This window comes from Myxocyprinus asiaticus, chromosome 22 (assembly GCF_019703515.2).
Source record: "Myxocyprinus asiaticus isolate MX2 ecotype Aquarium Trade chromosome 22, UBuf_Myxa_2, whole genome shotgun sequence".
NCBI classification, from domain to species: Eukaryota; Metazoa; Chordata; class Actinopteri; order Cypriniformes; family Catostomidae; genus Myxocyprinus; species Myxocyprinus asiaticus.
In genome coordinates, this window is record NC_059365.1 from 1,462,464 (window position 1) to 1,578,417 (window position 115,954).

At 38.7% G+C, this 115,954-nt stretch overlaps 6 protein-coding genes and 1 pseudogene across 6 annotated transcripts in view; 2 read left to right on the forward strand and 5 right to left on the reverse strand.

The window, feature by feature from the left end:
* Nucleotides 1–16,340, reverse strand: part of LOC127412750 (putative methyltransferase NSUN7) — a 44,944-nt gene extending 28,604 nt beyond the window's left edge. Inside the window, 2 exon segments of the mRNA XM_051649362.1 lie at nt 14,380–14,709; nt 16,251–16,340. Coding sequence (XP_051505322.1) covers nt 14,380–14,701 — 322 coding nt within the window. The 5' untranslated portion in view covers nt 14,702–14,709; nt 16,251–16,340.
* Nucleotides 16,341–29,652: 13,312 nt separating this feature from the next.
* On the reverse strand, nt 29,653–42,943 carry LOC127412775 (ubiquitin-conjugating enzyme E2 K-like). Its single transcript, XM_051649415.1, has 7 exons — nt 42,792–42,943; nt 37,588–37,681; nt 36,867–36,925; nt 32,856–32,938; nt 32,647–32,746; nt 32,201–32,329; nt 29,653–30,423 (listed from the first exon to the last, which is right to left on the reverse strand). The coding sequence occupies exons 1-7, from the start codon at nt 42,888–42,890 to the stop codon at nt 30,349–30,351; spliced, it is 639 nt and encodes a 212-aa protein (XP_051505375.1). The 5' UTR covers nt 42,891–42,943; the 3' UTR covers nt 29,653–30,348.
* Nucleotides 42,944–50,120: 7,177 nt separating this feature from the next.
* Nucleotides 50,121–58,695, forward strand: si:ch73-341k19.1 (uncharacterized). The gene is made up of 3 exons (XM_051649414.1): nt 50,121–50,237; nt 50,586–50,754; nt 57,011–58,695. Exons 1-3 carry the CDS (start codon nt 50,205–50,207, stop codon nt 57,451–57,453), a joined length of 645 nt encoding a protein of 214 aa, XP_051505374.1. The 5' UTR covers nt 50,121–50,204; the 3' UTR covers nt 57,454–58,695.
* Nucleotides 58,641–81,674, reverse strand: klb (klotho beta). Its single transcript, XM_051650024.1, has 6 exons — nt 81,293–81,674; nt 75,568–76,262; nt 72,560–73,073; nt 68,735–68,997; nt 67,437–68,586; nt 58,641–61,314 (listed from the first exon to the last, which is right to left on the reverse strand). Exons 1-6 carry the CDS (start codon nt 81,672–81,674, stop codon nt 60,878–60,880), a joined length of 3,441 nt encoding a protein of 1,146 aa, XP_051505984.1. The 3' UTR covers nt 58,641–60,877.
* LOC127413143 (integrator complex subunit 10-like) lies at nt 76,146–103,393 on the reverse strand. The gene is made up of 8 exons (XM_051650026.1): nt 103,358–103,393; nt 101,494–101,646; nt 101,301–101,412; nt 101,115–101,194; nt 100,858–101,020; nt 98,796–98,889; nt 84,959–84,999; nt 76,146–76,262 (listed from the first exon to the last, which is right to left on the reverse strand). The coding sequence occupies exons 1-7, from the start codon at nt 103,391–103,393 to the stop codon at nt 84,978–84,980; spliced, it is 660 nt and encodes a 219-aa protein (XP_051505986.1). The 3' UTR covers nt 76,146–76,262; nt 84,959–84,977.
* LOC127412748 (toll-like receptor 1) lies at nt 85,136–91,393 on the forward strand. The gene is made up of 2 exons (XM_051649361.1): nt 85,136–85,196; nt 87,004–91,393. The coding sequence occupies exon 2, from the start codon at nt 87,023–87,025 to the stop codon at nt 89,435–89,437; it is 2,415 nt and encodes an 804-aa protein (XP_051505321.1). The 5' UTR covers nt 85,136–85,196; nt 87,004–87,022; the 3' UTR covers nt 89,438–91,393.
* On the reverse strand, nt 102,454–112,272 carry LOC127413145 (integrator complex subunit 10-like; annotated as a pseudogene).
* Between the last annotated feature and the right edge of the window lie 3,682 nt (nt 112,273–115,954).

Consider the following 115,954-nt stretch of genomic DNA (forward strand, 5'->3'; position numbering starts at 1 on the left):
GCCCTGACAACAGAACATCAGTATAAAGCTTTTGGATAAAGCGAAGACTTTTTTTTAGCTATTTTTATGTTTTATAATCTGTAATAATCTTTCATTAGTTGTATTCATTTGCATGTTACAGCTTGCATCTTCAAGGGGTTTCAGCTTAACAGAAACATGATTAATTTTTTACACTTTGAAGTTTGCACGAGTCACTCATGACAATAATGAGAACATTGATGGGTAAAATGTGAAATATTTGAAGTAAAAGTATTCGAAGGGCCCATTGGCCCAGAAAGTAGGAGTGTTAATAGATTCAAATAATTCATTTGATTAATTTTGTGATTTCAGAAGTTTCAGGAACTGTCAATTTTTTTAGCATGTTTTAAATTGTTAAAATGAGTTTTAGTACTTTTATATATACTTGGTAGTTAGCTGAGGTCCACTATTAGAAAATGAGTAAGCTCCATTCGTTCCCTTTTGTTTTGTCAATGACGTGACGCTCATTTTTTTGTCCGCGTCTAGTAAATTATTCAAAAATACATTACAAATGCAAATCACGGGGGGCCTGGGTATCTCAGCGAGTATTGACGCTGACTATCACCCCTGGAGTTCGAATCCAGGGTGTGCTGAGTGACTCCAGTCAGGTCTCCTAAGCAACCAAATTGGCCCGGTTGCTAGGGAGGGTAGTGTCACATGAGGTAACCTCCTCGTGGTCGCTATAATGTGGTTCTCGCTCTCGGTGGGGTGTGTGGTGAGTTGCGCGTGGATGCCGTGGAGAATAGTGTGAAGCCTCCACACGCACTATGTCTCCATGGTAACGCGCTCAACAAGCCACGTGATAAGATGCGCGGATTGATGGTCTCTGGCAACTGAGATTCATCCTCCGCCACCCGGATTGAGGCGAATCACTACGCCACCACGAGGACTTAGAGCGCATTGGGAATTCCAAAAAAAAAAGGCAAATCACACAAAACATGTTTTCAGTTACTGAGTCATTTTAATATTTTTTCTGGGGGTTAAAGTAAAAAATATAATGTGGGGCAACCGTCCAGCTTTTAAGTCTCATTAAAAGCTGCAGTTCTTGAAAAAAGAAATGTTGGCATGATTTGTGCAGAATAATCTTTTATTATTATTAAATATCTTAAAATCTGATTAATATTTGAAAAAAATGTGTCCACCAAATCAAAGTCATGTAGTGCAACCAACATGTAGGTAGAAATTGTGTTGTCATGTGACATAAAATCATAAAACAGAGAAGATCTATTTAGACCCACAAAACAAATCATTATTTTGTCAGATCATTAAATATACATTTTTGGACATTTTAACAAAAAAGGAACATTTTGTTCAGGTCATTTGGTGTAACATGAGAAAAATTCTTGATAGTCTTGACTTAAAAATGTATGATATTCTTAAAAATATATTTTTCACCTTGAAACATTTGTTTAAAATCTTTTTTTAAATGAATGATTAAGTTGCATACACTCATGTATTCAAGGTGCAAGGAAACTATTTTAACCCTTGTGCGTCAATTTAAAAAAGTTACTCAGAGGTCCTTAGAGGACAAAAATGTCCATGTCAAAAAACTGCCATAATAAATATTATATATTAATATTATTTTCCACTTTCAATGAGTTCATTTTTTTAGCCAACATCAGTCCTGATCATAACTACCAAATATTCATTCATTTTCAGGATTTTAACCCTTTAAATGCCAGTTTGTTTACATAATGCCACTGTTGTTTTTTTACACACACACACACACACACACACACATTTCTCAATACACACAGACAAAACACACTCTGACATCCATACCAACACACACACACAATTTTAGCTGCATCATTTATTCAATTGTCCTGCAGTGCTCTATAATACAGCAAACAGAGAATAGGGGAAAAGCTTGTGTTTGCTCCATAGGCTAAACATGAGAAAAATGGCGCCATCTGGTGGAAAATATTAAAAATGTAAATTTTGAAGACAGGGCTCTGGAATGAAAGCATAATATCATAGAATTCATGATATTATGCTTTAATGGCACTGGGATCAAATATTGCAGTTTTAATGGGTTTCAATGGGGACATTTTTGTCCTGAAGGTCCTGAGTGTAACTATTTTGTGTACACAGTGTATTATAGATGTATTATAGGAACTGGGGTTGAAATATCAAACTTCCCCCAAAAAATACACACCTTTGGCAAAATGTATGCCGTTGGCATTAACACAGCCAAAATGATCGAAAAAACAAAAATGAAAAAGACAAGAATGTCCTGAAGGTTGCACAAGGGTTAACTTGGAGTAACTTCTAGAACTTTCTAGAACTTTCCAGTAATATAAATAGTAGTATAAATACAGGGGCCTTAAGCCCACCAGTTCAGTTTAGTTCCAGCTGCCTAAGTGGATACATATCTGCATTTTTCTGATTGGCATCAAGAGGCTGCAAGCATCCGGCAGACGCATTTTGCAATGTCTGCGGCCAATTTATCAAGATAAGAGCGAAGATGTTTGAGGCCTACAAGGCATATTTCGGCATGCCTGTCGAGGATCAAGGCAAACCCTGGGCACCTCATTACACCTGCGAGCACTGCAAAAAAACTCTGGAAGGTAAGATGGACAATGTTTGCTCTGAATTTTATATTATAAAATTTGTTAATTTTTAAAATTGTAAAAGTTTTTAATTTTAAAATGTTTTACAATTTTCAATGTTATTGAATAAATATATCATATATAAAAAATGTTGCGAGAATCTCTTACACATTAGTCATGGGTGAAATAAATGTATTTTTGTAGGATGGTACAGAGGGGAAAAGAGAGCCATGAAGTTCACTATCCCAAGAATTTTGCGGGAACCCACTGACCACTCAAGCAACTGGTACTTCTGAATGGTGGACCCTTCCAAACGTCGGACTGGCAAGAATGCACCTGCTGTCACGTATCCGGACCTTCCTTCATCCATTGTTACATTATACCCAACCCAACATTATACTGTTACATATTGTTTTGTTTTCTTTCCTAAGATGGAAATAACAAATGACAAGAAGTATCCACCTTAATTCCTGGGGTTCTTACTGGGGAAGTCGGAAGTCGTCCTGTAGCATTCACTAATGCCATTTACAGCTGGTATTAGCATGTGATTCGGATGATCCGATGACAAGTGATCAGCACTATATACAGGTGTAAATGTGGTGCAAAACCTTTTGTGATCGAATCACAAAAAACACATACGGAAGTTGTCAAAAATGCATTTGAAACGCTGTAAACTGTCCGGGCTGCAGCGAAGCGCCACTCCTTATCTGTCAGTCAACCGCTGCGGTAAATCAAGAGTTTAAACTGTTCATGACTCTGGTGATACGTGGCTTTATAAGGAAATAACTGTCCGATCAGGAAAATTGTAAAAAGAGCTTACATATGCATGTACGAAATCTTTACGGATCTTCTTCAGTGTGTCTTTGTGTGCATTTACAGTAGATAAAATTTCAGCTGTACCTGGTGCACCATTTTTCCAAGCTTCTTTGTCTTTTGTGACATTTTTCCGATTTATTAATGTATGTTGTTGTGATGCTATATGTCACAAGTGCTCACATGAGGTGCGTTTGTGCGACCAACAGTGATGTGTCTCATCTGACCACATGCAATCGGATCACCCGAGATACATCTTGATACTGTGATGATATGCATTAATTACCAATACCTGTTGTTCTTCAAGAATCCAGTAGATGGCACTGTGTTACAGCAAATGTTACAAATGGTTTGAGAAACAAACATACAAGACCAACATGTAATGTGCGATCAGTCAATAAACAGATACATGTTGAGATGCGAGTCAAAAAGTGAGTCATTTTATTTTGAATCATTGAACAAAACAAATACCAGCTATAAACAAGGTCTTAGTGAGTATTGTATTATGTTTTGCTCAAGTTGTTTAGGCTTGAACATGTTACAATGTCCTTACAGAGCTCAGGGAACATGTGCGGTTCGTGGCTCTACATGCATCCTGAGGCCACTTCTTTAAATCATCCCCCCAAACCTCTATTAGCTCTGTCAGGCTGTGCTCACACATCTGGAAGTATGAATGAATGATCAACTCCACAATGAAAAAATTAATGAATGTACGATGCAACTACAACTGTGTTTACTTCTTAGTGGAAGTACCTTCCACATTTCATGCTAAAGCATCACGGGGCGTAGGAATAAGGTGGATATATAGTGTCAAATTTCAACACTTTCAAAATCTGCGATTAATCATGATTAGCTACGAAACATTATGTGATTAATCACGATTAACGATGAAATATTATGTGATTAATCGCGATTAACAATGAAACATTATGCGATTAATCGCGATTAACTACGAAACATTATGCGATTAATACGGATCACTTGTCATCGGATCAACTATGAAACATTATGTGATTAATCGCGATTAACTATGAAACATTATGCGATTAATCCCGATTAACTACGAAACATTATGCGATTAATCCCGATTAACTATGAAACATTATGCGATTAATCGCGATTAACTACGAAACATTATGCGATTAATACGGATCACTTGTCATCGGATCAACTATGAACCATTATGTGATTAATTGCGATTAACTATGAAACATTATGCGATTAATCCCGATTAACTATGAAACATTATGCGATTAATCATGATTAACTATGAAACATTATGCGATTAATCCCGATTAACTATGAAACATTATGCGATTAATCGCGATTAACTATGAAACATTATGCGATTAATCCCGATTAACTACGAAACATTATGCGATTAATCCCGATTAACTATGAAACATTATGCGATTAATCGCGATTAACTACGAAACATTATGCGATTAATACGGATCACTTGTCATCGGATCAACTATGAAACATTATGTGATTAATTGCGATTAACTATGAAACATTATGCGATTAATCCCGATTAACTATGAAACATTATGCGATTAATCATGATTAACTATGAAACATTATGCGATTAATCCCGATTAACTATGAAACATTATGCGATTAATCGCGATTAACTATGAAACATTATGCGATTAATCCCGATTAACTACGAAACATTATGCGATTAATCGCGATTAACTATGAAACATTATGCGAGTAATCGCGATTAACTATGAAACATTATGCGATTAATCGCGATTAATTTGATCAACTGACAGCACTCATTTTTATTCTTTCTCTTTCTCATGGTAATGTGGATAAAATCCCATAAACGGACATGACAGTTGTGAAAGCAGCACATACCTATAGGCTACATGATGAGGGAAACCATCCAAAACACTTTGAAACCTGCAGACTTTGACTTCTGAGATATCTAAAATAATACATATCGATATTGGAAATTAGATATATTGGAATTATTTACAGTATTGTTAGAACAGTAAAAATGCTTTTGTACCACTTTATATATATTTCTGGAGTAAAGTAAGTGGCAAAATATCGGTATTGGCCTGTAGTTTTCTGTTAAGATTGGTATCGGTATCAGCCAAAAATGTATATATTGGTGCATCCCTACCATTACAGGTATTCTGTTACTCTCCAACCCTGGTTGCAGGTACGTTGCCAATTAGTAAGTCATGATATTACAAAAAAATACTAAGAAATTACATTACTGGTCTGTCGTCTGTTCGCAGAGATACATTTAAGAGGTGAAACCTGTGATATGGCTAATACAAGTTAATTATTTTTATATTAAAATGTTCTGCCTCAGACAATGCAAGTAAACTTTGATAAGGTTGAAATACTACAATAAAACCGTAAACTGAAAACACAAAAAAGGAATTTAATAATTAGGCTTAACGCAAATCATTTCAAAGAGTGGTTGAATTTGCATTACTTCACAAGATTGCAAAACCCTGGAGGGACTGATTAGGTATTAAAGCATTAATAAATTACAATTATGTACTTTATAAGCTCTGAAATTAATCTCTTTCTCTCACACACACTGAGGCTGTTGAATAAGTGTGAGTCTAGGGAAATGTGCCTCTTACACACCCAGCTGGACTGATGTATGGCTCGGGTTCCACATCGCACTCTTTCAGTCATTAACTTGCTGATCTGAGACTCATTAAACAATTAATTGTGTTTGAAAAAACACATACTGAACAGAGGAGAGAAATGACATCCAGTGGAGCGCAACCAATTACGAAGCAATCACATGCACCTGGGTGTGGCCACAGGACAGCTTTTAGCCAATAAGAAGAGACCTTAAGATGACGCTATCAAATTATGACAACCCGAGACAAATGGCACTGAAACTCCAGCCAGTGTTCATAACATACATCACATTTATAGCAGCTCTTCAGCCAAACTCAGTGTAGAAAAAAACATCTGACCGTATAAATCTTGAACTTCACTGATGGTTTGGAACTTACACAGAATGAAAATTATGCTGATTGCTTTGCTGAGAAAAACTGCTGCTCTTTTAATGGGCATATCTTTTGTTGTTTCACCTTATTTTGCTTGGTAATTCTATACAGAAGGTTGACTGTTTAATCTTCGTCCTTATGATGTCATAAATCAAGAGTGGTGTCATAAAGCAGGAACGATGATGTAATCCCTGTGGGTGGAGTCATATGTCACAGAGAGTCCAGTGATGGATGAGAGCAGAGAAACCAGCCAATGAAAGGAAAAAGAAAATAACTTGACAGAAGAACATAATGTACGGAGATCCATTCCTCTTCTTGCTCTCAGAACACACACGAAAACAAACTCTTTAAGTCACACACTCATCTATCTTTTAGAGGAGAAAGAGTCCAGCGTGAGAAAGCTCGTTTCGGCCCAGCGTTTTAATCAGGTCATTTGGATGAGTTACATGCTCTTTATCACCTGCAGACTGATATTTACTGTTGTATCTCTGGCAGGGGGGTCGTTCTCCTACTCAAGGACAAAATCACAATGAACCCTGTGGATTTTCTGTTCAGCTAAAAGTCTTTATCTCCTCCAGTGAACTGCAGCAAAACCTGAGACAATTCAGCTGCAATGTCTGCTGGACGTGTCCTGGTGCGCTGAAAACTGATCAACACAGATGAATCGACATGAGGAATTATGGGAGAATAATCAGCAGTCGCCCCTCCATGCCAATAAGAGCAAAGTGAACGCTATCATGCCTCTGGGAGGAAAATGGACAGACTGCAAGGTCAAATCTGTGCCCTCTAGACCCACAACCGGCTTAATTTGCATGAAAAGGGTCTTACATCCAATAAGGGAACGATATGAATAGAACTGATACTATTACTGAACCAAACCAGATCTACAGAACTGAACATGATCTACAGAACCAAAACAGATTTAAATAACCAAACCAGATCTACTGAACAAAACCAGATTTACAGAAACAAGCTTGATTTACAGAACTAAACCAGATTTACAGAACCAAACCAGATCTACTAAACAAAACCAGATCTACAGAACCAAACCAGATTTACAGAACCAAACCAGATCTACTGAAAAAAACCAGACTTACAGAATCAAGCCAGATCTACAGTAACAAACCAGATTTACAGAACCAAACCTGATTTAAAGAACCAAACCAGATTTACAGAACCAACCCAGATCTACAAAACCAAACCAGATTTACAGAACCAAACCAGATTTAAATAACCAAACCAGATTTACAGAACCAAACCAGATCTACAAAACCAAACCAGATTTACAGAACCAAACCAGATTTAAATAACCAAACCAGATTTACAGAACCAAACCAGATTTAAATAACCAAACCAGATTTACAGAACCAAACCAGATCTACTAAACAAAACCAGATCTACAGAACCAAACCAGATTTACAGAACTGAACATGATCTACAGAACCAAACCAGATTTACAGAACCAACCCAGATCTACAGAACCAAACCAGATTTACAGAACCAACCCAGATCTAAAGAACCAAACCAGATCTACAGAACCAAACCTGATTTACAGAATCAAACCATATCTACAGAACCAAACCTGATTTAAAGAACCAAACCAGATTTACAGAACCAACCCAGATCTACAGAACCAAACCTGATTTAAAGAACCAAACCAGATCTACAGAACCAAACCTGATTTACAGAATCAAACCATATCTACAGAACCAAACCTGATTTAAAGAACCAAACCACATTTACAGAACCAACCCAGATCTACAGAACCAAACCTGATTTAAAGAACCAAACCAGATCTACAGAACCAAACCTGATTTAAAGAACCAAACCAGATTTACAGAACCAACCCAGACCTACAGAACCAAACCTGATTTAAAGAACCAAACCAGATTTACAGAACCAAACCAGATCTACAGAACCAAACCTGATTTACAGAATCAAACCATATCTACAGAACCAAACCTGATTTACAGAACCAAACCTGACTTACAGAACCAAACCAGATCTACAGAACCAAACCAGATTTACAGAACCAAACCTGACTTACAGAATCAAACCATATCTACAGAACCAAACCAGATTTACAGAACCAAACCTGACTTACAGAACCAAACCACATCTACAGATTCAACCCAGATCTACAGAACCAAACCTGATTTAAAGAACCAAACCAGATTTACAGAACCAAACCATATCTACAGAACCAACCCAGATCTACAGAACCAAACCAGATTTACAAAACCAAACCAGATCTACTGAACTGAACCAGACTTACAGAATCAAGCCAGATCTATAGTAACCAAACCAGATTTACAGAACCAAACCTGACTTACAGAACCAAACCACATCTACAGATTCAACCCAGATCTACAAAACCAAACCAGATTTACAGAACCAAACCAGATTTACAGAACCAAACCATATCTACAGAACCAACCCAGATCTACAGAACCAAACCAGATTTACAAAACCAAACCTGACTTACAGAACCAAACCACATCTACAGATTCAGCCCAGATCTACAGAACCAAACCTGATTTAAAGAACCAACCCAGATCTACAAAACCAAACCAGATTTACAGAACCAAACCAGATTTACAGAACCAAACCATATCTACAGAACCAACCCAGATCTACAAAACCAAACCAGATTTACAGAACCAAACCAGATTTACAGAACCAAACCATATCTACAGAACCAACCCAGATCTACAGAACCAAACCTGATTTAAAGAACCAACCCAGATCTACAGAACCAAACCATATCTACAGAACCAACCCAGATTTACAGAACCAAACCATATCTACAGAACCAACCCAGATTTACAGAACCAAACCAGATTTACAGAACCAAACCATATCTACAGAACCAACCCAGATCTACAGAACCAAACCTGATCTACTGAACTGAACCAGACTTACAGAATCAAGCCAGATCTACAGTAACAAACCCAAATTAACAGAACCAAATCAGATCTATAGAAACAAATTAGATCAACAAGTTTTTCCCTCATAGCAAAAATCACAGTGAATCTGAAACTGATTTTCTGTTCTGGGTTGATTTCAAATGCAGAAATAAATTGGATATGTTTCTGACTTAAATTCCATTAAATTTGACTTAAATGTAAACAGTTCAGAATACATGACATTTCAACACATATGGGCCACATTTATTATGTGAACAACTCCCAAAAAATGGATTTGAGATCTTTTGTCTTTGTTGTGTGAATATAGCCAATGTGTGTTTGTGTATGTGAAGAACAATTGACCTAAAGGGTATAAATTAGCATGAAAAGCATATGTGAAGTGAAAGAACAAGTGTGTATGTGAGTCACGTTTGTGTGTGTGTATTGATTTTGGAGCGTGGTTCTGCCCAGCGCAGAGATAAGACAGATTAAAGCAGGTTTTCCCAGGTGATTCCTTTCATCTGAAACATGTTCACCAAACCAAAACAGCCACATTTTTATCACACGCTTGATTCTCATTTACCTCAAACACGACTGATCTCACAGCTTCCTCTAACTGTGATGTTCTCAAAACTCACTGATATAAAAATCAGGAGGAGAGGTGTAATTCTTCACATCAAAAATGACATCATTTCTCATGGGAATATCCATTCTTGATCTCAAAAATGGAATTTCAACTAGTAAAAGCCATATGTTTTGATATCTGTAACTGCATTTTCACTAGTAGAATTTCACAATGATCTTTCATTCACTCAAATGTCCATTCCTAATATCCACAATTGAATTACAGCTAGTAAAGATGCACATTTTTTATATCTAGACTTTTGTTTTCACTATATTGCAGTTAATTTTAGATATCTGTGAATGTGATTGTTACTAGTAAAAAAGACTTTAAAGACATCTTTACTTACTCTCCAAATCAATATCTGAAATCCCTTTCCAGATAACTGATTAACACTGCCACTAGTGAAGAGCAAATTACAGATATTGAGCATTTTTACTAGTTTACTAGTTGACATTTGCACTAGTTACAATGTTATAATTTATGGAAGCCCCGAACCACCCTGTGAAAAAAATGTTTAAAATGATTTATTTTTTTTTTTAAGTGTCTTTGTGCCTTCCTGTGCCTATGTCCTATAAAAAAAAATAAATAAATAAAATCTGTCAAAAAAAAAAAAAAAATTATCTCTTAAAAAAATTTTTCCCCTCTAAATGTTTTTCTCTCTCTCTAAATTATTATTTTTTTGTCTCTCAAATGTTTTTTTCTCTCTAATATTTTTTCTCTCAATTTTTTTAAATTTCTCTCAAAAATTTGGGGGTTTTTTTTATATATTTTTTTTTTCTCTCCAAATTTTTTATCTCCTCAAGCGGCAACACATGAGAAAAAAAGGCCCTGTCCCAAATGGCACCCTCCGCCCTTGCGTCTTCCTCTGTTGAACTAAGCGAGTGCAGACCGATGGGACGCTAGTCAGCAAGTCCATGAGGGGGCATGAGTGGTAAAAGTGTGCATTTGGGACAGACTTCAAAACTTCAATCAGATGACACATTTTTTTACATTATGTTTTTATATACATGCATTTTTCCAAATTATTATTTATTATTATTGATAGATAGGGTAAAAGAACGCACTTTAAACTCACTATTGAATATGTGTTTTTATTAAATCATTTCAAGCAACACATTGGCAATAAAGCATTAGATCATTTAATCAAGAACCCCTGAAAAGTGACTACCAACCCTGGAGTCGCGAGTTCGAATCCAGGGCGTGCTGAGTGACTCCAGCCAGGTCTCCTAAGCAACCAAATTGGCCTGGTTGCTAGGGAGGGTAGAGTCACATGGGGTAACCTCCTCGTGGTTGTGATTAGTGGTTCTCGCTCTCAATGGTGTGTGTGGTAAGTTGTGTGTGGATCGTGGAGAGTAGCATGAGCCTCCACATGCTGTGAGTCTCCGCGGTGTCATGCACAACAAGTCACGTGATAAGATGCACGGATTGACGGTCTCAGAAGCGGAGGCAACTGAGATTCGTCCTCCTCCACCGGGATTGAGGTGAGTAACTGCGCCACCACGAGGACATTGGGAGAAAAGGGGATAAAAAAAAGAACCCCTGGAAAGCTACAGCAACAAAACCCCATTGTTTTAAATCTTTAGAGAACAAATAAACATGATTCAGACACATGGATGGTTACAGGCAGGTGCTTAGAACACAGTCAAATGTATAGAAAGAACATACCGCCATATATAGCAAAAATCATTATAAAATACACACAGCCACACTTCTGCAGGTATAAATATCACTGTTAGACCGAATGTGTAACACTTTTAACACTATTAAATATAAGCAATATTACAAGCAGCGTGCCACTCATGCAAACTATATATTTATATCATTAAATCACAGCTTTTGCGGTAAATTAATCTCACTAGGACATAACGATGTTATGTTACTTATTTTTATAAATAACATAACATTAACTTCCAAGAAAAACTATTCAATAAAATGAATAGGAGTAATTCCATATATCTGAAAAATGTTTAATAAAACAAAGTTTTGAACCAGTTCTACACATCAGACTTAAAAGTGATACTATATACACATGATAAGCAAGTGATCTGCCATTGACAATCAGTAAAAACGGTTATTAAAACCATTTTTTATCCACGATGGATCATCGCCATGATTTTTTCCTCCAGCTCAGAAACTCCAGTCTGCTGTGATTGGTCAAGAGGCTCAGAAGCGGTGACCGCTATGGAGCTCGCACTGACGCTGGCTCAGCCGAAGTGCGCATTGAGGGTGCAAAGGGGGCCCATCGGAGTGCTAAAATGTCAAATGGGACACCCTATGGTCTCGAGGGCCTCACGGGAATGCAAAAATGAAGGCCACAAGATTGCAAGTCCACATCAAGTGTGCCATACAAGACAGTGACATTTTTTTTGGCTTGCTAGCTAACAATTAGCATGCAGTACCAACCTCGGCCACCAGGTGCCACTATCAGTAAGCATGAAATCTTATCCTTACAAGGTGACAGATGACAGCTGTGGTACTTGAGCTGTTGATTTATACTTGTATAATACTCTAACAAGTATATTTTGCAAATCTTAATCAAGGAAGGAAACATATATAATGTTTACATGCTTACTAATAGTGGCACCTGGTGGCCGAGGTTGGTACCGCATGCTAATTGTTAGCTAGCAAGCAAAAAAAAAAAAAAAATGCGAGAATGTTTTTTTTTTTTTTTTTTTTTTTGGGGGAGAGAGAGAGAGAGAGAGAGAGAGAGAGAGAGAGAGAAAATTATGGAGAGAGAGAAAAAAATTAAGAGAGAAAAAAATTTTTTTTGTTTTTTTTTTTTTTTTGTAGGACATAAAGACAGACACCTAAAAAAAAAAAAATCATTGAAATCTGTAATTGTGTTCTGAAAAGGAGTGAATGACAGATCATTGTGAAATTCTACTAGAGAAAATGCAGTTACTGAAAATTACAGTAAATATGCTTTTTACTAGCTGAAATTCAATTTTTGATAAAGAACAGGTATTTCTGCAAGTACTTCATTTTTTTAAATATCAAGCATTAATGTTTTTACTAGTGCAAATGTAATTACTGATATCAAACATTTGCACTTTTACTAGAAATTATTCCATTGGTGATATTAAGAATTAGCCTTTTAACTAGTGAAAAGTACATTTGTACAATTTTATTAATTGTGATTAAATGTAGAAAGGGCTTGTGATTCTGTTAACTTTGATCAAGTGATCAAACTTGATTTTCACCTGGTGGACGATAACAATATTACAACTGTGGACTTTTCAAAGCAGAATCGCTCTTTTTAATTAACATTCAGCTCCTACAAACAGCTGCATGTCATTATCATCTCTGTAATTATGGTGTGTGTTTGTAAACACACATAGACATTAGCAAGACATCTGTGATCATGTCTTCACTCATAATCTGTGGTTCTGCCTAATGAATGCTAATGAAGATCCCAGAGAGGTCTAAATGGCCCTACAAAGCCAAAACGACACCAACACAGAAAAATGTGTATTATAAAACAATATCACTCTTTTTTTCTCTGAATCTGAGCATAGTTGAGTCGAACCCGTCAATTTTGGTGCTGTAATGTCTAAAATTCCCCCACAGTACAAATAGTTACAGTATTACAAAATGTAATAAAAAGCCTTATTTTTTTTTAACGGAGCACTCGGAAATCAAACAGAAACAGAGAGGAGCTACAGGTAGCCACAGTCACACCGTGTCCTAACCTGACGGCAAACGACACGTGATAAAAGGGATATTTTCTATGTTAATCAGAGTTTTTGTCCTAATCAGCACTGATGAGCAACGGTACATTCTATCAGTCACTTGTTTTCTATTTTCGACATCGTGTGGTTAACCCCATCCACTGTGAACTGGCACCGGTCCAAAAACTTTCAAAAAAATAAGGCTGGGCATAGAAATGCATCAATTCTTTGACTACAACTTTTTAGACATGTTAAATAAGTTCTGTTCTCTGTTTTGTGTGCAGCTGTGTTGTGTTCTGTTGTCGCTATCACTGTGGAGGACCTGTTTTTAGATAAACAAAACGAGTTTTCGCTTGAACGCCCCAATGTCACGAGGGGGCTGCGTGAACTGTTGCTTTCATGTCCTATCCTGAACGCACACAGTAGATCAACGGTCAGTGAACATTTTCTCTAAATAATACATTCGATTTCAGTTTGTTTCTCATCAAATCTTATCGTATGCTTTCATAACAATCATGAGTCTCATGGAATAATTTATTAGACTTCTGAATTATACTTTTGTGTTCTTTTGAAGCTTGAAGAGGTGGTCACCATAAACTGCCATTGTATGACATCACTGAGCACAACATTTATTCACAATTTCTACCTTTGTGTTCAGAACAAGAAAGAAAGTCATATAGAGTTATAACAACACAGGGGTGAGTAAACAATGACTGCATTTTCATGATTCATATAGGCCCAGGACCTAATTAATATTCATGAGCTACGCCTTCGCCGTCATGTGATTTAACATGACCAGGTCACACTTACATTTGAGCGTGTTGAAGGCAAGTTGGTACGCTAATCGCTGAGATGCTTCATCCCTGGCGGCAGGCATGCTGACCTCTGACCTTTTCCCATAGCTGATGACCCTGTGAGCGGCGGGCTTCTCCAGGTGTTTGTATTGGAAGATTGTGGCAGCGTGCAGGTAAACCTGGTCCGGGATGACGTCAGGAGTTACTTCTGGTTCAGAGGGGTCGGCCTGATGGACTGCAGGTTCTGGAGGGGCCGGATCCAGGAGAGAGAGATGTTCGATACCAGAGATCTGAGAGCCAAGCTTAGATGAACGCAGAGCAGAACCTTTCCGGACCATTCTGATCTCTGACACACACGCAGAGATTAAATAAGTAATCAAATACTCTATAAACAAAGAACACAGTGAAGCTTAAAGGGATAGTTCACCCAAAAATTAAAATTATCTCAGCATTTACTCACCCTCATGCCATGACTTTCTTTCTTCACCAGAACACATTTGAAGAAAAATAGTAAAATATCTCAGCTCAGTAGGTCCTTAAAATGTAAGTGGATGGTGATACGACCTTTAACCGAGAGAAAAACGTGAGATTACATCCGTAACATGCCTTCGCAAATATGTCACACGAGAGACCACGTGAACTCCGCCCTCTCGTGAATGCGCGTACTACTGCTGACTGGAAGCAGTGATTAATAGTTAAAAATACTTAAGTACTGATCTTTTCACAGCAAAATGTATTGTTTCGCTTTAGAAGACGTTTGATGACGTTTATGGTGACTGTCTATTCTTTTTTGGAGATTTAAAGGTCTGGTCACCATCCACTTGCATTTTAAGGACCTTCTGAGCTGAGATATTTTACTATTTTTCTTCAAATGTGTTCTGATGAAGAAAGAAAGTCATACACCCCTGGGATATCATGAGGGTGAGTAAATGATGAGAGAATTTTCATTATTGGTTGAACCATACCTTTAAAATCTGACTGTGAGCAGAAGCTTATCTTGCCTGATTGTTGTTGCATTAGATAACAGAATATAAAAAAGTGTCATTTACTTGGAAGAGATATGGCACACGCACACTTTTAAAACAAAACATTTAACAAAAAGAAGTTTGTTAGGTTTAAAATGATAAAACCAAAGTCTTTTTGTCAAGTCAGTCCACTGTCGGAGGTTATTTCCAGTCATGACAATACAGCTCCTATCTACTTGAATGGAAAAAGACAGAAATCTCCGAAAAGGTTGGTGTAGATTATGATCAAAGAACATATTTCATATCAGCAATAAAATCTGACAACACTGGTATCATAAATGGTGCTTCTTTCCCTCAGATTACGCTAAAACACGCAATTTTCCCGACTTGTATAGCTAATGCGCATGCGCGCTGTTGAGTTGATTGACAGGCGATGTCTGTATCTGAAAGGTGATTGGCTCTTTCACCTGTAAGGCGGGACTTCTATAATACATCTGTTGACAGTTCCAATTTGTCCCATTTATTTTAATACAAGTGGCCCGTCTCTGCTAAACAATCTCTGATAAAAATCAGTGAGCAAAATAAATCGTTTGTTCAGAGAAAGCTCCAGAAGCATTTTATATGTAATAAAATGATCATCTGAATTTATAAGAGACTAAATAGGCTACTTATGGGGGTCACTGTATACAGAGCATTATGAATAGATTTTTAAATGCTTTCATTATTATTATTATTATTATTATTATTATTTAAATACAAACCCACAGGCTTATTTCATTCATGTGCGATATCTCTGACCACAATGACTTTAAACCAGTCCCCGCAAAACAATCATCATTACATCTTTAATAGCTGTGCTAAACAAACGTTCAAAGTAAAACTGTTTCATATTTATATTTCAGAATGAAACATTCGTACTCACCTACAAATCAACGCGAGTCTCCTTCAAAATCACTGAATTTATTTCGCAAATCTCTGAATCTCACATGCTTTAAAGCCACAGCAGAATTTCTTGTGTTTATTGTTTAGAGGGACTTTATCTCACAAAACTGTAACGAACAAAACAGCTGGAAACTAGAAGCAGCGAGAAGTTTAAAGCAGATGACGCAGGCGGGGTTCCGTCTCCATGACGAAGGGATGCAGACAGTCAAAGAGAGAGACGACATGATTTATTAGTTATCTATTTACTATTTTCAGCGAATGAAACTGAAACTTTTGCAGTGCTTTTTGAGTTACTCAGAGGTCCTTAAAGGACAAAAACTGCCATAATAATATTATATATTAATATTATTTTCCACTTTCACTGACTTTTTCACAGATTTTTTTTAACCAACATCAGTCCTGATCATAACTACCAAATATTCATGTTCAGGATTTTAACAATTTAAATGCCAGTTTGTTTATATAATGCCACTGTTGTTTTACACACACACACACTGCACACACTCACACACACACACACACACTCACACACACACACTGCACTCACACACACACACACACACACACACTGCACTCACACACACACTGCACTCACACACACACTGCACACACACGCACACACACACTCACACACACACTCTCTCTCTCACACACACACACACACACTCTCACACACACTGCACACACACACACACACACACACACACACACCACACACACACACACTGCACTCACACACACACTCACACTCTCACACACACACACACACACACTCACACACACACACACACACACACACACACACACACACACACTCACTTCAAAATCAAATAAAATCACTTTTGTCACACAGCCATATACACAAGTGCAATAGTGGGTGAAAGTCTTTTGGTGCAGTTCTGAGCAACATAGCAGTCGTAACATAGATGAGACATAGATGAGACATATACCAATTTACAATAAACATCAGATTTACACATCACAATTTACATAACTAATATACACATAATTACACACAAACAATATACAAATAATAATATACAATATAAAGTATACAATACACACAATATAGAATACACATTATACAATAAAAAAAGTATATATAGTATATATAAAATGTACGGTAGGTTGTATTGTACTGTATTGACATTCAGGCTGTCGGTTGATAGTCAGTTGCCAGTGTGTTGTTAAGAGAATATAATTATGACAGTCCAGTGTGAGATAATAAGATTAATAAAGTGCAGTGCTGATGTATTTGATCGTGGGAGATCAAGAGTTCAGAAGTCTGATTGCTTGGGGGAAGAAGCTATCATGGAGTCGGCTGGTGCGGGACCTGATGCTGCGATACCGCCTGCCTGATGGTAGCAGTGAGAACAGCCCATGGCTCGGGTGGCTGGAGTCTCTGATGATCCTCCGAGCTTTTTTCACACACCGCCTGGTGTATATGTCCTGGAGGGAGGGAAGCTCACCTCCGATGATGTGTCTGGCAGTTTGCACCACACTTTGCAGGGCTTTCTGTTTGTGGGCGGTGCTATTGCCGTACCAGGCGGAGATACAGCCAGTCAGGATGCTCTCTACAGTGCAGGTGTAGAACCGTGTGAGGATGTGGCGGTTCATTCCAAACTTCCTCAGCCATCTCAGGAAGAAGAGGCGCTGATGAGCCTTCTTCACAACGACTTCAGTGTGGATGGACCATGTGAGTTCCTCAGTGATGTGGACACCCAGGAACTTGAAGCTGCTGACTCTCTCCACTGGTGCTCCATTGATGGTGATGGGACTGTGTTCTCTATCTCTTCTCCTGAAGTCCACCACAAGCTCCTTTGTCTTACTGACATTGAGGAAGAGGTTGTGCTCCTGACACCAGTGTGTCAGAGTGTGCACCTCCTCTCTGTAGGCTGTTTCATCATTGTCAGTGATCAGACCTACCACCATCGTGTCATCAGCAAACTTAATGATGGCATGTGTGTTGCCACACAGTCATGTGTGTACAGGGAATACAGTAGTGGGCTGAGAACACAGCCCTGTGGGGCTCCAGTGTTGAGGATCAGTGATGAGGAGATGTTGCTGCCCATTCTAACCACCTGGCATCTGCTTGACAGGAAGTCCAGGATCCAGCTGCACAGCGAGCTGTTTAAGCCCAGAGCCCAGAGTTTCTCATCTAGCTTGGAGGGCACTATGGTGTTGAATGCTGAGCTGTAGTCTACAAACAATATTCTCACATAAGTGTTCTTTTTTTTCCAGGTGGGAGAGAGCAGTGTGTATTGTAGATGCAATGGCATCATCAGTGGAGTGGTTGTTGCGGTAAGCAAACTGCAATGGGTCTAGTGATGGAGGCAGCACAGAGCAGATGTAATCTCTGATTAGTCTCTCAAAGCATTTGCTGATGATGGGGGTCAGAGCAACAGGACGCCAGTCATTTAAGCAAGTGATTTTGGATTGCTTTGATACAGGCGCAATGGTGGACATTTTGAAGCATGTGGGGACCACAGACAAAGAGAGGGAAAGGTTGTAAATGTCCGTAAAAACACCAGCCAGTTGGTTCGCACATGCTCTGATGACGCGGCCCGGAATACTGTCTGGACCTGCGGCTTTACGGATATTCACCTGTCGGAAGGATCAGGTTACATCCGCTACAGGGACGGAGAGTGAAGTAACCTCTGTAGCTTCGGCTGTTATTTCCCTCGAAACGAGCATAAAAAGTATTTAGCTCATCCGGGAGAGAGGCAGCGGTGTTCATGGCCCCCACACACACACACACACACACACATTTCTCAATACACACAGTCAAAACACACTCTGACATCCATACCAACACACACACACAATTTTAGCTGCATCATTTATACAATTGGCCTGCAGTGCTCTATAATACAGCAAACAGAGAATAGGGGAAAAGCTTGTATTTACTCCATAGGCTAAACATGAGAAAAATGGCACCATCTGGTGGAAAATATTAAAAATGTTAATTATGAAGCCAGGGCTCTGAAATGAAAGCATAATATCACAGAATTCATGATTTTATACTTTAATGGCACTGGGATCAAATATTGCAGTTTTAATGGGTTTCAATGGGGACATTTTTGTCCTGACGGTCCTGAGTGTAACTATTTTGTGTACACAGTGTATTATAGATGTATTATAGGAACTGAGGTTGAAATATCAAAATTCCCCCCAAAATACACACCTTTGGCTAAACTTATGCCATTGGCATTAAAAGCCAAAATGATCGAAAAAAACAAAAATGAAAAAGACAAAAATGTCCGGTCGCACAAGAGTTAACCAGAGATTATTTAGCAGAGACGGGCCACTTCTATTAAAATAAATGGGACAAATTGGAACTGTCAACAGATGTATTACATAAGTCCCGTCTTACAGGTGAAAGAGCCAGTCACCTTTCAGATACAGACATCGCCTGTCAATCAACTCAACAACGCGCATGCGCATTAGCTACACAAGTAGGGAAAATTGCGAGTTTTAGCGTAATATGAGGTAAATAAGCACCATTTATGATACCAGTATTGTCAGATTTTATTGCTGATATGAAATATATTCTTTGATCATAATCTTGACCAACTATATTAGAGATTTTGGTCTTTCCCGATTCAAGCAGATGGGAGCAGCACTGTCATTACTGGAAATAACCTCCCGAGAGCGTCCCAAAGATGCCCGACAGTGGACTGACTTGCTGGAAAGACTTTGGTTTAACCTAATATCATGGTCAAAATAAATGGAAAATACATCTGAATCACATTTGTAAGATATTGCTTATGTGTATAACTTGGTTGCATGATTAAGTTTTGATGCATGATGATTTTCTGTAAAGTATTGAGTCTAGAGGTCCCTTCATATTTCGTCTTCCTTTATTGATCCAATCAGCAGCCTTCACATTTTGTAATCAGGAAGTCATGTTTAACAATAGTGCATTCAAAGTTTTTAAGCAGTATATATAGATTTAGATAAAGCCTTCACAAAAGTAAACAGAAACTCCCTCAGTCCTGCACACATGATGTTGATAAATGTTTGGTCCTTTTGATTTTTATTTATGCAAAAGATTCCACAAATCCCTGTATATAAAGAATTATTAGAAGGTCACTGTGGCTTCAGGTCGAGCCTGGGTGTTAGATTAGAAATCATATTACAAATGGTCCTACAATCATTGATACCCACAGCTTAATGTTTTGGCGCCAGAATGAAACATATGCATATTCAGATGAACCTTTTGGGATCTTCTGACCTCTTGTGTACAAGATCACAAACTGCATCTCTTGTGGAGTTGTATGGAGTTATATATGTGCCACAATTCTGCACGTGTAAAATTATATTTTGAGTGCAAAAAAAAAAAACATTCTGCAACACAATATGATAATTTGAGTGCACAAAAATTTTTCTGCATGCGCAAGATGAAATTTTGAATGCAGAAAAGGTTATTTTGCACGCACAAGATATTTTGAGCGCACAAAACATTTTCTGCATGCGCAAAATGAAATTTTGAGTGCAGAAAGGGTAATTTTGCACACACAAGATGATATTTTGAGTGCACAAAAAATTTTCTGCACACACAAGATGATATTTTGAGTGCACAAAAAATGTTCTGCACACACAAGATGATATTTTGAGTGCACAAAAAATGTTCTGCACACAAGATGATATTTTGAGTGCACAGAAAAATTTCTGTATACGCAAGATAATATTTTGAGTGCACAAAAACATTTCTGCACACACAAGATGATATTTTGAGTGCACAAAACATTTTCTATATACACAAGATGATATTTTGAGTGCACAAAAAAAGTTCTGCACGTGCAAGATGAAATTCGGAGCGCAGAAAGTTATTTTGCATGCGCTTGAACTCAAGATATATTCATTTTGGGCAAACGAAAATCAATTTTGTATTTAACATTTTTTATTTGCATGTGAATTTTGCTTTCTCCTCCTACCTACTCTGCATGCAACATACTTTTTTGCATGCTCAAAATATCATCTCGCGCACACAGAAATTTTTTTGTGTACTCAAAATATAATTTTGTGCGTGCGGAATTGTGGCACTAATATAACTCCATAAAGTTGGCGCCTCTGAAAACAAAACCGAAGAAAAAGTATGCAAAATATCTCTGCGTCGTTTCAGTGAATTCTGTTGACGTCTAATTTTTAAAATACGTTTTGTAAGAGTCGACTGCGCTGAATCAAATAACTGTAATATCCACTTAATGGTTCGGTCGTTGTCTCTTGTTGGTCAGGTATCATGGGTATTATTTATTCTCCTATTGGCTCTTCACGGTGTATCTTTGAATTAAATAAATATATATTAAGGATATTTTTTTTATAATTGTTTCCTGGAGACCGCAGGGGCGAAGTTCCATTTGTATGTCAGATACCAATTATTTGTATTAATGGATTTTAAAGATTGTACATTTAAGTATATAAATGTCTCCAATAAGACAAAAATCGTCTTAATATTTGAAAGCTGCTCAACGGATGTCCAGCGCCACCTGCAGGAAGAACTCTGCTATAACTTGACTTAATGCTGTGAGAGGGCATATTCACAGCATATAATGATGATTTATGATATATAATGTTAACTTCATGTATGTACAAGTCCTTCGGTAAAAGAAAATTCATTATATCTGTGTGAGCAGTAAGTTAGGAACTGTTTTACTCGTTTCGTCAAACACCATCTTATTTAATTTTTAAAGGGACAGTTCACCCAAAAATTAAAATTCTCTCATCATTTACTCACCCTCATGCCATCGCAGATATGTATGGCTTTCTTTCCTTTTAGAAGGATATTTCAGCTCTGTAGGTCCATACAATGCAAGTGGATGGTGACTAGAACTTTGAATGTCCAAAAAGCACATAAAGATAGTATAAAAGTAATCCAGTGGTTTAATCCATGTCTTCTGAAGTGATCCAATTGGTTTTACATGATAACAGATAAAAATGTAACTCATTTCTCATTATAAATCTGGCCTGTTCTCACCCAAAACTGATAGGATCACTTCTGAAGACATGGATTAAACCACTGGAGTCTTATGGATTACTTTTATACTACCTTTATGTGCTTTTTGGACTTTCAAAGTTCTAGTCACCATTCACTTGCATTGTATGGACCTACAGAGCTGAAATATTCTTCTAAAAATCTTCATTTGTGTTCAGCAGAGGAAAATCTGGGATGGCATGAGGGTGAGTAAATGATGAGAGAATTTTCATTTTTGGGTGAACTGTCCCTTTAAAGACTAAAAGAAAAAATGAAAAATGAAAAAATGAAAGGCAAATTAAATATTGTAACATACAAGTGTTAAAGGAACACCATATATTTAGCTATTTTACACTTTCATTATCCAAAAACAAAATTACACAAAACAAAACAGTGCATGAACTAACACAAATCTCCATTAGTGTGACATACATATATTCCAAAAACGTAATAATAGGTTTTAAGCAAATGTCCCCACAAACATCACCTTCGAACAATCCCCATGAGGAAAACAGCTAAATAAACATACTAAATAATGTTTCAATGAAAATGTTAAAAAACAGAAAGGTTGGGGGGTCTGGGTATCTCAGCGAGTATCGACGCTGACTATCACACCTGGAGTCGCGAGTTCGAATCCAGGTCAAGCTGAGTGACTCCAGCCAGGTCTACTAAGCAACCAAACTGGCCCGGTTGCTAGGGAGGGTAGAGTCACATGGAGTAACCTCCTCGTGGTCGCAATTAGTGGTTCTCGCTCTCAATGGGGCGCGTGGTAAGTTGTGTGTGGATCGTGGAGAGTAGCATGAGCCTCCACATGCTGTGAGTCTCCGCGGTGTCATGCACAACGAGTCACGTGATAAGATGCACGGATTGACGGTCTCAGAAGCGGAGGCAACTGAGACTTGTCTTCCACCACCCCGATTGAAGTGAGTAACCGCGCCACCACAAGGACCTAGTAAGTAGTGGGAATTGGGCATTCCAAATTGGGAGAAAAGGGGATACATAATTATTATTATTTTTTTGATTCACGTTAGATCATAATATCTCTTTTTCTAGTAAGATCTTTGATATTACGGCAAAAATCATATTCTTGATAATAATTTTTGTATTGTTTTCCTGTAAAAATATCTAAAAATCCTTAAAACAATATCAATTTGATTTATCTTGTTTTAGAAACAACACTGCATAAGATATTTCGTTTTTTCAGAGAATGTATTTTTAATGTGTATTTTGTCTTACTAAGTTTTTATAGTCAAAACATGTGAAAAAATCTACCAGTGCTGAAGAAGTAATCCAAAGTATTTAGATTACATTACTGACCTTGAGTAATCTAACGGAATATGTTACAAATTACATTTTACAGCATGTATTCTGTAATCTGTAACCCTCCCAACCCTGCTTATACAATCGTTCTCTAATCAGAAGTTGTTATAAAATACACTGTAAAAAATGTAAAGACACTTACTTGAGGCACCACCGGTGGAACCTTCTGGAGATCCTCTAGACACCCTTTAAAAGAACTTCAAGATATATTTCAAGTCCCTCGAAGCCATGGGGTTACTAAAGGAACAGTTGACAGTACTTAGAGGTCTTGCAGGAACTGAAAGCTTCTTGGAGAACTGAATGGTTGTCTGGAGGATCTTCAGAGGGTTCTTACGGCAGCTGAGGATCCCCAAATGGTGCCTTGAGTATCTTTTGGTTGTTACAGTACTTTAGATGTTTTGAAATGCCAAAAGTGAATTAAATAAACAGGAAACGGGACAACCTTTGCTGAAGATGTGCAAAAAAAAAAAAAAAAAAGTAACATTTCTTTTCACTCAAATTGCATTCAGTAAAAAAATCGTAATGTGTAGAAAAATCTCTGTCCCAAATACTGACCATTATGACAAGACTTTTGCAGAACAATTCTGTTTTTACAAAAACACATAGGCTGATTTTAAGGCTGATCACGGATCTGGATCATGTGATAAATGTTTCAACATTGATGCAATATAGATTGAAGAAGTTTCCTTTCTCAAGATTCAGAAGAGTCATAAGTGTTCCTAATTGAAGAATCACACTAATAACACCTCTGTTGGTCGGCGCTGCTGTGTCTAAATGCACGAGTGTTTCCGACTGTTATGATATGGATATAACGTCAGCGGCATGTACGGCATATTCACATTAGATGAGTCTGTGGAGGTGTCCTGCGACATGGTCTCCACTGAAAATTAAAATGATGATGGCAAATGGACGGTATGATAAACAAAGCTTGTCGACTTTGAAAACAAGCTCATCTTTTAATTTTGTACTTGGCTTCTTCCCTTCAAATGATGACTAATATGAAATGTTTCAGGTGATTCACAGATGAATGGATGGCAAGCTGAACTTCTACAGGCCATGGGAGCATTATTAATGGGGTTTTGGTGTTAAATCAAAAGAATACTGGCTGGGTAAGAAACAGGCCTGTGGCGAAACAATCATATATTTAATATCGCTATATTTGTCTCAAAAAGCTCAATAATGAAAAAGCAGGTCGTCTAAATAAGCACAAACTCTGAGAGCTGTTTCTCAATGTGGTCAGAGACACTTTCATGAGGCCTGAGAGCGATTAAAACGATCCAGTAGATTCACTTTTTCTCTGACCAGGGTTTGCACAAGGTTCTTGAAGTGCTTGAATGTAGTTTTTAGAAACTTTAGTACTGGAATACCTGGAAAAATCACCTTATTTTGTTGAAAAGTACTTAAAAACTAAACATTTCCTCAGTGTAATGTGTGTCCATCAAAGATGAGATCCACATACTCCGCTTTCATTCAGTAATGTTTCTGCTTTTTACAGTCAGTCATTGATCAATAATTAAAAAGAGACATTAAATTGAGAATATTCTAGAGCACCATGTCATCAAACTGTTATTTCCTGTTGGGCGCTATACCAGGACTGGAGTATCTACACCTGCTGACAGACTGGCATCAATATAAACTGAGTGTAGATTTGAAGGACTTTAGTGGGAACAAGGCTTACGCTCTCTAAAAGACTGATGGTTACAAACTGAACGTTGGCAGCTAGGCAGGAAATGGAGGAGCAGGTAGAGCAAACTACAGTTGATATTCTAGCATCATTTACTCGCCTCGTATGACTTACTTCTGCAGAACACAAACAAAATAAATGGGGTTCAGAACTTTTATGCTCCAAAAAGAACATAAAGGCGGCATAAGGGTAATTTTAACAAGATTCAAATGGGAAAGGAGGCGGGGGGAACCGGCTGAACAGTCAAAATAATATTTAATTATTTGGCACACACATGGCAGCTGCATGTGGCTCTCTCTCTCCCGAACTGCCACGTTCCGCTGCACTTATCCTTCTCCTCAGCTGATTAGCCCAATTGGGGGCCGGGTGTGCATAGTCACCTCGTCACACTCCTCCCTCCTTTGCCTCAGGCCGGGGAAACCCCAGCATGACGAACACCCCCCCTCGCTGCCCTTCTGCCCCCCCCCCCCACTTCTCTAGAGCTGGGGAGGGGGACATGGGGAGGGAAAAACAAAAACAAAAAAAGAGGAGAAGGAAAGGAATAGGCGGAGTGACAGTGAGAGAGAGAGAGAGGTTCCCAGACACGCCTTCGCCTGGTTCTCGATCACTCCTCCACCCTCTGGCGGACGACAGCCGCCCTCTCCCCGGGTGGACTGGAGCAAGTCCTCTGACCCCTGGTGGATGGAACACCCCTCTGAGTTTTGGCGGCCGGTAGGGAGCCCCTCCGCCCCTGGAAGCGGCTCCACCACTCCAGGCGGTCGGCAGCGAGCCCCTCTCCTCCGCTCGTGATCGGTGGTCATTCCTCCACGTCCAGGCAGCCGGCAGTGACTCCTCCGTCCCCTTTGGGCGGATGGCAGTGGCGAGGACTCCGTGACAGCACATCCCTCCTCCTTCCCAGGCTTCGGCACCAATATAACAAGATTCAAATGGGAAAGGAGGCGGCGTGAACCGGCTGAACAGTCAAAATAATATTTAATTTAAACAAAAAGACACACAACACAAACACACACATGGCAGCTGCCTGTGGCTCTCTCTCCCGAACTGCCACGTTCCGCTGCACTTGGCTCTCTCTCCTCAGCTGATTAGCCCAATTGGGGGCCGGGTGTGCGTAGACACGGCCTGGCCCCGCCCTCCTCGTCACAGTAATCTATTTGGTTTATTCTATGTCTAGTGAAACAATACGGTCACTTTGAGAGAATCAGACCAAAAAAGCCATAATTCGCTATAAATCTTGACATCCGAACATTGGCTTGTTCATGAGAGAAGCTCAATTACACTTTTCCAAGCTTGACGCATGCAAAGAGTGCTGAACGCAAACCAGATATTGTTGCCAGGTTTTAACACCCTGTTGGGCTATTTTTAAAATGCAGATGGCAGCTAAAATTATAGAGTTGCTAGAGTTAGTTTTTTGGGGGGAAACTTTTAAAATGTGCTGTAGTTTTTCCAAAGTTTGATACTAAACAAAAGAAAATGAAAATGCAATGTCTTACTAATGTACAATGATACCAGGATTGAGGACCTGGTATCACTGGAAGAGCAGATGGGCATCTCTAAAGACCATCATCATGAAGATGTGTAAAGGTTTAGGTCCAAGTAGAGTTACTTGATACAGTTTTTTTCCTGGCTAATATTTAGAAAACCATACAGCATTCTCTCCTCCTGAATTCATCTTTCCTGCAAGAATAACACCGTTCATATGTCTTTTATATAGGGTAGAGTCACATGGGGTAACCTCCTCGTGGTCGTGATTAGTGGTTCTTGCTCTCAATGGTGCGTGTGGTAAGTTGTGCATGGATCGTGGAGAGTAGCATGAGCCTCCACATGCTGTGAGTCTCCGTGGTGTCATGCACGAGTCACGTGATAAGATGCACGGATTGACGGTCTCAGAAGCGGAGGCAACTGAGACTTGTCCTCCACCACCCGGATTGAGGTGAGTAACCGCGCCACCACGAGGACCTAGTAAGCAGTGGGAATTGGGCACGCCAAATTGGGGAGAAAAGGGGATTAAATTAATAAAAAATAAATAAGTAAATAAAAACCCCTGTTTATTTGTAAAGAGTAGCATCTCTAGTTTTGTTTGATATGCCGCTTTAAAAAAATACGTTCATTTTTTGCACATCAGCACACTGATAAACATGATGTCCACATATGTGTACACTGGCACAGCATTTCCTCGAAAGTAGAAAAAACATGTTAGTTATTTTGAATAACTTTCAACATGCTTACGTCACTGGAGCACTCGGGTAAATTCGGCCATTCGACAACGCCTGAGCGATCTTTTATAGTTAAAAAGTGCTTAAATATCGTTCTTTTTTCGCACAGTGTGATCAGTTCGCTTTAGAAGACATTATGTCACCGCTGGAGATAGAATGGATTACTCTTATGCTGACTATCTGTGCTTTTTGGACCTACAAATATCTAATCACCATCCCCTCCCATTCTAAGGACCTGCTGAGCTTGGATTTTTTTCTACAAATCTTCAAAAGTGTTTTGCAGAAGAAAGAAAGTCATACACATCTCAGATGCCATGAGGGTGAGTAAATTATCAGAGAATTTTCATTTTTGGGTGAACTACCCCTTTAAGATGCGTTTCAGGTGATCTGATCACGTGGTCAGCCCTAAATAAAGGTCTAAACTGGGTCTAAAAGGTTTTGTGATTGGATCGCAAAAACCACATAGGAATGTGGTCAAAAACGCATGTGAACGTTTGTTTTTTTTTTTGACTTCGTTGCACTTTATTATTATGCAGTAACACACTGACAGTGATTGATGTGTGTCGTCATGAAACAGAGACCCTCCCCTCCAAATCTGAACACACGTGGTCAAAAGAGATGCATTTAAATGACAAGGTGTGAACAGTGAAGTGTCTCACCTGACCACATGTGATTGGCTCACCCGAGATGCATCATAATACCAGGTGGAAATGGGGCCATTATTATTACAGTCAAACCTGAGCACTTTCCCACCATTGATAGGGTCAACTGTCTCAAACTCAGCCTTTGATGTGTGTGTGTGTGTGTGCGTGCGCACGCATTTGGGGTAGATTGCTGCCAGATGTTTTCTGCATTGTGGCAGATTTATAGATTGTATTTGACCAATTAAAAACAAAAAAATTGCTCTGTGTTTTAGGCTTTCCCATTAATTTCCTATGGCGGGTCAATTTTGACCCGAAGAGCTCAAGTGTTCCTTTTTTTTTTTTACAACCACTAAGACTTACCGAAACAAGTCCAATCTTTTTTGTGTGTGTTCAGATAACCAGTGGAGGAAAAGTCACCAAGTCTCATACCAATCAGATAAAGGAACCCATTTTTTTTTAAATGAAACTATAATTAAACGGGACAGAAATGACGAGGAGCGCATGAGGGTTAAACTTGTGTCCTTAGTGCCCAAACGCTTAACAAGTGTTATTAGTAGAAATGGTGATGTTACACAGTGGTAAACACTTTACTGTCTCAACTTTTTTTTTGGAGCGTGTTGCAATCATCTGATTTGAAATGAGTGTATATTAAAAAAGGTAAAACATCAAATAATGTGTTGTTCTAGTGTTTTCAATATAGCACAGGGTGAGTAGAATTTAAAAATCACTCCTTTTTGATTTTATAAGCATTTTCCAGTCTTCTTCAGAATTGGGGTTGTGTATATATACAGTATACATATATCTATATTCAGCAAAGTTTTGGCATTCGTCCCTCCCCGCTTACGCAAAAACATTTGTTGCAGCACTATAGGTGTTTAAAGGTGCTGTAAGCGATTTGTTTTTATGGAAATGCATGCAAAAAACTTTCCTACTCCCTGAAAGACATTAATGAAATAAGTGTTGTGAGATATCTCACCGGTCTCTGTGACAGCTCTAGACTCTGTAAACGGCAAACAAAAATGTGTCTGCGGACAATGATGCTTTCTGCCTGTCAGTCATTTTGCACGTTCTCATAGTGTTGCACTTGCAGCGAATTATTGAGGCTTAATGCCATTTTTATGCCATGTTGTTCATAACGGTTGTCAGTTGAGGGCGCTGTTTTGCTTCTGTTGTTTTTGACAACCGTTTCTGCTCATGTCGGTCCCAATAAAGCTCAATTGGTATCTTTGGAGTGCGGGGATTTTAGAAAAAGGGGCGTGGCTAATCCAACAGTTCATCTTGACAGTTTGTGGAAATTCTAGAATGGCTAAAATCGCTTAAAGCACCTTTTAAGTAAGTACTGCAGTGGTTTTAGTTGCCATGTAGTGCTTTTAACCTGTTGTACCTTCTCATGTTATTACTTGATATATTACTTGCTTACAACTGCATAACAAATTGTGTGTGTGTGCATGTGCATATATAAGATAGCTTTTTACGGGAGTTTTTGCCCTTTCAGATCTTGTATCTAATGCAAATTCAAATACAGATCATCAAAACATCACATGATCAGCCATGAAACTGGTGTTTATTTCACTATTCCACAATGCAATAATAAATAAAGGCATTGCCACATTGCTTTAATTTATACAGACTTTAATAGCTTTATTTACAGATGAATTCTTTCGTATATTTCACAGGGTGTGGGTGTTTTCTTCCAGTCTTGATCGTTTGACAGAACATCTTGGAGTGTGTCGCATTTCACGTCTGTCTGTAGTTTTAAAAATAGAACGTAAATGTTTCCGGATAAAAGGGAGGCGGCTTAGCTAGGAGGGAGAGAGATTGCAGTGTTGATTGGGCAAGTGTGTGTGAGGGGGCGGGGCTACAGTCAGGCTAGAGTCAGATTGCTGGACCGTTCTGAAGGTGATGGTCATGAAGATGGGGAAATTATCAGAGACAAAAAAGGCACATAAAAAAAGATGGGAAAAGTAGATAGAGTAGAAATCTGACACTGAAGGAATAGTTCACACAAATGAACATTTTGTCAGCATTTACTCACCCTCACTTCATACAGGTTTGGAACAACATAATGGCAGAATTTCATTTCTAGGTGAACTATTCCTTTAAGGAATGGCAAAAGATGGAGAGAGAGAGTTCTGATGAAGGTAGACAGAGGAAGAGGAGAAGACATCGGGATGAAGAGTGGGTGTGTCAGAGTACAGGTGGGGTGGATGTCAGATATGGTGTTTTGGCCCCTCAGGTTGGACTCAGTTGCTAAGCAGCAGTTCTGTTGCCGTTTCCACATCCCAGGATTTCGACGACAACGCCACTATTACTGCATTCTGAAGGGAAAAGAAGTTCGACATCAGTGATGCTGAGGAGAGGAAATACACAGCTGCATAAACGCCATCTGTCATAATAAAAAATTTAGACCTCTTCCACTCTGGTGCATTTTTTGGCTGCCGCTTGCAATTTTTCCACACTCAAATTTAAAAGCTCATCTTACACACATACAGTGGACTAAAGAGCAAAAAATTGGTCAAATAAAAAAAATATATATTTTCAAATGATTCATAAATAATACTGCATACGTTTACAATCTTATGATGAACATAATTTCTCTTTTTAATCCTCTCTAATTTTGGTTCTGTTTGCTCCCTGCAAAAACTCTTATTTTATTCCACTAGATGGCAGCACGTACTAGGAAAAATAATTTTTCATCTATCACCTTCCATCGCAAAATACAGATCTGAAATGTAGGTGGCGCTCTAATGCAGCTGAGCACTCACACCATAGACATCCAGTCTATTTTGAATCGCATGCATGTTCCCTATTGTTTCATCGAACATCTCGGCCTCTGAGTGGACCAGAAGCTCAATCTAGGGGTCGTTGGCATGTTGATGTATATCAGCTCATTATCAATAGCTGATAACGTATATTGCCGGTGATTTATTTACATGCTTTTTCTGCTGGACTGCAATTTTTTTTAATTGGATTACTGAACCAAGCTGAAGTTATTGTTTACAAACAAACGTTTGTTTTTTCCGATCGTTCACAAAGAACCTACATATTCCTTCCCTGTAATCCATAAATATAATTTTATAATAACTGTTATTTTTTTTTATTAAAATTTTTTTTTTTCTCGCCAATTTGGAATGCCCAATTCTCAATGCGCTCTAAGTCCTTGTGGTGGTGCGGTTACTCGCCTCAATCTGGGAGGCGGAGGACGAATCTCAGTTGCCTCCGCTTCTGAGACAGTCATCCACGCATCTTATCACGTGGCTTGTTGAACGCGTTACCGCGGAGACATAGTGCGTGTGGAGGCTTCACGCTATTCTCCGCGGCATCCACGCACAACTCACCACGCGCCCCACTGAGAGCGAGAACCACATTATAGCGACCACGAGGAGGTTACCTCATGTGACTCTACCCTCCCTAGCAACCGGGCAAATTTGGTTGCTTAGGAGACCTGACTGGAGTCACTCAGCACACCCTGGATTCAAACTCGTGACTCCAGGTGTGGTAGTCAGCGTCAATACTCGCTGAGATACCCAGACCCCCAAAAACAGAAATTTTTTGATCAAATAAAATGCTGCACAACAGAGCTTCAAAGAATAAACAAAATCTCTTACATGTAATAATAATTGTAATAATAATAATAATAATAATAATAATAATAAATAATAATGATAATAAAAATAATTTATGATTAAATTATTGTTATTAGTAGAAGGATTGCTATTACTTTGAATATTACATTTTTCTATACAACATTAATATTTTTCTGTCGCAATGTCTTCAATTTCATGCATTCAGTTAAACAGAGCTTTTATTTAGGTGAAACTTTTATTTTGAAGGAGCTCTGAGTTCCTCCTGTGTGCATCACTGGTCGATCTGTTTGTGTATTTGTATGTGTGTTTGTGTGAATTATGACACGGAGCACAGCAACACCTCTCGTTCATTCTGAAGCATGCAGCGCATGCAGACTGCATATTATTTAATTAAATCACATCCTTACGCTGTTTATTGATCACACTTTGGCAATATTTCCTTAGTACGGTATACCGCACAACCCTAATGTGTGTGTGTGTGTTTGTGTGTGTGTATAGAATTACTCACTTTATCAAAGCCCATAGAGCAGAGTTTGTCTATTTTGCGTGTGTAATCTGGACTGGAGACCGGAGCTCCTGCGTAAACGTGAGACCAGAGTCGAGCCGTCTGTTTGAACATCTCTGGGTTCTGTTTATACTGAAAAACAGGAAATAGACAGAGTGAGAAGAGGAAATGAGCACATCAGCCCTTAAGTGGTTGCCCGTATGTACTGAAAAATAAGAGAGCTTGATGAAGGAATGTAATTTCAGAGGTGGAGCAAGTTATTACATTCTGATGAAAGATTGCGAAAACGATTATTTTGTCTTTGGAAAAACATGCACTGATGATTTTTTCGCAATGAGACCAGGAATGTGCATTTATAAAATATATAATAATAATTACATTTTTTATGTTGACATCAAATATTAACTGTAAATGTATAGAGGATTTTCTCACTATCATGACACACACACCTGATTGGCAACTACTGCGTCTTGTGGATCATCTGGTTCTGCAGCCGCCAGAAGAGCCTGTAGTGACAATAACACAGTTCTGAGGGTCATCGCCGCCGCCCTGAAACAAACAGACACACACACACACACACACACACACACACACACACAGCGATGAGTCTCATTAGCGTCAGAGCACAAGTTAGTGTGAAAGGAAAGTAAAGTCTCACCACTGGTCCTTCAGGATGTCCAAACAAATGGCACCGGTGACTGAGCTGATGTTGGGATGCCAGATCTTTGTGATAAACCGAACCTGAAACACAACAAGTGAAACCAACATGTGATTTTCTAACAGTGGCTAGTGATCTCAGCGTACAAAATAAACCTCACATTTATCCCTTTAAGCTCTGAAGGTGTTTTTAAAGATTTCCTGTTTCAGTGGCGTACCCGAAATTAAAGGCTTTTAACTTGACAAAAAAACAACAAAAACAAAAAAACAAGGAGGGTCAAGTGTTTGGTATCATTGTAAAGAAAACTTTTCAAAATTTTATAATGATATTGATTATGATACATTCTGAGACTCTCAGACTAAGAAACTGCTGAAAAAAATTGAGCCAAAAATTTACTTTTGATATACTTTCAAATGGCACAGAATGAGTTTCATTCTGTGCCATTTGAGTCATCATTGAGTCTGTATCATGTATTTGGCGCCATCTCCTGGTGGTCATATGTAACATTGTGCTTCATGTGGATTATCTAATGATCTATGCATCTGATTACCTTGTGTGTGGACTCGTTTGAAAGATAATCACCTCCTCTAAGTAATGGTATGTGATATTTTATGCTATGTTTATTTTTTGTGAAGTTATAAGCGAAAATGCAGCATACAAGCAACATCAACATAAATGTCAAAGACATATACTTAGCTATTACTCGCTATATTTTTGTCTGAGTAAAACACAAGGCTATTTGATCAGTTTGATGTTTTTACTGATTTCGATAATATGCACAGTGCACTTTTTTTATATATAAATTATCAAAAAGTAACACTTCTGATCTGTCAGTAAATTTCAAAGCACTTGTTCAGTTTTGGTTCATGCATTGTAAAGTAGAGCTTCTAAATTTTCAGATACCTATTTTGTGATGGTCAAGACTGTAGTTGTTAATATTTTGACAATTATATGGTGCCCGCCGGTGGGCCCATCCGAACTTAAAGCGTTAAAGGAATAATTAACCTAAAACCCGTATGACAACACACAGCTACTGGACGGTTTAAGACTTGGAATATAGTGTACAAGTCAACTACTGGACTATTTTTGGTATGTTTTGCCATTATAGAAGCTTGAGAAAGATGGACACTATGAACTGTTTATATGAAGAAAAAATAAATAAATATATACACAGTGCATCCGGAAAGTATTCACAGCGCTTCACTTTTTCCACATTTTGTTATGTTACAGCCTTATTCCAAAATTGATTAAATTCATTATTTTCCTCAAAATTCTACAAACAATACCCCATAATGACAACATGAAAGACGTTTGTTTGAAATCTTTGCAAATTTATTAAAAATAAAAAATAAATAAAAAAAATCACATGTACATAAATATTCACAGCCTTTGCTCAATACTTTGTTGAAGCAACTTTGGCACCAATGACAGCCTCAAGTCTTTTTGAGTATGATGCTACAAGCTTGACACACCTATTTTTGGGCAGTTTCTCCCATTCTTCTTTGCAGGACTTCTCAAGCTCCATCAGGTTGGATGGGGAGCGTCGGTGCACAGCCATTTTCAGATCTCTCCAGAGATGTTCAATCGGGTTCAAGTCTGGGCTCTGGCTGGGCCACTCATGGACATTCACAGAGTTGTCCCGGAGCCACTCCTTTGTTATCTTGGCTGTGTGCTTAGGGTCGTTGTCCTGTTGGAAGATGAACCTTCACCCCGATCTGAGGTCCAGAGCGCTCTGGAGCAGGTTTTCATCAAGGATGTCTCTGTACATTGCTGCATTCATCTTTCCCTCGATTCTGACTAGTCTCCCAGTTCCTGCCGCTGAAAAACATCCCCACAGCATGATGCTGCCACCACCATGTTTCACTGTAGGGATGGTATTGGCCAGGTGATGAGCGGTGCCTGGTTTCCTCCAGGCATGACGCTTGCCATTCAGGCCAAAGAGTTCAATCTTTGTTTCTCATGGTCTGAGAGTCCTTCAGGTGCCTTTTGGGAAACTCCAGGCGGGCTGTCATGTGCCTTTTACTGAGGAGTGGCTTCCGTCTGGCCACTCTACCATACAGGCCTGATTGGTGGAGTGCTGCAGAGATGGTTGTTCTTCTGGAAGGTTCTCCTCTCTCCACAGAGGAATGCTGGAGCTCTGTCAGAGTGACCATCTGGTTCTTGGTCACCTCCCTGACTAAGGCCCTTCTCCCCCCGATCGCTCAGTTTGGCCGGGCGGCCAGCTCTAGGAAGAGTCCTGGTGGTTCCAAACTTCTTCCATTTACGGATGATGGAGGCCACTGTGCTCATTGGGACCTTCAATGCTGCAGAAATATTTCTGTACCCTTCCCCAGATCTGTGCCTCGATACAATCCTGTCTCGGAGGTCTACAGACAATTCCTTGGACTTCATGGCTTGGTTTGTGCTCTGACATGCACTGTTAACTGTGGGACCTTATAGAGACAGGTGTGTGCCTTCCCAAATCATGTCCAATCAACTGAATTTACCACAGGTGGACTCCAATCAAGTTGTAGAAACATCTCAAGGATGATCAGTGGAAACAGGATGCACCTGAGCTCAATTTTGAGTGTCATGGCAAAGGCTGTGAATACTTATGTACATATGATTTTTTTCGTTTTTTATTTTTAATAAATTTGCAAAGATTTCAAACAAACTTCTTTCACATTGTCATTATGGGGTTTTGTTTGTAGAATTTTGAGGAAAATAATGAATTTAATCCATTTTGGAATAAAGCTGTAACATAACAATATGTGGAAAAAGTGAAGCGCTGTGAATACTTTCCGGATGCACTGTAGAGCCTTTTAGGCCATTTCAAAACAAATGCAAGATAAATGTGAAGATAAATATCAACTATCGTCAAAAGGCTGAAAATATTGACAAATATATTTTTACCTCACTTCTGTGTATTTGAGCTACCATCTGGAACAACAAACGACAGTAACCTCCTGTGACCCTTTGTAGTGACTCGCCTCAATCCGGGTGGCGGAGGACGAATCTCAGTTGCCTCCACGTCTGAGACCGTCAATCTGTGCATCTTATCACGTGGCTTGTTGAGTGCGTTACCACGAAGACATAGCGTGTGTGGAGGCTTCACGCTATTCTCCGCGGCATCCACGCACAACTCACCACGCGCCCCACCGAGAGCGAGAACCACATTATAGCGACCACGAGGAGGTGACCCCAACGTAACTCTACCCTCCCTAGCAACCGGGCCAATTTGGTTGCTTAGGAGACCTGACTGGAGTCACTCAGCACACCCTGGATTCAAACTAGCGTACTAGCGAACTCCAGGGGTGATAGCTAGTGAATGACTTAACCTCCAGTGTGCTGTCTGTCTGCACTGGTCTCAGAACAGTTTGAAATGCACCTTATTTTCATCCTAACTCCATATAAAGCCCCTGAAAGCAACACTTTACAACTTTTGGATGACCCCATTTATTCTCAATGTGGAAATTATCCCAATATTCACGTATGTGGACATCATGTTTATCAGCGCGCTGACTTGTGGAAAAATAAATGAATTTTTTAAGCGGCATATCAAATGAAACAAGAGATGCTACTCTTTACACCCAAACAGGTTTCAATGAAAAAAACGTAGAGATTTCTTACCACAGGCAATTTAGTTGGCGCTGTGCCCGCAGAAGCGCTTCATGGAAATCAACGTCATGTTGTTGTCACGTGACTCGGTGTGCCAGAAGTTTAAGACTTAAATGACAGACTAGAGTCTTGTTAACAGTTTTCAGTCGGTTTAAATTAATTTAAATTAGGTGTTGCATATAGCGAAGCCAAAATACAACGTCCACGCATGTGGACGCGGGGTCGCACGAGGTTAAACTAGATCAGCTAGTATTTTCTCAATGCAGACTGGCAGATCATGCTCTGGTTAGATGCTAAATGCTTTCAGTGTGATCACAGCTGTAGTTATCCAGCAGTTCTTTCATGTGATCCAACCAGGGGCTGATCTGCACGTCTGCAGCGGGACGTCCCGCACGCGCTGGTCTCACTACTCACCTTTGGTGGATTAAAAGGATACGTCTCTGGAATTTTAATTTCTAGCTGATATCTTCCACCTGCGAAACAAATAAAAACAAAGTGACAAAACAGTAGAGCCAAAATCAAAGCAATATATCGAATCTACAACACATTAGAGTAAATAAACAACAGTGTAACTACTTTCTACCCCAGTAAGCACACATGTCGCTGCAATGTCTGCTAAAGATCTGAAGAGCATCATGCCCTAATTATTCTCTACAAACATCTGATAAACATCGTAAAAAAGTGCAATGACATCTGACATGCCAATCACCAAATACAAGTCCATTATTATGAACTGCATCATAATGCAGGCATCCGGTTGACTACTAGTGACGTTTCGTTCAGGAACGAATCTGTCTTTTTGAACAAATCTTTTAAGTGGAAATGTCTTTTGAATCCATTCTCCAAAAAGATTCGTTCATTGACGATTTCAGCATTTACGCCTTTTCGCCAGTAAATAACGTCTTTTTAGATTTGAACGAGTTATTGCAATGAACCAAAAGCACAATCAATCACAACCGCAGCTAAGACTAAGTCTAATTATTCTTTATTAAAAGAGTCACTGGGATGAATCAAAATCACCACCATCACGGGTGACATATGTGTGCCATCAGGTTCACAACTCCTACACACCTAAAACATCGACCAAAACTTTCAAAAACATACCAAGTCACCAGATAACGACTGTTTCTCTCACCTTCATACGGCGTGTCTGGTGGTCCTGCAATCTCCCCCTTCAATTCTGTGAAATTCTCGTCCACTAAATCCACCTTGATCTGGTTTTTACTCGTCTGTGTGAATAAAAAGTCATGCAGGTTTAGTGAAATGTGTAAAACTTGAAACCCAGACCTCAAACCCCAATCAAAACCAAAACCAAAACCCAAAATTCAAACCCAGACACTCAATTTAGCTCAAATTTCAGGTCCAAAACACCAATATTCCAAACTCAGCCAAAGTTCAAAACACCAACAGGCTAGGGTTGACACCCGTCCGGGATTTTCCGGGATCGTCCCGGAGTTCGGCTATCTGTCCTGGAAAGATTTAAGTCAATTTCCCGACGCACACACATTTGAGCCCTAGTTTATAAGTTCACTAAGCAAAGAGGAGAATCAAATGCATTCTTATATGACTTATATGAAGTCTGATTCATTTTAATGATCTGGTTTGTTCGGATGATTGCGATTTTTCACGTCTGTGTGAATACTCGTTTAAAGTCTACTTACTATAATGCTTTAATGTCCTGGAAAGATCCCTGAGGTTCATAATGCCCAACACTCACCCAAAAAAAAAAAAAAAAGTGATATTTTTAAGATTTACGCATTTCAATTTCATAACATATTTCCATCAATTTAAATTTTGTGATCTTTAAATTAAATTATTAAAACTTAAAATTTCGAATATTTTTTTTTTAAACTTAATTTTGTTAAAGATTACTCCGTTCAACTGGATGGAAATTTTCCATCTTGAAAATATTTTTTGGAGTGGATTTATACGTACATTTATTTGATTTCCTTTGGTTTAAATGTACGAATGTTTTTCTAAACTTTATATATACATACTTAGACATTTTAAGACATTTAAATGTTCAGTGTGAACCATAAACTCAAGAAAACTGCTTAGGGCCAGAATAAGTAAATAATGTGTTAAACCTGTACAAAAAAATAAATGGAAATGGAAAACTTTTATTTTTAATTTCATAACAAAATTCCATCAAACTGAATTGAGTAATCTTTAACTATATAAAAAAATATATATATTTAAATTGTATTTAATTATATTAAAAATTACACAGTTCATTTTGATGGAATTTTGTTACGAAATTGAAATGTGTATATTAAAAATAAGCTAAAATATTTTTAGAGTTTATTGATGTTATTGTTTTATTTAATTATAGGCTATATATGCGGTAATTTCCATATCAAACAAGGAGTAAACAATCATAAATAATGTTTTATTTCTTGTATGATGGGCAGCAATATGTTTTTCGGTCACTGATCCGGTGAACAGGAATTTTACAGGGCCAAGGTGGCAACCCTAATACAGGAATAAGATGGCAATGGTGAAAGACAGTGTTGTCGTACTCGAGACCGGACCGAGTCCAAGACAACATTTTCATGGACTTGGTCTTGTCGTGGACTTGTGAGTAATTTGACTCGATCTCAACCCTGAGTCCAGTCGAGTCCCGGAAAACAAACCAATCGCTGGATAAAGTAGATATTTACCTACAGTCAAAAAAGACTTTGAGAAACTTCCACTGGTGCCGTGTCTTGTTAATAATAGGGGCTGTTCACACCAAACGCGTTATTGCGTTTGGTGCGAACGACCCCTTATTAACAAGACATGCTGTTTGCACGTCCACCCATGCTGTTTTACAGTTATATTTCTATGTAAAAATGCTAAACGGATGTCCATTGCACCGCATATCGCTGTGTTTTTGGCGTCTCGTGCCATTTTTTTTAAAGTTCTTTTGTCAAGTTAAAAAGAACATCAACTGTTAAAAATTTGTCTAAATGGGGGCCTGGGTAGGTCAGCGAGTATTGACGCTGACTACCAACCCTGGGGTTCGTGAGTTTGAATCCCAGGGTGTGCTGAGTGACTCTAACCAGGTCTCCTAAGCAACCAAATTGGCCCGGTTGCTAGGGAGGGTAGAGTCACATGGGGTAACCTGCTCGTGGTCGCTATAATGTGGTTCTCGCTCTTGGTGGGGCACGTGGTGAGTTGTGCGTGAATGCTGCAGTGGATGGCGTGAAGCCTCCACACGCGCTATGTCTCCACGGTAACGTGCTCATCAAGCCACGTGATAAGATGCGCGGATTGACGGTCTCAGACGCGGAGGCAACTGAGATTCATTCTCCGCCACCCGGATTGAGGCGAGTCACTACGCCACCACGAGGACTTAGAGCACATTGGGAATTGGGCATTCCAAATTAGGGAGAAAAAAAAAATGTGTCTCAAAACACCTTTATACTCTATTCCCTGATAGCTCACGTACATCACCCAGACGTCTAAATAATGTGTGTTTTTACATCTGGAAGACGTCTATTTTACGTTGTTTGCTCTTCTGCAATACGTCTATAAGACATATGTCAATAAGAGTGTCTCAGATGTCGATAAGACATTCAGTAAATGTCTTTGAGATGTTTATGATTTAGAATGATTCTAAATCTGATCTCTTTAAGATGTCTAGCAGATGTTAGACGCTTTCTAGATGAAAAGAGACGTACGTGTGTTATTTGGGTTCGTTGCACTGCGCTGGTCTGAACGGCCTCTAGTCTTTTAGTAATGCTTTAGCCATTAGATACAATAATACTGTACAAACTGAAGAAAATTTAAAAATATTTCTCTCATTGTCATCTCTCAATGAAACTTAATGATATCTGGAAAGAAAAAAAACGGTTTCTGTGCTTAAACCGAGATGAAATGTTTACTTGACTTAAAATGAAGTAGTGCAGTTGAGTAAATTGTTAACAAATTGAATGTAAATGTTTATATTCACTTTCTGCGTAAACATTGTCATATTTGATACATTATTGTTTGGTTTTTAGTCCCATTTTAGTTATAGTACAGTAATACTGTAAGGCATCAACCGGCAACCAGTGAAGGGAGACAAGGAGTGGTGCAACATGTGCTCTCTTTGGTTCATTAAAGACCAGACGTGCTGCTGCATTCTGGATCATTTGCAGGGGTCTAATTGCACATGCAGTGAGATGCATGCATGCATGCATGCATCACATGCATTGGCCTGCAATGAGAGCGTTACAGTAGTCCAGTCTAGTTATGACAAGTGACTGAACAAAAAGTTGTGTGGCATGCTCAGAGAGGAAGGGTCTTATCTTCCTGATATTGTAGACTGTAAATCTACATGATCTTGCAGTCTTTGAGATGTGGTCTGTGAAATTTAGTCTGTTCTCGATGGTTACCCCTAGATTTCTGACCGTTTTGGAAGGCATCACTGTAGTTGCACCCAGCTGCACAGTGATGTTGTGTTCAACAGCAGGGTTGGCTGGAAAGACAAAGAGTTCAGTCTTGGCTGGGCTGAGTTGCAGTTTAAACCCTTTAAATGCCAGTTTGTTTACATAATGCCACTGTTGTTTTTTTACACACACACACACACACACACAAATTTCTTTAATGCATGCATACAAAACACACTCTGACATCCATACCAACACACCCACACAATTTTAGCTGCATCATTTATACAATTGTCCTGCAGTGCTCTATAATACAGCAAACAGAGAATAGGGGAAAAGCTTGTATTTGCTCCATAGGCTAAACATGAGAAAATGGTGCCATCTGGTGGAAAATATTACAAATGTAAATTTTGAAGCCAGGGCTCTGGAATGAAAGCATAATATCACAGAATTCATGATTTTATGCTTTAATGGCACTGGGATCAAATATTGCAGTTTTAATGGGTTTCAATGGGGACATTTTTGTCCTGAAGGTCCTGAGTGTAACTATTTTGTGTACACAGTGTATTATAGATGTATTATAGGAACTGAGGTTGAAATATCAAAATTCCCCCAAAAAATACACACCTTTGGCAAAATTTATGCCGTTGGCATTAACACAGACAAAATGATCGAAAAAGCAAAAATGAAAAAGACAAAAATGTCCTGAAGGTCGCACAAGCGTTAACCTAGGATGTGGCATTTATTTAATTTTTATTCTCAACTGGTAATACTGTTTAACCAACATAAGCTTAGGAAAATAATAATTGAGGTTTATTTGATATATGAGCCCTGAATCAATAGTTCTTTAAACTATACATTTAATACATTAATAAAAAAAACTCTCGTCTTAGACTCAGGCTTTACTGGTCTCGGACTGGACTCAGATGAGCTGGTCTCGACTACAACACTGCTGGAATATTACCATTTTCATATACCATGGTATTTATATGGTACTCCAGGAAAATTTCATGATTATCATGGTATTACTATGATGGTACATGTCCAAAACACCATGATATTACCATGGTAAATAATCAAAACACCTTCCACAGTACTTTAAAGCTGTGCCTTAAACTTCACAAACTCACTTTGACAGCTCTAATGTTTAACACCCAGATTTCAGATTTAAATTAATTGTTGGGTCATTAAAATATAAGCTACTCTATTATTTAGGGAACATTTCTGAAATTAAAAGCAGTGATTTTGGGTTGGAGTTTATATTTGTTCAGATTAAGATCGAAGGTTTCAGCCAAACTTAATATAAAAGCAGATACACATATTTACACACATAATTTACAGAATAAAAATGTTTCAGGAGTCATAAATGATCATTTTAATGAATTTTTAGAGTTTATAGTAGATGCTACACAGCTATCAGACCAAAACCGCGACAAAAACTACAATAAAAGTGTAAAAACCGGTGAAATGTTACAAAGAAACCCAAATAGTCCCTTTCATTATGTCTACTAATATTGTTTAAATGTAAATTGATGTGTTTATAAGAGTGAATGTGTGTGTTTATCGATTAGGGGCCTTCAGTTAGCAAACGGCTAACAGGCCTTTCCATGAAGCACACCTTAAAAGCCACACAAGATGCCATAAAAACACAATAATCTTCCAGAAACGCTTAAATTAACGCATTTAATGTCCAAAGCTCTAATGTGACGATGTTCGTTAGGTTTTTTGGACTCGTTTTATCTGCGGTTCGGCCTGGACGGGACAAACATCCCATAATAGTCCGCTCAAACGTCTATCTGAAATGTGCCAAACACATTAAACTGCTTTATTTTGATGCATGACATGATTCACTGCTGATTTTGCATGGATCAGATGCATGTGTCCGCATGTTTTGATTCAGACCCGATCAACATATATGATGCATCGTACAGCATGATTGACAGCTGTCAGGTGAAATGTGCTGGTGTGTGTGAAAGGCTGAACGCACCTCTTCGCTCTTCAGAACCTCTTTAAACTCCCGTTTGATTCGCTGGACCGCGATGTTGGCCATGCTGTTCATGCACCACCACCACATCAACATCAACATCAACACCTCTCTCTCTCTCTCTCTCTCTCTCTCTCTCTCTCACTCAATTCAATGCTCTCTCTCTCTCTCTCTCTCTCTCTCTCTCTCTCTCTCTCTCTCTCTCTCTCTCACTCAATTCAATGCTCTCTCTCTCTCTCTCTCTCTCTCTCTCTCTCTCTCTCTCTCTCACTCAATTCAATGCTCTCTCTCTCTCTCTCTCTCTCAATTCAATGCTCTCTCTCTCTCTCTCTCTCTCTCTCTCAATTCAATGCTCTCTCTCTCTCTCTCTCTCTCTCTCACACACTCAATTCAATGCTCTCTCTCTCTCTCTCTCTCAGTTCAATGCTCGCTCTCTCTCTCTCTCTCACTCAATTCAATGCTCTCTCTCTCTCTCTCACTCAATTCAATGCTCGCTCTCTCTCTCTCTCTCAATTCAATGCTCGCTCTCTCTCAATTCAATGCTCTCTCTCTCTCTCAATTCAATGCTCTCTCTCTCTCAATTCAATGCTCTCTCTCTCTCTCAATTCAATGCTCTCTCGTCCTCTCTCTCAATTCAATTCTCGCTCTCGTTCTCTCTCTCTCTCTCAATTCAATGCTCTCTCTCTCTCTCAATTCTATGCTCTCTCTCTCTCAATTCAATGCTCTTTCTCTCTCTCAATTCAATGCTCTCTCTCTCTCTCAATTCTCTCTCTCTCTCTCAATTCAATGCTCTCTCTCTCTCTCAATTCTCTCTCTCTCTCTCAATTCAATGCTCTCTCTCTCTCTCTCTCTCTCTCTCTCTCTCTCAATTCAATGCTCTCTCTCTCTCTCTCTCTCTCTCTCACACTCAATTCAATGCTCTCTCTCTCTCTCTCTCTCAGTTCAATGCTCGCTCTCTCTCTCTCTCTCACTCAATTCAATGCTCTCTCTCTCTCTCTCTCAGTTCAATGCTCTCTCTCTCTCTCTCTCTCAATTCAATGCTCGCTCTCTCTCTCTCAATTCAATGCTCTCTCTCTCTCTCAATTCAATGCTCTCTCTCTCTCAATTCAATGCTCTCTCTCTCTCTCAATTCAATGCTCTCTCGTCCTCTCTCTCAATTCAATTCTCTCGCTCTCGTTCTCTCTCTCTCTCTCAATTCAATGCTCTCTCTCTCTCTCAATTCTATGCTCTCTCTCTCAGTTCAATGCTCTTTCTCTCTCTCAATTCAATGCTCTCTCTCTCTCTCAATTCTCTCTCTCTCTCTCTCTCTCAATTCAATGCTCTCTCTCTCTCTCAATTCTCTCTCTCTCTCAATTCTCTCTCTCTCAATTCAATTCTCTCTCTCTCTCTCTCAATTAAATTCTCTCTCTCTCTCTCAATTCTCTCTCTCTCTCAATTCAATTCTGTCTCTCTCTCTCTCAATTCAATTCTCTCTCTCTCTCAATTCTCTCTCTCTCTCAATTCAATTGTCTCTCTCTCAATTCAATTCTTTCTCTCTCTCTCTCTCAATTCAATTCTCTCTCTCTCTCAATTCAATTCTTTCTCTCTCTCTCTCAATTCAATTGTCTCTCTCTCAATTCAATTCTTTCTCTCTCTCTCTCTCAATTCAATTCTCTCTCTCTCTCAATTCAATTCTTTCTCTCTCTCTCTCTCAATTCAATTCTCTCTCTCTCTCAATTCAATTCTCTCTCTCTCTCAATTCAATGTTCTCTCTCTCTCTCTCTCTCTCTCTCTCTCTCTCTCTTTCTCTGTCTGTCTCTCTCAATTCAGTTCTCTCTCTCTCAATTTCAAATTCAATTCAAAGAGCTTTATTGGCATGACAAAAACATTTTGTATTGCCAAAGTAATTACATAGAAAAACAGAACAGGAACTGAACAAGGACTAGAACATGAGATCAATAATAACTATATAGAAATAACAATTCAGCATTAATGCAACATTATATAGGGTCGGTAACAGGGGTAGGGGATTGGGGTCAGGGGTCATCAACACATTCATGTATTATTATTATTATTATTATTATTATTATTTATTTATTTATTTATTTTCTGGTTTGTTCTGGTTGTCCCTCAGGTTTCTACAGGATACTATAAATCTTGCTGCTATATTTGCACATTCTTCTTTTTCATCTAGAATAAAACACATTTTTTTCTGTGAGGAAGTGCAGCTCTGTCTCAGTCACTCCCAGCATGCATTGGGAGCACAGTCTGTCCTCGCGGTGCAGCCAGGTCTGTCTGCGGCGGCCCGTCTCTATAGCCAGACTGTGCTCACGGAGTCTGTACATCGTCACTCACTTGTTTTTTAGGTTTTGATAGCTCTTTTTTGAATGTTCAGAAAGAGAGGGTATTGGCCTAATTCTGCCCTGCATCCATTATTTGGCGTTTTTCTTTGAACATAAATTATTCTTTTTAAAAATTCCACATGCAGAGTTTCAATGGGATGTTTTTCCCAATTTAAATAGTCAGATTTTACAGGTGGACCCCACACCTCACTGCCATATAATGCAATTGGTTCGATGACTGATCTGAATATTTTGAGCCAGATCCTAATTGGAATATTAATTTTAATTGATGTTAAATCGGGAAACCCTGTATTCAGTAACTCCACTTGGACCTGAACGTTTACACACCTGATCTTCATGATGATGGTCTTTAGAGACACCCAGCTGCTCTTCCAATCATACCAGGTGGCACCAATATTTATGTCCCCATCATTCCCCCACAAATACATACCAGTGGCGTTTGTGCAATAACAATTGTTGTACCATCACCCTCCAGAGTACTGCCAGGCACAGCTTTTCCCTGAATTATCCTGGTGATTGTCATAGGTGGTGAACTTCATTCCATTGTGGACTCTCAAATTCCACCTGTGGAAAAGAGGAACTTTCATTTCATAGCCAAGTGGAGACTTTTATTTTGACATCCAAATGTAAAAGTGGATCCATTCTCTGCCAGTATTTATACAGTGAGTTTCCCAACCCCTTTTTGATAATGATAAAATCCTGCAGAGGATTAAACCTTGACCCACCCTTATTCAATAAACATTTTAAGATTAAATCCTTTTAGTGTCTTCAGCGTTTAATGCTAAAACATTTTGTAATAATATTTTGATTCACGATTACTGTGTCAACCTTTATTAAAAACAATTACATATAAGCCTTGTCCTTCCTTTTTAAAACCTGTTCATTACTATAATTTAATTTAATTTAATTTATAATTTTAATTTAATTTAATTTAATTTAATTTAATTTATAATTTTAATTTAATTAAATTAAATTAAATTTAAATTTAATTTAATTTATAATTTATAATTTAATTTAATTTAATTTAATTTAATTTAATTTAATTTAAATTTTAATTTAATTTAATATTTGTTTGATTTCATATTTACAGTCTCCCCGCAAGAGGTTGAGTTGACGTAAGGTTTATTTGTGTTGCATTCAAGTCCTGCAGTAAATTCAAGTAATGAAGCTCAATAAAATGTCCTCTAAAAAAACTCAAGTATTTAAACTCTGTTACTCTTCCTTGAAATCATTAAGACAATGTAGTTTATTTCACCTGCTCCTCCATTTACAAAGCCGCCAACGATCAGTCGGTACCTGTCAGTCTCAGAGCTCACAGAGAAAGATTCGTACAGAGCGTAAGCCTGTTTCCCACTAAAGTCCTCCAAATCCACTCTCAGTTCATACTGATTATTTAATGTCAGCTGGTGAACATACTCCAGCCCTGGTGAAAAACATAAAATAAACATATTTCCAAATACTGGCTATTTAAATCCATTTTTAGGTCGTTGATATGAAACACATTTGGAGGTTGACGTACTGCAGGCTGATCTCATTATAATCTATAGTTACTCCTACGTAACATCTAAACGTACATTTTTGTAAGTTTGGATAAATTATGAAACGTACAATTTTACAAAGCGTACAACGTTTTTGCATACAGTTTTCTAAGTAAATCTTAATGGTGAAAAACTAAGTAAAATCTACTTAATTTTATGACATTATATTGATTAAAGTGGGTGAGTAAATTTAACTTAAACATTTTTGTAAATTTATTAACTTTTACTTACATGGTAAAAAAAATTTCCTGACAAACATGTTTAATATAAAGGTAGTTTTACTATAGTAGCATCGTAGTAACCATGTTTTTTTTTTGTGAAAAGCAGAATTTTGATACAGTTAAATATGGTTTTATTACAGTAATATGGTTTAAGTAACCATGTTTAATTTTAATTTTGTGGTACTATCATTTTACAACAAAATACCATGGTGATACTATGGTTACTGTAGTAAAACCACTGTTAACTTTTGTTAAGGTAGGTTTAGGTTTAGGGGATGGTGTAGTGTGTCTGTGGGACTCTGAATAAACACAATAAACACATGGCAGTGATGCCACTATACTGTATGTTAGTATTTAAATAGGGGTGTAAATCGTATCTGCCACTATTATATCTAAACTTAACCCTAACCTTCATGTATGAAAATAATTAATATTTTTACTACAGAAATCACAGTTTCACCATGGTATTTTGTAGTAAAATCATAATAACCACAAAATTAAACATGGTTACTATTAGGGCTGTCGATTTAACAGGTATTATTTTATTAAAAATAACATGTTAAAAAATGTACGCAATTAATCATGTCGCCGGACCGTAATAAGGAATATTCGTTATGTCTGAGTAATTCAAGTTTGTGTTACCACCTGTTTTCTCCAGGGGGCAGTAAGTGAAACTCCAGCTGAATAGGCAATGCACAGTTTATACAGAGAAAAAACCACACTTACTGACAGCAGACAGCACAAGATGAGAACACGTTCTAGTGTTTACACAGCTTGATGGAGCGCAACTACGAACACAGGGATCCCAAGATGTGTTTTTCAAAGTTTCTCAGCGACCTTAAAATGGTACATTTATGACGCAACGCAACCGAGGTGGTTCAAAAGCGTGATGGATTAATCAGCATAGAAATTAAAAAGTTAATTCAAGTATAATTTTAATTACATATCTGCTTCTCAGTCAAAACCCGGCAGCATTAAGGGTACGTTTACATGACAACGATGTACTAAAAACGGAAACGTTTTTCCTTTGCGTTTTTGAAAAGATTCGCGTATTGACGACAACATTGTCAAAATGATCCCCGTTCACACGGATCCGCGAAAACGACTAAAAACACTGTATTATGCATGCCAGGCCAGTAGTTGGCGATGTCACTTTGTAAAGAAACACTACGTGCCTGCGCACATAAGAATTCTTCCACAGAGCGGTGAATACGAACAATGAAGATGGCGATCGCTGGTCGTAGTAGTGATGCAGTAAATCTACACTTTGCTGGAGAAGCGTCAAAAAACTCAAAATCTCAAACAGCACAAACACAGTCCTGAAGTCCGCCATTGTAGTTTTGAATGTCTCGCGTGTTGTTTTGAAGTACTAGCGCGCATGCCTATAGACTGAACACATAATACACGTGCACATGATGTCATCGTTTTCACAAATTCGCGTTTTTGTATGTTTACACGGTGACAATAACGGCATCGTTTTCAAAAACGTGCACTTTGAAACCCGTTTTCAAAAGTTTGCGTTTTCAGGCCCCAAAATGCCGTTGTCGTGTAAACGAACAGCCAAAACGCATAAAAAGTTTTCCGTTTTTAGTTGAAAACGTTGTCGTGTAAACGGCCCCTAAATCTGCATTAATGCATCATATCTAACAATAATCCAGTGAAGACTTCGGGCAACACAAAATGGTGAAATTTCTAAAATGTATTGTGATAAACACTTTGGCCTTTGGTTTCATAAAAAAAAATGATCAGAAAGAAATTAACCGGTTATAACCTAAAACAAAGTTTTGATTTATTTTGGATTTTTTTAGCCACAACATAATTTTCTGTTATTCCATAGATTTGATGACTTTACTATTATTCTAAAATGAGAGAAAAAAATAAAAAATAGAATAAAAATGAGTAACTTTTTAACGGCAGTGTAGATGTTAGTGGAGAGACCACTTGGGATACCATGGCTGTTACAGTCGGTGAGTTGTTATCGTTAATTTATCTGGCTAGCTAGCTAATGTTTACATTCGACATAACATAACATGATGCCTCAGCTTGGCGGGGTGTGTGATGTTGGCACTAAGGTGATGTATTAAGGGTGGGTTTTAGGGCAACGCTGTGGGGCTATTGGCCAGCTGATAGCCCTGACTTGCACTGGCCCGATAGTGGAAAAGTGGCTAATAAAGCTCATTTGATATCTTTGGAGTGCTGGGTTTTGGAAAAAAAGGGGTGTGGCTAATCCAACGGCCCAGTTTGGGGAAATTCTAGAACGGCTAAAATTGCTTATAGCACTTTTAATATAATAAAATCTGTTGTGAGCAAATTGACAGTTCATCACGACTGCCACTAGGGGGAGAAATACGATCGTCGTGTGTGATTGTTGGAGACATGGCGGCTTAACTGTGATTACGAAAAGTGGAAACCAAAACAACTGGATCCAAATCATCAACAGTATCTAATCGTAAAAGACTGTCAATTGTGGTAATTTTCTCCACTTTTCAAAACTGATTTAAATATGTATTTAAACTGTGATACATTTTAAAAGTTCTCCACATGGTTGATTTTTTTTCTTTGTTTCCTCTTTGTCTTTGTTGTAGATGGTGTTTTATTTATTACATTTTTTTGTAAATAAAATGTTTTAGCCCAAACACAGCACAAAGACAGTGGAGAATGGGCGTTTCCCAATAAGTGGGCGTTTTTAAACCGGGATGGGTGTTTTTCAACCGCTTTACTTGATTTGCTGAAATCGAGTGGGTGGATCCTATGGAGTTATATATTTGCCACAATTCCGCACTCGCAAAATTATATTTTGAGTGCACAAAAATGTTCTGCGCGTGCAAGATGAAATTTTGAGCTCACAAAAAAGTTATTTTGCACGCGCAAATTATATTTTGAGTGCAAAAAAAGTTCTGCATGCGCAAGATGATATTCTGAGCACACAAAAAAATTCTGCATGCGCAATATGATATTTTGAGTGCACAAAACATTTTCTGCATACGCAAGATTAAATTGAGTACACAAAAAGTTATTTTTCATGCACTTGAACTCAGTTTTGTAAAGCAATGCATTTTATATTAATTTTGAGCAAACAAAATTAAATTTTGCGCTTGGTTAAATTTGATTTGAATGTGATTTTTGCTTTGTCCTCCTACCCACTCTGCATGCAAAATACCTTTTTGCATGCTCAAAATATATATATTTTTTGTGCGCTCAAAATATACTTTTGTGCGCGCAGAATTGTGGCACTAATGTAACGCCATACTGGGATCCCTCCACCTTGAACCACACGGAAAGCGTTGTGAGTTGCGGAAAACTGTCTGAAGCAACATGGAGAAAGATCGCTTGCAGATGAGTGTGAAGGTATTGTTTAACGTTTTGATTCATGTGTGTGACTCTGCTTGCTAGCTGCCAAGTTAATTATACAAAACTCCAAACTATGTGTGCACCGACTATCTTTTGTTGACTATAATGAGCTAACCTCATCTAGCATCGAGCTGTTTGTCTGTCGCTTATATTACTAAACTCTTCATACAGCACCTTCTAATTTCGTTAACAATAACAACAGTTAGCTATTTAGGTTGATATACTATATTTCTAGGCAGTGCATAATGTAGCTTGTTAATCGTTTATTGTTGTCTAGGTCAAATGTGACGCAATGGTAGCAGACACTGATCGAAACTGACACTTTGTAATTTCTTGTCTGTTCAGCACATAACAATTAAGCGAAGAGGACAACAACCTCAACCGCAACGATGCCATGCAGATGCTCATTTATTTACGTGCCCCTTCTGCACAACTGGCACATGCAAGCCAAGACAGTACCATCAAATAATGACCCATATAGCTGGGCATAAACTGAGAGCTGTTGAACATGGAGGTGAGTGTGTGAACAAATACTTTCTTTCGTAATACTTTTCATTAAGGTTGTATTGGTTAACATTAGTTGACTACTTTTTATTTAAATATATGCTTATACATTTTTGAAAATAAACAGTTGTATACACTCACTGAGCACTTGATTTAAATTTTTATTTTTATTTTTATTTTTTTTATATATTTACTATTATTATTATTATTTTTTTATCCCCTTTTCTCCCCAATTCGGAATGCCCAATTCCCACTACTTAGTAGGTCCTAGTGGTGGCGCGGTTACTCTCCTCAATCTGGGTGGCGGAGGACAAGTCTCAGTTGCCTCCGCTTCTGAGACCGTCAATCCGCGCATCTTATCACGTGACTCGTTGTGCATGACACCGCGGAGACTCACAGCATGTGGAGGCTCATGCTACTCTCCACGATCCACGCACAACTCACCACGCGCCCCATTGAGAGCGAGAATCACTAATCGCGACCACGAGGAGGTTACCCCATGTGACTCTACCCTCCCTAGCAACCGAGCCAATTTGGTTGCTTAGGAGACCTGGCTGGAGTCACTCAGCACGCCCTGGATTCGAACTCGTGACTCCAGGGGTGATAGTCAGCGTCAATACTCGCTGAGATACCCAGGCCCCTCTGAGCACTTTATTAAGAACACTATTGTCTTATTAAAGTGCCCGTCGTGGTCTTCTGCTGTTGTAGACCATCGTTCACCTCAAGGTTCGACGTGTCTTATAATTGTACAGAGCGGTTGTCTGAGTTACCATAACCTTTCGAACCAGTCGCTCTCATTTAGCGCTGCAATTAACGATTATTTTGATAATCGATTAATCTAACGATTATTCGAGTATTCGGCGATTAATCGTTAGCTCTTAACCGATTATTCAGCTTCTGCCCTGACCTAAAAAGTTGTATTAAACATGCTTGCTAAGAATAAAGAGGACAAAATAATCTTTTAAAAATACCTCTAAATGACATTCACTGAATTAAAGGGAAAAATAGTTTTTATCAAGTTTAATTCAGTAAAAAAAGTGTTTTTGTCATGTTTTCCATTTAAAATTGTCTAAAAATCCTTAAAACAAGAAACATTTACTTGAGAAGCAACATATAAGATATTTAGACTTACTTTAAGAGAATGTATCTTAAATATAAGTGTATTTTGTATATAAGTGTAGTTTTACACTTGTTATACTTCTGCGAGTGCAGTAAAGACTAAATATACTTTTATTCAAGATCTATTCTCTAAAAGCAAGTCTAAATATCTTATATGCTGCTTCTCATGTGAATGCAACATTTTTTAAAGGATTTTTAGATATTTTAAAATATTAGTATTTTTAATATTATATTCAACATTCTCAGATAACAGTTGTTTATTCTGCAGAATAGCTGCTAAAGTAAATATACGTTGTTTTAAAGGAGTTTTAGATGTTTATATTGGAAAACAAGCCAAAACAAAAACAAATCAAAAACATATTTTGTTGCCGTGTATAACGGGGCGAAGACTACCCTCTCTCACCTTTCTGTTCACTTCAGTCCATCTTTAACTTAAACTCTCTCTTATTAATAAAGCTGCGTATTGACAATGTTCTTCATGATAAGAAATGCACAGTGACACATATATTATGATTCAATAAGTCTCGAGTCATCACGTTATAATCTAGCTGCATTAAGCGTGTGCGCTCGAGGGATGAGCGTCCCGTGACAGAGTGTGCATCAGCCGGGTGCAGTTTCAATCTCTCCCCCTTAGATCGGGACATTCACGCAACTCATAGAAGAGGCGCTGACCGCACAGAGAAATGACCGTTTCAGAGTTTGTAGTTATTTACATGATCTACTCCTGTATTATTTGAACTTTAATAAAGCTATAACGCATTAAATATAACTGCATTAAAGATGTAACGCCGGGGTGTTTCGTTTAAAGAGCTCCGGCTCCACTTATTCCACAACGAGAGTGCTTCTGTATTTACTTATTTTGTATTTATTATAATTCCCTCATACTTTGTGATGTACATCAGCTGAAGCTGTGAAAGTTTAGAGTGCATCTGTGATCCGTGTAATTCTTTCATGTGATCTGCAGTGCTGCTCTCACGCGTCATATTTGAGTTTAACGTGATCTCATGTTACGTTAAATGAGATCAAACGACTATTCGACAACGAACATTTCAGCAGTTACAGAAATACTCAAACCAGCCCGTCTGGCATCAACAATCATGCCATGCTCCCAAATCACTGAGATCTCATTTTTCCCCATTCTGATGGTTGATGTGAACATTAACTGAAGCTCCTGACCCTTATCTGCATGATTTTATGCACTGCACTGCTGCCACATGATTGGCTGATTAGATAATCGCATGAATAAGTAGGTGTACCGAATAAAGTGCTCAGTGAGTGTACGTTAAAGGAATATTCCGGGTTCAATACAAGTTAATCTCAATCGACAGCATTTGTGGTATAATGTTGATTACCACAAAAATGAATTTTGACTATAAAAAAAAGGAAAAATCTGGGTTCCAGTGAGACACTAAAGCCCTATTCGGACGGCAGTTGTTTCTCAGGGTGACGTCTTTAAAAGTACATTTTTCACGGCTCGTGTTCGGATGACGAGTAAATCACGGGGGATGAGCGAGACTTTTTGTCGATCGCATGATTGCAGTTGCGCTTGTTATATGGAAAATTCATCAATCCACAAACTGTGTCCTCTGTATTTGCGTTTAAATATGTTTGGAATTACGCTAAAGTGAAAATAAAATTTTTAAGCATGAGGGAACCGCGCTGCAAAGCGCTGCGGACATTTACAGTGCACATTTTCACATACGGAGCAAGCCAAAATTCTTGCGAAGAGCAATTAAACGAATCAAGAAATTGTAGGGACGAGATTGTTTATCAACGCAGCATGTTTCGTCAACTGCATCACCACAGTTGCGCCGCTTGCACGCTCTTCTAATCACACGCAAGGAGATATAGAACCGCACATATCAAGGACAGTAGTTAAAATGAATGTTGAGGAGCTATGATAAAAATGGCGTGGAAATTAAACATTCTGCGACTACTCGACCCGTATAAACAAGTTTTCATGCAAGCTCTATGGATAAATGTATTTAGTAAACGTTTCTACATTAAAATGTGAGATATTACATTGCTGCCATAATAATGGACCATTTCAAAAGTTTACGTGATCTGCCGAGTTCCCACACGGCGGTGACGTCATTTTATTATTGTGAATTATTTCAAACATTTCTGTTACACAATCCTCCATCTTTCACAACTGTCCATTACCGCCAGAGCTGTTACCGTGTGCAGCGCAACTGTACGACACTTAGCAGTGGTCAAAAAGGATTTCCAAAACGACCTTTTGGATTATAAACTCAGAGATGAGGATTCGGACGGTAATTAAATTACCACACAACCTTGGTGTTTGTCAAAAAACAGTAATTTGGCCAGGAATTTTCTCATGGGAGGTGGGAGAAAAACACCGTCATTTCGTATTCGGACGGCAATAAAATCACTGACTTCCCCCTGTAAATGCTGGAATTACCTCATGTAAAATAATGGCCGTCCGAAAAGGGCTTATGGCTTTGTTCACACTCGATTTTGTAGACTGACTGTTCAAACGGCATGTTATACGTGGACAGATCGGATTTTTGTCTGTTCAGACAGCAGTCGCTTTTGCTAGCACGTCCACGTTAGTTGTCATAGTAACGATGATGACTTACGTATACAATGTGTGAGAGTTTAGCACGAGTGCAGTACAAAATATTACATTCGTCACAGACAACGGCTTATAAAATGAGAGAGGTGGCATATGCAATCTGTATTGCTGTTGAGGTTTACAACGGTCCCGTTTTAGCCGATCTATCCCATATTTTACCCCATACGGGACGCCTGTTGTCCTGTATTTTTAGCAGGTAGCGAAGCGTCCTGTATTCCATTTTGTAGTGTAAGTAGTGCGAGTAAGTATGTTTACACTGAAAATGCAGCAAAAAGATGTGTACTTTAAGTACCCGGATGATGCACTTTTTCACCCGTCAAAACGGAGTGTGGAATGTTGGACAATTTATTCATTCAGCGCATGCGGCTTGCCGTACATAGCGGAAGGGGCGGAGTTACCTGGCTGCTGGTCTGACAAAACAGTTGTAAATAATGAAGCATGTAGCAGCTAGTGAAACTTCAGTGGATACAGCACCTTACAAATGTGAGTTGAGTGTAGGGCTGGGCGATGTGTAAAAACTATTTTATTGATAATCGCCTAAAAAATATCGCGATATACGATTACATCGTCAAAACCCTTGCCGAGGGTCGTGAATTTTTTTGCTTTATTGATTTTGCTTTAAAAATTTAATTCATTTATTGAATGGAAAAAAATAAACAAAAGACATTTCTATATTCAAATTGCACTTTAAACGAAAAAAAAAGCAATAAAATAATCACGCAATTATCCGTCAATTACTAATAGTCTACATATATATTTTTTTACCCCCTTTTCTCCCAAATTGGAATGCCCGATTCCCATTACTTGGTAGGTCTTTGTGGTGGCGCGGTTACTCACCTCAATCCGGGCGATCACTTTCGTCTTTGTTTCTTTAATACAAAGATATTTATTACTGAACCTGCAGAGTTGCGTTCACAATGCGTACTAACCGCGAGGAAATAAAGCGAACTAAACTCACAGCACCTCCCGAGATGATCGGAAATAATTTGCAGCATTCTCATAGATGACATTATACTTGCAAACAGTTTTCAGACGAATTAAACATCTTTACATCTTTACATGCGCTTGTTCTACGAGACAGGCTGGCGCTGCACGCCTCTGAACAAACAGCGAATCAGAGACGAGCATTGACGGCTTTTTTGTTGTCTGTTCTTAAAAATATAATAAAGTGTGTTTCTTCAAGCGCATGTCTTTGTGACTAACAGCATTTCTTGTCATGTGTCGCTCCGAGTCGTCTTACAGGTCGCCCGCCTGTTGCGGATATATGAGCAAAATTACCCGCACATGAAATACATTTGGATGAGGAGCTCGTGGACTGGATTCAGCCTCGTCGCATTTGTCGAATTTCCGGATCCATGGTTTTGCCATTTCCTGATATTGTCGATCATCGTCTGTCAATGAGTGTTGCAACTGGCATCATATTCTTTGTAAGACATCGTCGATATCTGATAACATCGTCCTATCGCCCAGCCCACGTTGTGTGAATATGTACGTTGTTTAAGATACAAGTGTTGAACTGAGGTTGGCTAATGCGCTAAAGCTAGTGGCAACATATCACATGCGCTTCAAACGTCACTTCCATCAGCTGTTTAACGGAGAACGCTTCCGAGTAGTAAAAAACGTTGTGTTTCATTTGGGATGATACTACACTTTTATACACTACATGGCTGAGTGCATAGTATATTTTAAAAGTGCATAGTGTATAGTGTGTCGTTTGGGACACCGCTCATGTCTTCCCGACAAAACAACCCGTCGCGCTCAACGAATGACGAAAATAACATAAAAATCCGATTTGACCGTTCAGACTGAGACGCATTAAGAGAAATCTGATTTTTATCGGATTTCAAACCGATATCAGATTTTTAAAAAAACAATTTGTCCTGTTCAGACTACAAAAACCTAAACGGATTTGAGTCAGATAGGCCAAAAAAAAAAAAACGGATTTTTTTCTGCCTGTGCGAACAAAGCCTTACAATGGAAGTCAATGGGGTCAATCTGTAAACATTAAAATACTCACTGTTTCAAAAGTATAGACACAAGACATAAACAACATGTGTGTTAACATGATTTTAATGTCATAAAATCACTTACCTTTTCTGTGTAGTTATATCCAATTTTAACTACTTCGTTGCCATGACGATGTAATGTCAACAAACCCTAAAACGACTGTAAAAATGACAATTTAAACAACTTTACAGCTCATATAATACACACGTTTTAACAGAAGAATTAATGAAAGTGCTTTTATAAAATTATAAGCTTCACATTTCTGTGTTTAAACCCTCCAAAAATTGACCCCATTGACTTCCATTGGAGGTGTCTCACTGGAACACAGATTTTTTTTTTTTTTTCCGCTTTTAATTTTTTTAATTTTTACATTTAAATTTTAAAAAGAAAATTATAACATTATGCCACGAATGCTGTCGATTGAGCTCAACTTGTATTGAACCCGAAATATTCCATTAACAAATTCAACCCTATTGCAAATTTTTTAAGTGATATTGTTCAGGGACAGGTGTTCTAACATGGTATTTTTTCACCTCTGTTTTAGATTATGTGATATACAGCTGTAGCATTGGCAGTTGTGGAAAGGCCAGACATTTTCACTGCTGCCAGTGTCCCCAGACCTACATTAATAAAGCAGCCCTAAAAAGGCATCTTTGCAACATTCACCCCATAACTACTTCCACTCCAGAACCACAACCAGTAGGTTACCAACCACAAGAACCTCCTGTGCAGCAACCAGCACCTCGTCCACCAGAATTATCAGCTCCTCCAGTGGTTAAGAGAAAGCAAATCTCTGTACAGTGTCCTCACTGTAGGTTGAGTCTGAATCGTAAAAATTTAAAGATACACATTGAGCGGAAACATCATGAAGCCGTACATCCTGTAACTTCAATATATCATGTACCAGCACAGTGTGTTGATAAAAAGAATGGGATATATGTCATTGCAAAAACATTTAGTGGGCCCTGCGTATTGTCAATAAAGTGATCCTTTTGTTGGAGGTTTGCTGAGTCATCACTTCAAATGTAACATATTTGGCCTTTATATCAATGCTTGTTACAAAGTCAGTTAAATATCAATTATTTATATAACCTTATAGCTGTGAAGCTACTGCTGTGATGAGGTAAGACACACAAATACAGTTTCTGTAATACAGAATTTTAATAAATGGCGGTATATGCAAATCACATGAAATATGTTCTTATATGGTTTTCACTGATATAGTCACATGTACATCTTCATTGTTTTTGTACTACTTTAAGTAGAGTAACTTGACTTGTTTAGCTGCTATAAGGTATTGTAGCTTGTGAAGATACAGTTTTTAAGTCTCTAGAATTTGTTAAACACGACAAAATCAAGGAAAAATTTTTACTTGGATGAATATTTGTGAAGCTACTTCTAAAATGCGCCATAGAGGTTCAGTTTTAATTTTCACTTTGAACTTGAAACACAGCTAAGATAAATAAAATATTTTTTATTAGAGCTAATGTGCATTAGAAATGAGGCCTATGTTTTGATACATATTTTTTTTATATCTAGATAGGTTTACTTTGACATTCATTTGACTTGCCATGTAGAACATTTTGTTTCATATGCAAAAAAATAATTAAATAAAAAATAATTAGCATAAAAAATAAAAAAAAAAGATTATTTTTTTCACATGCATATCTCACTCAGTATATGATGGGCGCTTTCTAAATACATGGTCACATGTCAAAAATTATGTACAGTTTGCTAGATTAAAAGATGATGCATCTTACCCACTGACAAATCTCTCCACTTATTTCTTTTAACTCTCCTATGGTATTCTGTCATTTTTGACTGAAATAAATTGTCCTCATTTAATAAAAATGGTTTCCTTTATATGAGCAGTACAAGACTTGGTGACTTTAACTCCATTTGCCATCTGAACATAAAAAAAATTAAATTAAAAAAATTGGGCTTGATTCGATAAGTCTTAAGTGCTTGTCACCTTTGGTATTCTCACTCAGAATTGACAGACCAAAAAACAATTTTTTTTTTTTTTTTGATCTGTCAAATAAAATCAATATATCAGCCACAATGCAGAAGAAAACAAACAGAAATTACAGGGTGAGACTCTAAAACATCCTCAGTGCAAAACATACAGACCTCACACACAATAATGCACAAAAATGAACTGGTGAGACTTAACACAGAGCCTTTTTTTCTTTATTTTTGTACATTTGTCAAAAAAAAAAAAAAAGCAAATCAGTCATAAAGCTAAACACATACTCAGAAATGAAGGGGTGAGACAATAACACACTCACAATGCAGAACACTCACTCATACACACATGCTCACACACACACAACAAGGGTATCAATAAGTGGAGCTCTACAGCCATTTTTTGTCATTGTTGGCATTACAAGTCATCTGTTGTTTTCCAGCTGATGACATCAATCTGACACACACACACACACATTTGCAAAATAAATGTATATTTAGGAAGTTTGAAATTGCAAAATGTTTATTCTGATTCTTCTGTTTTATACTCTAATGTTTAATTTTTATTAACATTTTTATTTTTGAAATAAATTATTGGTAGAAAAATGCTTATTCTGTGTCTTCTTTGTAACACCATGGTCAGGTTTGACTGCAAGCATAATGACATTAACTACAAAAACTGACACTTCAAATCAATTTTAAAATGCTAAACTCTGACAAATAATAGTTTGATAATGTCTAAATATATATCCAAATGCATATCTTGTGATAAAATATAAAATTAGGTTTCAACAAGCCATCAGACTACACCGTATGTGTCTACAGTCATGTTATTTACGGCAGCAATCTGAAGTCACATTTTCATATTTTCTTCATGTTTCAACTTATAGAAATGTGACTTTTTTAATTGTTTTTTTTTTTTTTTAAATAAGCTTATTTGTATATGCAAATTAATGGTAAACTTTAGTAATTTACATGTAAATAAGATCAAAATAGCATAAGAAATGCATAATTTTATTGTTCTTACTTCAGGGAGGAAGAAATTGTATCATTATCATCATCATCATCATCATCATCATCATCATCAAAAATAAAAAGGGTCACACATCTGACCCTTCCGGTCAAAAATGATCGCGAATACCAAAGGGAGGTGCCCTTTTTCAATATCATAGAAGTGTTAAGGCTTTCATTTGGAGAAAAAACAACCTTTGATTAAAATGAACTGGTTTTTAATTTAAGTATCGCCTCAAAGAATGATGGCTTGCAAGTTTTACTGTACATAAGCTTTACACAAGAGCAACATCTAGAGCTTCAAAATCTATGTAGAACATAACCAGGAAAATGTATATTCTTTATATAAACTTCTATGATTTTTTGAACTTTTTCAGGTCTGAAAAAGAAGATCTTGATAATTGCAACGACACTATATGGGGTTTCAGATGATATTTTTCTAAACAGAAGTGATGCTGATGTACAAAAAAATGCTGAAATTTAATAAAACTGTTTGAAAACAGAAAATGTGCATCATGCATTCTCAAAGTTGCCCGTAGATTTTGGGATTGTTACATTAGTGAAATACCACTTGTGTTAATCGGCCTAGTGTGCATACAGGTAAAAATCAAATCCCGATAATCTCTAAATGACCAAATATTGGCCTGGCTGATATATCAGTATATCAGTATATCACTATTTACAAAAACATTGGGAGTTTTAACCATTCTTTGTGCATTGGTCACAACAGAGATAGTGTAATGTCTCCATGTGTTCACTAGAGGGCGACAGAGCGAAAAGGATAATCTCATAGTTAGAGTGTTTAACTCTTTGACATCACAAAATATAAAAATATACACTGTACGGAAGAATAACAAATATACATGACAAAAGCAATATTTGTTTTATTTTCCACTATAAACGATAGCTTGACATAAAGAGAAATGCTTTTTTCCCCCCAGTTTTATATGATGGTGGTTTTATCCTCAGTAGTTCTTACCAATATTAAAAATATTACTATTTATAACAATATCTTACAATATGACATATGCAATGTGCATTAATCGCTTGATGGGCTTGATTGTAATATGAGTCATTTAACATACACCTCAGTTTAAAAAAAGAATTCTCTGAAAATCAAATAATAATTTATCACTAACACCAACCGTTTTAAGGGTAAATTCAGATGCAGCAACGCCTCCTAACGGATGGTTCTGCAATGACTAACTAAAATCACTAACTATAAGGTAACAAATAGTACTGTTATGATAATACCAAGTGTCTCAGAGTACCATGTAAATACCATGGTACATGAATATGGTAATTTAATACCATGCTTTATATCAAAGTACCATTCCGTGCCACTTACAAAACAACACAAAACAACTCCCGTCTTTTGAAAGGAAAAGTTTTACTAGCCAACTTGTCATTCCAAGAAGAATATTCAAGCGCACATTTATTGGCACAGATGCCCAGTTCTATATGCCACCCTCTTCATGGGGAAGCGCTGCTCTGCGCCAAGTCTCTGTGGCTTTACGTACATCGGTGTTCTCCTCCTCCTCCTCCTCATCATCACAGTGATAATTATTAGCACGCTGAGCATGCAAACGCTGATCGAAACACACACACTGAAGAACAGAAGCGGTTTGTTCTCTGTGATCTGCATGCAGAGTTGGCAGCTCGTCCTGTTGTCCGTGAGCTGGCAGGGGAAAGGTCGGATGTCAGCGGTGGACGGAAAGCCGCGGTGTGTGATGATGTCACGGTAAAGGTAAACGGAAGCTTTGGGTCGGGAGTGATGAGCAACAGAAGAGAAGAGACCAAACTGAAGATCATGATGATCCTGAAGCTTCCAGATGTAAAACCCTTGTAGATTGATTGAGTCCAACTCACGAGCTGCTCAGAGAGAGAGAAATAATTATTGGTGTTTGTTAAGTCAAGCATTACTATTACTGTTGATTTGAACAAACCCCAAGATTAAGTATCAAACTATATGTTTTTGTATTTGTTTCCTCTTACAAGCTACTAACAGAAAACAACTAAAAACACTGAAGCTATCTTTATAAATATAGAACCATTTATAAAAGAGATTATATCATTTTGTGGCTATATGTTTATATTTATATTAGGGCTGTCAATTTAACACGTTAATTTAGTGCGATTAATTATATGAAAAATATCGGATTAAAAAAATTAACCCAATTAATCATGCAAAAAGTAACATCTTTAATGAGGGAACAAACTACAATCCCATGAAGCATTGCAAATTACGTAATCCATTTAAAAACAATGGAAAAATGTAAAGATACTAATTTAAAGATGTTGATTATAAGTACAGAACAATATACTTTACATTTATTGCAAAATATTCCAATATGTACACATATATTAGTTTAAGGGTGAAGGGAGACAGACTCGATTACGTCATTCACTGTGCATCATTGGAGTGGGCGGTCACTCCTGGGCTCAATTCGCGGGCATTGTTGGCCACGGTTCTCTGATTGGTGAAGCTGCTGGACCATGGGTAATGTAATTGTTCACCAGGAATTCCACTATCAAACAATGAAGTTGAAATAACGCAGACTGATGGCTTCAACGGAAGCATATACAGTAGGCCTACCATCGACGAACAACCTCGGAGCGCATGGTGGGTCTGCCTTTAAAGTTTCTAAAAAATGAATGGGATTTTTACTTCCAGAACCAGACTGTTGCACTCTATTGGAGCAATTCAAGCTTGATGTAGCACCTTGATGCAGTAGGGGGCAGTCAGCACATCTCCAGATACAGGCAACATGCAGATGAGGTAGCACAGCCTTTTACAGATGCACTTTTGCACTGAAATAATTAAATGAACCAAGCACAACAGACTGCAGAGATCTCAAGACGCGTTTTTCAAAGTTTCAAACTACCTTGCTTATGACTGAAGGTGCTGAAAACTAGTGACACGTGACGCAACAAATGCTCCGTCTGAAGCATGAGTATATAGACCAACTATTAAAAATAGAGCAGAGGGAAGTAGGCCAAAAATAGGATGATGATATTGAAACCAAACAAACAATATTTTCACTTTTAAAGCCACTTTTTGTATTGTCTAAAATGAAAAACTTGACTGTTGCCACAATATGATGTAATTAGGGCTGTCAATAGATTAAAACTTTTAATCCAATTAATTACATAGTATGCCGATTAATTAATCAAATTAAATCGCCATTAATCGCATACATAAATATTTGCTGAGAAAGCCCCTCAAATAACAATAATTCAATATATAATTATTAAATAATTATAAATTGTTATATTAAATAATTATAAATAATATATATATATATATATATAAATAATAATACAGATAATTAAAATGCATTACATTATTTTGGCACACAAGTGACGCATTAAAAAAAGACAATACAAAAGTGGCTTTAAAACTGAAAATATTGTTTGTTTTGTTTCCATATCATCATCTTATTTATCTACTTCCCTCTGCTCTATTTTTATTTATTTATTTATTTATTTTTATCCCTTTTCTCCCAATTTGGAATGCCCAATTCCCACTACTCAGTAGGTCCTCGTGGTGGTGCGGTTACTCACCTCAATCCGGGTGCTGGAGGACAAGTCTCAGTTGCCTCCGTTTCTGAGACATCAATCCGCGCATCTTATCACCTGACTCGTTGTGCATGACACCGCGGAGACTCACAGCATGTGGAGGCTCGTGCTACTCTCCCCGAACCACACACAACTTACCACACGCCCCATTGAGAGCGAGAACCACTAATCGCGACCACGAGGGGGTTACCCCATGTGACTCTACACTCCCTAGCAACCGGGCCAATTTGGCTGCTTAGGAGACCTGGCTGGAGTCACTCAGCACGCCCTGGATTCAAACTCACGACTCCAGGGGTGGTAGTCAGCATCAATACTCGCTAAGCTACCCAGGCCAAAAAAAGTCCTCGTCTAATGCTTCGAAGAGCAAAGGAAATCGGACCGATATGGAAGCCATTGCAGACTCAGTGTTGGAGATGCAGCGTGAGTACCTTGGATCACACTTTGACCAACTTCAACAGATGGGAAAAGATACAGATGGGAAATTGTGTGCTATCCAGACCCATTTAATGACCTTGTCTGAGAGAATTGGCGGAGATGGAGAAAATACGGTCGGATGTCAAGGACAATTCAAAGTTAGCCAAGATGCGATGTTACAAGAGATGCAGCTTAAGCTAGTGGACATGGAGGACAGGAGCCGAAGGTGCCATATTTGCATCACGGGCTTGACAGAAGAACTGGAATGGTCTAGTGCCGTCCAATTTCTGAAACAGTTGCTCCCTAAGTGATTCCTTTCCCTTGGCAACCTCCTGGGCGAAATAATGTGCGCTCATCGAGTGTATAATGACAACAAGAAGCGAGTGAACTCCCGCACAATGATTTTCAACGTCCTCCGTTTCATCACCTGCCACACCATTCTTCGAGCTGTTAGGAAATTTGGAATCGGGAATTTTTCCTGATTTACCCTGCCATTATAAAAATTAATGTTGGTGGTCGAGTGGTCCAGTCGTTCCAGTCTCCTGGAGACGCTGAGGAATTCATCCACTCACCTGCCGGCAGTGCTGCCCTTTTTGCCGACTGCAGACTGTGGAACGCCGGTGGGAACTGAAGGTAAGCATGCTGAATCGGACGAGTAGCGGCTCTTCAGGTCATTTTAATACTTTGGCCTGGCCAAGATTCACCACGTTGCTCATTTTCTTGATCTCTCGCTACATAATCGGATGGTATAGATTGGTTGCATGGACTATCTGGACTGAAGCAGATCTGTACGTTGCTTCATAAGAGGACATTGCGCCACTGAAGCCACCAAGTTCACATTCCCTAACTTTGTATTCATACCGTTCTGGACTAATTTATATGGTTTATTTAATTGGACTAAGTTGGTCCGTACATATATTGTTCTTTGGATTAACAAGCCTACGTATGACCCTCCCTGTCTCTTGGCGTAAGCTGGAAGAACATATTGTGCATCCGTGGAATCTGGAAGACGTCCTTCTTTCGAATTTATCTAATAAGCAATGTCTGCTGCGCTTTGGTCACATAGTTTCCCATCTTATTCAAACTTGGAGATTGGTTGAATCTGGTTGCAAGATCTCCTGTAGGTGGCATACACATTCTCCCATATTTAATAATAAAGGCCTGACAATTGGCGGTAGACTCATTCCTCCCTCGCGTTGGAGTAAGAGTGGTGTCCCCTATTTGAAAGACATTTATAATGATTCTGGTTTGTGTTCTTTTCAAGATATTAGGAACTCATTTAATTTACCAGCTTCCTCATTTTTCTTGTATTTACAGCACAGATCGGCCCTCAAAACATACGGTGTACCCTGGCAAAATCCTTTGCTCATACACCCGCTGCATAAATTGATTACTATGCATGGAAAAAACAGGTTTGGTATTCACATTATATAACTTTATTTTGGAGGCCTCTTATGGTGACCTGTCATCATTTTTTTATATATTTTTTTCCTCCCCAATTTGGAATACCCAATTCCCAATGCACTCTAAGTCCTCGTGGTGGCGTAGTGACTCCGCATCCAAGACCATCATCCCGCACATCTTATCACGTGGCTTGTTGAACGGGTTACCACGGAGACATAGCGCGTGTGGAGGCTTCAACTCACCACGCGCCCCACCGAGAGCAAGAACCACATTATAGTGACCACGAGGAGGTTACCCCATGTGACTCTACCCTCCCTAGCAACCGGACCAATTTGGTTGCTTAGGAGACCTGGCTGGAGTCACTCAGCACGCCCTGGATTCGAACTCACGAAATCCAGGGCTGGTAGTCAGCGTTTTTACTCGCTGAGCTAGAATGTATTTAACCCCTCGCAAGCTCCATATGAAATGAATAAACAATCCCACTTGTACCCTATGCGCTCTGAAGGTCCCAGGTACTTTTTTTACACATGATGTGGGAATGTCCACAGGTTCCTTGGTTTTGGACTGAGGTAGCATCCAGATGATCTGATTTCAGCAACAGTGCCTGTAACTGTCCCCGTCTTGTTATTGAATAAGCTAACGGAGTTGAACATCAACAATCTGCATAGGCGTATAGTACTAGCTGGCCTCACAGCTGCTACAAAGATGATTGCAATGCTATGGCAACACCCTCATTCACTTGCTGTTAAACGTTGGATCCTCACATTTTTGGATGTGATTTATCTAGAATTGTCTTCTGCTCAAGTTAATGATGTGACAGAAAAAACCCTCTGTAGTTGGCACACTGTTGCTGAGTCACTGAAACACTTGTTGGGGTGAGCTCTTCTCCTCGCCTAATTTAATTCAATCTAATTGATTAATTAAATTTCATTCATTACATTTAAATTGAGCTCCTGAAGACTTGAGTTTTTCCTTTTGTGTATTATGTTGTATTGTGCTTCTCAACAAACATTTGATGCATCACATGGACGCTTATGCAGCATCACGGTTGTGTCACGTCATAAGCAAACCATTTTTAGGTTGCTGTGTCAAGTTTAACAAAGTTTGAAACTTAGAAAAACACGACTTGACATCTCTAAGTTCCGATTTGCGCTCTATCAAGCTGTGTTTTGAATGCAAGAACGCGTCCTGGTGTTGTGTTGTCTGCTGAAGGGTTGTTTGTTCTCTATATAAGCTGCGCATTGCTTATACAGCTGGAGTTTTGCTTACTGCCCCCTGGAGGAAACAGGTGGTATTACAAGCTTGAATTGCTTATATGGAAGGAATATTCCTTATTACGGTCCATGGACATGATTAATTGCGCAAATTTTTTTAACATGCTATTTTTTATATAATTAACCGCACTGAATTAACATGTTAAATTGTCAGTCCTAGATGTAACGTTTTTGAATAATCTGAATTATACTTATTATTTTAATATTTCTAAATTACCTTTATTTGGGGGCCTTTCTCAGTAAATATTAGTATGTGATTTAACTGTGATTAATTAATCAGCACATCATGTAATTAATTCAATACAAAAATTTAATAGATTGAAAGGTCTGGCTTATATACGTAAGGAAAGCATAGCAATAAACAGCAGTATTTCAGTAACTAAATATTTCACAACAAAAAATTAAAAAAATTAAATGCTATGCAAGGACTCAAATGATTCAGTGAATCGTTTGTGAACCTGTTTATTGAAATGAAGCATCCAAAAGATTCGCTAAAACGCTATATCGCAAAATCATTAGGGATTTTTCCCTCAGCTTGCTCGGCAGTAAAGCTGCGTGTGCAATGCATTACATGCATTACATTTTGCGTTACAAAATAATGCTTTGTCACCCTAAACCACTACTTGTTGGGAAAAGCAACACTATTTTGGAAACAGCTGAGCTACTCTCACACTACTGGAAAATGTAAAGTTAGTAGTGTACTGCATTTAAAACATAACACTGTTCATTAAATATTTACATAGGTCAAAACCAGGTCATATTTTTTACAGTTTATCACATAATCTGTCAGACCACACACGCATGCAGTGAATATGACTCACATCTGCACAAAGACTGTAAAAGCAAACAAAGCTTTTTTGTGAATCATTCAGGATCCACATGATGGACATGTGCCCTGTGAGCACATACGAACTCAAAGTTCACTCATAAACACACACTCTAAATGTGTTAAATGCTGTTTGAAGATAGAATCAGTGCAATATGACCTTTGACCCCTGAGGTCTAACCTCAGAGGAAGCGGCTGATTACAGTGTGCTGTACTTGTAGTACAGATAAATAATACATTTATCAGTGCAGTGGCACACCGCATACACCAACGCTTTAGCATTCCACAATGTGGCGATTTAATCTTTAATGTTGGTATTAGACACATTTAGGACATGTTTCATAATCTCAATTCATTACTGCCGTTTGTTAAGGCAAGCATCACTATTACTCATTGTTGCACTCTGTATCTGCTTCATATCTGGAAATGTGCTTGTTTTTTTTTTTCATAACTCTTAACATTCTGAAAACAAACCATAATACTGTGATTCGACTCACCTTTTAGCGCCTCCTGCAGGTAGTCTCTGATATAGCTCTGCCTCAGCTGATCATCGTAGGACGCTTGGTCATCCACCCCTGATGCCGTGATAATGATGGGACTGCCGTGACCATAGCGATTCTTCACCCAGCCCAGCATTCTGCGAAGGCCCCTGGGCACCACGGCTTGACCCAAATGCGAAGACAGCCAGGTGGGGTCGGGCATCAGAAAGCAGTTGTGGTCCTGGTTCGGTGGTTTGGACGGGTTTGGGTTCCGAGGTGACGGAGGTTGCTGCGGCACCACCAAACGAGTTGTAAAGTGATTCAAAGCGATGAAATCCATTGCCCCTTTAAGCTCCGCCCTCTCATCATCTGAGAAGCCAATCGGAGAGGTGCGACTACTGCCAGAGCCCTCATTTATTCTAGAATCGCCACTGCTAAGCAAAGGATCTAAAAAACGGCCAAGTTCGTAAAACAAAAAGTGCTGCGCGGCAACCTTGTGAGATTCCAAGAACGGATTGGCTGGTTCCACCCAATCAGCGTGCAGCGCAAAGCTCACTGTCGCCCCCTGTTGCTGGCGGAATTGCTTGTCGTAAACACGCCATGCCTTTGCGTGCGCCGTCAACAGGTGCCGTGCTACAGTTCGCCTGTCTTCCGCGGTTCCACTGTACGCTTCTGTTAACCGATTCGGTTCGTTAATCGTGATCCAAACCGGTACCAAGGCACCAAATTCGCGGTAACAAAAAGTTGCATACTTGACAAATGCCTCAACAGTGCTGTAGTTTCTCCATCCACCGTTAGCATGCAAGTGTTCGGGTATGCCCAGCGACGGTGACCTGTAGCTAGGATTGTACAGCGTCACGACGGGCTGGATACCTCTCCTCCGCACCTCGCTCAGCACACACCTGTAGAACCTCAAATTTTCAGAATTGATTGACGTGAGGTCACCGTTGGGCATGAGTTGGGTCCAGTCCAGGACAAACCGATAGTGCGTTGACCCGGTGACCCCTAGTAGGAAGAGGTGCCGTTGAATGAACAGGAAGTCAGTGCATTGCGCCCCTCGAGTGTGAAGCATGATCCCGGCAATGGGTTTAAGAGCTCCATCACCGGAGTAGTTCCAGCGGTACAGGTGAGGATCGGTGAACTGCGGTGAGAATGGACGCAGATGTACCTGAAAAAACACATAGAGAAATACAAGTTAGACTTGATCAAAAATGCTAATCTTTTCTTAAGGTGTAAAATCCCTTAGTGCACCTTTAAATCAATGCAAAGTCTATACTAATAATCTTTAGATTTGGAGACGTTCTTTCTCTCATCACCTGTAATATTGAGTCAGCTACACCAAAATGAAAGTCACACGGGAATCGACCCTCAATGCTGGCATTGTCGGTAGGGAAGCCGTTGTCCTTAACGACCTGTCTGTAGAAGTGTGCGGTGGTTTTTGGGAGTCTGTGGCATTGGGGTCGGCTGAAGTCGATGTAGAACAGTCCCCTTCGCTTGCTGTAACCTTGATTCCATTCGAATCCGTCCACCAGACTCCAGGCAGTGTATCCAAACACATTCACGCTGTCTATGGAAACAGCTGAGAAAGCACAGATGCAAAGATGTGAAAATGTATAATGGTTTTAATAAATCATATTTATATAATGTATACTTCTATTTATAAAGTGCAGGAAATAAACCGTTTACACACTGAAAAAAATCATTTTTGTCTGAGTATTTTTGTCTTGTTTTCCAGTAAAAGTATTGAAACATTCTTAAAACAAGATCGATTTGCTTTTGAAGCGGGAGGGATCACCAAACTGGATTGCGCAACCTTAAAGCCCAGGGCCCCCCCTGGCAGTCAAGGGCCCATGGTAGTCAAGGGCCCCTGGGCACTGGCCCCATTGGCCCGGTCGGTAATCCATCCCTGACTACATGTTGTTCTTCAAAATTCTCACAAGATTCACATTTACTGCTAATGAGGTTGAGGTACAGGTAGGTTTAGGAGTACGGTTATGATGAGTATTTTTGTATTGACTGCAGTTAAAATATTAAAACATCTTTGAAACAAGATACAGTATATTTACTTGAGATGCAAAATTACATAAAATATGAAGTCTTGTTTTCATAGAAATCTCACAAAATTTAGTGGTTTATGTTTAAAACAAGAAAAAAACTAGGACCAACTTTATATTAGTTGTCTTTAACTACTATGTACTTGTAAAGCTGCACTATGTAACATTGTGCTCTCTAGCGACATCTGTGGTTGAAACTTAAAATTGCAAGCAATTTGCGGAAGAACACTTTACGTCAGTCGTGTTTCGGCAGTGCTCTTCTGGCGGGTGAATCTCATGATTTGAGCTTTGCCTGTGTGTGATCATTATATATATACACTATATTGCCAAAAGTATTCGCTCATCTGCCTTTAGACGCATATGAACTTAAGTGACATCCCATTCTTAATCCATAGGGTTTAATATGACATCGGCCCACCCTTTGCAGCTATAACAGCTTCAACTCTTCTGGGAAGGCTTTCCACAAGGTTTAGGAGTGTGTTTATGGGAATTTTTGACCATTCTTCCAGAAGCGCATTTGTGAGGTCAGACACTGATGTTGGACGAGAAGGCCTGGCTCGCAGTCTTCACTCTAATTCATCCCAAAGGTGCTCTATCGGGTTGAGGTCAGGACTCTGTGCAGGCCAGTCAAGTTCTTCCACACCAAACTCGCTCATCCATGTCTTTATGGACCTTGCTTTGTGCACTGGTGCGCAGTCATGTTGGAACAGGAAGGGGCCATCCCCAAACTGTTCCCACAAAGTTGGGAGCATGGAATTGTCCAAAATCTCTTGGTATGCTGAAGCATTCAGAGTTCCTTTCACTGGAACTAAGGGGCCAAGCCCAGCTCCTGAAAAACAACCCCACACCATAATCCCCCCTCCACCAAACTTCACAGTTGGCACAATGCAGTCAGACAAGTACCGTTCTCCTGGCAACCGCCAAACCCAGACTCGTCCATCAGATTGCCAGATGGAGAAGCGTGATTCGTCACTCCAGAGAACGCGTCTCCACTGCTCTAGAGTCCAGTGGCGGCGTGCTTTACACCACTGCATCCGACGCTTTGCATTGCACTTGGTGATGTATGGCTTGGATGCAGCTGCTCGGCCATGGAAACCCATTCCATGAAGCTCTCTACGCACTGTTCTTGAGCTAATCTGAAGGCCACATGAACTTTGGAGGTCTGTAGCGATTGACTCTGCAGAAAGTTGGCGACCTCTGCGCACTATGCGCCTCAGCATCCGCTGACCCCGCTCTGTCATTTTACGTGGCCTACCACTTCGTGGTTGAGTTGCTGTCATTCCCAATCGCTTCCACTTTGTTATAATACCACTGACAGTTGACTGTGGAATATTTAGTAGCGAGGAAATTTCACGACTGGACTTGTTGCACAGGTGGCATCCTATCACAGTACCACGCTGGAATTCACTGAGCTCCTGAGAGCGGCCCATTCTTTCACAAATGTTTGTAGAAGCAGTCTGCATGCCTAGGTGCTTCATTTTATACACCTGTGGCCATGGAAGTGATTGGAACACATTAATTCAATTATTTGGATGGGTGAGCGAATACTTTTGGCAATATAGTGTATATATGATATAATTTGTAAAGTGTTTTATCTAATACTAATGTTTGTATTGCACTACACATCAATTTAAGAGGTGAAACTCGTGATATGGTTGATATGAGTTCAATGGAAGACTTTATTATTGTTATATTATATTGTTCAGCCTCAGTTGATAATGCAAGTGAACCGTAATACTACAACAGCATGTCTATGCAATACACACAATAACACCGTAAGCTAAAAACATAAAATGAGGATTCAATGATGGGGATAAAATATACTTTATTAAACATGAAAATAATATGCTTAAAAATGCAATATAACAATTACAAGAGGTCAATTTCAGAAGTCATAAATATTAGTAAACATGTCACAGTGACTTCCCCCGACAACACTGATATATTGCGATCGGTTAACACATGTAATGTTCAATTCATACAAGCATGACAAGCAATTTAAGCTTCAACGACCATACCAGAAAACATATCCAGCATTATAGCAGGTAAATAACTTCACCAAACAGAGATAAACATGCTGTCCTGAACTGTGTGACTGATTGAACTGAACTAGTTTCTCCAGCCGGAACATCAGACAGCCAGTACTTCTTTCCTGTGTTTACAGACATGACGTAATGTCGCAAGGATGAACATCGTAAGCCAGCAATTTCGACCCGACAGCTCAAAATACAAATATTTTTATAGGCTTACCGCTTACCATAGTGAATCAGGGTAAGGTAAGAATATTGTTTTGAACACTGGTCGTTTATGTTCTCAATCAATAATGGCAATTTGTTCATTTTTAACCAAAAAATCTTACATAGTGCAGCTTTAAGCATTTTACACAATGTACGTATTACAGGATGTATAGTGTTGTTGAGTTGTACTTACATTTAAAGTACCTGCATTTAATTACATCTGTACTTACACTATTAAACTTACCCCTAAACCTAACCCAACCCTTGCTGACTCGCCTCAATCTGGGTGGCGGAGGACGAATCTCAGTTGCCTCCGCATCTAAGACGTCAATCCGCGCATCTCATCACTTGGCTTGTTAAGCGGGTTACCGTGGAGATGTAGCACGTGTGGAGGCTTTACGCTATTCTCCGCAGCATCCACGCACAACTCACCACGTGCCCCACCGAGAGCAAGAACCACATTATAGCGACCATGAGGAAGTTACCCCATGTGACTCTACCCTCCCTAGCAACCAGGCCAATTTGGTTGCTTGGGAGTCCTGGTTGGAGTCACTCAGCACGCCCTGGATTCAAACTCGTGACTCAAGGGGTGGTAGTCAGCGTCTTTACTCGCTGAGCTACCCAGGCCCCCTTGTTTTCCCCTTTTTTAATGTCATTTTGCTTCTCAGGTGAATTTACGAACGTTATTTTAAGAACAATTTGACTGGAAAACAAGACAAACAATCAGTAAGAAAATAATTTTTGCAGTAAACAGCTTACTTGTAATTGTACATATTAAGTTGCAATGCATCCAAAAAATTACACATTTCAGGTGTAAATGGGCTTAAAAGACATGCACGAACATACACACCTTGCAGCACCTGTATGATGAATGTCTTGATCAGATAAATTGCCACAGTGTCCTCGACTCCTACTGATGCATCTGAGAACCAGCCGCTCTCTGCCACTAGCACTTGCGGATCCCTGTATGCCTGCTGAATCCAGACCAGAACACTCCTCAAGTCCAGCGTCACATTCTGCCCAAACCGTGCCAGTCCTCGAACCACCCTCAGAGTCTCCGACCCAAACGCCAAAGAGAAGAAGTCTGCGGTGCCCCTCACCCAAACCCTCTCCTCTGGGGTGAACTCCGGGATCACACCACGGTTTGACACCTTCAGGGACGCCGGATAATCGCCACTTCCATGTATGGGCTCTGCAAACCAACCAATCACAGCTTCCATGGACTTCTGGCAGAGCTCCACATTGGCTGGTGTGGCCTGACCGTGAGCTGGCTTCACCCAATGAGAGCCGAACGTGATGGAAATTTTGCCATGCTGATGGTGTCTGAAGTGTTTGTCGTAAATGTGCCACACTTTTGCGTGCGCCTACAGAAAGACAACAATTATATTAATATTGTACATTTATCCAATGCTTTTCAGTGAATAATGATTTATATTTGTGTCTGTTCCCAACAAAAAACTATCGGGTGACTTCAGAAGGCGACATGAGGGCGAGTAAATTATGACAGAATTTAGAATTTTGGATGAACTCTCAATTTTTTTTAAAATGCAAAAATCTGAGCTCATCACAAACATCACCAATCAGTCAGTGAAAACAGAATTAAAAAATTATGAACATTCTGAAAAAAAATGTATTATTTAAAATAAGGTGTAACAGTGTTAATCTGAAGAATATTGCATCCCAAAATGAAAAGGAAAAGGAAAATATATATATATATATATATATATATATATATATATATATATATACTGCATAAAGAATATTAACCCCTTAAACTCTATGGACCTGCCGGCCAAAGGGGGGCGCTATATCACGAAAAATAGATAACCACCTTACAAGTAAGCAACTTACTGCATTTATGTTACTTAAAGTAACAAAATAAGGACTCAAAACATTTGCGTTGAAAATTAGCGCCCCCTAGAGGTAATGGGTAAAAATATTTATATGAAAATAAAAGTCCTACACATAGCACCTAAATAGTGATATGTGAAGTCATATATCAAAAGAAATCTCTCACTCTCAGGAACATGACTGTACAGTTTATTTTGTTGTCCTAATACCACAGTTCGAAAGATTTTCCAAAGAATCACAAAATGAAATTTGATTTCTGTAAGTCATCAAATACAAACGTCTCTTTTCTGAGTCGATCACTGCTGCTGTAAGCCCTAGAGCTAAAAACTTTATATCTGCTTTTACCTTAGAAAGTTCACTAAACAATTTGCCATTGTTTACTTGTCTGTGAGCTTGAATAATCCAATGTTATATCTTAGATGTCTAGGACAAAATATGCCATCCAGAAGGAAATGCATGCAAAACAAATCATTAGAAAATAAGATTTCGACTACTGATGATAAAACGTTATAATGACACCTAGACTGAGCTTGTAGTCCACTCAGAGGCCGAGATATTCAATGAAATAATGAGGGTGGTGCTTGAACTGAAAATTAGACTGAATGTCTATGGACGAGCACATCTGTGAGGGCTAAAATGCGTTAGAGCGCCACCTACATTTCAGATCTGTGCATTGTGATGGAATGTGATGGAGAACTTTTTTTTTCTTCTAGTGCTTACTGCCATCTAGTGGAATTAAATGAGACTTTTTAAAGTGTGATAGAGTGAACAGAACCAGAATTACATGTTTACAAAGTTAGGACAAAAAAATTATTTATTTATTTATTTTTTTTAAAGCAAAAAAAATCGGTTTATCATAAGATTATAAACACATACAATATTATTTAGGAATAAATGGAGTCTTTTTTATTTTATTTGGGCGGTTCTCTGAAAAATTGGACCAATTTTTTGCAATTAGTCCACAGTATATGTAAATGGTGAGCTTTTAAATTTGAGTGTGCAGAATTGTGGACGGCAGCCCAAGGGGTTAATCCTTTTCTTGGCATAATATTGATGACCACAAAAGTTAATTTTGAATCATCCCTCCTTTTCTTAAAAAAAAAAAGAAGCACAAATCTGTTACAGTGAGACACAATGGAAGTCAATGGGGTCAATCCGTAAACATTAAAATACTCACTATTTCAAAAGTATAGACACAAGACTGTTTACAGGATTTTAGTAAAATAAAATCACTTACTAACCCTTTTTGTGTAAAGTTACAGTATATCCAATTTTACAACTTTGGTGCCATTACGACGTAATCCGGCAAACCCTAAAACGTTGATTTAAACAACTTAACAGCTCAAATAATAAACACGTTTTTACAGATTAATGTAAGCCCTTTTATAAAATTATAAGATTCACATTTCTGCTTTTAAACACTCCAAAAATGGGCGGCATTCACTTCCATTGTAAGTGTCTCACTGTAACCTCCATTTTTGCTTATTTTAAATAAAAGGAGGGACGAGTCGAAATCAAAACATTATGCCACAAATGCTGTCGATTGAGCTTAACTTGTACTGAACCTGGAATATTCTGTGTGAAACAGTAAAATGTGATTCTCATGAGAACAACAGAACTATTTGAACACTTGTTTCTGACTTAACTCAGTTTCCAAACATCATCGTTTTCCAAAGTATGTGATAATAAAGTGCGTTTTTGAAAAGCTTAGTTTTTGGTAAAGAAAACGGATTTTTCAGTGTGGAAAAGAGGTGTAAACATAGCAAAATCAATGCGTTTTCAAACGAAAATATATTAGTGCTAATGTGGCCACACTATTTTCCATGCTGCCATGTCTAAGGCTAAAATAAATCCTAAACTTCTTTTATGTTTGCAGTTCAGAGTTAATGGTGATCACCCTCCATTGAGTAAAAATCTGGCTGCATTATTTCTGCATTTACTCTTAACAACTGAGGGGTGAAAAATGAACCTTACTGCTGACCTCTGACCTCTTGAACCCAAACTCACCCTGATGAGGTTGTGTGCAGCGATGAAAGGGTCAGCACGGTCTCCGGTCACCCCCGGAGCGTAAGCTCCCGTGCCGTACCCCTGGATGGCCAGCAGAAAGGGGTTATGCATTGTGAGCCAATATCGAACTTCTCCACCAAACGTTTTAAAACAAAATGTGGCGTAGTCGGCAAAAATGCCCACCATGTTTTGGTTTAGCCAGCCTCCGAATCGCTCCTGCAAGACTTGCGGTAAATCCCAATGAAACAAAGTCACCACAGGCTCCACGTGAAGCTCTTTTAATTTGCCAATCAAACGACGGTAATGTCGGACTCCAGCCTCGTTGGGTTTCGCTGTCGCATTGCCATCCGGAAAAAGTCGTGGCCACGAGAGAGAAAAAGCGTAGAATTTCACGCCCAGGTACTGAACTGATTTTACATCCTCTTCCCACTGAATGTAACTGTCACTGGCTGTGTCCGCCGTATCCATCCGAATGCCGTCTGTTTGGGAATGATGGGTAAAGTGGTCCCACACGGACTCTCCCTTCCCATCTGCATCCCAGGACCCTTCGGTAGGGAAAGCTGAGGTACCTACACCCCACAGGAACCCATTGGGGAAGGTCCCAAACTGCAGATTAGTCCGGTTGAGAGGTTGAAGCCACAGTTTGTGTCCTTTTCCAAGCAGGGAACACTCTGTTGTGCCCCACAAACTCAACGCTGGAAGAATGAGGGACAAAGTAAGAGACACAGATGAATGGATGCAAAACATTGCGAGTAAACAGTCAAAGTAAAATCCAGTCATTGCACCAGCACAGTTGATATGGTTATATTGGACACTTGGCAACCTACATATCGAGAACGCTGCAACTATCTAGACTGCCTTCGCTCAGACTCACACACAAACACTGAAGATCTCTAACTGCAGCAAGTCGGACCTTTGATCAATGATTAATATGAACTCTGATCTTCTCTCATGACTTCCACAGTCTGAGAAAGAGAGAGAGAGAGAGAGAGAGAGAGAGATGATGGATGGAAAACAAGAAGCAGAGAGAATGAAGGATGTTTTATCTGGCAGATCAGTGGTATAAATTGAATTTAGCTGGCACTGAAACAAACACAGATGGGTTTTTCTTCAGCTATGGGCACTTTTTGGCCCTGTGGATTTTTAGAAAACAAACTCTAAACTCTTTTCACACTAACTAGTTTATTTAATTTCTCTACTAACAATGTCTAAAAATAGGCACATGAGAATTCTGACATTTTGTCTGTACCAACCATTTTCATTTTCTATTACATCTCAAAAGATGTATCGTGTTTGATGACATTCTGTGGTGGAAATGACATTTTAAACATTTTTGTAATCAAATGGCCGACTTTGTCTTGCTTTTCTAATTTTCATAACTAGTATTTTATATATACTAAACACACACAATTAAATAATTTTGCCACAAAATTACAGCTTGATTGGAAATGACATAATAAAAATATTCTTATTTACCTTCATTTTTCGTTGTTTTTTTCTCTCATATTTCATCTCAAGCATGCTTTTCACTAACTTTTGATAAAATTTGATTAGTGGGTTTCCTCACAATTATTTTGGGTTCCTTCACAATAGCTTTAGCCATAGTTTTACTACAATAACTATAGTTAAACAATGGTATTTGTAGCAAAACCATAGTAACCACAAAATTTACCATGGTTAAACTGTAGGAACTATAGTTGAACTATTTGTAGTAAAACCATAACAAGAAAAAATCATTATGGTTTTACTACAATAAATAAACATTTTATAATATTCATTATATTCGTAGTAAAACCATTGTAATAACACAGGAAAATTTAAACTATGGTATAAACACTCATTCTGCAAAAAACAAAACAAAAACAAACAACAACCCATGGTTAATACAGTTTTACTATTGCTACACTATGGTTAATTTTATGAAATATTGCATATGAAATATTATATTTTATGAAATATTTTTTTTATGAAAAAAATATGCCCTTATGAAAATTAACCATTAAAACTGCAGTAACCACTGTAGTAACCATTTTTGTGTTTACATACATGTACCACAAATTACTCATGGTGTTACTATAATAAAACTAGCCATGTATTTGGCAGAATGATTATGATTTTTATTACCATAGTCTTTGTTTTCATGTGTTATTACTATCGTTTAAAGTCGAATATCATGGTTAAAATATGGCCACTCTAGTAAACCATGGTTAATTTTGTGGTTACTAGTTTTACTACAAACAGATCACTTATGGTTAATTTTTACTCTGGTAAAACCATAGTTAATTTTGTAAGGTGTGGATGAAATAGCCTGATCTCATTAACATTACCTGACTGTGACAAGGTCTCTTGCTTAGTCTTGGAGGAAGTGGGGGCCAGGTAAACGCTCCACGTAAATCTTTTATTTTACACACAAAGGATTGCTTTTCAGCATACTAATGAACACACACACACTGCGTTCTTCCTACCATTCTTCCTCTCTCGGCCTCACTCTCCACAGACATCGCTTGGCCACGCCCACATCACCACATAACCTCATTGCCAGACTCAGGCTGGGGAGCCATCCAGCCTGTCACTTAATATGCACAATACACAATGCTGAGGAAATACGCAACAGACCACCTCAAACTTAAAAGGCTGGAGAGATGGAGGATTCATGCGATGGAGCCACTGGAGTGGGACGTGGTCCAAACAGAGGGTGAAAGGATACCCCAACAGATAGTATCGGAGGGTGAGGACCGCCCACTTGATGGCCAAACATTCCTCTATCGTGCTGTACCTAGTAAGTTTGCAAATAATGTACAGCATGGGGCATTCCTCCCCCTCCACCAACTGGGACAGTACCGCTCCCAACCCCCAGTCCGATGCATCGGTCTGCAAGTTAAAAGGGAGAGAGAAGTCAGGAACGTGCAATAATGGCCCGCCACAAAGTGCAGCTTTTACCTGCGTGAATGCCTTGCTGACATGGCTCTGTCCACTGGACCGGATCTGGTGCCCCCTTTTTAGTAAGATCAGTCAGCGGGCTGGTGAAGGTCGAATAATTAGGCTCAAACCTAAGATAATAGCCAGCCAGCCCCAGGAACTGTCTCACCTCCTTTTTGGTCTTAGGTCTCGGGCATGCGGCAATCACTGTGCTTTTATCAATTTGGGGCCGCACCTGCCTGTAACCCAAGTGGAAGCCCAGGTACCGTACTTCCACCCACTCAATTACGCACTTCTTTGGGTTTGCCATGAGTCCCGCTCATCTCAACAACCTCAGGACAGCCCTCAGATGCTGCAGGTGCTGCTGCCAATCATTACTGTAAATAATGATATCATCCAGATAGGCAGCGGCGTAAGCGGTGTGCGGTCTGAGGATTCGGTCCATGAGCCACTGAAATGTAGCCGGGGCCCCAAACAAACCGAACTGAAGCATCACGAATTGGTGTAATCTGAACGGTGTGGAAAATGCAGTCTTTTCATGGGACATGGGAGTTAAGGGGATCTGCCAATATCCCTTCGTTAAATCCAGTGTCGAATAAAAGCGAGCCGTGCCTAACCAATCGAGCAGTTCATCAATACAAGCCATTGGTATGCATCAAATTTAGATACCGCATTAACTTTTCTATAATCCACACAGAACCGGACTGAGCTGTCGCTCTTCAGAACCAACACCACCGGGCTGACCCAGTCACTGTGGGATTCTTCTATTACCCCTATCTATCATGGCCTTTAATTCTTCCCGAACCACTTTTTTTTTTTGTGTTCGGGTAATTGGCAGGGACGACTGCGTACCACTACCCCTGGGGTCATTTCAATATGGTGCTCTACGAGAAGAGGGAAGAGGTGAGAACACATCAGAGAATTCTCTTTGCAACCTGGCAACCTCTGTAACTTGTGACGGTGAGAGGTGGTCTCCGCAAGTGACCACGTTGACTCGATCGGTGGCTTTTATGTCACCTCCGGTATGAGTTCCTCTCTTTCCAGAACCACCATTGTCAAAGTCACGGGGACTGCCTCTTTCCATGGTTTTGGGAGATTAAGGTGGTAAATCTGACGTGCTCCGCCTCAATTCATTTGTTTAACCTCATAATCGATTTCCCCGATTCACCATGTGACCTCAAATGGCCCTTGCCACTTGGCGAGTAATTTAGAGCTCGATGTGGGGAGTAATACAAGGACTTTATCTCCCGGTGTTAATTCCTGAAGCCGAGTACCCCTATTATACAGCTGGCTTTGACGTTCTTGAGCCTGGAGCAAATTCTCCTGTAGTTTTGCAGGTCAAGAACGTATTGAATTTCGTTTTTGCTGTTTGAAGGTCCCTCCTCCCAATTTTCCTGTAGGACGTCGAGCACACCGCATGATGCTCGTACAATAATTAAAATGGGGAGAACCCCATGGAGGCTTGCAGGACCTCTCGTACAGCAAATAATAGGGACTCGAGCCACTTGTCCCAATTTTGAGCGTCTTCATGCACAAATTTACGAATCATATTCTTTAGTGTCTGATTAAATAATTCGACCAAGCCGTCTGTTTGTGGGTGGTAATCTCTGGTCTGAATCGATTTAATCCCCAATAATTCATACAGTTCGCGTAGCGTACGTGACATAAATGTCTTGCCCTAATCAGTGAGGATTTCTTTTGGAATCCCCACTCAGGAGATTTTCCACAACACTATGTGCTGAGATGATGCGCACAAGCACTGCTTCCGGATATCGCATTGTGTATTCCACCAGAACCAACACAAAGTGATGCCCGCATGCTTTCTGCTCTAATGGCCCGATAAGGCCCATGGCAATTCTTCCGAAGGGGACCTCAATCAATGAGACGGGGTGCAATGGTGCTTTTGGGGTGGCCGTGGGATTCTCTAACATTCACAGCCTGCCGCACACCACCTGCGAACATCCCCGCGAATGCCCGGCCAATAGAAACGGGCAATCAGACAGTCTAGTGTTTTTTCCTGCCCTAAGTGACATGCCATGCACTCACCTTACCTTCACCCACCAGCTTGTATCCTAAGCCTCGGATTGAACCAAGCTGTGGTGAATGGAGCTTTGATTTCAACCTGTATCCACCAAGGCTTGATATGTACCCCCCCAACACTCACAGGTATCCAGTATGCTCCTGCTTGATCGGGGGCAGCCTGTGGCATGTCACACACCCAGACCAATGTCTCCACCTCCATCGTGGGGCATCGATCCTGGAAATGCCCAGGTTCCCCCGCAGCTCCAGCAGACTGGCCCAGGCTTCACACCCACACCCGCGGCAGTGGATTCACCAGCCTGTGGGGGAGAGCAGAGAGGGTCAGGTTTGAACGGCCCACAGGATTGGGGAACCGGTTGAGGTAGGAATTCCCTGTTTCCAGGGAACAGGATGAGGGGAAGGAGAGGGGGAGGAAGGAGAGAGAGGAAGAGAAAGAGAGAAGAAAAGGGCTCGCCAGCCCCCGAATACACCGCCATATGGTCCTCAGCCAGCTGGACCGCCTCATCCAGTGATGCTGGGCGGTGACACTGGACCCACTCCGCCGTTCCTTTAGGTAGCCGGGTGATGAACTGTTCCAGTACCACCAGACCAAGCACTTCCTCTGCACCGCATTCTTCAGCCAGCAACCACCTTCGGCAGGTGTCACGGAGCTGTTGGGCAAACGCGAATGGGTGGCCATGCAAGCGTCCGTGAGTGGAAGTGTTGCCAATGTTGTTCTGGGCTGCAACTGACCTGTTGCAGGATGGCCTTCCTCAAGTCCTTGTACACCAGGAGGTTGGCCACAGGAAGTTGAGCCACGAGCTGGGCTTCCCCAGACAACAGCGGCAGTAGACAGATTGCCCACTGGGTGCTTGGCACTTCCACACTTCGGCCGTTCGCTCGAAGAGCTCGATAAAAGCCTCCAGGTTGTCCTGCATTCCCATCTTGGTCAGCACGATGGGCACGGCCATGGGTGGGCCCGGGGTCGTGGCTGAAGACCCCTCCTGATGTACGAAGCTCCGTAGCACCTGCCTGTCCTCTGCTTGAGCCTGGAACAGCACCTGGAACCACTGCTCCAGTTCCACGCGTAGCTCAAGCAGAGCCTGATGTTGGATTTGGTGGATACCGGCGAGGGTCTTGATTACTTCGGCCAGCAGCGAGGACTCCATGATGACATTTCTTCCTCCTAATTCCCGGATTTCGGCACCACTGTGACAAGGTCTCTTGCTTAGTCTTGAAGGAGGAAGCGGGGGCCAGGTAAACGCTCCATGTAAATCTTTATTTACATACTTTTTCTAACACACAAAGGATTGCTTTTCAGCACACTAATGAACACCCACACACTGGGCTGCTGTGTGCGTCTCTCTCTCTCTCTCTCCGGTGGTTCGGACTACCCTTTTATCCCTCCCAGCTCTCACTGCAAACACAAACAGCTGTTAGAGATTCACTGCAGTTTCCAAATGAAATGTCCAGTGGGGGGTGCAAAAAGCGAGTGTAATGGTATTGTAATCAGACAAGGTTTTTAAGGTTAATATTATACGAAGGATTTAATAAGTAAAATGCACCTTCCTTACCTAAAACTTTAACCTAAACCTAACCAATAGTGTTAGGAATCTGCAGCGAAACATAGAACACGGCATGTAAAAGTCAGTTTACAAAAATGTAGTTATTATAACGTTCATCCTATGAGACTCGGTTGCAATAAAATTACTGTGAGGGAACACAAAACTAGATTAGAAAATAAATGTCTTTCCTGTGCTTTAAGGGGCTCCAAAGATTTCAGTATTTTTAAATTAAAAATCTGATTCCTTGACAAGCAACTATTTTGTATTTAGAAGGCATTTGAACAGCAAAAATAAATGAAGTCATGATAAAACTATATGACATTCATATAACACAAAGAATAAAGTTGAAATCTGTTATTTTTTTACTAAAAATCCACATTAAAGTGCCCAGAGCTGAAGAAACACTCGATACATACGAGGTATTTTCTAAGAAAAATGTGTTTGACATTGAAGAACATCTAACATTGATTTCATTCACTTCCGCTTGTCACTGCAGAAAAACTGCTTCAATATCCCTTTAAATACGTTACACTGCTTTTTTGTCATGTAAGTCCAATTCCAGACTGGTACAAAAACAAACAACTGCAATGAATGCGACAATAAACCTCTGCTGCAGATTCAGGGTTGAAGATAAAGCTTAATTGATGTCGATGACAGTTTCAGGACAGCAAGGATTATAGTTTTATTGAGCTATAACAGCCTCAATAATGGGTGTAATTGGGTTTGGAAATACAATCTGATGGCCAAAGACACGTCTGATTAGATCTCAGAGGATGCTGACCAACAAAAACGAGCCGGACGAGGAACAAACAAGAGCAACAGAAATCACTGAAGAAAACATAAGAGATCTGTTCCAAAATCTAGTGAGCTGCCTCACTGTTTACATAGGCAGCTAACCTTTAATGCAGTATTCTGACTGAAATTAAGTATCATAAAAGATTTGTAACATTCTTAAAACCTCTTAAATTCTGGTGCATTTTTGGGCTGCCGTCCGCAATTTTTCAGATTCAAATTTAAAAGCTCATCATTCACACATACTGTGGACTAATTTTTCAGAGAATCCCCCAAATAATAATAAAAAAGACTCCAATTATTCATAAATCATATTGTATATGTTTATAATATTATGAAAAAAAGAAAACAAAAGAAAAAAAAGGTTTTTTTTTTTTTTTTCTAACTTTGTAAACATTCTGGTTCTGTTCACTCTACCTCACTGTGAAAAGTCTCATTTTATTCCACTAGGTGGTGAGAAAGCACTTAAAAAATAAAATAAAAATAAAAATCTCCATCACAAAATGTCGAATCTGAAATCTGAAATGTAGATGACGCTCTAACACATCTCAGCCCTCACAGATGTGCTCGTCCATAGACATTCAGTCTAATTTTCAGTTCAAGCACCACCCTCATTGTTTCATTGAATATCTTAGCGTCTGAGTAAAATAGAAGCTTAATCTAGGTGTCATTAGAAAGCTTTTGCGATGATTTCATTTCATCAATAGTCGAAAACATATTTTCTGATGATTTGTTATGCATGCTTTTCTTCTTGATGGCATATTTTGTTCTTGACATCTAAGATATAACACTGGATTATTCACCCAAGCAAGCTCACAGACAAGTCAACAATGGCTCATTTTATTAGAGAACTTGCTATGGTAAAAGCAGATATAACGTTTTTGGCTATTTGGGGTTTACAGCAGCAGTTATCAGAGCATAAAAGACACATTTGTATTTGATGACTTACAAATATCATAGTTCACTTTGTGATTCTTTTAAACATATTTCAAACTGGGGGCCTGGGTAATTCAGTGGTAAAAGATGCAGGCTACCACCCCTGGAGTTCGCATCCCAGGACGTGCTAAGTGACTCCAGCCAGGTCTCCTAAACAACCAAATTGGCCCGGTTGCTAGGGAGGGTAGAGTCACATGGGGTAACTTCCTTGTGGTTGCTATATTGTGGTTCGCTCTCGGTGGGTGGTGAGTTGTGCATGGATGCTGCGGTGGATGACATGAAGCCTCCACACACGCAATATATATATATATTTTATTTTTATTTTTTCAAACTGTGGTATTAGGGCAACAAAATTACTGTACAGTTACATTCCTTAGGTTCTATGTGAATGACTTTTATTTTCATATATATATTTCTACCCCATTACCTCTAAAGGGTGCTAAATTTCAATGCAAATGTTTTGAGGCTCAACATTTATATTTATTTTATAAGTCATGTGGCACTATTTTGCATGCTGATCAATATAGCCAAAGTGAGGATACATGTGTGCGTGAGATAATAGTATTTTAATACTTTGATAAGAGACCATAAGCTCAAATAAAATATTATGGTTGCCTAGTCACACACACCTGAGCCTTTTGTACTGGTGTGTGTGTGTGTATGTCATGGTGTTGTTTGGTCAATGATTAACAGCATTTGATGTGTATCTGAGGTAAATAAAGTGCTTCATATTACCGTTTCTCATACGGGATGTTCTGATGGGCAGACACATTATCAAACCTGTGTTTGTACATTAAAATGTGTCAACAATAGATTTGTGATTTGGGAGGCTTTTTGCTACATTAAGTTAAGCACAAGGCATATTCTCCATTACCTAACAGTGTTTGCGTAACCCTAATGGAACATTAAATTAGTTCAGAGAGCAACAAAATACACTGGTGGTGAGAAATGGTACTGCATGCTTTACAACAACAAATCCAATATAGGGCCGATGGCATATGGGAACGTTCATAAAACCTCTTAATAAAAAGTTGCTGAATATGGAATAGCTTATCACCATCCTACTGTTACAGATTGTGCCATATCCATACCACAGAAATAGTAACAATAGTATAGTGTGCTATTCCAAAAAAATGGAAAAGTACAGTATTACCACTTACCATCACATGAATTTGTTTGTCAGATAATGCCAGATCCATGCCTGCAAAATGAAAGTATTACTTCAATGCGCAGTTCCACGTGTCAGAGTAAATAACTGGGTCACTGTCAGTAAAAGTCTTACATTTGAAGAAGTGAAAAGGGGGCAAAAGCAGAAGTTAAATAACATAATTTGCTTATGATCACCAGTTTCAGAAGACATTGAACAACCATCTCTCAACTAAATGATACAGCAGACGGGTAAGCCTGTAAAATTACATTTTCTTTTAAATGTCTGTATATCTATCTATCTGAATGTACATGCTAATTTAAGTTTTATGTTTATATATGACATTATGCATATACAATCCTTATAAAACACCTTATTTGCATGCTCAGAGTTTCATTTTGTTTTATAATGTCTTCTTTCAGTCACACACATCAACACAGTCCACAGCAGTCTCCGAGTCACTCTTGTTTAAACACCATTAACAGCACAATTTCACTATGTGCCAAAAGCCTGAATTTACATTTATTTTAATTTACTTCTTTTTTTATTATGCAACTGCAATGCAAAAAAACTACTAGGACTTGAATGACATACAGTTTTGCTCTCAGGTTTACATACCCCTTGCAGAATCTGTAAAACTAAAAGTTTACACAAATTTGCTTTCTTATATCTTGTGTTGCCTCCAGAAACATCAATAGCCGCCTTTTCACTATCTGGCCAGTGTGAGCCAGGGCTATCCACTGGCTAGCCAATATCCTCAAACCTCGAGTTGCGAGTCCAAAATCAATATGCGTTCCCACCATCGGGCCAATAGCCCCGCAGTGTTGCCCTAAAACCCACCTTTAACACACCGCCCTGGTGCCAATGTCACTCACCCCGTCCATTTTACAAGCAAGAGGGAAGCTCAAGCTGAGGTATCATGTTGTCAAGTTATCTAGAATATTGAGTTTATATTGTTTGTAAACATTAGCTAGCTAGCAAAATAAGTTAGCGTTGACAACTCACCAACTGTAACTGCCATGGTGTCCCGAATGGTCTCACCACTAACAGCGGGATAATGTCCCAGCACACCGTCCATGATCTCGAACAATGGAAAGTTCTTTCTTTGGGCACCGCTTTATCCACTGTGCATTTTAACAGATTTATACTGTACCCACAATTTGTTTTATTTTTCCCTAACCTCTACCGTTGTGTCCTGGATACACAACCTGGCAAGTTCGGTGAAACTCCACCATTGACACTGACGTCGCCTCACTCCCCATTTGACCTTGTTTGGCCCAAAGGCCATTGGCCCCGAGGCGGCATGATGAAGCCCCTGAAGTGACGATGGGAAAGCAACTAGCCATGGCATGCACTAGCACGCTTTCATTTGGCCCGATAGTGGAAACGCGGCTAATGACTGCTTACAATTTTTAAGCAAGTTGTGTATGATATTGTGTTGTATACTGGAAGCATCTGGCGGATGACACACAGAGTTCTAATATGCAAAACAATTGTTTTTTATGAATGTATTCACAATGCCGCCTCCGCCACTCTGTGTTCGTCTGCAGCGCCCAGCTACGACTTTGAGTGCTGCTCAAAATTCTGCCGCACCACTAACATAATTCTCAATTAAATTCGACCCAAATGTCAAGGGACATATTTGTCCTACTCACGGCATGTTGCTTGTCATCCAGTGTGCAACCAGCATAAGCCCCTCAATTGTCCTGAGTGGCAAAGCTGGATCTGAACATCACTGAGCTACTATAGAGAACTCAACTTGACTTTTTGTCAAGAAACTTGGAGAGCTTCACTGCTCAGGACTTACCAGGGATTTGTGCATCTAACACAAAAAGATAATTTGTTCAAATTAAGTTATTATTGTGTCTTGTTCTATATATGTCAATATCTGTTAAGTCAAATATCATTACCAGAACTAAAACAAAATGCAATTTTTATTAATTCACTCATATTTTTATAAATGATAAACATCTTGCAGATTCTGTAAGGGATATGTGAACCTATGAGCAGAACTGTAAAATGGGAAATTAAATCAATTAATCCCTTTTTCTGCTTTAGATTCGCCCACGTTAGAAAGATGAGGGCATCAGGTGGGTGGTTGATGGCTGTTTATCTCACATGTTTCCTCCCATCTCATATTCTGGCCATTGAGAGAGTCGTAGTGATTTATTCATCTCAGAACCTGTCCTCAGTTCCCAATGACCTCAAGTCATCAACAGAGGATTTAGATCTGTCCCTGAATTACATCCAGGTGTTGAGGAGCCAAGACTTCAGCAAAACCCCTAGGCTCCATTTCCTTAATCTGTCATGGAATATACTGGAGGATATAGACATCGACACGTTTACCTCGACCCCTGCTTTGGAAATTTTGGACTTGTCACACAACAGACTCCAAAACCTCTCAGATCAGCTGTACCTGCTTCATACAGAAAATCTGCAGTTCTTGGACCTGTCATCCAACATGTTTTTTGTTATGGCACTAGGGAAGGAATTTTCTACCCTCAAAAACCTGCAGTGGCTTGGCCTGAGTGCACAATCAATCCATAATGAAGACTTTGCCAACATCGCTGATCTTAGACTCAAAACCTTCTTTATTAATGTTGGCGGGACAAAGACTTATGACGAGAGCAGTCTAAGGGGTGTAAATGCAGAGCAGGCAGTTATTGCTCTGTCCAAAAGGGAACTTGATCATGTAATCGCTGTTGATGCCTTTGCAACATTTCAAAAGCTGGAATTCACTAAAGTTGTCAACGAGATGAAGTTCCTCCAGCCGCCGTACCAGCAAGAGACCATACGCACCGTTAACCTGAAATTCTCCAAGGTTATTAGCACCTGGAAAGAGTTCACAAGTTGTATGAATACAGTGTTGATGTCTCCAATTCAACAGCTTTTTTTATCAGAAGTTACCATCACTAAAATGGGAAACGGTATGTCTGTGTACCAGGGCCACGGATTAGATTCTTTTTCTATAAGAAAATCGTCAGTAACCGAATTCATTTTCAACCAAGAAGAGCTCTATGACTTCTTCATAAACATGCCGGCAAGGAATCTCAGCTTTACACAAACTCCTATCGTCCATATGACCTGTCCACAGGCTGTTAGCAAGATCAAGGTGTTGGACTTGTCCGACTGCGCCCTTACGGAAAATGTCTTCTCTCTTGGTCCAGATAATGAATGCAGTACACTGACAAACCTGGAAATGCTGATTCTGAGGGGCAATAATCTCAGACATCTTAGACCACTGACCTCAAGAATTCATCTCATGGACTCACTGAAACATGTTGACTTTAGCCAGAATACACTTACCTATGTAGAGGAACAGGGTAGGTGTGCCTGGCCTTCCCAAATAGCCCATGTGGATTTATCATCCAATGGGTTTGACCAGAACGTGTTCAAGTGTTTGCCCAAGTCCATAAGAATTCTAAACCTCCGGAATAACCATGTTACCACAGTTCCTGTAGATACACCTCTTCTGGACAGGTTGAGCGATCTGGACCTAACTGGGAATCGCTTATTAGACCTACCCACCTGTCGAACATTCCCAAACCTGCAGAAGCTCTTGGTAAGATCAAACTCCCTCCATTCACCTTTACCAGGTGTCCTTAAGACTTGTTCACAACTCCAAACTCTGGATGCAAGTCGTAACCCCTTCATCTGCACTTGTGCTTTGCGTGAATTCTCTGCCCTCATCAATGACAAAGCTATGCAGCATGGAAGAGAGAATCCTGGCTTGATTCTGGGCCACTGGCCGGACAGCTACCTATGCAGTTATCCAGAATCCTGGAGCAACACCATGTTAAAAGACTTCTACATTCCAGAGATCTCTTGCAATGCCTGGATTCTGGCCATTACTATTTTGATCCCAACCATCACTTTGGTGATTGCTGTCAGCCTTCTTTGCCATCAGCTGGATGTCCCGTGGTACCTAAAGATGATGTGGAAATGGACTCAAGCCAAGCACCATGCAATAACCTCTCAGGAAAGAGCCAAGGACATGGAAGGGGTGTGCTTCCATGCTTTCGTATCTTACAGCCAGAAGAACGCTGAGTGGGTTAAGGGTCAACTATTGCCCAAGCTTGAGGGTGAGGACCCGACCCCAATCCGCAATGGGTTGCGACTGTGCCACCACGAACGGGACTTCATCCCGGGTAAGACGATCGTTCAAAACATTCTGCGGTGCATTGAGCAGAGTAGAAGATGTGTCTTCGTGCTGTCGTCTCATTTCGTCCAGAGCGAATGGTGCCATTACGAACTCTATTTTGCCAATCACCAGAAAGTAGCTCGAGGGTTAGACAGCATCATTCTTATTCTGTTGGAACCTCTGCCACTGTATCTTATTCCCTCCAAGTACTACCAGCTCAAGGCCATGATGTCCAGACGGACCTACCTGGAGTGGCCACAGGAAGGCGCCAAACAGAAACTCTTTTGGGCAAACCTCAGAGCAGCTCTGCAGGCCAACCTTCCCACACCTCCAGAGACAGAAGAGGAGTGAGGAAAGACAGAGGTAGAAACAGGGTTCCCAAGGATCTTTTGACCAATGAATTCAAATAAAAATTTGAACACACCTCCTTAAGGAAGAGCACTTTTTGTCCCATAGGAAACGATTATACTCTAGTACTATATGCCACCCAATGAGTCATATAGTTAGTTACCCTCAACGGACCAACTTAAATTTTCTTTTGTGCAGAGCATAACTACTGAGATTATCCTCGCCATCTTCCAGGCATAGAAATCAAAATGTCAAAAGGTTTTCTTACTGTGGCAACCCTGATTAATGAAGTAGTTCACTCAAAATGAAAATACTGTCGGATATATTTTGAAGAATCTTTACAAAGCTATTGTTCATACAACAACAGTTCATAGTGACTATGACAGTCAAGCTCTGAAAAAGTCAAATTCAAAAATGCAGGAAGGAGAATTAAATTTGAGAGGTACAGTGGAGGGGAAGATTTTCAAAGATTAAAACCTAAATTTCTTCTTGACTTTAGAAGAGCACATATAGCACATTGGTCATACAGACTACTTGTGTTTTTGTACTTGTCACTATTAACTGTCATTCCACAGAAAATATCATACAGGGTTGGAATGAAATGAGGTTGAGTAAATAAATGTAAAAAAAAAATTTGGGTGAACTATTTCTTTAGCAATCCTGCACAAGCGAAAGCAGAAGGTGACGATTTATGTGTCAAGACTACATTTTAAATGGAAAGACAAATGTTCACAAATAGAAAACCAAGCAGAACCACTGTTTTATTTCTTAAGAGCTGCCAGCAAAACAGTTTCTACAACAAAACAGTCTAACACAGTCTAGTTCATTAAGTATTTACAATATTACAATATGAAAAACAAATTGCTCTGATGTACTTATCCTCTTGTTTAGTTGTACATCTGGTCTTCCATATCTCTTTCTGTCCTTGTTAGAGTCAGTTGTCCTTTGACTTTGAAGACTGTAGTGTACACCTTTGAAATCTTCAGTTTTTGGGCAATTTTAAGCATTGTATAGCCTTCATTCCTCAAAACAATGATTGACTGATGAGTTTCTAGAGAAGGCTGTTTCTTTTTTTGACATTTTTGATCTAATATTGACCTGAAGACATGCCAGTCTATTGCATACTGTGGCACAAAGACAATGTTAAGCTTAATTTAATGAACCAAATATCTTTCAGCTGTGTTTGATATAATGGCAAGTGATTTTCTAGTACCGAATGATCAATTTATCATGATTACTCAAGGATAAGGTGTTGGAGTGATGGCTGCTGTCTAGATTTGATAAAAAATGAATTTTTTCAAATAGTGATGGTGCTGTTTTTTACATCAGTAATGTCCTGACTATACTTTTTGATTAGTTGAATGCCACTTTGGTGAATTAAAGTACCAATTTCCTTCCGAAACAGCAAAATCTGTACATTATTCCAAACTTTTGGCCACCAGTGTGTGTGTGTGTATATATATATATATATATATATATATATATATATATATATATATATACACACACAGTTTTTTTTACCTTAACACGGTAATGAAAATCACCCTGTCTGGACACATTTTAAATTAAAATCAGCATATATTACATTTAACACAACAAATACTACCATCAACAATTGTAAGTTTACAAATGTACTTTTTAAAAAGTTTGTATTTTTATTTGGTTTTATATTTTGTTTTTTTGTTTTTTTTAATTTTTTAATTTTTTTTTGCCATTTTCATCACAGCAATGTGCTTAATTGATATGACAATAAATTATCTAACAATGCTAAAAACTAAATGTTTTTAAATGTTTAAAGGTCCTAAATGTTCCCTATTTATGCAAAATACAAATTCTTATTTTTTAATTTATTTTTAGGTGAAATACGACCTCTTCTTGATAGTTTCCGTGAGATTCACCCATAAATATGAACAGCTGTAATTCAATGAACACAATGTAATAAAGAAAAAAAGAATCACATTCTTTGATGACTTTACAACAATTTGAGTTCAACACAACAGAATGGAGCCGTATGAAAACTGAAAAAATGAAAATGCTTGAACTGAATGAAGAATACCGAACGAAAAGAAAAATAAGAGGACAACGTAAACATATGAGCAAGCTGGGAGGAGTTTAGGGTGGGGGTGGGGTTGGGGCAGGGTTTTGGTGATGGGGGTGGGGTACCTGTCAGGCTTTTGAGCCCCTGGAAGCAGCAGGGTGTTTAACTCCACCCCCAGGGCGGGGCTGGGGTTCCTACGGACAGCAAATACCATTTCATCAGCACCCTGAATGACAGGGCTCAAACGCACTGCCAACACTACAAAAGCTTTAAGAAACAGTTCACCCCCCCAAAAAATTCTGTCATAATTTATTCACCCTCATGTTGTTCCAAATCCATATGACTTTCTTTAGCGAAGCACAAAATGAGATGTTAAGCATAATGTTCATATAGTGCTCTTTTCCATACAAGCTCAAAACAACAACAACAAAAAAAAACATAAAAGCAGTCCATACGACTTCTTATCCCTCTTATGGTATTCTGTCATTTTTTACCAAATAAATGTCCTCATTTAATAAAAATGGTTTCCTTTATCTGAGCAATACAAGACTTGGTGACTTTTCCTCCATTTGTCATCTGAACATACAAAAAAATAATTGGGCTTGATTCGATAAGTCTAAGTGGTCGTAAAAAAAGCGACACCTTTGGTATTCACGGTCAAAATTGACAAACATTGAAAATGAATGGGAAAGACTAAAAAACAGAGCAACAGGAACTTCCTGTTCCTGTTGCTGATGGCACGCTGCATGAATGTCTGTAGCCTGCTAGCCTGCTTAGCATTGCTTATTCTTATTCTCATAGGTTCATCGTTTTATCCTTTGTCATTTTACCGTGTTTCGGGTTTTTCCGCTTTTCTACTGTTTCATCTGTGTGTATTTTACCTGTTGCTGCTGGCGCCTAGCTCGAGTCTGTGTTTGTAGCCTTCTAGCTTTTTTAGCATTGTTTATCTATGTTTTTCAGCTTTTAATCCTTAACATCTGCCATTTTTCAGCATGCATCGGGTTTCCCCCCGTATTATCGCGATTCAACTGCGTGCATTTTCCGCATGCATCCACTTTCTATTTTTATTGCGATTTAACTGCGTGCATTTTACAGTGTGCACCCGTTTACACGGATTATTGAATCGATCTCAAAGAACCGCTTATCAAGAACAACCATAACAACTAACAATTGCGTGAGGGATTCACATCGATCTCAAACCCTCACCGCTCAACAACAACAACAACAATCAACTACGGTAAGTCATGGCATCCGCTCATGTTATTTCTTCCTGCACTGAATGCCACATGTTTACTATAGCTTCTTCCGTCAGCAGTGAGGGGTTCACATGTGATAAATGTAAAGAATTAGTCAGGCTGACGGAGAAGGTTAATGAGTTAGAGACACGAATCTGAACGCTAGTGGAGGTCAGTGAGAAAGAGAAGCCGGTAGATACTGTTTCGGATGCGGGTAGAACAGCGAGCAATACACACACTTTGGTTCCGGCTGAAAAGCCCTCGCAGCAGGGCGTTTGGGTGACATCTCGGCGGCATACTCGCTCAGCAAAGCGGCACCACTCTCCCATTCCTGTTAGGGTTTCTAATTAATTCTCCCTACTCAGTGATGCACCCACTGAGAATCATGTTGAAAGAGCCCTTGTTATTGGTGATTCTACTTTAAGGAACGTGGAATGTGACTCCAGCCACCATTGTTAAATGCATTTAGGGTGCCAGAGCATCTGACATCAGATCAAATTTACAAGTGCTGACTAATGCTAAACGTGGATTTTCTAAAATTGTTATTCAAGTCAGCACTAATGATGTCCGGCTTCGCCAGACAGAAATCGCTAGAGATCATGTTAAAGAGGTGTGTGAATTTGCAAAAACGATGTCAGACACTGTAATATGCTCTGGCCCCCTTGCTGCTCCTCGTGGTGATGAGGTTTATAGTAGATTAGTGTCACTCAATGGCTGGATGGCTGAGTGGTGTCTGACCTGCTAAAGAGAGACGGACTCCATCCCTACAAGGAATGTGCTACTCTTTTCTCTAGTAATTTGGCTCATAGTCTTAATAATGATAGTATTTGTCTAACTGGGGCCCAGGTCAGGAAGCAGACAACTGGTTAATCCGAACGTCTGCTAGCTGCTTTGAGACTTCACACAGGTCACATAAACTACAACACATAGACTGTATCACCTAGATATCATATAGAGACTGTGTCTGTTCTCTGAACTACCAAAAACAAACCCCTCACTAAATCATCTAGAAAAAATCTGATTAAGGTCAAACTTGAACAAAACAAAAAAATTAAAGATAAACACCATATAAAGATAGGGCTACTAAACATTAGATCTCTTTTTACCAAAGCACTAATTGTAAATGAAATTATTACAGATCATAGTTTGGATGTGCTCTGTTTCAATGAAACCTGGCTTAAACTGGATGAATATATTAGTTCAAATTAATATACTCCCCCAGGTTATTGTTATAAACATGAGCCTCATCTGAAGGGTCGAGGAGGAGGTGTTGCTACAAGTAGTTTTTGAAGTTTTTGGTGTTACTCAGAGGACTGTATATAAGTTTAAGTCTTTTGAACTAATAATGCTTAATGTGACACCGACAGATATAAATAAAAAAACTCTGTTATCTTTTACCCTTACTACAGTATATAGATCACCCGGGTCTTATTCTGAATTCCTTGGTGAATTTGCCAATTTTTTATCAGATCTTGTATTTACTGTACATAGAGCTTTAATTGTTGGTGACTTCAACATTCACACAGATAATGAAAATGACACACTGGGATTAGCATTTATCGATATTCTCAACTCTCTTGGAGTCAAAATGTGACAAGACCAACTCATCGCCATAATCATACGCTAGATATAATTCTGTCATATGGAGTTGATATTGATACTATAGAAATTCTGCCGCAGAGCGATGACATCTCAGATCATTACCTCGTCTCTTGTATGCTGTGATCAGCTAATGTTACTCAATCTACACCATGCTATCATTCAGGTAGAACTATTCTTTCGACCACTAAAGATAGCTTCACTAATAATCTTCCAGATCTATCTCATACACTCAGTAGGCCTAAAAGTCTAGAAGAACTTGATATAATAACAGAAAATATAAATACAGCCTTCTCTAGCAATCTTGATAGTGTCGCCCCCCTTCGATTAAAGAAAATTAAAGAAAAAAAGCCCTGCACCATGGTACAATAATCACACTCATGCTCTCAAGAGAGCAGCTCGGAAAATGGAGCGTAAGTGGAAGAATACAAAATTAGAGGTATTTCGTGGTGCATGGAAGGATAGTGTCTATAGCTACACTAAAAGCTGCCAGGTCAGCATATTTTAGCAAACTCATAGAAAATAACCACAACAATCCTAGTGTTTATTCAGTACTATGGCTAAATTGGTTAGGAATAAAGCATCGACTGAATCAGATATTCCATCGCAGCACAACAGTAATGACTTCATACATTTCTTTACTGATAAAATTGAAATAATCAGAAATAAAATTGGAATTATGCAATCATCTGTCACAGTACCTCAGAAAACAGTGTCTCATAATTTTCCACATGTGAACTTCAATCCTTCGCTGTCATGGGTCATGAAGAGCTAACAAAACTTATTAAAACATCAAAAGCCACAACATGTATGTTAGATCCAATCCCAACCAAGCTCTTAAAAGAGGTATTCCCTGTAATCTCAGAACCTCTTCTTAATATTATTAACTCCTCGCTATCCTTAGGACATGTCCGAAGAAACTTTAAAATGACAGTTATCAAACCGCTTATTAAGAAGTCACAACTTGATCCTGGAGAACTGGCTAATTACAGACCGATTTCAAATCTCCTGTTTATGTCAAAAATACTAGAAAATGTAGTGTCCTCCCAATTATGCTCATTTCTACAGAGAAATAGTATATATGAACAATTTCAGTCAGGATTTAGGCCCCATCACAGTACAGAGGCTTCACTTATCAGAGTTACAAATGACTTGCTCATATCATCTGATCGCGGATGCATTTCTCTTCTAGTGCTTTTAGATCTTAGTGCTGCCTTCGACACGATAGATCACGACATTCTCTGGAATAGGCTGGAGAATTATGTTGGCATTTGTGGAGTTGCATTAGCATGGTTTAGGTCCTATTTAGCAGACCGCTACCACATTGTTTGTGTAAACGAGGAATTGTCAGATCAAACAAAAGTAAAGTATGGAGTACCACAGGGATCAGTTTTAGGGCCTCTGCTTTTCTCCTTATATATGCTTCCCATGGGAGATATTATCAGGAATCATGGAATAAGTTTCCACTGTTATGCCGACGATACCCAACTTTATATTTCTTCAAAACCTGATGAAATTTCACAATTCTCCAAATTATCAGAGTGTATCAATGAAATAAAAGATTGGATGGCCAGAAATGTCCTTCTACTCAATTCCGACAAAACAGAGGTACTAATTATTGGAACAAAAACCTCTAAAAACAAGCTGCTAAAATATAATTTGACTCTTGATGGATGTACTGTTACATCGTCTTCAACAGCGAAGAACTTAGGTGTTATATTTGATACCAATCTGTCCTTTGAAAATCAAATTACCAATGTTTGTAGAACAGCATTCTTCCACCTCAGAAATATTGCTAAATTATTACACTTGCTCTCTGTTTCTGATGCTGAAAAATTAATTAATGTGTTCATGACCTCAAGACTAGATTATTGTAATGCATTACTGGGAGGATGTCCAGCAAGATCAAGAAACTTCAAAATGCAGCAGCCAGAGTGCTGATTAGAACCAAGAAATATGATCATATTAACCCCATTTTATCGTCTTTACATTGGCTACATGTTAAATTTCGTATTCATTTTAAAATTCTGTTAACTATGTACAAAGCTTTGAATGGTCATAGCTCCACAGTACTTAAGTGACCTTCTACCACACTATATTCCATCACGTTCATTACAATCGCAAAATTTTGGCCTGTTAGTAGTTCCTAGAATATCAAAATCCACAAAAGGAGGTAGATCCTTTTCATATTTGGCTCCTAAACTATGGAATAGTCTTCCTAACACTGTTCGAGATGCAGACACACTCACTCAGTTTAAGTCTAGACTAAAGACTCATCTATTTAGTCAGGCATACACATAATTTATCCATCAACTCACAATTAGGCTGCTTTAGTTAGGCCTGCCAGAATCAGAAACCAGAAACATTGATCGTGATCTATAACTCTGCAATAAATTGAATGGCATCTATGCTAATATTATTCTAATTGTTTCCCTGCCTCAACCTCTGGACTCCTATCCTGAGGTCACCAGAACCGGCCGGATCCAGCTACATTCCTGCTTGGTGTTGGACTCCACTGCTACATGTCTCTGAGTGATAATGACTAATAGCAGCTGGTGCCAGCCAAACATCACTTCAGTCTATTACGATGGACTTCAGAGGATGAACTGATGCCAGCTCCAACCATAAGACATGGGATACTTCATATGCCACTGCCTGGACCTTGGACTTAGGATAGACCTCGCCGAAATTACCGGCCGGTTGAACTGCGAAGCACCTCACTGATCCCGGCCAGCATCACCTCGGTCTATTGATGGACTACACTCTTGAAATGGAATACATAGACTATCAATAAATTGCCAACAAAAGCCTTCATCAGCCAACTAACAAGGACAATACATCTATGTGAACTTCAAAGACATTAGTCATTAATCTTACAGTTCATACAAAATCTTTGATTAAACACTGACCCTTAACACTTTCTAATTTTAAACCATGACTTGCACTATACGTAATATTGTCATTATATTCATGCTGTTAGTCAGAGGGGAACTGGCACCCACAGTGAGGTTATTTTATTCCATTAACCAACATCTTATGGAGTTTTGTGTTCCTTGCCACAGTCGCCTTCAGCTTGCTCACTGGGAGTCAAAATACAATTATTATTTAATTACTTATTTTTAAACACAATTCACAATTGTATATAATCAAACTACACAATGATGACTCTAAGACATTATAGATAATGCATGATCTTCTGTAAAGCTGCTTTGAAACGATGTGTGTTGTGAAAGGCGATATACAAATAAAAATGACCTGACTTGACATTTTAATCTGTCAAATACAACCAATAATTCAGCCACAATGCATAAAAAACAGACAGTAATTACAGGGTGAGACTCTAAAACATCCTCAGTGCAAACAAAAACACACATTGTTTGCAAAATACATTTTTACTTTAGAAAGTTTGAAATAGAAAAATGTTTACTCTGATTCTTCCGTTTTATACTCAAGAGTTCATTAGTTCATTTCTGTTTCTTGATGTTCGTTTTCTTATAAAATAAAATTAAAATGCTAAACTTTGACAAATAATAGTTTGATAATGTCTAAATATATATCCAAATGCATATCTTGTGACAAAATATAAAATTAGGTTACAACAAGTCATCAGACTACACAGTAGGGGGCTACAGTCATCTACAGGCTGTTACTGGCATGACATGGTGTTCAACACATGTTATTTATAGGGAAGAAGAAATTGTATCATTATCTTCATCAGCAGCAAAACAAAGAAGGGTTACACATCTGATCCTTCCGGACAAAAATCATTTTTCAATACCATAGGAGGGTTAAGTCATATTAACTATATTTATTATGTTTTTTTTTGTTTTTTTTTGAGTATGTCAATGCAATTCACCATCCATTTTTTATTGTATGAAAAAATCAAAAGCTTGGATTTTCGGCCTAACATCTTATTCTGTGCTTCATAAAAGTCAGAAAGTCACAAGAGGGTGAGTAAATGATGACAGAATTTACATTTTTGGGTGAACTGTTTCTTTAAATTCACAACACTTATCTAATTCCCTGACACAATGCTACTGTAGATGTGTGGGACAAAGAACAAATGCCTCATCAGAAAAGTAAAACTCTAAAAAATGCATTTTTTAACCAATCAAAGAAACTAAAATTAAAATATCTTTAAAGAATGCCAACTTTGAGTCAGTAGATATCAACCCCTTCCTCACATCTCTAACATAACCAGTCCTCTTTAAACTACATGATAAAGCCCATAAAACTGATTATATACCACTTCTTTCATGAGCAGACGCCCAGCAATGAACATCAGAATGTCAACAAGCCTATAGAGCGCTTCAGATGTCACCAGAACTAAATGAGCCAATCAGAGAGCAGGGTAAAAATAGCACACTCAACAAAACATCTTCCTGTACTGGAGCCTATTTATTATGTCCAAAGCAAAAGGAGAGAGGAAACAGAAAGGAGGGAGAAACCGTCAGTAATAATGGCAGTAGGTGATGTGGGCGGGACTTACTTGATGAGCATCCCCTGATTGGGCAGCAGCTCTAGCTGGACACGCCCTCCTTCTGTTGTGCAGAGGTAAACAAACTCCTCTAACATGTCAATATCTGAGAGAAAATGCTGAAGGACAAATATTCTTACATAAAAGTTCATTTTATTATGAATTATGATTGGAATTAGACCAAAATCTTAAATCAAGATTAAGTCATTTTAAATCAATGTAACAAATATATATCATAATAAAGTTATTTTTGATTGAACTTCAATGGAAAATGGTTTATATATAAAATAACCATATGGTAATGGCTATTTTTGGATAATACTGTGAATTAAATATTTACAAATGAAAGGTATTTCATCTCATTTTATGATTTTCTTATAACATCTGGAAATTGATGTAAATCAAAATATCAGATTATTAATTACATATAAAACCATCTGGCATTAGTAGAAAAACAGCTTCACATTATACGTGTAACACTCGATTAAAAACAATCAAAACATTTCCAAACAAGGTTATTATAGTTTTAAATTTTTAATTTAGTTTATATTTCTATTTTATTTTTCATTTGTCTTTACAATTTAGTTTCGTTTTTGTTAGTTTTCACTCTTTGACTGTTTTTTTGGCTATTTTTATCTTTAATGAACGTGAATTGTAAATGTTGAAAATTGTATAATATACAGTGAATCACAAACTAAAACTAAAATTAATTAGAGGAATTTTTTTTAAAATTATTATTATTGTAGGTATTTTTGGACTTATAACATTTTTTTAATTTATTTTTTTAAGTTTTTTACGTTTTTTCCAACCATGTTATTTTTAATTTTTAATGATTTAATTAATTTAATGATTTAAATGATTTGTTTCAAAACTCTCATAATGACGTAAATAACGTAAAGTTGTCCTGCCCACTGATTACTAGGGATGGGACGATATGGTTATGTCACGATTCGGTTCGATATACGATATTAAGTTCACGATTCGATTTAATCTCACTTAATTTTCTGAAAACATTATTGCGAAAAATGCTCATTATAATTTCTCATCAAAATAAAGTTCTTTAATACACAATATTAAAGCTCAAAGTTTCTCTATAAGAAAACATCACAAACAAATAAGCTTTCAACAATAGTGGGATACATTCAGGCTGATCAGGTGCAGAACTGAACAGAACTGAACAGAACCGGTCCTGAAAAAGTATGTGAAAGTGTATATTTATATTTTAATAATTTCTTTGTCATCATTATTATAATCAAAATAAACTTAGTAAAAATACAAAAATTCTACATTATATTAATTAATATTATATCATGAAATTGTATATATAATAATGATATTTAATATAATGTGTATAATTTACAAGTAATAACATTGAGTTTACATTCCTTTATATAAGAAACGCTAAAAAGGTTACTGTCACTTTAAGAGTTCAACGAGCGGCTCACAGTTCTTTAGCGCACCCATGCTGTGTGAGATTAAAATTAATATTTCTTTTTACTTTTTTAAATGACTGTAAAGAACAGAAATGATTTTAAGACACATTATTCAATGAAAGTGGAGTTGCATCATCTTTGATGGACACACATTACACGGAGGAAATGATCCGCTGTAATCTCAAGCACGTTTCATCAAAACAAGGTGATTTTCCAGGTATTCCAGTACTTATATTTCTAAAATCACTTTAAGGACCTTGTGTGAACCCTGTAAACAGTGTAGATCAAAGCGCAGATAGATTATGATGCTTGATGGGTCATTTCATTTATGATCACATGGACAGAAAACAATATTGCAAATGTCGAAATATCGAGTTATGCCACGATATGGTTCGTCATTGTTTTTGGTTTGCGATATATTGAAATGAGATATATCGTTCCATCCCTACTGATTACCGTGTAAATACATCTACCACAGTCAAATGATACAGCAAATTCTACCGGTTGACACACTTTACAGTTGCATGGTAAATACCATAATACCGCACAGCCCCAATTGGAGTTATGCAGATAATACTAAATAAAGTGCGTTTATTCAAAACAAACATCAAAACACCATTAGGATTCCTCTGGGAGGATACTGATGACATAGTTGAAAAAGTTCTCATATTGGAAGTTGCCCTGTTGACAGATCATATCCACTGCTTTCAGGAAGAGATTCTCAGCCTGCGGCCAATCATGTTGCAGGAGCACGATCACATGACCAAGAGCAAGGTCATCTCTGTTATCTGTGAAAGCCCTCAGCTTAGAGAGCGAGCGAGAGAGAATGAGACTGAGTAAAACTGACTGTGAATACAATGATAGTATTGACCTTTGGTGAAACGGTCAGCTCTGGTACCTTAAAGCACGCCAGCATCAGCTGAAGACAGAACGGTAGAACTGATTTACTGGTGCACGGGATGAGTCTCAGGTCGTTACCTAAGAGAGAAGTCAAACATTCAACGTCACCATTTTCCAAACACCAATCTTAATGCAGTAAGAGTTCAGGTGGATGAAGAGACCTCCGTGTCCTGTCAAGACAAACGCACCTTTCCCGGTTTGTTCAGAGGTTTGCGGTGCTCCTCGCTGCTCTTCATCATTTCCTGATTCTGTGGCATCAGACCGCTGACCACCTCTAGAAGTTTCTCACATGCCATCTGACAAACCACAGTACAAATATGAACGAGGCATGTTAAACACATGCAGTCTAACATATGTCAGCTCTGCGCATGTGTTACCCTGTACTCTCCTAGTGCGTAGTGACAGGACGCCTGCTGTATAACGGCTCTGTGGATCTCCAGGTTTGCAGTGGCTGAGAGAATGTTCTGGTTCTGCTGGAGCTGTAAAGATGACATCAGAGCCAGGCTGGACGGAGCCTTCCTGTACTGACCCTGAGAAACAGATAAAGACAGTCATGGGAAAGTTTCTCCAAAAAGTATTCAGTTACCAATTACTCTGTCTGAACAGTAAACAAATTACATTGCATATGAATTCATTTCTAAAATTCGTATCAACCAGATGGACAATACAACGACAGCCAAAGGATGGTACTTCCAGTTCAACTTAAAAATAAGTTACTGTATATGGATCTCTTGCTTTTAAATGTACATTTATGCATTAGGTAGACATTGTTATTCAATGTATAATTTAATTTAGTTTTTTCAGGTTTTGTGTGTGTTCTCCCTGGGAATCTAAACTATGGTTTTGGGGCACCATGGTCTACCATATTAGCATGTCAAACGCTTCAACAGTTTGTACTGGACAGTGCAGTTTAGAGCTGTTTATCAAACAAGGTGTAAATATAATATTCTTACCTGCAAGTGTTATAAATATCAAACTAATAGGAGCATTTTCTTTCTGATACTTCATAGTTTGAATATGCATGCAAATATTGTTTTGATCAAATGGAATAGCTTCCTTTACTGTTCGGTCATTTTTGACCGAAATCAATATTTCTTGATTTTTTTATCTTTTCAACTGGTGACTTTTCCTCCAGTTGTCATCTGAACATACAACAAGAATTTGGACTTGATTCAATTTAAGTGGTCGTAAAAAAAGCAACTTTACTGTTCGAGGTCATAATTAACAGACCATAGGAAATGAATGGGAAAGACTAAAAAACAGAGCTTTTTTTATTTGTCAAATACAATCTATAAATCAGCCACAAGCCAACACACACATATGTAAAGTAAGGGGTGAGACTAAACAACTTGCAAAATGCAAAACATTCATACACACACACACACACACACACACACACACACAAATGAACTGGTGACACTATGACACGGAGCACTTTTTTTAATTTTGTCAAATACAATCTATAAATCAGCCACAAGACAACACACACAAAGTAAGGGGTGACTAAACAACTTGCAAAATGCAAAACATGCGCACACACACACATAAATGAACTGGTAACACTTTTGTCAAATAAAAATCTATAAATCAGCCACAAGGCAGAACACACACACACACACACACACACACATATATATAAATAAATGGGTGAGACTAACATGGTCAGAATGCAGAACACAAAACATACACCCACTCAAACACACACACAATAGTTTGATAGTGTCTAAATATATATCCAAATGCACAATTTTGTTTGTTTTTTTTTGGGGGGAGATTTTTCCCCTTTTTCTCCCAATTTGGAATGCCCAATTCCCAATGCGCTCTAAGTCCTTGTGGTGGCGTAGTGATTCGCCTCAATACGGGTGGCGGAGGACGAATCCCAGTTGCCTCTGCGTCTGAGACAGTCAACCCGCGCATCTTATCACGTGGCTTGTTGAGCGCGTTGCCATGGAGACATAGCGCGTGTGGCTTCACGCCATCCACCGCGACAACCACGCTCAATTCACCATGCGCCCCACCGAGAACAAACCACATTATGGCGACCACGAGGAGGTTACCCCATGTGACTCTACCCTCCCTAGCAACCGGGCCAATTTGGTTGCTTAGGAGACCTGACTGGAGTCACTCAGCACACCCTGGGATTTGAACTAGCGAACTCCAGGGGTGTTAGCCAGCGTATTTTACCACTGAGCTACCCAGGCCCCCTCAAATGCATAATTTTAAAATGTAGAATTACTTCACAGTAATCCAGGTGGCTGGATAGAACACTGCCGCCATCTACTGGCTATTATTGTCATAACATGATTTTCAAGTCATGTTATTTATTTTGTTTCCACCAGATGGCAGCGATTAGCCCCTAATACATGAGACATTCTCATATTTTCTTCATGTTTCAACTAGGTTTTTACTATAGTGAAGTTACATAAATTTGCTTATTTGCATGTGCAAATGATTAGTGATAATCCCAAAAGAACTGCATAATTTTATTGTATTTACATCAGGGAAGACGACATGTAACCATGTCTTTAAAAAAAACAGCTGTATGGTTGTATGGTTACAGCTGTATGGTTAATAGTAAAGTTAGCAGCCCTTCTTGATCAGAATAGGAGGGTTAAGATAAATTTGGGCTTTAATTGACATTGAATACATAATGCAATGACAAAAAGTAACAATAAGAAAGTTACTGAAAAATAAAGAGTAGTCCTCATGATTACCTCGCTACAGGAAAAATGCCAACAAAAAAAAAAACTATTTAGACAAAGTATGTTTTCACATTTTATTTCGAATTTTGTCACTTTTTTAAACTGACCGAGTCAAAGCAGTAAATGATAAATACTCCAGGAAACCTGATTAATGATCATCTCTGAGAGAAAGATCCGGAACCATAACCACGTCTCAGTTTTCCATGCTGTACAGATCTTGACGAACTCTGAAACAAACCGAGAATTCAACTCACAACCTGCACATTCGACTAGTAGCTGGTACTAGTATGAGACTGGACACAGGGAATTCACCATTGCAATTCCCTTTCATCACTTGCTTGTGTTTATTTGTGTTGTGTTGTGTTGTGTGAGAAGGAAAATACATTTTTGTCCTGCCATTTCTCTCAGACATATTGTAGGCAAGATCATAGTTTCAACACAAGCATGTTTTCAAGAATACAGATAGTCAGTACCAGTCTCCAGGCTCTGGTGTGAATGCAGAAGAATGTTCTAAAGTCTCAGACCAATTCATCATCTCTGATTTATTCACCATAATGTGCCTCCCTCTGCCTTTACTCAACAAATCCTCATCATCAGAGCTCTAGAAACACACAAACACACACAGTCTGAGAGTCAGCAGCGCTCTGCGCCACAAAATTTACCACATCCTGTATAATGTATTTTGAGGGGGCCTGGGTAGCTCAGTGGTAAAATACACTGGCTATCACCCCTGGAGTTCGCTAGCTCGCTAGTTCAAATCCCAGGGCGTGCTGATGACTCCAGCCAGGTCTCCTAAGCAACCAAATTGGCCTGGTTGCTAGGGAGGGTAGAGTCACATGGGTTAACTTCCTTGTGGTCGCTATAATGTGGTTCGCTCTCGGTGGGGCACGTGGTGAGTTGTGCGTGGATGCCGCGGTGGATGGCATGAAGCCTCCACACATGCGCTATGTCTCCGTGGCAACGGATGATGCGTGGATTGACGGTCTCTGACGCAGAGGCAACTGAGATTCGTCCTCCACCACCCGGATTGAGGCGAATCACTACGCCACCAGGAGAATTTAAAAGCGCACTGGGAATTGGGCATTCCAAATTGGGTGAAAAAGGAGGAAAAAAATACAAAAAATACCAATTATATGCTGCATGTGCTGAATAACATTTATACATTTTTTCTTGGCAGATACCTTTACCAAATACTTTAACAAGTAGTTAAAGGGCAGTTCATTTAAAAATGAAATTTCTGTCATCACTGGTCACCCTTGAGTCTGTATGAATTTTTCTCTGCTGTGGAACAAAAAAGGAGATGTTAAGCAAAACGTTTAGTCTCAGTCACCATTCACTGTCACTGTTTTTCATTCAATGTAAGTGAATGGTGACTGAAACTCCCTAATGTCTCCTTTTGATATCCACTGAAATAAGAGAGTCATACAGGTTTGCAACAGCTTGAAGGTAAATGATGACAATTTTCATTTTTGTGTGAAATATCTCATAAGTTACCTTTAAAATGGACGTTTAAAGTTGATAATATGTATTGAAAATGTTAACAGATTAAATTATGAAAGAAAACTGTGCTGCATAATTAGTTAAGATGTATACTGAAAACAGATTATATACTAAATATTAAATATACATACTATATTTTCATATTATGTATATTATTATTGTTTTGTATATTATTAAAAAAAATTTTTAAATTGATTCAGATGGCAGAGAAAACACCTGTATATGTCAGATGGAGCTCAAGAGAGATGGAGATGAGAGATATAACAGGTGTAACTGCAGCTGAGTAGTTCTGTTAGCTTTACAATTCTTGTCAAAGGTGATGTGAAATAAGGAAGCGCCAAGATTTGAAAGGCGTCAAAAGATCGCTCCAACCTCGCGCGTTTGCTAATTGTATCGTGTAATCGACCACTTTGTCGATTATAAGCAGGAGCGATAGTGTTAGCGCATCACTCGCTTACAGAGACGCAAAATAACGGCATTTGCATTTCTGATTAACAGGTTTATGAAGGTTTATACAAATGATACAATAATGTTTACATCTCACAGCTCAAATTCTCACCTGCTTCCTTTCTCTCCCTGCCAATCACAGAGCGAGCCGACCACGCCCACCATCTCCAGCAGCCTCTCCCACGGTTCCATCACCACTGACGACTTCTCTGACAGCCCGTCAATCACATGGCGCTGACCCCGCCCCCACCCTAGAGACTTCAGATCGCCCATTTCCTGTGAGGCTGAGAGAAATAACAAGCATTGGCTATGCTTGAAATTGCATACTACCATTATAATATTAATCCTTTAAGCTCTGAAAATATTTTTAAAGATTTCCTTTCAGTGGCATTCCCAAAATTAAAGGCTTATAACTCAAAAAAAAAAAAAAAAAAAAAAAAAAAAAAAACGAGGGTCAAGTGTTTTGTGTCATTGTAAAGAAATTTGTACATTTTTTTAATAATAGATTATGATATATTCTGAGAATAAGAAATTGCTGAAAAATCACAAAAAAGAATTTAGCCAAAAATTACTTTTTTCTTATTTTTCTTATTTAATAAGATGGCTCAGAAAAACTGATTTTGTTTTGTTCCCAATCATGTCAACTGTATCTGAGAAAAATGTTCTGTTGATACGACAAAGCAATCAAAAGTTATTGCATTACAAAAATAATTTATCATAGTGTCCAAAAGCCTCTCCAAACAAATAAAACATAAGAACTGTACATAAGAACTAATTACACATGCAAACACAACAATGACTAAAGGTTTGCATAGCATGCATACATGATTTTAGTAAAGAGAGTTCACAAATTGAGTTTCATTCTGTGTCATTTGAGTCATCATTGAGTCTGTGTCATGTATTTGGCGCCATCTCCTGGTGGTCATATGTAACATTGTGCTTCATGTGGATTATCTAATGATCTATACATCTGATTACCTTGTGTTTGGGCTCGTTTAAAAGATAATCACCACCTCTAAGTAATGGTATGTGATATTTTATGTTCCGTTTGCGCCATATAAGCAACACCAACATAATTGTCAAAGACATATACTTAGCTATTACTCACTATATTTTTGTTACTCACTATATATTCTGGTTGTATTCTACTCTTTGAGAGCTTTCCAACAACATATGACACATGACTATTTGATCAGTTTGATGTCTTTACTGATTGCAATAATATGAACACTTCTGATTTGTCTGCAAATTTCAAAACACTTGTTCAGTTTTGATCATAATGTCTACATGCATTGTAAAGTAGAACTTCTAAGCTTTTTGTGTAGGTCAAGACTGTAGTTATTCATATTTTGACAATTGTTTTTTTCTCGCAGGCCCACCGGCTTAAAGCGTTAAAATCTCCTTTTTTAAAACATTATTTGATAAGTCTAGCAAAATATAAACACTTTTTCTTACACAAAATAGGATTAAAAATGCAAAATAACTGGATGCTACTCACTGAATTAGCTCACTGTAACATGATGAGGTCATGTGACAACAATGTAGCACACTACTGTTTATTAACAATGTTTATTGCTGCACATTTCACACTGTTTTACATATATGATTTAAAATAGTAGGCATATATAACTGTAGTATGCAGTAAGTAGTTTGCTAGCAGTTCATTCGGAACTGAAATAATAAATGTGGTTGTAGTACATCCCGGCACTGTTATTGTTCCTCAATATTTACTCTCAAGTCACTCATTCATTAATCACAAAAGAAATAGCATATATTTACACTGTATCTGTCCGTCCGCTGAGGGCTTCCGTGTGACGTAACATATGTAAAACTCTGCTGCTTTGTGCATATATTTATACAGCAGACTGGCAGGAAGACACATTTCTGGATTATTCAGAATCAATGGTAGAACATCACATACTGAAAGAGAAAGACCGACAGAATGAAATAAAAGCAATAAACAACAACTTGTGGCTGTACGCTATTATACCGCAGATAAGGGGTGTTCGAAGGTAAAATCTGTGGTAAAATCATGGTAACGCTGTTCAACAATGATCCTGTGATGCTGTTCAACAAATATTTTTTAAATAAAATCACAAAAAATAAAAAGAAGTACGAAGGGAGTACAACTATGAAATATGAACACTTAAAATCTAAATAATATATAATTTTTTTCACATTGTGGTAATGAGAATTAAGGGTTACAATGTGTGTAGATTTCATAAAAATAATTTAACAATGTCTTTATTTTCTCTATGTAATATCTATATATACAGTTGTACTCAAGTTTACATACTCTGGCAGAAATTGTGGCACTGATTTTGAAAATATGACTGATCATGCAAAAAAACTGTCTTTTATTTAAGGATAGTGATCATATGAAGCCATTTATTATCACATAGTTTTCTGGCTCCTTTTTAAATCATAATGATAACAGAAATCACCCAAATGGCCCTGATCAAAAGTTTACATACCCTTGAATGTTTGGCCTTGTTACAGACACACAAGGTGACACACACAGGTTTAAATGGTAATTAAAGGTTAATTTCCCACACCTGTGGCTTTTTAAATTGCAATTAGTGTCTGTGTATAAATAGTCAATGAGTTTGTTAGCTCTCACGTGGATGCACTGAGCAGGCTAGATACTGAGCCATGGGGAGCAGAAAAGAACTGTCAAAAGACCTGCGTAACAAGGTAATGGAACTTTATAAAGATGGAAAAGGATATAAAAAGATATCCAAAGCCTTGAAAATGCCAGTCAGTACTGTTCAATCACTTATTAAGAAGTGGAAAATTCAGGGATCTCTTGATACCAAGCCAAGGTCAGGTAGACCAAGAAAGATTTCAGCCACAACTGGCAGAAGAATTGTTCAGGATACAAAGAAAAACCCACAGGTAACCTCAGGAGAAATACAGGCTGCTCTGGAAAAAGACGGTGTGGTTGTTTCAAGGAGCACAAAAAGTAAGATCTTTGTCCTCTTGTGCACTTGCAAACTGTAGTCTGGCTTTTTTATGGCGGTTTTGGAGCAGTGGCTTCTTCCTTGCGGAGCAGCCTTTCAGGTTATGTCGATATAGGACTCGTTTTACTGTGGATATAGATACTTGTCTACCTGTTTCCTCCAGCATCTACACAAGGTCCTTTGCTGTTGTTCTGGGATTGATTTGCACTTTTCGCATCAAACTATGTTCATCTCTAGGAGACAGAATGCGTCTCCTTCCTGAGCGGTATGATGGCTGTGTGGTCCCATGGTGTTTATACTTGCGTACTATTGTTTGTACAGATGAACGTGGTACCTTCAGGCGTTTCGAAATTGCTCCCAAGGATGAACCAGACTTGTGGAGGTCCACAATGTTTTTTCTGAGGTCTTTGCTGATTTCTTTTGATTTTCCCATGATGTCAAGCAAAGAGGCACTGAGTTTGAAGGTAAGCCTTAAAATACATCCACAGGTTCACCTCCAATCAAAAGCTAACTGGCTAATTGTCTAAAGGCTTGACATCATTTTCTGGAATTTTCTAAGCTGCTTAAAGGCACAGTTAGTGTATGTAAACTCTGACCCACTGGAATTGTTATATAGTCAATTAAAAGTGAAACAATCTGTCTGTAAACAATTGTTGGAAAAATGACTCGTGTCATGCACAAAGTAGATGTCCTAAACGACTTGCCAAAACTACAGTTTGCTAATATTAAATCTGTGGAGAGGTTAAAAAATCAGTTTTAATGACTTCAGCCTAAGTGTATGTAAACTTCTGACTTCAACTGTATTTGTTTGCTTCTTTGATTTGAGTAAAATAGGACCAGGACAATTTATTGACGGGTTTCGTGAGAATCACCCTTATCATCCTTTTATAACAGCTTTAAGTGCAATGAATTTAGATTCGGTACTATCCATTTAATAATAAACAACAAATTCAGAATTCCCACACCTATGGAAGTATATTAATGACAAATATCTTTGAAACAAAAAAGCACACTGAACTGCATAAATGTTATAAAAAAAATGAAAAAAAAAAGAAAAAAAAAACCGAATTTTTACGGGATGCAATTTCTTATGGTTTTACATTGTATTTAAACTGTGCATTTTTTTATTTTAAAAAGTTTTAAGCACTGTTAATGCAATAAGTTTATTTTTCAATTAGTGCAATTCAGAAATTTGTCACTAATATACTTCCATACACCTTGTTAAAAAAAAAAAAAAAAAATATATATATATATATATATAGAGAGAGAGAGAGATGACAACTGTTTACCAAACAACTTCCTAAAACAGTTGACAGGCGTGTCCAAATTCTCTACACTCTCCGCCTCTAAGAGTGACTCTCCTAAACTGACCTGAGGGAGAGATAAAGGGGTCAGAAGTCATACAGGGTGTGCATTCAGTGAAACAGGTGATTCTATAGTGATAAGCATGTCACTCACTCCGTGTTGAACTACAGACTCTGGAAATCTCTTCTATAACAGCAGCAGCATCTCAGCTTTCTCCAGTGCGTTGAAACACTGTTCTGTGGCCTTCAAGAGCATCTTACACTGGACAGGACCGGGAAGAGTCTCAAAAACACCTACAAACACACAAGAAACCAATTACTGAGGAATCTATAATGCAAACATAGATTTATCTCAACAACAGTACGCGATAAACACAAACACACACTTTAGTGGCATCTTTCACCTTTGAGAAACTGTGCATGTTTGTCCTGACTGTCATTTTGTAAAGCAGCCGTTATCACAGCAATCTCACGCCAAACCACCGGCTGGTCCGGGAAATTCATGAATCTATGCACCAGGAAGCACCAATAAAAACATAACCAGAATCAATTAAAACATCATAAACCAACATCACAAGGCAATGCACAGTCAGTTAATTTATATACTTACATGTCATAAAGAGTCTGCTGGCAGATGCCATCTTCTCTGCGTTCCGCTCGATGCTGTACATCTCATACTGCACAGAAGAATATGACAACGCACATCAGACACTAAAACCATCTGCAAACACAATGTTGACGATGCAAAACCTGCATAGAGGAGGAAATAGTTATCATGCATACAGCCCTCAGCACGTCCTAGGTTAGGCATTAGGACATGGAGTTACATTTGTGCCACTATTCTGCGTGCACAAAAAATTATCTGTGTGCACAAGATGATATTTTGAGCATGCAAAAAAGTATTTTGCACACAGAGTGGGTAGGAGTAGAAAGCAAAATGTAAGAATTCTGAGCAAATTCACATTCAAATAAACGTTTGATTTTGATTTTTGTTTGCTAAAATGTTGACATTGCTTTACAAAGCTGCATTCAAATAACTTTTTGTGCACTCAAAATATCATCTTGTGCATGCAGAAATTTTTTTGTGTGCTCAAAATATCATCTTGTGCGTGCAGAACACTTTTTCTTGCACTCAAAATATCATCTTGCACATGCAGAGCATTTTTTGCGCACTCAAAATATCATCTTGCGTGTGCAAAATAACTTTTAGTGCACTCAAAATATGATCTTGTGCATGCAGAAAATTTTTTTGTGCACACAAAATATCATCTTGCTCATGCAAAATAACTTTTTGTGCACAAAATATCATATTGGGTGCAGAAAATGTTTTGTTCACTCAAAATATCATATTGTATGTGCAGAAAAAAAAAATTTGCACTCAAAATATCTTGTGTGTGCAAAAGAACTTTTGTGCATTCAAACTTTCATCTTGTGCGTGCAGAAAAAGTTTTTGTTCACTCAAAATATCATATTGCGCATGCAGGAAATTTTTGGTGCACTCAAAATATCATATTGCATGTGCAGAATTTTTATTTATTTTTTTGCACTCAAAATATCATTTTGCGCATGTAAAATAACTTTTTATGTGCTCAAAATATCATATTGGGTGCAGAACATTTTTCTTGCAACCAAAATATCATCTTGTGTGTGCAAAATAACTTTTTATGCGCTCAAAATGTCATCTTGCGCATGCATAACATTTTTTGTGCGCTCAATATATCATCTTGCGTGTGTAAAATAACTTTTTGTGCCACAAAATTTCATCTTGCAAGCGCAGAACATTTTTGTGCACTCAAAATATAATTTTGCGCGTGCAGAATTGTGGCACATATATAATTCCATATTAGGATTGTTATCTGTATGCAAATATTCGTATTATATGTTTGTATGCAAACAGACCTTCATATGCATGAGGGCTATTAGGTGTATGCATACAGAGAGTCATGCATGAGGACTGACGTCATCCATATGAATTACGTGTGCAGTGAGGTCATATGCATGACTATTATCTGTACAGTATATTAAAGTTTGTGGAGTACAGGATCATCTGCATATATGAAAAAATACATATATAAATAATTTATTTATTGTCTGTATTATGCTGACGTCTGTGGAGTTGAGGTGTATATACAGTATATGATGTACACTAACGTAATGTATGTTTTCACTTGTATGTTGAAATCTGTGGGGTAAAGTGTGCGCGCGCGTTTCACCAGAAACTCACAGTCGCCCTGCGCGGACATCTGCTCAGGTGAAGGAGTTTAAAATAAAAACACTTCAGACGACCAAAAACATAAAACCACTGACTGAGAAAAACCGGAGAACGATAGCAGGGTAACAACAACACTGGCAGGGAGTTTCACTTCCGGGAGAAAACGAAATCATTTCAAAATAAAAGTCATCATTGACAAACGGACAGTCATGAAAGATAATGAAAGCATGTTTTAGGTGGTCAGGAGGGAGCTTAGAATTAACTGTACAGCATTTTTTTTTCTTCATTTTATTCAGGGGTAATTTCAAACTGTGTCCTAGGGGGGTTACAAAATTAAGTGGATTTTAATTAATTCCACTGACTCCAGTCTTTTGAAGCCGTTCACCAAATAGATTCGTTTGTGCTTTTGTAACCGGTCCTGTTCAACCTGCTCCGAGTGGGATTCGAACTGGCATCAGCTGGCATGGGAGGCATGCGCGCTAACGACGAGCGTCAGTCGCTAGTGCACCTTTTGAAGCCAGGGGAGTGAGGTTTACACATACCGCACAGCTATCATGTACTAGCTGGCACCCGTTAAACGTTCAGTAACCATTTTTGAATATACCATGTTTCGCCAGTAGCTGGCGACAAATGCGTGTGATGTGTAAAGTGTTATAGAGCACAACAGTGCCCGCCCACTTTTTTAGCCGCCTGGGTTCCGGAAGTTTTTTCCTCATTTATTTTGTCCATACACTTTTCATACAATCCTCCATAAAAGAGTTGTAAGTCATGAAACAAACCATCCAGCTCCGATGTGAATCGCAACATTACAATCTTAGTTTTGAGGCAAAAAAATATTTGAAAATTGGATAAAAAGACAAAGGTACAAGACTGTGTACTTACCATGTTTCATGTGGGCACGAACTAGGCCTACAATTCCATTAAGCAATGTGAATGATATAATTAAATTAAAAAACCATGGGAATACATAAAACTATTGATTTTAGGTTGTTAATTATTAGTATAGAAACAATATATTTCACGTTTATTGCAAAATATTCTGATATGTACAAATATATACAACCCCAATTCCAAAAAAGTTAGGACAGTATGTAAAATGCTAATATAAACAAAAAGGAGTGATTTGTAAATTATATTCACCCTTTGCTATATTGAAAGCACTACAACTACACATAATATGATGTTTTACCTTGTGAATTTTATAGTTTTTTTGTAAATGTTCAGTAATTTCAAATCAGATGATTGCAACACACTCCAAAAAAGTTGAGACGGGCAGTTTAAGACTAATAACAATTTGACGAGTTGAAATAACAAGGCGATGTGAAACAGATGTTAAACAGGTGAGGCAATCGTGTCATAGTATATAAGGAGCCTCCAAAAACAGCCTAGTCCTTCAAGAGCAAGGATCATTCGAGACTTGTCAATTTGCCAAGAGATGTTTCAGCAAATAATCCAGCACTTTGAGAACAATGTTCCTCAAAGACAAATTGGACGGATTTTGGGCATTTCACCCTCTACAGTGCATGATATAGTTAAAAGATTCAAGGAATCTGGTAAAATTTCGGTGCGTAAAGAGCAAGACAAAAACCATTTCTGAATGCGTGTGATCTCTGATCAATCAGACATCACAGTCTTAAAAAACATCATTCATCTCTAATGGATATCATGAACATGGGCTTGGGATTACTTTAGTAAATCTTTGTTAGTCAACACCACTCGCCACTGCATCCACAGATGCAAGTTAAGACTTTACTATGTAAAGGAGAAGCCATACATCAACACTGTCCAGAAGCGCTACCGACTTCTCTGGGCTCGTTCTCATCTTAGATGGAGAGTAGAACAGTGGAACTGTGTTTTTTTGTCTGATGAGTCCACATTTCAAAATGCCTTTGAAAAACACAGCCATCGTGCTATCTGGGTCAAAGAGGAAAAGGGCCATCCAAGATGTTATCGACGTCAGGTCCAAAAGCCAGTGTCTGTATGGGCCAGGGGTGTGTCAGTGCCCATGGCATGGGTAACTCACACATCTGTGAGAACACCATGAATGCAGACAGATATGTACAAATTTTGGAGCAACTTATACTGCCATCCAGGGACATCCCTGCATTTTTCAGCAGGACAACTTCAAACCACATACTGCCCAGATTTCAAGTGCATGACTGTGTAAGCAGAGAGTGCAGGTGCTAGATTGACCTGTCTCCAATTGAGAATGTTTGGAGCATTATGTAGCACACAATATGGCAACAAAGACCCCATACAATTTATTTTATACAGAGAGGGTCCCTCATGGGGGCTGCCATGTTTGAATCACATGACTAGTCGAATACTACTCACTTAATCTCAGTAACCACCCTGTTATTGAACACGTTCTGAGGCGAGATCCCTCAGAACGAAGGCGACCCTAGAGAGGAGTGTCTTGAGACTCATGTCCTCACAGTGAGGGCAGTCTGTCCCCATGAGTGCTGCTTCGGCGTGGGTGCGGCCCAGACAGCGAACGCAGCTCTCATGTTGGTCTGATGGAGTGATGTGTCGCTCACAGGAACACTCGCGATACAACATCTTTAAAAAGACGCTGAGCGAAGAACCCAATCTGGCGGCGAGGCGGAGAGACTTCTTCTCCGGAACACTAGAGAGGGCAGGTGATCCTCGCTGCAGGCACTGAGAGTCAGGCGAAGAACGTTCTGATGCGTCTGCAGGGAATCCTGTCCGCTGATGGGTGTCCGTCGATGGCGAAAAGAGGGCTGATCCAGGTGCTTAGTCAAGACGAGACGATGTTGGTCTTGAAGGAAGACATTTTGAAGAAATTATGTTTGAGCGCCCACTTATATAGGGCAAATGTGTGCCGAAATGGACGGAGCTCAAACATCGTTGGCAATCACAAGATTGGCATTATGATACAAGGGCTTCAACTAGGTCGTGGAAAAGGGATTTCCCCTTAGCGTTCAATGCAATGTCGAGTGAACTGAATTGATAGGGAACCACATTTACATGAGATTTGAAATAATCGAGTTATTCTCTGCTTTTGACATCAAAATGTGAAGAGGCATGGGCACAACGCTTGTGTTTATTGGATAAGCCGATAAGAACGGAGGTTAAGGTGTTTAGATGTCAACCGTTTTATTCTTATGCCGCTGTTATGGATCAACTGGGAATCGTGTTAACTGGGGATGTGTGCATACATGTGAATAATTTTACTTGCCTTTTCAGCAAATTCGTTTAATGTGAATTGTCAAGGAGCCAAGAAAAGACATTTTGCACATTATAAAAGATGTTGGTATCATTATTAAACCAAGTTTTTTTCATTGATGTTCTAATGAATTTGACACGGTTTAAGACCGATTACCGGGTAACATGGTTGCCAATGTTGACGTGGGACATTGGTTTGAATGGGAACTGATGATTATATTTATCAGAGCAGTAAATCGCATGTTGAATTCTTTTATTTGCAACCCTAAAGCATCATATGCTGTTATGTGTTTAGGTATTAACTTAAGTGAAGCCAAAACGATTGTACAGCCCATGATAGTGACTAGCTGTGTCATGAATTGAACCACAGATTGACATGTTTGCCCCCCTTAAATAAAACAGAGATATGAAGTGGTTAATGTTCTGTAAAATTATTATTGTATCATCAATAACGTTTTATTTAACATCAAGGCTATTTAACACATCCAGATATTATTGAATACATAATACGAACCTCCCAACCCCCC

Excerpts from the sequence above, each read along its gene's own strand:
- LOC127412775 (XM_051649415.1), bottom strand. The coding sequence starts at position 42,890 with ATGTTGATGTTGATGTGGTGGTGGTGCATGAACAGCATGGCCAACATC. Across the intron at positions 37,682-42,791 it reads AGGTTCTGAAGAGCGAAGAG|ACGAGTAAAAACCAGATCAA; the intron begins GTGCGTTCAGCC and ends TTATTCACACAG. Across the intron at positions 36,926-37,587 it reads ACCAGACACGCCGTATGAAG|GTGGAAGATATCAGCTAGAA; the intron begins GTGAGAGAAACA and ends TTTGTTTCGCAG.
- klb (XM_051650024.1), bottom strand. The coding sequence starts at position 81,674 with ATGGAGTCCTCGCTGCTGGCCGAAGTAATCAAGACCCTCGCCGGTATC. Across the intron at positions 73,074-75,567 it reads CTGCACACAACCTCATCAGG|GCGCACGCAAAAGTGTGGCA; the intron begins GTGAGTTTGGGT and ends GTCTTTCTGTAG. Across the intron at positions 68,587-68,734 it reads TAGCTGACTCAATATTACAG|GTACATCTGCGTCCATTCTC; the intron begins GTGATGAGAGAA and ends GTGTTTTTTCAG.
- LOC127413143 (XM_051650026.1), bottom strand. The coding sequence starts at position 103,393 with ATGGCGGCAGTGTTCTATCCAGCCACCTGGATTACT. Across the intron at positions 101,195-101,300 it reads GAACAAACCGGGAAAGGTGC|GTAACGACCTGAGACTCATC; the intron begins GTTTGTCTTGAC and ends CTTCTCTCTTAG. Across the intron at positions 98,890-100,857 it reads CTTTTTCAACTATGTCATCA|ATATTGACATGTTAGAGGAG; the intron begins GTATCCTCCCAG and ends ATTTTCTCTCAG.
- LOC127412748 (XM_051649361.1), top strand. The coding sequence starts at position 87,023 with ATGAGGGCATCAGGTGGGTGGTTGATGGCTGTTTATCTCACATGTTTC.
- si:ch73-341k19.1 (XM_051649414.1), top strand. The coding sequence starts at position 50,205 with ATGGAGAAAGATCGCTTGCAGATGAGTGTGAAG. Across the intron at positions 50,238-50,585 it reads GCTTGCAGATGAGTGTGAAG|CACATAACAATTAAGCGAAG; the intron begins GTATTGTTTAAC and ends TTGTCTGTTCAG. Across the intron at positions 50,755-57,010 it reads GAGAGCTGTTGAACATGGAG|ATTATGTGATATACAGCTGT; the intron begins GTGAGTGTGTGA and ends CCTCTGTTTTAG.